At 38.3% G+C, this 139,394-nt stretch overlaps 20 protein-coding genes and 1 long non-coding RNA gene across 31 annotated transcripts; 7 read left to right on the top strand and 14 right to left on the bottom strand.

Annotated features, from left to right (window-relative positions):
- LOC109717228 (3-ketoacyl-CoA synthase 1-like) lies at window positions 6,404-8,450 on the bottom strand. Its single transcript, XM_020242899.1, has one exon. It carries the CDS (start codon window positions 8,290-8,292, stop codon window positions 6,940-6,942), a length of 1,353 nt encoding a protein of 450 aa, XP_020098488.1. The 5' UTR covers window positions 8,293-8,450; the 3' UTR covers window positions 6,404-6,939.
- On the bottom strand, window positions 20,714-22,689 carry LOC109717060 (3-ketoacyl-CoA synthase 13-like). The gene has a single exon (XM_020242723.1). It carries the CDS (start codon window positions 22,682-22,684, stop codon window positions 21,152-21,154), a length of 1,533 nt encoding a protein of 510 aa, XP_020098312.1. The 5' UTR covers window positions 22,685-22,689; the 3' UTR covers window positions 20,714-21,151.
- Window positions 24,823-26,811, bottom strand: LOC109717061. The gene is made up of 4 exons (XM_020242724.1): window positions 26,746-26,811; window positions 26,304-26,616; window positions 25,780-25,929; window positions 24,823-25,502 (listed from the first exon to the last, which is right to left on the bottom strand). Exons 1-4 carry the CDS (start codon window positions 26,794-26,796, stop codon window positions 25,300-25,302), a joined length of 717 nt encoding a protein of 238 aa, XP_020098313.1. The 5' UTR covers window positions 26,797-26,811; the 3' UTR covers window positions 24,823-25,299.
- LOC109717062 (cytokinin riboside 5'-monophosphate phosphoribohydrolase LOG-like) lies at window positions 28,891-33,366 on the bottom strand. The gene is made up of 6 exons (XM_020242725.1): window positions 32,960-33,366; window positions 32,119-32,216; window positions 31,428-31,458; window positions 30,644-30,814; window positions 29,578-29,721; window positions 28,891-29,342 (listed from the first exon to the last, which is right to left on the bottom strand). The coding sequence occupies exons 1-6, from the start codon at window positions 33,086-33,088 to the stop codon at window positions 29,247-29,249; spliced, it is 669 nt and encodes a 222-aa protein (XP_020098314.1). The 5' UTR covers window positions 33,089-33,366; the 3' UTR covers window positions 28,891-29,246.
- LOC109717362 lies at window positions 37,776-43,679 on the bottom strand. 6 transcript variants are annotated; one of them, XR_002218174.1, is made up of 5 exons: window positions 42,900-43,005; window positions 40,979-42,829; window positions 40,564-40,618; window positions 40,362-40,474; window positions 39,240-39,320 (listed from the first exon to the last, which is right to left on the bottom strand). XR_002218174.1 is itself a non-coding variant. In XM_020243110.1 (3 exons), the coding sequence occupies exons 1-3, from the start codon at window positions 40,260-40,262 to the stop codon at window positions 37,989-37,991; spliced, it is 1,758 nt and encodes a 585-aa protein (XP_020098699.1). In that variant the 5' UTR covers window positions 40,263-40,352; the 3' UTR covers window positions 37,776-37,988. The 6 variants fall into 6 exon arrangements, 2 of the variants coding, with proteins under 2 accessions (XP_020098699.1, XP_020098700.1); XR_002218171.1 differs by having other exon boundaries at window positions 40,979-43,679; XR_002218172.1 differs by lacking the exon at window positions 39,240-39,320 and adding an exon at window positions 39,748-39,813 and having other exon boundaries at window positions 40,979-43,679.
- Window positions 44,285-47,782, top strand: LOC109717364. Its single transcript, XM_020243113.1, has 2 exons — window positions 44,285-44,555; window positions 47,395-47,782. Exons 1-2 carry the CDS (start codon window positions 44,433-44,435, stop codon window positions 47,509-47,511), a joined length of 240 nt encoding a protein of 79 aa, XP_020098702.1. The 5' UTR covers window positions 44,285-44,432; the 3' UTR covers window positions 47,512-47,782.
- LOC109717363 (putative methyltransferase DDB_G0268948) lies at window positions 48,871-50,249 on the top strand. The gene is made up of 2 exons (XM_020243112.1): window positions 48,871-49,105; window positions 49,398-50,249. Exons 1-2 carry the CDS (start codon window positions 48,956-48,958, stop codon window positions 50,016-50,018), a joined length of 771 nt encoding a protein of 256 aa, XP_020098701.1. The 5' UTR covers window positions 48,871-48,955; the 3' UTR covers window positions 50,019-50,249.
- Window positions 52,980-57,986, top strand: LOC109716897 (type IV inositol polyphosphate 5-phosphatase 3-like). 2 transcript variants are annotated; one of them, XM_020242506.1, is made up of 11 exons: window positions 52,980-53,169; window positions 53,266-53,416; window positions 53,640-53,711; window positions 54,035-54,122; window positions 54,276-54,380; window positions 54,591-55,353; window positions 55,771-55,955; window positions 56,338-56,446; window positions 56,587-56,729; window positions 57,067-57,301; window positions 57,661-57,986. In XM_020242506.1, exons 1-11 carry the CDS (start codon window positions 52,990-52,992, stop codon window positions 57,661-57,663), a joined length of 2,034 nt encoding a protein of 677 aa, XP_020098095.1. In that variant the 5' UTR covers window positions 52,980-52,989; the 3' UTR covers window positions 57,664-57,986. The 2 variants fall into 2 exon arrangements, with proteins under 2 accessions (XP_020098095.1, XP_020098096.1); XM_020242507.1 differs by having other exon boundaries at window positions 52,981-53,169; window positions 53,311-53,416.
- Window positions 58,320-60,710, bottom strand: LOC109717626 (glucan endo-1,3-beta-glucosidase 8-like). Its single transcript, XM_020243486.1, has 3 exons — window positions 60,233-60,710; window positions 59,952-60,066; window positions 58,320-59,867 (listed from the first exon to the last, which is right to left on the bottom strand). The coding sequence occupies exons 1-3, from the start codon at window positions 60,583-60,585 to the stop codon at window positions 58,881-58,883; spliced, it is 1,455 nt and encodes a 484-aa protein (XP_020099075.1). The 5' UTR covers window positions 60,586-60,710; the 3' UTR covers window positions 58,320-58,880.
- On the top strand, window positions 65,600-70,115 carry LOC109717633 (tryptophan aminotransferase-related protein 3-like). 2 transcript variants are annotated; one of them, XM_020243496.1, is made up of 6 exons: window positions 65,874-66,010; window positions 66,932-67,033; window positions 67,488-67,779; window positions 68,287-68,576; window positions 68,978-69,264; window positions 69,577-70,079. In XM_020243496.1, the coding sequence occupies exons 2-6, from the start codon at window positions 67,011-67,013 to the stop codon at window positions 69,783-69,785; spliced, it is 1,101 nt and encodes a 366-aa protein (XP_020099085.1). In that variant the 5' UTR covers window positions 65,874-66,010; window positions 66,932-67,010; the 3' UTR covers window positions 69,786-70,079. The 2 variants fall into 2 exon arrangements, with proteins under 2 accessions (XP_020099084.1, XP_020099085.1); XM_020243495.1 differs by lacking the exon at window positions 66,932-67,033 and having other exon boundaries at window positions 65,600-66,010; window positions 69,577-70,115.
- Window positions 71,736-75,935, top strand: LOC109717407 (tryptophan aminotransferase-related protein 3-like). The gene is made up of 5 exons (XM_020243186.1): window positions 71,736-72,055; window positions 73,735-74,026; window positions 74,347-74,636; window positions 74,988-75,274; window positions 75,629-75,935. Exons 1-5 carry the CDS (start codon window positions 71,742-71,744, stop codon window positions 75,835-75,837), a joined length of 1,392 nt encoding a protein of 463 aa, XP_020098775.1. The 5' UTR covers window positions 71,736-71,741; the 3' UTR covers window positions 75,838-75,935.
- Window positions 73,439-75,680, bottom strand: LOC109717409. Its single transcript, XR_002218181.1, has 3 exons — window positions 75,586-75,680; window positions 74,406-75,475; window positions 73,439-74,016 (listed from the first exon to the last, which is right to left on the bottom strand). It is a non-coding gene; the product is annotated as an uncharacterized LOC109717409 (long non-coding RNA).
- LOC109717408 (zinc finger A20 and AN1 domain-containing stress-associated protein 6-like) lies at window positions 78,330-79,496 on the bottom strand. The gene has a single exon (XM_020243187.1). The coding sequence runs from the start codon at window positions 79,065-79,067 to the stop codon at window positions 78,570-78,572; it is 498 nt and encodes a 165-aa protein (XP_020098776.1). The 5' UTR covers window positions 79,068-79,496; the 3' UTR covers window positions 78,330-78,569.
- Window positions 89,430-93,145, bottom strand: LOC109717390 (systemin receptor SR160-like). Its single transcript, XM_020243158.1, has one exon. It carries the CDS (start codon window positions 93,026-93,028, stop codon window positions 89,636-89,638), a length of 3,393 nt encoding a protein of 1,130 aa, XP_020098747.1. The 5' UTR covers window positions 93,029-93,145; the 3' UTR covers window positions 89,430-89,635.
- LOC109717089 lies at window positions 95,236-98,721 on the bottom strand. Its single transcript, XM_020242760.1, has 3 exons — window positions 98,391-98,721; window positions 96,905-96,985; window positions 95,236-96,001 (listed from the first exon to the last, which is right to left on the bottom strand). The coding sequence occupies exons 1-3, from the start codon at window positions 98,547-98,549 to the stop codon at window positions 95,633-95,635; spliced, it is 609 nt and encodes a 202-aa protein (XP_020098349.1). The 5' UTR covers window positions 98,550-98,721; the 3' UTR covers window positions 95,236-95,632.
- On the top strand, window positions 100,899-104,360 carry LOC109717090. The gene is made up of 3 exons (XM_020242761.1): window positions 100,899-101,161; window positions 102,146-102,766; window positions 103,960-104,360. The coding sequence occupies exons 2-3, from the start codon at window positions 102,237-102,239 to the stop codon at window positions 104,030-104,032; spliced, it is 603 nt and encodes a 200-aa protein (XP_020098350.1). The 5' UTR covers window positions 100,899-101,161; window positions 102,146-102,236; the 3' UTR covers window positions 104,033-104,360.
- Window positions 105,203-108,654, bottom strand: LOC109717088 (trihelix transcription factor ASIL2). The gene is given in 3 exon segments (XM_020242758.1): window positions 105,203-105,587; window positions 107,411-108,220; window positions 108,223-108,654. Coding segments are annotated over 2 exon segments (1,119 nt in total). The 5' UTR covers window positions 108,533-108,654; the 3' UTR covers window positions 105,203-105,587; window position 107,411.
- LOC109717840 lies at window positions 117,136-119,687 on the top strand. 2 transcript variants are annotated; one of them, XM_020243780.1, is made up of 3 exons: window positions 117,136-117,324; window positions 118,172-119,067; window positions 119,158-119,687. In XM_020243780.1, the coding sequence occupies exons 2-3, from the start codon at window positions 118,250-118,252 to the stop codon at window positions 119,288-119,290; spliced, it is 951 nt and encodes a 316-aa protein (XP_020099369.1). In that variant the 5' UTR covers window positions 117,136-117,324; window positions 118,172-118,249; the 3' UTR covers window positions 119,291-119,687. The 2 variants fall into 2 exon arrangements, with proteins under 2 accessions (XP_020099369.1, XP_020099368.1); XM_020243779.1 differs by having other exon boundaries at window positions 117,136-117,329.
- Window positions 120,777-124,331, bottom strand: LOC109717835 (50S ribosomal protein L25). The gene is made up of 3 exons (XM_020243766.1): window positions 123,281-124,331; window positions 122,318-122,447; window positions 120,777-121,393 (listed from the first exon to the last, which is right to left on the bottom strand). The coding sequence occupies exons 1-3, from the start codon at window positions 123,719-123,721 to the stop codon at window positions 121,173-121,175; spliced, it is 792 nt and encodes a 263-aa protein (XP_020099355.1). The 5' UTR covers window positions 123,722-124,331; the 3' UTR covers window positions 120,777-121,172.
- On the bottom strand, window positions 124,547-130,622 carry LOC109717834 (E3 ubiquitin-protein ligase MIEL1). 3 transcript variants are annotated; one of them, XM_020243764.1, is made up of 13 exons: window positions 128,619-130,622; window positions 128,243-128,489; window positions 127,923-128,163; window positions 127,571-127,658; window positions 127,125-127,184; window positions 126,984-127,016; window positions 126,505-126,582; window positions 126,340-126,383; window positions 126,211-126,251; window positions 125,701-125,783; window positions 125,499-125,590; window positions 125,295-125,406; window positions 124,547-124,838 (listed from the first exon to the last, which is right to left on the bottom strand). In XM_020243764.1, exons 3-13 carry the CDS (start codon window positions 128,102-128,104, stop codon window positions 124,734-124,736), a joined length of 918 nt encoding a protein of 305 aa, XP_020099353.1. In that variant the 5' UTR covers window positions 128,105-128,163; window positions 128,243-128,489; window positions 128,619-130,622; the 3' UTR covers window positions 124,547-124,733. The 3 variants fall into 3 exon arrangements, with proteins under 3 accessions (XP_020099353.1, XP_020099354.1, XP_020099352.1); XM_020243765.1 differs by having other exon boundaries at window positions 126,501-126,582; window positions 128,619-128,824; XM_020243763.1 differs by having other exon boundaries at window positions 127,923-128,489.
- LOC109717196 (putative 12-oxophytodienoate reductase 11) lies at window positions 134,472-138,471 on the bottom strand. Its single transcript, XM_020242867.1, has 7 exons — window positions 138,235-138,471; window positions 138,035-138,184; window positions 137,743-137,789; window positions 137,420-137,550; window positions 136,702-136,937; window positions 136,230-136,475; window positions 134,472-136,197 (listed from the first exon to the last, which is right to left on the bottom strand). The coding sequence occupies exons 1-7, from the start codon at window positions 138,469-138,471 to the stop codon at window positions 135,778-135,780; spliced, it is 1,467 nt and encodes a 488-aa protein (XP_020098456.1). The 3' UTR covers window positions 134,472-135,777.

Below are 139,394 nucleotides of genomic sequence, written 5' to 3'. Positions count from 1 at the left end.
TTTAATAGATTATCAATGAACAACTTTTTATACATTTGAGAGTTAGCGAGTTATTTAACTCTTTAACTTTTAAATGAGACATCTAATTAATGAAATATAAAATCCAAAACAAACTAAATTGTTTTCCTCTTGCAAATAGTATAAGCCTGATTAGTTGGCCCTGGGTATATCCTGAGGTTCATGAACTAATCTTATATTTCTTGTGAACAACTTATACGGTCCACATGTGTCAGCCACTCAATTTCTTTGGTGCTCAAACTCCTATAATATACTAGAAATCCAAACACCTTCGTTCTCATTTTATATTATTAAATATAAATTTTTGATTTTTTACAAAACAAAATAACTTTAAATCATTTCAGAAAAATATACAAATCAGCTTCAAAGAAATAGCCCACCACAACACTGAGAATCTCTTGATTACTTTGTAGTCCACAAATTATGAGAGTAGGAACTCAATAGAGCTCATTGGAAGCCTCGTCGAGTCCCACCTTTGGATCATGCGCAAGTGTGCAAACACACAAGGGAATCCACATTCTATGGGCCTTTTACCACTATGGATCTTTTTCCAACTAAATTTATTTCTAAAAAAAAATAAGCGAAATGGATAGTATACTGCTATCTTTCTCTCTCAAAAAAAGAAAAGAAAAGAAAAAGAAATCGTAATCCATATGGATTTGGGGTGTGGGGTGTTGTTTTGAGTTTGGGCCGTAAGCCCACAATCCACAAGGAATAAATAAAAGAGAGAGAGAGAGAGAGAAAATCCAATCAAGGTATGAGAACATTCAAGAAAGAATAAACATAAAATGAAATTAAGAAGCTGGAAAGATTCCTTTTTCTTCCGTACAAAATGTCAAAGGATTAGAATCAATCGAAAATCCTAGTGTGATGCAAGAAGAAAAAAACTTCTTTTATTATGTGTTGGGCACAAGCATCATGCGATGCAAGTCCGTTGGACACACAAATCCAGATCAATCAAACCTAAGCGATAAGCGCTATTAGCATGTGACATTGACCTGATCCATGGATTCTTTGCTATTATCACTGAGGCCACTGGATTAAATCTAAGAGACCATTTGGTTACATGTAGTTGTAACTGCACGCAATTGTAACTATATACAAATACAAATTCGGTGTTTGATTTGCTACATTTAACTTCAACTGCTGCAGTAGGAACTGCAGAAGGTCCAACTGTAGCAATTTGAACTACACCTAAATTGGCCACAATTCCAACTGCAACAGTTAGAAAGTATAACTTTAAACAAAAGATAATATCATCTCTTTAAATATTTTTTAAACAAAAAATAATTTTTTTTACATTAGAGATAATCTCACCATCATATATATATAAAATGATAAAATGTTAAAAATTATTTCTCAACTGTATGCAACCAAACAAATTATTTATAGTTACAACGCTTTTTACTAAATCCAACCAAATATAATGCATATAATTATAACTACTACATTTTTAACTGCATGCATCTCTAATTATACTATATTTGTAATTACATCTAATCAAACTAAACTCTATTTCCACCTACCAAAATTTATTTTTCTTTTCTAGAAACTAAAACTAAGAGTCCAGCTACTATACTTTTATGAGTATTGGCTCCCTTATACTCATAAGTTTTCGGCCCTTAGATTTATTCCATTGATCATTTTCACCCATTAGATTATACTATTCAACCAACTACCCACTCAACCCTAGAGAACCACTATCATTCTAAGTAAGGACCACCATCATCTTAACCACACATCCTATCAATCAACGGTTAAAAATTTATGAGTATAAGGTGGTCTATACTCATAAAAGTATAGTAGCCCCAAAAACTAATAGATAACAATGTTGTAATACTTATTAGTCGCAGTACGCATGTATATTTTGTGAAGAGATGATTTTATGAAATCTTTCATATTGGTACTTCCATGCAAACTTGCAGTCTACTTATATTTGATGCTATGGAGCAAATTTCATAACCTCAACTTCAAAAAAAAAAAAACCCGGCCCCCAACAGACACACCTCTTGCGCTACCGCGTGGTGTCTTATAAAAAATTTATTGAGTCATATAAAACAATAAACCATTTTTTTTAAAAAAATATAATTATTTTAAATTTAAAATTATGCTTAATTAATATTTAAATTATTATAAATTTATATAAGAAAAAAAAAATAGTTTTTTCATTTTTACGAAGAGCAATCATTTTCAACGTTGGACCGTCCCATGTGCCAACCGAAGACCTTTAGATTCATCTAATTCATGTGATGAAACATAAATAGAATGGTCTTACATTAACACCAATCCCCACCAAATTTTTTGTGCTAATAAATCCGAACCAAATCAAGGCAAAAGTGCCCAATTTTTGTGATTGGCCACCTCATGTATTTTATAAAATGGTTCAGAAAATATTTCGCATAATAAAGAGAGTGACCACGTAAGGCGTGCTTGGTTCACACAATGCAATATTCTTAGATACGGCAATAAACCACAAGTTTGATTAATGTGAACCAATTTGCTGCCAATACGGCTTATTACATTTAATTTAGTACAATAATATAATATTAAATTATTGTACATATAAAATCACTATCTTTAAGTTGTCCTATATAAATTTTAAGACTTTTGCACTTGAAATGAAAAGAGATAGATAGGGAGGGACGGAGAGAGAAAGATAGAAGAAATACATTAAAACCTCCCAATAGAGAGGTAGAGAAGAGGATTGAGGTATCCATGAGTAAAATGGAGAGATAAGAAAAGGTTTGGAGAGAGAAGAAGAATAATTTTATAATTTTGTATAAATTACAAAGTAATCTGTAATTATTAATTCAAGATATCCATCCTTTCCTTTGTAATATTTTAAAAATAATTCTGCACTATGAACACGTTTGGTTTACACTATAAAAAATTATTAATAATAAAAAGATATTCAAAGATCTTATTCTCATTCATTCTATTACAAAAAATGTGACATTTTAGTATTTAGTTCACACGCCCAAATTATTTAAGATTTAGAAACAATGTATTTGTTTCGTTAATTAATTTACAATAATACTATAAAAAATTTCAACATTTTTTTTAAAAAAATCAGTTAAAATATTATTGATCAAATAATAATAAACAAAATAGACAACTAATATCTTTTTGAGTAGAAAGAGAGAGAAATTTAAGTTAAAGGAAGAGTGAGCTAAGATTAGAAAGAGAATTTTTCAGATTACAGATGTGAAGAGATAAAAAGGGGGGGAAGAGGTTAGCTTAAATTTCTCTCTCTTTCTACTCAAAAAGATATTAGTTGTCTATTTTGTTTATTATTATTNAAAGGAAGAGTGAGCTAAGATTAGAAAGAGAATTTTTCAGATTACAGATGTGAAGAGATAAAAAGGGGGGGAAGAGGTTAGCTTAAAGAGAGCGATTTGACATTAAAGATAGAGGGAGAGAAATAAAGTCAAGATTAGAGTGAGTGAGAAAATTAAGATTTTAAAAAGAGAGGAAGAGAGAGTGGTTAACTTAGAGAGAGGAAAAAAAAAAAAAGTTTAGAGAGAAAACGATAAAATCAGAGCTACGGAGTTAGAGAGTAAAAAAAAAAAATAATACCAACAAGCCAACGGGTTGGGAGAGAGAAAAAAAATGAACTAATCATCACAATCTATTAATATAAAGACATTCATCCTTACACAAAGAAATAAGATTAGTATTTTAGAATAAATCTTATTTCTAAGTAAATTCAACATTAAACTAAATTCTTTAGTACGTTTAGCCAAATATCGTTATATTTTTTTCATTCCTATTGAATTACTAAAAATTTTAAAAAAAATAGCGCTAATCAAACGTAACCTATAAGCAATCCTGCATTAATCCTGCATTACTGAATGAATAGGATGAGCAAAAGAGAATGATCTCAAAAGATTTTTTTTTTTTGAGAAAATAGGTAGCAAGCTACCTGCTTCATTCATTAGGTTAAATGAACTGAGCATCTCAAAAGATTTTTGTAAAATGCCTAGTGATGGTGCACGTTGGGTCACGAAAGTAAAACCGCCATATAATTGAATTATGGCACAACATATTAATTAAAAATAAGTAACATTCTCCGCCCTCATAAGTGTAACATGGCCAATCACCGTACAATTCTGATGAGCAATTAAGTTGCCACAGTTCTAGTGGTACACTACAGGCATATATATAAGAAAACACATCATTCTTATGATTTAAATTTGCCACAAATAATTCATACGATCTAATGATACATTCTTTATTGTTAAACCCTTTCCTTGGTGGGGGGAATTATCATAATGTCATTAATTATCAACTCTAACGAGCAATTAATTCAGTTTAGCTTCAATTAATTTAGTTTAGCGAGAGCATCCCCCATGTTCTTTTTGCGATTTTGTTGGTTTACATCTCCATCCCTTCAATAAATGGTCCTTGTTATGGCTAGGCTGTTCCCATGTCTCCGCATTCACTTCCCTTCACTGCACCCCCAACTCCCCATTTGCTCACCCCAATCAATTACGTGTGTACAATCCGATTCCCCCTCTTCAATGCGAATTCATTAACAACCACCAAACTACAGTGTTGGTACCCAAACATGCCAACTAAAGAATCAAAGGGCGCAGTTTCTTATTAGTGACATGTTCTAAAGAGGTTGTTCATATTTCTGACATTTGAATTTTTAAAAATTCCCTTCCGCTCTATCCAATTCCTTGCTGTCTCACAATTATAGCTAAATAAGCAGGCGATGCACTATCTTTTTCTCAATAAGAAAAATTCTTGTAGGGTCGTAGAAGTCTTAGGTTTATGCTTCTCCCCAGCATCTTCTGAGTAGATTCTTGGAGGGTACAAGTTTTTTGGATCCAAATTCTACTCTTATTTATTAATATGAGTACGAATGCAATCAATGATGCATGCCCAAACAGTAGTAAATGGAAAGAAAAATCTATACCGATATACTTAGTCCCTTCCTACTCGAACGTGGCGCATAATTTATATAGACCTATCGATGATATATTATTATTCACCATAAAAGAGCATGTATTTTATGTAGTAATGCTAATATTCAACAAATATTTGACCTATTTTCGATCTAAAATTACCATATCGTTATCAATTAAAACTCGATAAAACTTCGCGGGATTGAATGAGACTATTAAGTAATTAACGTGCAAATCCTATACAAAATTCTGGTTACAAAGAAAATTATTTCGGGAAAAGTTTGCCTATATAGATGCGAATAACTAAGATATATTCCTTCGAGGCCCTACATGCTTCACCCATGTAGCCTAATTCATTCTTTCAATGAATGAAGTAGGTAACGTACTTGCTATCTTTTCTAAAAAAAAAAACTAAAATATATTCGGCTGTTAATGAACTAGCAAATTGCCCACATCTGAATCTCCTTCCCAGATTTTGGGCTCAATTTTGACCACCTGAAATTCTCTACAAGCTAAATTTGTCCAAATGGAATTTAAGGCACTTCCATTTTCACAAGAAAAGAGACAACGCGTGCATGCCTAGCTCTGACATGGGAGCTCTTAGTCTTAGGGTTTGAAGTTCAAATAAATTCATCTTTCTTGGCCCTACCAAAACTGAAGCGGCACAAATAATTGACCTTCTCACAGTTGTCATCACTCACATCACTTTATTGTGCGCAGTGACTGCATTACTTCCCTGCAACACACCTCCCCTGTTGGTGTTCTCTCACATTTTCTATTTGTTGTTGCAACCAAGTGATACCAACCCACAGGGGGAATAAGGTTGCTAGTGGGGAGCATCCGAATAGATACTAAAGAATGATCGTATAGTATACTAATGGGAAGCATTGTCACACGAAAATGCGAAAAAAAAAAAGAAAAAAAGAAGAAAGAAGATAGTTCCTTATACATAAAGTATTAAAAATAATTAAAAATAAAGAAATAAAACGGTCAAATAAACATTTTATATGATTCAATCATTAGACTATATCTCTGAGCGAGTAAGAATAGATCGAAGTATTTATTATAACTCAAAAGGTGCAGTGCTAAAATCACCAGGCTTCTAAAAGATCCTAGATATAAATACATCTATGCTTGACCTATCAGGAAAAGAAAAAAGCCCACAAAAAGAATAGCTATAAATATATCAGCAAACACAATCTATTAAAATTAGAATATTCTCCGGACTTTCAATATGTTTGAGGGTGGAAGCCGCTACTTCTACCATAGAATTTGAAAGAATTTCTCATTCAATTATACCCTAAAACTTTTAGATCGCAATGCTAAAAATTTAAGACGTCTAACACGAAGATCTTCATTCGGGCAAAGATCATTACTGTGCTATGACGAACTTTGATAGATTTGTAATTTTCTTTAAAACGAAAAGAACATTAACGATGTAGTAAATGCAAAGATTATATGACACGGTACAAACATACGGAAAGCACTAGTAGATAATATTGGATGATATAGTGTAGTACATAAGACGCTTTATTGCAGAAATAATTCAAATTCAACCATTCATTCCCATGTCTCTCCCCGTCTACATCTGTGCACTGCACCCGAATCATGCAATCTAACTTTTACCAAAAAAATACAACGTAAGACAACGGACGATAGGAATTCAGAATAAAACTGAAGCCTGGTTTACAATGTGGTAGATAAACACAGGTGTTTTGACAATCTAGAGGGGATCGGAATAACTTGGATTTTTTTTTTTTTTTTTTTTTTTACGACACAATAATTTGGTAGCAAAGATCACTACTACATAAAAAAGAGTACACAGCGATGGTTTATATCGCAATTTTATAGTATGGAATGGGAAAAGTTATGAAGTATTCTCCAAGTTTTGTTTTTCACCACGTTTTCAAACTTAGGCCTCAGAGGATTTGAGAGTTGACGAATGCATGGTACGCATGCACGGGGTAATATAGGGTAGGGTGCATCGGGTGCAGGCGATAACTTTCTTTTTTTAATTAACGGGGTATCTATGGATGCACTCTTGCCACGGGCTATCCGAGTCCATCCCGGAGTCCCGAAGAGCCTTCCACACCACACTACACGCCTTAAACCCCGTTCCGAACGCCAACATCCACACCCTATCCCCCTTCTTTATCCTCCCCTTCGCTTCAAAGTAGGCGAGCTCGTAGAACACCAAGCTACTCGACGTGTTCCCGAAGCGGTGCAGGCACATCCTCGCCGGCTCCGTCACCTCCGCGGAGAACTTCATCAGCTTCCCCACCGCGTCGATCACCGCCTTCCCCCCAGCGTGTATGCATATGTGCTCGAACGCCTTCGTGAAGTCCGGCACGTGCACCGTCTTATGATCCCCCGCCGCATACGACCTCGCAACGTTCCACGCATACCGCAGGAGCTCCGACGCAGGGAGCACGTGCGGCGCCAGGGTGGAGATGTGGCGGCGCAGCGCGGCCCCGGCCACGCGGACGAGGTCCTTGCTGAGCGACACGCCGACGCTGCCGTCCTCGTCCTCCATCTGCACCGCCGCGTTGTAGGCCGCGTCCTCCGCGCCGTGGTGCGTCCGCAGCGCGCGCACGAGCTCCATCTTCGCGGAGCAGCGCCGGATTGGGTCGCTGGTCAGGAGCATGGCCGCGGTGCCGACGCGGAAGATGCAGTTGGTGACGAGCATGTGGCGGTTCTCGCCGAAGTACCAGTTCAAGCTCATGTTCTCGGTGACGACGATGAGAGCGTGCCCGGGCTTGCTGCGTAGGATCTTGGCGGCGAGGTCGCAGCACGTGGTGCCGGTGCTGCACCCCATGCCGGATAAGTTGTAGGTCTTAACGGAAGGGTCGAAGTTGAAGTGGTTTACGAGGAAGGAAGAGAGGGATGGGACGGGGCTGAACATGCTGCAGGCGACGATGAGGACGGAGATGTCGGAGGGGGGGATGCCGGTCTTGGAGAGGAGAGAGGAGACGGCGGAGAACATGCCCTCCTCGGCCTCTTGGAAGGCGTAGCGGAACTTGGCGTCGTAGTCCTCTTGGAAGATATAGGGGGGAGCGTAGGTCTCGTCGCCGAGGCCGGATTTGAGAAAGATGGCGCGCATGAAGTCGGCGGTGGAGTGGGAGAAGCGGCGGCTGCGGCGTTCGGGTTCGGGGAGGTAGCACGAGTAGTCGAAGAGAAAGACGGGGAGGGGGCGGCGGCGGGTGTAGAGGTAGAGGAGGGTGCAGGAGAGGAAGGAGAGGAGGAGCAGGAGGTGGTGGCGGTGGGAAAGCGAGGAGAGGAGTGGGGGGGATGGGAGGAAGCGGTGGAGGAGAGTTAGGGCAAGGAGAGTGAAGGAGGAGAACTTGAGCAAGTTGGTGAATGTCATGGTTGCCACAATAGCAGTAGTAGCAATACAGGTAGCAGTATCTGTGGTGCTACTCTTTTGTTGCTAAGCTGGGTACTTATATAGAGGAAAGGAAGATATGGGTGAGCATGGAGAAATGTCCTCTCCGGAGTCCGTGCCCATTCTTATTAATTTTATTATTCCACATTAAACTAAAGTTTTTTTTTTTTTTAAGTAGGTTATAACCTACAACCTGAAATGAGTTATAAAACTAACCCTCGTCTTAAAATAACAAAATTTATTAAAACCTTGATGTTTGGTATTTAAAATTTTTAATTCGAATTCTAATTAATTTATATTTTTATCTAATTTTATTTTTTAAAAATAAACGAAATAGATAATATATTATTTTTCTCTAAAAAAATAAAATTTATTAAATATTTTGACATAGTATAAAAAAATATGAAAATAAATATTTTTAAAATATCAAGCTAATATAAAATTATTATATTATATTTGATTTGCCTCTCTGTTGTCTCCATGTTATAGTATAATTAATTTAAAAATATCTATGTACGAAGATGCTATATGTATATTGTATATATAAATGTACGTTTCATGCCCGTTATCATCTAAGGCTGCGTTTGGTTCGGATATAAGTAAGAACTGCTAGTTCTAGGGATAGGTACAAGTTCAGGTATAAGCAGGAACTAGACCAATTTTGCGTTTGGATGAAAATTGAGCTGTTCCTAGGAATAAGGTAAATAGTGTTTGGATGGTTAGATTGGAACAAGAGGAATAAGAGTTATAATTTGAAATTAAAATTATATTATGTAATTAATAGTAATAAAAATATTACTTAAAAATAAATAAGAAATTAATTATTAATAATTAATTATAAATAATAATTATTATTAATAATTAATTATAAATAATAAATTAATAATATGGATGATCTAATTAATAATAATAATAATTATTATTAATTATTAATAAATAATAATAATTATTAATTATTCTTATTAATTAATTATAAATAATAAATTAATAATAATATTGATTATCTAATTATTAATAATAATTAATATTAATATTTATTAATAAATAATAATAATTATTATTATTTAATTATAAATAATAAATTAATAATAATATCCATTATCTAATTATTAAGAATAAGAATTATTAATTAATTATTAATAAATAATAATTATTATTAATTATTAATTATTAATTATAAATAATAAATTAATAATAATATCGATTATCTAATTATTAAGAATAAAAATTATTAATAATTAATAATAAATAATAATAATTATTAATTATTAATAATTAATTATAAATAATAAATTAATAATAATATCGATTGTCATTAAGAATAATAATTATTAATAAAAAAATAATGAATATTATTAATTATTTATAATTAATTATAAATAATAAATTAATAATAATAATTATCTAATTATTAATATTTAATTATAAATAATAAATTATTTAAATTATTTAATTATTAAAGTAATAAATAATAATTTAAATATATTAATTAGATTAATTAATAATTTACTGCCATTAAAATTAAATTTAGATTTTAATTAATCTTGTTCTCATCAAGGAACAAGCTTGTTCCAGGAAACGGGTGGAACAGCAGTTCCAGCCTTATACCAGCTAGTTCCAGATTCCCAGGAACTACTGTTTCCGGGAACCAAAATTGCGTTTGGGAACAAAGGGGGGAACAAGGGCTTATTCCCCCCCTTGTTCCCGAACCAAACACTACCTAAGGATTCACAAATTTTATAAAAACTTTTAATATTAAAAAAAAATACTTGACATGATTAATAAAAAAAAAAGGGCAACTGGATGAGTCGGATATACATTTTACACCTAATCTAGAAGTGTACACCTAATATTGCTCTATTCTATATGTTATACTAGTTACAGTAAATACTTTCCATGAGAGCATGTTTGGTTGCTCAAAAATGAGTGAAATTAAAAAACGAAATTTTACAAAAATGACTTTTAGAGAGTCGACTTATCACTTCGATTATTTGGTCGGCTATAAAATAAACAATTAAAATTATATACAAAGATGTGAAAAATAAACAAACGACTTATACGGGCAATTTAAATTAAAAATTTATATTTATATTTATATTTATATTTATATTATATTTTATATTTAAACGTAAATATGAATTGAAATTATAATTAAAATTTAAGACATAAATTTAATTTACAATTTGAATTTAAAATTTAAGTTATAACTTATAACAGAAAATACATTTTAAAAAAAATGTTCAACTCAAAAATTAAAATATTTATTCAAATTTGATTTCAAAATTTTAATTTATAATTTGAATCATATATTAATTTACTCTTTGATCTTAAATTCTAAATTCAAATATGAATTCACAATTTAAATCAATATTTAAATTAAATTAAAATTAAAATTTGAGTTTAAATCACAATTCGAATTGAACATTTTAATTCATAATTCGAATTTTATGTTGAATGTTAATTTACAAATAAAATTTAGAATGTAATCATAATTTTTAATTCAAATTTAAAGCGAAATTGAACTTTAAAAATAAATTTAAATATTAAAGTTAAGATCAAATATAATCTCTTAGTTAATTTCTCTATTTTCGGTGACTTCCAAATTTTTTAAGCTGAAATCAAAAAAGTGAAATTTAGTTATAACTAACTTTATAAGCTCATTTTCGTAAAGTGACTTTTATATTCACTTTCGTAAACTAAACAACCAATAAAACGTCTTTCTAAAAATGTCATTTTCGATACTTTATTTTCGGTGAATCAAACATACCCTAAGTATAAGATAGGAAAAAAAAAAAAAAGTTTAACAGCAAAATAAAAATTTATTGAAGAGAACATTAAATTTATGTAATGCACAAAATTTAAAGCAAAATTAATATTCTTAACCGGAGATTGCGCCCAATGTATTTAATTATTTTCTATTTAATTAAAGATCACCTAGCACCAAAAGAAATTGAGACAAAAACATCTAAAGACACTCTTTGTTTTCCTATGAGACCAAGAAAAAAAGTTCTAATTATACCAATTTGATAACGTGATATTATTTATAAAATAAAAGATATAATGTTTTAAATACTCTACTTGTACAAGGCTCATCCTAAATTTTTTTAATTTTTAGCATGATAAACAACAATAAAATAAGAATCCAATAAAGATCCTTGGATTTAAAAAATATAAAATTTATACTTTTTTTACATGTACCGATAGCACTGTTATAAACTAATTTAATTTTTTTAAACAAAGTAAAGCAACGAAAATATAGATGGGATAAAGAATAAAGATTTAAATGCCCATCGATCGATGGGATAAAGAGTAAGTATTTAAGTGCACATCAGCACGGATCATATCCGTCGTGCCATATCGTGCTTACAAGATATCGATACGATACAACCACCGTACCAATGTCACAGCTTAAAACTTTATATTATTTAAATTAGTAAATAATTTCTTTAATAAAATTCTAAAAATTTGATAATAATACATAATAAAAAATTAAATTTTTTTATTACTAAATAAAATAAATATTTTATATCATTATGTGTCGATACATATATTTTTTTTTATCATCGGCACATATCGGTATGATATGACATGATACGTGTCGTACCGTATCGATAAATTTTTTGNATATATATATTTTTTTTATGACCAACACACATCGGCATGATATAACATGATACGTGTCGTAAATTTTCGGAATCACCACGCCACACCGTGCCAATAAAATTTTCAATAAAATTCCATACGACGGTGTTTAAATTCTTGATAAAGAGTCCAATTATTTGTGCCTGATATGGGGGGAATAATTCAGGAGACGATAAATTATTGCATGTACCTTTATACCGCTGTTGACAAAGCTCAAATATTTGATATTAATTAGCATATTAATTTCTTTAAAAAAGTGATAAGATGTATGTTGAAATATTCCAAACCACTGGATGATATGATGGACTCGACACAAACAATAATTTCTCCATCGAAAGGGAACTCGATGAGGATACAGGTTCGAGTCTATTGGTTCTAAAAAATATATGATTGAGCATGAGCAAATACAATAAATTTGAGAGTACGAAGGTCGAAAGCTCAGCCCAATCTCATCGTCCTTAGTGGCCCAGCCCGAGAAATACGAATATACTTAAGTTGGATTAGATTTGGATTTTAGATTTCGGCCCTTCAGCCGATATTATTAATTAGTAGCTAGTTCAATAATAAATTAATAATCTCTATCAATCTACAGTAAGCCTAAAATTCTGAACCTTGCCTATAATTTTGTTCACGTTGCCTACTATTTCGAAGTATAAATCTTAAACTTACGTCTCAACAATCAAAGTTGGGTATGATAGTAGTTTTTAATTTTGAGAATGTTAAAAATTTTCACCCTCTTAGATCAAGGAATAAGAATGCATAAAACAACAAGAGTTGATGAAATACATCAGCGTTCAACGACACTAGTAGATGAACTAAGTTTACTGTGGAGATTTTTTTTTTTTTTTTTTTTTTTTTTTTTTTTTTTGAGAAATAGGTAGCAAGCTACCTGCTTCATTCATTAAGCGAAATGAATTTAGCTTACAACTTGGAAGCAGCTAAGACTTCCGGACCGAGGGAACAAGAGAAAGAAAATAATAGTAAAAAAACAAGAGAACAAAAACGAGGTCCATGAAACCCAGTAAACACCAACAATCCAAAATAAACAGAAGGTGAGCAGAGGGCCAAGCACCGAGGTCGGGAGAGATTCAAAGTGTTTCGTTCCAGGCTTCGATCAACACGGCGACACGTTCGAGAGCCCTAGACACGTTAAAGGGCACCTCGCGGAAACAAATGCCATTGCGCTCCGTCCAAACAACCCACCAAATTGCCGCCAACTTGGTTAACAATTTTGATCTTGTAACGGCCACGGGGATATCCGAGAACTGTGTCCACAGCTGGCGTGCATCCCCCACATCCGAATTCTCCTCCTCAAAGGCTCCTATTTTAAAACGAAGAAATCTGACCACGATACAATCGTGGAATAGGTGGTCACCTGTTTCGGCTAGTAACACACAGAACCTACAGTGCTGATCCACGATGCACCCTCGGCGCAGCAGTCTGTCTGCCGTAGGTAATCTCTTTCGAAGTAGAATCCAAATGAAAACTTTATGTTTGAGCGGAATTTTTAACCCCCATAGTTGATCGTACAAAGTATCAATCTATCATCCGTCGGTAATGAATTCATAAAGTGATTTGACTGTAAAAGTTTGATTGGCGGTCCATCGCCACTTTAGTATATCCTCTGAATTTGACGGGCTAAAGTGAGAGAGGAGGTTTTTGAGCAACGCCTTCTGTTGGCTATTCTGACCACTGGTATGAGTATCAAAGTCTCTGGTTAAGAAGCGCCATCTCCATCCTCTTTCATTCCAACATTGTGCAACCGTGGCTTCCTGATTTGTGATACTGCTGAAGATTCGTAGGAATCGGGTACCAAAAGGGGTTTCATCGATCCAAATATCCGACCACCACCTGATATTTTTTCCATTGCCAAGAGCATACGAAACACCACTTTTGAACACGTCTCGACAGCTCATTACACTTCTCCACCATTCTGAGTAAGGTCTAAAGGATCTGCCTTCGCGTAACGGCCTTCTTCTGGTGTAATATAATGCAGTGATTAACCTCCCCCATAACAGGCTTTTCTCGTTAAAGAAACGCCACCACCATTTTGCTAAAAGCGCCTTATTCATAGCTTCCATATCTTTTATCCCTAGACCTCCTTCTTTTTTGCTTCTACACATCGTTTTCCAACCAACAAGGCATGAGCCTCCCGAAATATTGGAACACCCTTTCCAGAAGAAGGATCTTCTAAGCGCTTCAATTCGCTTCAACACCCATTGTGGTACTTTGAAGATTGCAAAGTAAAATAACGGAAGATTCGAAAGTACCGAGTTGACCAAGATGAGTCTCCCCCCTTGCGAGAGGAGTTTAGCCTTCCATCCGTCGATGCGCGTCTCAATGCGGTTGATGATCGGCGACCACTCTTCCTTACGGAGGGGGTTGATATGTAGCGGAAGACCCAAGTATCGGAACGGTAGGCTGCCGACTCTGCATCCCAAAATATCTGCATATCGTTTCGCTCTGTTTGCGGTAATTCCCAAGTGGTAAAGTTCCGTCTTGTTTATATTTATCTTAAGACCAGAAGCCCATTCAAACATCTTCCAGATGAAAAGTAGATTACGCATAGCAGACTTCTTAGGCTTTGAAAAGAATAAAGTGTCGTCCGCATACTGCAGAATTACAGTTTGACACTCGTCTGAGGGTCCTATTCCCTGAAGTAAACTATTAGTCCTTGCTGCTTTCGTGACCCTAGCGAGACAGTCAGCCACTAAAATGAATAAGTAGAGGGACAATAGGTCCCCCTGTCGCAGTCCCCTCCTTGTTTTCATCCAGTTAGTCGGCGAACCGTTTACTACAATGGCAACTTTAGCGTTACAGATACATTGTTCGATCCAGTTCCACCATTTGTCGCTAAACCCAAGCCAACGTAATATACTTTGCAAGAACCTCCAGCTGACTTTGTCATACGCTTTCTCGAAATCCACCTTAACACTGACACACTCCCTATTAGTTTTTGCACACCAGTTGAGGAGTTCGGTCGCAGTGGCGAAAGAGTCCGCTAATAGGCGATTTTCCAAGAACGCCGATTGTGACGGAGAGATTATCGATGGTAAGAGCCCTGCAAGTCTGTTCGCAAGAACTTTAGAAATAATCTTTTGCATTCCGTTCAGGAGGCAAATCGGTCTGAAGTCGTTAACCAGGCGAGCTCCTTCCTTTTTGGGGATTAAACATACATGCGTGTAGTCGACCGGTCCCGTGAAGAGATCCATGCCATGTAGGTCTCTGAATATATCAAGAATGTTATCCTTTACTGTCTCCCAGAAGTGTTGAAAGAAAATTAACGGGAAGCCGTCGGGGCCAGGCGCCTTGTCACTTCCCAGTTGAAAGGTAGTCTTTTTAATTTCATCTAAAGTGAAGGGGCATGTGAGGGGGTCCGAGTCAGGTAAGGCGTCCTCTCGATACAAGTCCGCCCAATCGCCGAAAGAAGGCGGGTCATCTTCCACACTCCCGAAAAGGCGTTTAAAGGATTGAAAGAAACAGAATTTCTTATGCTCCTCGTTACAGATTTGTCTACCGTCCTCATCTTCAATGGAGTGAATCTCATTACAACGCTTCCGCCCATTGGCCACTGCATGGAAAAACTTTGTGTTGTTGTCTCCTTCTTTTAGCCAGTGCTGTTTAGCTCTCGTTCTCCACAGGATTTTTTCCTCCTTTAGTATGAGTTGGAGTTGTGCTTTAAGTTCAACTCGTTTATCCCGTACTTCCTGGGTCAAGATATCCCGTTCCTCCGAGAGATCAATGTTTCGAATTTCATCCTGTAAAGTTCTTATTGCGTTAGATATGCTATGGAATTTTGTCTTGCACCATTCCTTCATCCTGTTTCTGCAATGTCTCAACTTCGCTGTCAGCGTAAGGATGGCTGACCTCTGCCCGGGTACTTCGTTCCACCAGATCGGTACGTAATTTATGAAGTCCGGCCTAGTGAGCCACACTTTCTCAAACCGAAATGTCCTCTTAGTGCGCAAGTTTCCAGTATCGAGTATTAAAGGGGTGTGGTCGGAGATAATTCTAGGTAGCGCGGAAATCCTGCTGAGCGGGAAACCTTGATCCCAATCTGTCGAGACAAGAAATCTATCCAGTTTGGCCAGGGTTGGTGAGCGTTGCATATTAGACCAAGTAAAATTTTGGTTGGACAAGGGCAGGTCGATGACTTCGAGATTTGAAATGAGGTCCGAGAACATTGACATCGCTTTAGTGCTCCCCCGATTCCCAGTGCGTTCAGCCTGGTTTCTAGTAAAGTTGAAATCCCCACAAATAACCCATTTATATCCGGAACACACCGCACCGATAGCGACTAGCTCGGCGCAGAACTCTTCTTTCCCATCCCACGATGGCGGTCCATATACATTCGTAAGGTAAAAGCTCGTATCACTAGTAATATGATTCAAGCTGAGAGTGAGCGAGTGATCGCGCACCAACGCCTCCGTACAAACGAAAAATTTTGAGCTCCAACAAGTGAATAGACCGCCCGATGCTCCCCGAGCGGGGATAAAGTGACATCTGTCGAAACTCGAGCCACAACAAGACCGGAGAAAGGAACGAGACACCGAATCCACTTTTGATTCTTGGATACAAATCACCGAACCAACGTGTTTAGATATGATAGCTCTAACACTACGACGCTTACATGAGTCGTTCAGACCGCGTACATTCCAAGTAATAATATTAAACATAAGGAAAGCGACACACAACCAAAAGGCGGCCCAAACACAAAAAAAGGCCCACTACAGGTCAACCCCGCGTCGAGAACTTGTGGAGCTCCTCGGCTTCCACCCCCGTAAGCTTGACTCTACAAAGCGCACTTTTCTTCACAACTTTTCTAATGATCCGAGAGTCGTCTGCGGGCTTCGGTCCAGTGTTCTCCCCTTCCAGCAGGAAAGCCTTCCTCAGTTTCGCCCGGTCAAGCGCCGATACATTGCCTACCGATTTCAGCCTCACACAAGCTCTGGTCGAACGACGGCGCACACACTGGGGAAACCCGACCTCAGTAGTCGTCTCAACGGTCAAGGGAACAGTATTGGGGGGCAAAGAAGTAATCCCCGCTACTATCCCCACCGGCGAACAAACGCCCCTGTTATCGGGCAACAAGAGTACCTTCCCGACCATCGTTCCGTTGATCACTCCCGCCACAGGCGAGCCGGAATTAAATCTTTCCGTACCATTTATGGGAGAGGGCTCCTGTGCGCATTCCCGACATGCCGATTCCATATTGACAGCCCCCAATATCTGATAGGTCTCCAGTCCACCTGCCGACCGAACGGCAACGTCGCCGTTCGAGAGGGGCTCCCCGCCTTCCCCTCCAACCACCGGGCCGAGGAGTAAGGGGGGGCGATCGGGTCCCGAGCGAAAAAGCATGGCAAAGAAACCCGAAAACGAAGGAGCAGCTACCAAAGAGAACCGCCAGATCCCCCCAGGTCCGGCAACAGAGAATCCAGTAGGCCCCCACCAAAACAGAAAAAAGGCCCAAACTCCGCGCGGGCCAAGTCGGCCCCACCCCACGGCGCCAGTCGTGGCCCGCGAAAAGAAACCACAGCCCAGTCCGACCCCGGTCACGGGCCCATCTGCACCCGACTCCAGTCCCGAGCCCGTCTGCATCCGCGCAAAGGTTCCATAGCCGAGCCCAACTCCAGTCCCGAGCCCGTCTGCACCCGGGACCAAGTGGACCCTCTGCTTGCCCGTCCCCGCAAAAAAGTGAGAGGGCCACGGAAGAGGGCCGCGTCCACCACCCCCAGCTTCGTGCGGGCCGAGTTGACCCCTTCCCCCAGAGACATGCGTGGCCCGCAAACTAAGACCACTCCCGAGCCCCTTATCAAACCCGAGGCCATCTGAAACCGGGTCCAAGTGGGCCATCTGCCTGCCCCACCCCTCAATAGCGTGACTGGCCTGCGGAACAGTACCGAGCCCAATGCCTAGGGGGATCAAGTGGGCCCGCTTCGGGCGAAAGCAAACGACCACCCCCTGCCCAGTTCTCGAGATGGATGACGAGATCTCCGAAATCAAGCTGGCCCGCTTTTCACAGCTATAGTAATCAATGCATTGCTTCATCTTTGCATCTCCCATAGGCACCAAACCCGAAGCATTGACAAGAACTAATCCATTTGCCTCCGAAGGAACGTCGCCCGCCGCCCCGTCAGAGATCGCATTCAATGCCACATCAACATCAGCCAAATTTGAATTCCAGACCGTTGGCCCACTCGCGCCGACGATCGCCGGACCCAGCCTAGTCGTATCCTCCTGGCCCTGCTGGGAGTCAGCCGGAGTGGGAGCAGGTTTCCGAAGCAGCGAAGCATCCTGAACAAGAACATCTCTCCTTCTGTCCCGGATTTCCGACGAGTTCCAGGATGCGTCCGTACTTGAAGAGCCGCCGGCCGACGAACGTCGCCCTCTTCTAGATTCGTCTGAACGGCGATGCGCTTCTGGACCTCTCTGCGATGGGTCATGAGCATCGGTCCGTTCATTAGGGGGATTGCCAGGATCGACCACGTCGCGCCGGCCCCATCTCTCTAGCTGGATAAGCACCGAGAGCGAGTGATCCCCCACAGTGATTTCTAAGTTTTCCGGGATGTCGGAGAGGAAGTTGACAGCGATGAGACATCGGTATCCTGTGAGATCCACCATGCGTGTCGAGAAGTCGTCCGCCCGTATGAAACGACCGAAACCGCCAACCAAAGCTGCCACTGTGCGAGAGGACCAACACTCATATGGTAAACATACCAACCGGATCCAGACGTTGTACATGAGCGAGGCCCGACGAAGCCCATGGTAGGGATTCCAGGGGGAGCAGTGGAGTCTAAGGTTGTCTAGCGACAGAATCTCTCTTCTGATCACCTGATCCGCCGGCACCCACTCCGGGAGAAAGATCAGAAAATCACGTTGACTATACTTGGCAACATGAAAGTCGGTAGGGAAGCCGCCGAAACGACTCGCCAACCCGTTGGCAATCGTCTCCTGAGGGAAATGACCAAGGTTCTTGGGGGGAAGAACGTCGACCAGAATCGCGTTGCGACAGCGATTCTGCCTGGAGAAGAAATCTTCTGACAGTGGAACAAAAGCACTGAGATAGGACGGTCGAGCCCTCATCTCCCTGTAGACCACCATTGGCAACCGGTCCACGCAGGATCTTGCGACGTGGCCGGTCTTGAAGCACCGCACACACTGGAGTGGCGCTCGACAACTAGCCGCCCGATGATTAGTAGCCAGGCACCTGAAACACTTTCCCGTGAAGAAAGATGTGGGCGGGGATTTGAAGACTGGAGTGAACTTGGCGCCCTGACCGCTACGGGTGGCTCGCTGGGGTGTGGGTGTGGGTGTGAGAAGAGCTTCCTTATAAGTCTTGTATAAACCTGAAGCGACGGAGGGTCTGGTCTTCCCAATTCCCGTGTCAGATCTCCTTCTGGTGTGAATCGTCGACGTGTCAGATGATCGAGGTATGAGAGTAGGGTCCTCAGAACAACCTAGAGCATTGTGAGTTAATGCCAACCCCACTTCATCAGCCCATAACACCTTCTTATTAGATGCTGAGCCTCCATCAGTCCTGTTTACGCCCGCGTAGGTGCCCGCAATAACTCCTGGCTTCTTGACTAAAGCCTTCGATCTCTCATTCCTTCCTTGAGAACGGACCGGCGTCGAAATAGCTGTAGGGGTAGCCGGCGACGATGAAGAGGCAAGTCTCCCGCGAGGTCCCGTCACCTTACGCTAATGAGAATAACAGACAATACCACCTGTCTTCTTGAGCTCCGTCTTCTTATCCGTAATCCGATCTAAACCTCGAGCTTTGCCTTTTTCCTCTCCTTTACCAGCATTCCAATCTGTAACTCGAGCTTTACCTTTTGCCTCCTTCTCACCAGTCTTTTCCTTGTTCCGTTCCCCACCAACTTCCTTATCAGCTCTCTCAGCTCTCTCTTTTCCTTTAACCGCCAAGAACTTGTTGGAGAGGTCGCTGAGCTTGCCGAGGCCATTGTCCGTCTGAGGCCCCGCCACCACGTTGTCCCTCGACTTCTCCAGCACCAACACGTCGTCCCTCGACTTCTCCAGCACCACCATTTTCTTTTAGATCATAGAGAATTATTTTTTCTTCATTTTTGCCTAATAATATACTTAGTTTTCCCAAAATTTAATTATCATCTCAAGGGGATATTACAAAATATATCGCAAAATGGGGGGGGAAACTCGTGCAATAAGTTTGATTCATAAGAGAATTGCTAAAAAATGCTTCATTCATTCAACTGCAAGTAGGAGATTCTACTGAAAGGAGAATAAGGAGAACAAAATAATTTTTTTTAAAAAAAGGGGTGAAACTGAAATCGAGGAGAATATTGTGTAGTTGCTCACGATTATCAATTTAATCTCACGATTATGCCGAAATAGTGTGTAATTGCTCATGAATTGGTAATCGCGCTTTAGGTATTACACACTATTTCAGCATCAAATCTCAGGAATATTGTACAAATCCGATCACAGTTGATGGTGGAGGCCGCTACTTCTACCATAGATTTTCAAAAAATTTTGCATTCGATTATACCCGAAAACTTTTAGATCGCAATACTAAAAATTTAAGACGTGTCTAAGACGAAGATTTTCATTCTGGCAAAGATCATTACTGTACTATGACGAACTTTGATAGATTTGTAATTTCCTTTAAAAAGAAAAGAACATTAGTAAATGCAAGGATTATATGACACAGTAAAAGCATACGGAAAGCACTAGTAGATAATATTGGATGATAAAGTGTAGTACAAACGACGCTTTATTGCAGCAATAATTCAAATTCAACCATTCATTCCCATGTCTCTCCCCGTCTACATCTGTGCACTGCACCCGAACCATGTAATCTAATTTTTACCAAAAAATATAACGTAAGACAACGGACGATAGGAATTCAGAATAAGACTGAAGCCTGGTTTACAATGTGGTAGATAAACACAGGTGTTTTGACAATTTAGAGGATAGGAATAATTTGGATCTTTTTTTTCTTTTTTTACGACACAATAATTTGGTAGCAAAGATCACTAGATAGTTTATATCGCAATTTTATAGTATGGAATGGTAAAAGTTATGAAGTATTCTCCAAGTTTTGTTTTTCACCATGTTTTCAAACTTAGGCCTAAGAAGATTTGAGAGTTGACGAATGCATGGTACGCATGCACGATATAATATAGGGTGGACCGGGTGCAGGCGATAACTTTTTCTTTTATTTTTACTTAACGGGGTATCTATGGATGCACTCTTGCCACGGGTTATCCGAGTCCATCCCGGAGTCCCGAAGAGCCTTCCACACCAAACTACACGCCTTAAACCCCGTTCCGAACGCCAACATCCACACCCTATCCCCCTTCTTTATCCTCCCCTTAGCTTCAAAGTAGGCGAGCTCGTAGAACACCAAGCTACTCGACGTGTTCCCGAAGCGGTGCAGGCACATCCTCGCTGGCTCCGTCACCTCCGCGGAAAACTTCATCAGCTTCCCCACCGCGTTGATCACCGCCTTCCCCCCAGTGTGTATGCATATGTGCTCGAACGCCTTCGTGAAGTCCGGCACGTGGACCGTCTTATGATCCCCTGCGGCATACGACCTCACAACGTTCCACGCATACCGCAGGAGCTCCGACGCAGGGAGCACGTGCGGCGCCAGGGTGGAGATGTGGCGGCGCAGCTCGGCCCCAGCCACGCGGACGAGATCCTTGCTGAGCGACATGCCGACGCTGCCGTCCTCGTCCTCCATCTGCACCGCCGCGTTGTAGGCCGCGTCCTCCGCACCGTGGTGCGTCCGCAGCGCGCGCACGAGCTCCATCTTCGCGGAGCAGCGCCGGGTTGGGTCGCTGGTCAGGAGCATGGCCGCGGTGCCGACGCGGAAGATGCAGTTGGTGACGAGCATCTGGCGGTTCTCGCCGAAGTACCAGTTCAAGCTCATGTTCTCGGTGACGACGATGAGAGCGTACCCGGGCTTGCTGCATAGGATCTTTGCGGCAAGGTCGCAGCACATGGTGCCGCCGCTGCACCCCATACCAGATAAGTTGTAGGTCTTGATGGAAGGGTCAAAGTTGAAGTGGTTTACGATGAAGGAAGAGAGGGAGGGGACGGGGCTGAACATGCTGCAGGCGACGATGAGAACGGAGATGGCGGAGGTGGGGATGCTGGTCTTGGAGAGGAGGGAGGAGACGGCATCGAACATGCCCTCTTCGGCCTCTTGTACAGCGTAGCGGAACTTGGCGTCGTAGTCCTCTTGGAAGATATAGGGGGGAGCGTAGGTCTCGTCGCCGAGTCCGGATTTGAGGAAGATGGCGCGCATGAAGTCGGCGGTGGAGTGGGAGAGGCGGGGGCAACGGAAGCCATAGTACTCGCAGACCTCCAGGCTGCTGCGGCGTTCAGGTTCGGGGAGGTAGCACGAGTAGTCGAAGAGAAAGACGGGGAGGGGGCGGCGGCGGGCGTAGAGGTAGAGGTAGAGAAGGGTGCAGGAGAGGAAGGAGAGGAGGAGCAGGAGGTGGTGGCGGTGGGAAAGCGAGGAGAGGAGGGGGAGGGATGGGAGGAAGCGGTGGAGGAGAGTTAGGGAAAGGAGAGTGAAGGAGGAGAACTTGAGGAAGTTGGTGAATGTCATGGTTGCCACAATAGTAGTAGTAGCAATACTGGTAACAGTATCTGTGGTGACTACTCTTTTGTTGCTCAGCTGGGTACTTATAAAGGAAAGGAAAGGAAGATGAGGGTCAGCATGGAGAAATGTCCTCTCCGGGCCCATTATTATTTTTTATTCCACATTAAAATAAAGAGAAATTTTAAGCGGGTTACAACTTACAACGTGAAGTGACTTATAAAACTAACGCTCGTCTTAAAATAACAAAATTCATTCAACGGTAACTTACAACCTGAAGTGAGTTATAAAACTAACGCTCATCTTAAAATAACAAAATTCATTCAACCGCAATGATAAAAGAACTTGATATTTGGTATTCGAAATTTCAAATTCGAATTTTAATTGATTTATATTTTTAGCTAATTTTTTTAAAAAAATAAATGAAACAGATAACATATAATTTTTTTCTCAAAAAAAATTTCATTAAATATCTTGACATAGTATAAAAAATATGAAAATAAATATTTTTAAAATATCAAGCTAATATAAAATTATTATATTATATTTGATTTGCCTCTCTGTTGTCTCCATGTTATAGTATAATTAATTTAAAAATATCTATGTACGAAGATGCTATATGTATATTGTATATATAAATGTATGTTTCATGCCCGTTTTCATCTAAGGATTCATAAATTTTTTAAAAACTTTTAATATTAAAAAAAATAACTTGACATGATTAATAAAAAAATAAGGGCAACTGGATGAGTCGGATGTACATTTTACACCTAATCTAGAAGTGTACACCTAATATTGCTCTATTCTATATGTATGGTATACTATTTAGAGTAAATCACTTTCCATGAGAGCATGTTTGGTTGCTCAAGAATGAGTGAGATTAGAAAAAAAATTTAACAGCAAAATAAATTTGTTTCGAAGAGAACATTAAATTTATGTAATGCACAAAATTTAAAGCAAAATCACTATTCTCCACTGGAGATTGTGCCTGATGTATTTAATTATTTTCTATTTAATTAAAGATCATCTAGCACCAAAAGGAATTGAGACAAAAACAAAAATATCAAAAGACATCTTTGTTTTCCTACGAGACCAAAAAAAATATTTTAATTATACCAATTTGATAACGTGATATTATTTATAAAATAAAAGATATAATGTTTTAAATACTCTACTTGTACAAGGCTCATCCTAAATTTTTTTAATTTTTAGCATGATAAACAACAATAAAATAAGAATCCAATAAAGATCCTTGGATTTAAAAAATTTAAAATTTATACTTTTTTTTACATGTACCCGTGGCACTACTTTAAACTAATTTAAATATTTTTTAAACAAAGTAAAGCAAAGAAAATATAGATGGGATAAAGAGTAAAAATTTAAATGCCCATTCACACGGACCATATTCACCGTGTCGTATCGTGCCAATAAAATACCAATATGATATAACCACCGTACCGATATCACATCTTAAAACTTGATATTCTTTAAATTAGTAAATAATTTTTTAATAAAATTTAAAAAATTTGATAAAGATATATAATAAAAAATTAGAGCTTTTTTGTTACTAAATAAAATAAATATTTTATATCATTATGTGTCGATACATATATTTTTTTTTATCATCGGCACATATCGGTATGATATGACATGATACGTGTCGTACCGTATCGATAAATTTTTTGGGTCACCATGCCGTACCGTGTTGGTAAAATTTTTGGATTCCGTATGACGGCTTTTAAATCCTTGATAAAGAGTCAGATGATATGTGCCTGATATGGTGGACAATAATACGAGAAATTATGGCATGTACCTATATACCGTTATTGATAAAGCTAAAATATTTGACATTAATTAGCATATTAATTTTTTTGAAAAAGTGAAAAGATGTATAGTGAAATATTCGAAACCACTGGATGATATGATGGACTCGACACAAACAATAATTTCTCCACCGAAAGGGAACTCGATGAGGATACAGGTTCGGGTCTACTGGTTATGAAAAATCTATACCGCTGAAACATGAGCAAATATCTATAATTCTATATTAATACCCAAAAAAAATTAAGTTAGCATTCTGACGCGCCAATTGCTCCGTCTACAGCGCCTTCTTTATTTTTATTGATGAATATTTTTTATTTTTTATTAGTAATTTCTATAATTTCTGTCCGCTGTGAAATGCTGGTCTTTACACTAGTAATAAATATGAGAGTAGGAAGGTCGAAGGCTCAGCCCAATCTCAGCATCCTTAGCAGCCCAGCCCGAGAAATACGAATATACTTGGCGGGATAAGCTGAAAGGCTCAAATAGGCTCAGGAGTGGTCCAAGTCTTGGTTTGTTAGTTAAGTTGGATCAGATTTGGATTTAAGATTTCGGCCCTTCAGTCTCTATCAATCTACACTAAGCCTAAAATTCTGAACCTTGTCTATAATTTTGTTTACGTTGTCTGATATTTCAAAGTATAAATCTTAAACTCACGTCTCAGAAATCAAAGTTGTGTATGATAGTAGTTTCTAGTTTTGTGAATGTTAAAAAGTTTCAACTCTTAGATCAAGGAATTAGAATGCATAAAACAACAAGAGTTGATGAGATACATCAACGTTCAACGACAGTAGTAGATGAACTATGTTTACTGTGGAGATTTTTACTAGTGCAATAAGTTTGATTCATAAAGAGAATTGCTAAAAATGCTTCATTCATTCAACTGCGAGTAGGAGATTCTACTGAAAGGAGAATAAGAAAGGACATGGAAATACCTGAAGTTATTTGAAATCAGGGTGGATTTCGTCTGCTACTAGTGAATCACTCAGCTGGCTCTCCTTTCCACCACGGAGTTCGTAGTAACGGCTTGATTGCTCCACACATACCTCTCTACCAAATGTTTCACCGGTATCTTCTTCTTCCAAGTACTCGCTCCATTTGGAACGTACTTTCGTCTCGAGAGTTTTCTTTGGTCCCATTCCACCTGCAGTATACAATGCATGAGCATTAAAGACCCATTCAGAGAAGGTTTACTAACTAAGAGATTATCAGATTCCATATTAGAAGTCGGGATCGAGCGGAATTGGAATTATAAATTCAGTTGTGTCCAACTGGAACCATCTCCACCTGTCATGACTAGCAGAGTCTTGGACTCTTATAGCTCATCTGTCGAATTGTAACCAGTCCAATACTTACTCGTCAGAACAATTCGTAGCACAAAGGCGAAAATTGATTAGATAAGGGGAGAGGTGGTAACATACTTGGTTGGGATGAGTTTTGGCCTGGAAAACTGCCCTTCTCCTCGCTCCGCTTCCTCTTCGAAAAATCTGGTTTGAAGGATTCCGTTTGTTTTATGCCTTTCTGAGACAAATTTTCGAAGTTTTGAGGGGGCAAATCCATCGCTACTGCCACTGACAATTACACCAATTCGAAATCAGACATTCGAAGAAGAGCACAAAATAATTTAAAAAAAGAAAAAACACAGTGAAACTGAAATCGAGTTTCTACGAAGCTAGAAAACGAAACAAAAAAAAAAACACGATTACCAATTCATGAGCAATTACACACTATTTCGGCATCAAATCTCAGGAATATTGTACAAATCCGATCACAGTTGATAATACTTGAAGCGCATAATGCAAATCCAATCATGAGATTGAATTGATTTATAATTCACAATCTATTGATTCAGTAATAAAAAAATGAACAAAACCAAACCACTAAATAGTCGATTCAATTCATGGAATTAGGCAAATCGATGAAAGCAAAACAGTTCGATACATACCTCCATCGCCGCCACCTCCCGCTTCTTCCTCTTCTTCCTCATGGGGATCCAAATACTCCGACCAATCCATCCTCCTCTTATGGCGCTCACCGAACCCATCGGGAGCAAGCGAGCCCGACGATCGGAGGATCGGGATCGGATCAGAGCCGTCGGATCCGTGGACCGCGCGGGAGAGGTTGAACTCCTGGACGAACCCGCGGAGATCGCGCGCGATCGGGCCGCGCGCGTGGACTCGGCGCACCGATTGGCGCAGGTTGCACACGGCGCACACCCACTTGTTGCTGTTGCCTCGGCTCTTCTTCTGCTGCTTCACCTGCGACCAGGGCGCACGTTGGAGAAATCTACGAAAGGGAAGGAGACGAAGAGGAGAGGAGAGGAGAGAGAGAGAGAGAGAGAGAGAGAGAGAGAGAGAGAGAGAGAGAGGAGTTAGGGTTTGTGTTACCTGCATGGTGGAGCATTGGATGCATTGCAGGGCGATGAAGAGCGTCGACATTGTTGCACAGGGGAGAGAGCGAGAGCGAGAGCGAGAGCGAGAGAGAGAGAGAGAGAGAGAGAGAGAGAGAGCGAATTGGGATTTGGGGGAGAGGTTTGGGTTTGGCACCTTTTTATAGGAAACGTTTCAGATTGGGCTGGAGTTTTGGCGGGAAGATTTAAATGCGGTTCGAATTAATTCTTCAATAAAATTTCCAGAAATTAAGATCTATGTGGGCCCAAGCAAACTCGGCCCATTATGTGTCGCCCAACTTGCAAATGTTGGGCCGGGCATCAAATTAATTACAGCTCTATATATTTTAGGCCTGGCCCATATTTTAATTTTCTGACCGATCCGGTCCAAAGGAGATTTTAAACCTCGGCAAACCAAATCTGGTTTATATTCGACAAAGCCTGAGCTTAAAACATGCATAACATTGTTGGACTGGGTCGATCTTGGTTGGTCAAAATTAATCTGACTCAAAACAAAAACGGACTCGTATCGGGCATTGCGCAGGTCTCGATAAAGTGCAGGAATAAACCAAGTTGTAATTTGGGGGTACTGAGTTGTGATATATGTTGGAAGCATAGGGTATTTTCTTATATTCTCCTTATTTTTCCTCACTAAATTTGTGATATTAGAAAGCTCACAGAGAGTATATATATTTTCTACCGTTAGAATTTTATTCGACAGTACGTTACGATTTGCAGATAGTGTGAAATCCAACATACGAAAAGACCGATCTGATATAAATTTTTTCCAAAAAATAAAAAATAAAAAATAAACCATATGTTTTTCCCTTTGGGCAGTGAGAGTATTTGGGCTCTATCATTTCGGCCCACTAAGAAGGAGATCGGAACTCCAGATGCGTGTCTTTTCATTTATGGGCTTATAATTTAGCAGTACGCCGAATTCAAAAATCGAATAGGCTTTGGACCGCAATTATAAAGACCCATACTCGGAACAGAGTAACTACTCGCGTTCTAATCTCAGAAAAATTTGTTTAAAAATATAGCCAATTTATATAAAATCTAGGATAAACTTCAAATACCACCCCAGTGGTTTCGCACTTTCTTACTTTAGTTCTCTGTGGTTTAAAGTGTATCAAATTAGTGTCCTGTAAATTCATTTTTATATTTTTGTTAGTTTTTTTATTAATATTTCGTTAAATTATATACAAAAAACTTCAGATATCCAATATAGGTTTATCGAATATTCATTTTTGTACCCTTTAGTTTTAACTTTGTTACTGATTTAACGAAAAAAATAGTGAAATCAATAATAAAAAGATAAAAAATATAACCACAGGGTATTACATTGATATATTTTTATGTGGTATTTAAAGTTTGCTGAGGAACTTTTCAGTTGTTTGCTGGGGAAAGTTTGTTAACTTGGAAGATTCTCTGGCATTATTAATTTTTAATTTATGCTTTCATTTAGTGCAAGAAAAAGCAAAACGCTGTCACACTCGGCTATTCTTCAAGCCTCTCAAGCCCGTCAAAGATGATCAGGTGTGAACAGCATCCCTAAAATCAGGCTAAGTAACATCCTAACTTTTCTAATTACAATGTCTTTTTCAAAATGCTATTTATTAAATTGGACTCTTTCAATGATAACCATACAATACACATCACGCGGGCCGTAGGTGAAAGCAAATCAAAGTATCTTTGTCGCGAACACGAACACATCACAAAGATAACAATGTTTACAAGAAAGATCCATGCAGAGTCCCAACCACTTCTTTCGCCTCGGCAAAAGCCTAATTTGGTCAAAGAGATCATCTACTCCGTTTCAATGAATTCCTTTTCTTATGGACCAAATCAAAAGATCAGTTTATTATGAATTAAGGGGCGGCGAATTCAACGTCGAACTAAACTCAAAAAGATGGCCAACGAAAAGAGAGAATAACAACTGCAGTAGCCCCCACAGATGTCTTTTTGTCTCTCGCCGACAGTAATGAATACACGGCAAACACACGAATTGATATGGATTGGTATCAACTGAGACAAAGAGGTCAAAAATGGCTGAGAATCACAACAGCAATGGTAACATCAACAAAATATTGCTTAATGGAAACAGGGACTAAAATCAATGTATCTATTCCACAAGTACACTAATAATATCAACACCTGGTTATCATATTCATTGTATTTACATAGCTTCGTATAGCAAAACCACACCACAACATTTCTCCCCCATATGGATGTACATTAAACATTGTATTTCTTTCAATACTATATCCAAAAGACAACTAATTATGCATATATATATATATATATATAAGAAAACCAGTTAGCACAAAAGCACCGTCGAAACACCCTAACTTTTTTTTTAATAAATTAAGTAGAAAAGAAAAACATCAGCCGCCCCATTCCTTTCCTTCTTTTTTTTTTTTTTGATGCCGGTCGCCACGCGTGTTTAATTAGCATGAATTGTTAGAGCCAAAAGAAAGAGAGGTAAGCTGAATGGCGCTACGAAGCGACACCGGATTCTCTTTTGGGAACAAAATTTAGCGGCTTCTGATCTGTCTCCCAAACCAAAGGCGTCTGATACTCGGGTTCATAATCCTAAAAAATGAGGTGCAATATTATAAGATTTTAGCATTAAAAATTAGCACACATGCACATCTTTGACAATGTTATAATCAAGGGATGAGTATTATTGTACAAAGGCAAGGCCCAAGGATATACAAAAAATCCTTGGAACAAGGGCTTATAAAATTCCTCGCACTTGATCGGGTCCCAGCGCGAGGATCATTATTGCGCATAGAAAATTGTTAAAAATTTTTAAATAGAACTTTACCTCTAATATCCTAACCAATTCCTTGGCTGAAGCTGCAGAAATGATAATACGGCGTGCAGCTTCGCTGATAAATCCCTCATCGACAGCCAAATCAATGAATGACAAAAGTGAATCGTAGTAACCGTCAACGTTCAAAAGACCAACCTGCCAATATTATATAAGGTTAGATTACACAAAATAAACAAGAGAGTCAGTCCTAATAAGCAATTAACGCAATCAGTCTCAACAAGCAAATCACTAAGAAATTATTTAAACACATCTCCAGAATAAAGACTCAATCAGGATTTCCTTGGTCTAGATGATCATAATTGATACACTGATGACTAAAGTTTCTGCCCATCCGATGCCGACACGTTCTAAGGTTTTAATGTAGTTTACCTATTCGACGGTGCACAAATAAAATATAGATAAAAAGAAAAGAATTAAGAGGTGCTGCTCTTATAATATGTCAGTGGTTACAGAAATGACTACTTCACTAGGAAGAAAAAAAAAAAGGAAGCATAACTAATGCCGTCACGTTCTCCGACTTATATAATTATAGTTTGATTATACTATAGTACACAAGTATACATTTAAAAAGAAAAAAGATTGAGAAGATCCTCCCATTATTAATTTATTATGAATCTAAAATCAGTTGCTTCGCATACGTGTTAGCAACCATATCCTTAACAATAATATATTAAGTAGCGCAAGATCCTACCAGCATAATACTGATTAGTTGTTTCTCAAGTACATACAGAGTATAAAGAAAGCTTGTTAGGAATATAATATGAGTTTGGAGAGCATAGTTTGCATGCATATCCTTCCGTACACGTAAACAACTTGATGAGAAAAATACAGGCACAATTTTTCATTAGCTTAGTATACAGTCCGGTCATTCCACAAGGTTGAAACCATCATTTAGAACTGCGCCTCAAAGCCAAACATTGAGAGTACGGGGTCTCAAAACCTTTCAATTTGTGAAAGTTAAAACCGACAGGTGACTAAAAGCCGACAAGTTCAGAAGAGAAAAAGGTCATATTATTCCGAGCAATTCCTTAAAGACAAGCGTAGTGAAAGTAGATACCGGCTTCTTATGTATTCCAAGCTGAGCCCACGTAATGATTTCAAGTAATTCCTCTAGTGTTCCATATCCACCAGGCAAAGCAATGAAAGCATCTGCATATCGTGCCATCTCCGCTTTCCTTTCATGCATTCCAGAAACAGCTCGAACTTCGCCAACGGGCTCCCCAGTTACCTGCAAAAAGCACTAAGTACATTCATTACACCCACAAAATCATTTCACACCCTTCAAACTTTTAGAGCGAGTTAGGACCATAAGCATTAATGATGAATTCCTTTAAAAACCTATAGTAGGACAGAATCTAAATTGACAACACCCAATATAAACTTCTTTAACTTAAACATACGTGGCATTCAGAATGTTGATCAAAAGAACATGGTTGAAATTATTAGAAAATTAAATAATTAAGACATCCGTGCACCTACCAATAAGATCATAAGAAAGGATAAATAGATTATATTACATTCCTTAGACTTAAAATTGTTGGAATAGGATCCAAAGAGTAAACCCTAGGTTGCATCTGATTATTTAACCTCAAAAAGTCAAAGAACATTAACAAGTATATAATAACCTAAATAACCTAAAGAAGTAGGGTTCCAAACAAAACTCAATCAATTTGCTAGGCAGTTAGATGCTACGAAACTTCATAAAATTAATCCATAATTACCAACTGTACAATGAATGATATTTCCAAAGATCATTGAAGCATAAATATTAATATATGCTTGCTTATGTGTCACACAGAGAGAGAGAGAGAGAGAGAGAGAGAGAGAGAGAGAGAGATCACCTCCCTTGGCATCAAGGACTTGGGAATAACACTGCATAAAACAAAATAAACAAAAAAAAAAAGATAAGTACAAAGGTTCAGATTCAATGCACAAGCAAGCTAATATGCCCATAACCCCTCTCTCCCAAAGAAGTTAAAGGGAAAAAAGATTATAGCTTTTTGTTGAGGGGAAAAAAAATAACAAAGATTGACTTTTTCAGGTAAGGAGTGCCATAAAGTAAGACCAATGCTGAATCTGCTGAGTAGGAAGAAAGGACAAAAAGAAACAACATTTTTCTACCAAATCCTTTCACAGCTAGAAGAAACCCTTTGCTCCTTACACACACCAAAGTTTTGTCTTCTACATGAAACAATAAGATAGAGGGAAACCCATTTGGTGCAACAAGTAAATCCTGTTCCCTACCTTTAGAAGGGCACGGGAAAGAGTCTTATCATTTCAGTGAAAGACAATGATAACAAAAAAGCTGCATTTAAACATGCTCTACCACAATAAGCAACTGGTGACTAAAAGCCATTCAGAAGATTGGAAAAGGCTCACAAGTTGCCACTTTGAAATAGAAGCATGCATCAAGTGGGTACGTATAGCTCATAAAAACAAGCCAAACAAAAAGCTGCAAGAGTAAGAACTAAGAAGATGATGAGAGAGAGAGAGAGAGAGAGAGAGAGAGAGAGAGAGAGAGAGAGAGAGAACCCAATGACATGGCGCCCTCCTTCATGAACTGCATGAGAGACAAGGCCCATCAAACCAATGCTCCCCCCACCGTACACCAAGTCTATGCCCCTCTCCACCTGCATATACACCATCCACAAACATGCAAGTGCAAATATTAGAGGACACGTGTCGTGCAAAGAGGAGGCTCCACACCAATTCTATGGATCTCTCTTTCTTTCTCAAACTAGGGGCAGCAAAAAAAAAAATAAAAATAGAGAAGTACTATCCCATTCCTGCAAAAAGAGAGGAAAACTCCTCAGCAAGTGGGAGTGCGTAGATGGGGAACAAGGTGATGGGTCATGATACCATGTGAGTACCTTTTCCTCCTATAGTTAAATAATAAAAAAATCGCATTTTTATTTATCTATCTATAAAGTTATTAGTGATCTCACAAGAAATCTCTTCAATACCCAAGCAGATTAAAAAGCTAGCAAACCCTTACGCCCAATCCCAGTATCCCTAGCAAAATTCTATATTTTCAATAATAATAATAATAATAATAATAATAATAATAAATCTAAAACAACAAAAATAAAATGCTCTATTTGTTTGGATTAACAAAAAAGTATCAAGCATCAAGCAACAAGAACACTGAGTACCAGATACCCAAAAGGACCTATACTGTAAAGAGGAGCAATAAGAGAACCAGAGATGGAGAAAACTCCATTGCTCGTTACTATGCTACTACTATAACTCAACTCTGATTGATAAGCGAGTTAAAATCCTAGTAATAATACGACACAAGCACCTCCCAAAGATCACTTTTTTACAGCACAAAAACCCCAAAATAGAAGGATTAAAAGCTTGATGTTTGAATTACCAGCTCCTTCCCCAACTCCACCGCGGCATCCTGGTAACTCGCCTTCTTTCCCGACGTGCTCCCACAATACACGCAGATCCTCCGAAACCTCGACCTCCTCTCCTCAGCCCCCTTCACCTCTTCCTCCATTGACTCCCCCCTTCTCTCTCTCCACTTCACCCTCCCTCTCCGCTTGCAGAGCTCGTTAGGGTTAGGGCACGCACGCTAAGTACGGAGAATGGAGTGTGAGGACGAAGACCCTGGAGTCGAGGCACGAGCGGGGGCTTAAACGCCCCCACCGGGGAGGGGGAACTCTCTATTTATAGAGAGAGAGAGAGAGAGAGAGGGACGCGAAACTCTCTTGTGATTACTCTTTTGACCCCGCCTTGATTTTTTGCATCTTCCATTCGCGCCTAGGGTTTCGGGCGAAAGAGAAACGAAACGCGAGAGAGACAAAGAGAGAGAGAGCGAGATGCGGGAACGAGATGTACGATATGATCCGACGGTGGATGATCGGCTTAATCGGACGGTCCCTGATGGCTTATCACGTTAGTCTTTTCGCCCTTGTTGGAGAATATTTTGCCTGGACGTGGTGCACCACGCCACTCACGAACCAGTGCTTAAATATAGCGAGCACACGACCTGAGATCAAAAGTATAAACATATGTTCAATTACATCAGAAAAAATATAAATCTATTTGTAAACGTAGTTATAAAGATCCAGTTTGAAGTTTAAATTTTCAAATGCTTGCATTTTTATGCCATGAAAAATTTTAAAAATTCAAAAGTAAATTAAAATTTTATTCTTTTAATATTATCACTATTGATGAGAATTTTAATTCAATACTTCTCTGGCGGCTATTTGTACTATCATTTTATAATAGTTGACAATAAATACAACATGAATGCATTTTTTTTTCTTTTTCTTTTGCTGATGTAGCATAGAAAATAATAGGCGTAGCTGGTGAGATACTAGCCCAGATGTTGCAGTACATTACACGTTATTTAATTTTAAAAAATTATTTAAAGCTTCTAAATATTGAGTTTTTGGTGGACCAGGTTCATGAATAATCTAGTCTCTTCGTTTTGGTTGGTACGGGGAGGTTGGGGGCGCTTAACTGCGAATTGTTCGCTGCTTTAATGGCGAGGTTGTGGTGGGGTTTCTCTTTCTCTTTTACATAAGTGGATGATTTGGGCATTAAATTAAATGAGAAAGGGTTCTCCTTCTTTTGCTTTTGCGGAATTATATGACGTGTCGTATTCTGGACCGTCCGATGATGGCTCATCATCCGTACTTACATTGAGACGCGAAATCTCGGCCGTCCAATTCAAAATCTTCAATCACTGAGGCAACCAGGACTATTCTGATTGGATGTAATTAAAATACATGGACATATTATTTGATTAAATTTGTAAACTATACTATAAATAAATAATTTATTTTGTTGTATTAGAAATATATTTTTAAAATTTTGCTTCGCTATATATGGTTAAAAATACTTTCTTCAACCACAACATTAGAAGCTGTGAGTAATTTGAGTATAATTTTAACTGCTATAATTGGACATTTTGATATAGTTCCAACTGCAATAAACTAAATTCACATGTATAAAATTAAATATCAAATTTAAATTTATGCATAGTTTAACTATAATATTAATATAGTTATGTACTTACGTGCCACTAGAAAGCCCGAGAAAGATTGCGTAGCTACGGATAACAAAAGAAAAGGATAGGATCCTGAGGTACGTTCCATACATGATAAAAGAGAATGTTTAATGTGTCACACATTTGTATCGTATTATTAATAACAAGTCAATAATATTTTTAATGTTAAAAAAAATATAATAATAATAATTTATTATTAATTATAATTGAATGGATGAGCATAAGAGAATAAGAGAGATTATCTTATTGATTGAGAATATCATACCAGTAATATAACCGGTCCATTCTAAATTTTGTTTATGCGAATGTGAGCGATCGTACTGCGTGGCACTCGCGCCGCCTCAGAACCGTCGATGGCGCCTAGAACAACGGGCCCTGGGCGATATGGGCCCACCAATTTCCCCTTCTCGCCTCTGTGCGCTGGACCCGGTCTAAGAGTCATCCATGCACCACACCAGTTTGATTAATTTTAACACCTGTAATATTGTTTTATTATTATTATTATGCTATCAAAACCTAAGTAAAAATGTGCAGAACCTTTTTCGCACCCAACCTTTTACAATATAATTATTTTATAGGTTAGTTGATATATAATCTTTATAGCACAATATTTAGGTTTGTTGCTTAATTTAATAAAATTATAATTGTAATAATTATGTGAAATATGCTTATCAAACTTACATATCTTAAATCTATATATTTGGATCACAATGAGTCTTAGTTCAAATAAGTTTTACAAGCTTTTACCACCTTAAATCTATATATTTGATAACTCTTAAAAAATTTGTATTGTATCATTTCACTTTTGTATTGATATGTCCTAGTACCGTAACGCCCTATTTTAAAAAAACTTTATTTATATGTTATTTGAATGGGCACAGAATTACTCCATTTACCAATTTTGTTTTGATGTATATTTTCCTACAGAGCTAACACCTTTTCTTATTTTGCACCAAAAAAATTATTTTAAACTATAAACTCTGCATTTCCAAACTATAGAAAATATATCCAAACAATTTATTTTTTTAAAAAATTTAATATAATATTTATATCTATTTATGTATTATTTCTCCTAATTCACTGTTGAATGTGGACTCCCGAGGCAGCTTAAGTCCTATTTTTTCTTTCTTCGGCTGTTATTTTTATTCATCAATAAAATAAATTTTATTTTTTATTATTATTTTTATTTATCATTATTTTTTTGTGTTAATATTTTTTATATTTTAAAATTATTTATTCGTGGTATTTACTGAGCTAGTATAATAATAAAATTTGTGTAGACATTTGGCACGTGCGGAGGGGAGGGGCGAGGTATGAGTGCAGAGTCTTTTCGCATTAAATTGTGATGTGGTGATGTGGTGAAGCTACTTCCCGATGACAGGGAGGGTCATGATTGGGCACGGGAAGATTACGGGAGATTTGTCGTGTAATTTACCGGGAACGTGTAAATCATGTTATTAAATGGTTTCTTGAAAAACGAAAAAAAAAATCATATTATTAAATGCTTATTTTCGCATTAAAGATCAGAGACCTGATTTGACCGTGATTGAGTTGAAACATTAACTGGGATTTACCGAAAAAAAAAAACTATATTTGTTATAATTATTATTATTATTATTAGGGAAAATTTCAAAACCCCCTCCTGTAGTTTCATAGTTTCTCACTTTGCTCCCGTGTAGTTTAAAATGTATCAAATTGCCCCTCTATGGTTTCATTTTTATTTTTTCGATAGTTTTTTCATTAATATTTTATTATATTATATATAAAAAACTTCAGATACCCCTCTAGATTTATTAAATATTTACTTTAGTACCCTTTAAATTAACTTTATCACTGATTTATAAAAAAAAAAAATTGATAAGAAAAAGAGAAAAAAAATCATAGAGATACAAATTGATACATTTTAAACCACAGGGGGCAAAGTGAAAAACTACAAAACCACATGGGTGTTTTTTAAAGTTTTTCCTTATTATTATAAATTTATACTTTATTGTACTCTCAATTTAACTGTGATTTACCCCCAAAAAAAATATTTTAGTATTATATAAATTTATACTTTATTTTACTTTTGCTTTTGGGAGTAGTTTGGTTCGAGATTTATAACATTTTGAATGTATTATCTCATTTTATATTTGAAATTTAAGTTTGTTGTCAACTTATCAAATAATTTGAATTGAAAGGCTATTAAAAACTATATTTTCATTAAATTTTTTTATTAATAGACTTAAAAAATATTATACTTATAAAAAGTTATTTTCTAAATTAGTTTATGACGAATGAATTATCGTTTTCTAAATACGATAAATCATTCGGTCTTTAAAATATTGCAACTAATTTTAAAATTTAGTTACTATACATTTTTTAACGTTCAGATATGAAAAAAATATACAAGTTATGTGCAAGCGGCGAATGATTACTGCCTTTAAAAAGCGATGAATTAGATCTAATTTTATAAATAAAAATTTTCTATGCCTAATTTTACAATAAAAAATTTTTGTAAACTTAGTAGCCAAGTTAGCCCTATTTTTATTAGTGGCCTGCTATGATTCCCCTAAAATATGAAAATATGAATAGCTTCTTATTTATGATAATCTAGCATTCTTACCACATAGAAAACTATAATAGTTTTACTATTTCACTAACATATTTTACAGTTAGTCTATTTGAGTTAAATAGTAATAATTTAAATATTTTTAAGTGAAAATATGAAAGATTACTAGAATATTACAAACCTGTTCGAAAATATTTTTAATTAAACATATGGAATATTATTGAAATATTACAAACCATGAATCAGGCCTGATTGTAAAATTTACTGTTATTGGGCCTGTAACTTGATAGGCCTTTTCAACTCAGGAGCCCAGGAAGTGGGCTTAATTGGGCCAGCCGAGCCCAAGGAATTAAGAAATTGTTTTTGTTTTTGTGTGTGTGTTCATATCTACCTGTCTAACAAATATGTTATCCATATGAAACAGTGGTATACCCTGTTTAAAGAGATGTTATCCGTAAGCCGTAAGTATAAGCAGTAAATGCAACACAACTACACAAGATCTACGTTTCTCTCATACGTGCATAAAAGCTGTGGATTTGAATAATAAATTATAAAAGTAGAGGAAGTCCAAATGCCGGCGCATTCAATCAAAGAGAATTTTTGGTTATAAAAGCAAGAAACCAGGCCAAATTCAAGCAGGTGATATTATTAAAATTTGAAATGGGTAATATACTTCACATTTATATACTGTAACAGTATTCGCAAAAAATGAAGACATAAATTCAGACAAAAGGTGTTATGTGTACCTTTGCTCCAGTGAAATGCAGCAGTCTCAAACTGAACCAGCATGTACCATTGAAATAAGATCCCCATTTTCCACCTATAACACAACTAAACTACAGATTCATCTGTGTTTCTAAGAGACCATCTTTCCCTACCGGTTTCGATTTTGCAATGCAGACGTGAGCCCTCGGGAATTCCCAATGGTGGGTTGATACAGGAGCAATTATCGACAGTGTGAAGCTCCCAACTCTTAATACTGCTTTTCTCCAAAGCAGATGCTACTCTCTGGCTTTCACTATCGGGAGGATACATCCCATCGGGGCTAACAAGAACGGCCCCTGTATATGATAGCCCTGCCGCCTGAGCCGCCCCACTGTAATGAAACAAACCCCACGTGAGGTCATCTGAAACATCCACAATAGTCCAAAATTCTTTTGAAACTACGCCGTTATCTAACACGCTGAAGTAAAATGTGCCCGGAACACTTGCTCTTCTCACGCGATATTTTCTCCGCCTCCACACCAATTTTTCATCTAGGGTTCTAACTTGAAAGACCGGTTCGTAACAAAATGATCCTTTGGCTTTCCCCCTATAGAATAGTTGATATTGGCACGGAAATTGATCATATGCAGGATTTTGGCCTGCAATAACACGCCAACTCCATTCAAAATTACCCAGCCAACCAATAAACAGATCTTCAGCAATTTCATGGCTCAAAATTTCCCCCCTGAATATAGAAAGGGGAGCCACATAGGGCTTACTTGGAATTTCTGCATCCAACTCGAGACAATTGTGCTTCTGCAAAACACAGAACGAAAAAGCCTCCAAATTAGGGCTTTCGTAAGAAGCTATGCAGCGATAGTTGCAAACTTGATCTGTCGGAGAGCAGGAATTCAAACATTGGAGGGCTTTCCTACAATTGGGATCGAATAAGCAATTCAGTAGCTGAGACCTGCAATTTTTCAGCATGCAATTGATTGTGGATAGTCCCTTGGCTCTTAAGTTCTTGAGTATCGGAACAGGTTTGATGTAAGAATTAATGATGACTAGCAAGCAAAACCTAATATCGTCTGAGTTGTGCCTCTCCCAAGCGTCTGAGACAGCCTTAACCACTTCCGAGGATTCCTTTCTATTACTGGGTTTTGCAATCTCAGCTAGTTTGGTAAAGAAGTTTTGTTTTCTGCTGAGCTGAATGCATGATCCTCCAAGTTTGTTTACAAGTGCTGGAGACGATTCGAAGCATATGATATTTGGGATATTCTCACTGTTTTCGCGGAGCCATTCAACTGCCTCCTGATTATTTACAGCAACATCGACCAACATATTAGAATGGGACAGTTCCTTTCTCAGATTTTCATGATCTACGCCATCAGAGAGAACTGAATTATCCGTAAATACGAGCATTTCAAATCCTTCATCAACCCACTTCAACCTATCAGCCTGCAGTAAATTGAAAGTAAAAAAATCACTAAAATATAAACAAAGCCCGAAGATTTTTCGAAAGCCATATCAATAGGTAAGTTGAATGCCAAACAGTCAATGTTTAATCGATTCTAAAATCTAAATATGAGTCCTATTCCTGAAGCATGCAACCGCTCCTAGTTAATAGTTATACCCTTTATAGTTTCTTAGAGCAATCGATGGAACAAAAATACAGCTAAAATTTAAGATTGAGAAACTTGAGTTTTGTGTTCGCAGAGATTATACCGTATTAAGCAAAATTCACAGCATGAACAATAAGCAACATTAAGTGTCATTCCTAATGCACTCCTCTCTACACACACAAAAAGAAGCCATTTTTAGAGCAGAACAAACTATTTATTACCTTGAAAATCTCTCCCACAAAACATGCCACTTTCGTTGTCTGACTACTTGATAAGCAGATCCATAGAGGCTCTCTCTGAATTCTTAAAACTCTACTAATACTCCTCCTCTTTGGAAACAAAAAGTGTAAAAATATCTCAACAAATCAAATTCTACACAAAGCTAATTCCACAATATAGAGACCGAAACAGCATCAGAAATTCAGGTCCAGAAGCAAATCCATTTTCCAATCCCACTCACCGTGTGCCGCATCACCTCCTCCCACGGAGTGTCCTTCAGAGGGCTCAGGCTCCCTTCCCCGACCACGGCGACGATACGCACGGGTTGAGCCGCGTCCCCTCTCTTCTCCGCCGCGAGGGATCGGATCGGAGATAGATTCCGAGGCAGGGAAGCCGTTTTCCGGCGAGGAGGCGGCTCATGCCGGAGAGGGGCGGCGGCTCCTTCGCCGGGAAAGGGAGCACCGGCGAAGGGGGTGGTGGAGGGAGGGATTTGGAAAAGTAGGGTTCGTGATGGTTTGAGGAAGGGGATAGTACTAGTAGTGAGTAGAGCACTCGCCATTGTTTGAGCGAGATAGAGAGGGCGCTTGAGCGCGCCAACTGAGACGGGATAGGACGGGAAAAGCGGTAAAAAAAAAAAAAAGCTTGGAAAATTCCCGACCTTTTCGACTCTTCGTGAAGGGAAATAAGAATATGGACCTGGTCCACCACGTCATCCATAAACCGCTCAATCAATCTATGTGGTGAACTTGGTTCACGAAAGTTGTTGCTGGGCTGATACGTCAGGATCACGTGTGAGTGGGCCTCAATATTTCAAAATAAAGAGAAAAAGAGAAAAAATCAAACAAAAACAGAGTGCATACCTATTACACCCATTGACCATATTTTTGGAGCAACATTGGCTTATATCCTTGTTATCTGCAAGAAAATATAAACCAACATCAGAATTTCGATGATATAGAGTGTTTAGTTCTACTTGCTACTGTTAGTGAAATAATGTAAAAAAAAATCACTTTTGTATTCATAAACTCTTCACCAATGTTGCAGCATTCAGGCAAAGAGGGGTCAATTAAGTTGACAGATTACTGTTTGTTCTGATTATGGTCAGAGTTGCATCAAATTTTATTACCTGCTCATGTAACTCCAAAAATAAAACTACAATGACATTATTATCTCCATGTTTCCAGCAATATATATACCATAATGTAACTCACAACCAAAACCGAAATTTTAGTTTACTTGGTAAATCTTAAATACAGAGCTATTGTCTTGTCTTACCAGCTTGGCTTGGTTGGAGCTTCTGCAGAGGATGTGTCGAATAAAGCTATTAGAAAAAAGCGGTTGAAGTTCTTTTCCATTAGCATCCTACTAAATATCTTCCTGCTGCAAAAGATTCGGAAGCTTCAACTAGAAGCATTTGCTATTGAAATTCAGAAGCTCATTTCATGTTTATGCCGTAGAGAAACTTTTGAACTCTCACTTGCCAAATGCTAATGATTGTTTTTCGGGATAAAGAAGCTGCTCCAAAGCTCGCTCTAGACAAACACTAAATCCAGCTACAACCAGGTTTTTTGCTAGTTCTAATGTTCTTCATTTGATTTCTCAAATTTTCAATCTCATTCCACCTCCCAGTTGATCCATATAGGTTGATAAGATGCAAATATGGCATTCTATCCAAAGGGTTGCATGTGAATAGTCGATTTGCCGCGTGTTTTGCCAATTTATCATTATGATTCGCCCTGCAACTGCTTAAGAGAGAAGTCCATACAGAAGAATCTGGTTCAACAGGCATCAAATCTATTAAATCTTTGGCCTCCTCAATCATTCCCTTTCGACATAGAAGATCAATCATACAAGCGTAATGTGCTAACTTTGGTTCAATTCTGTAATCACTTCTCATAGAATCAAAGAAAAGTTGAGCTTTCTCCAGAAGGTTTGCATAACTACAAGCAGAAAGTACACTAAGAAATGTGATCTCATCAGGTATTATTGATGTCCCTCTCATATTCTCAAACATTTGAATAGCATTCTCCGCAAGGCTATTTAGTGCATGCCCATAAATGATCGCATTCCATGACACCACATCTCGGTCGCCCATATCCTTAAACACTTGTCCAGCTAAGAGCATATCGCCACATTTGCTGTACATGGTTATAAGTGAATTCTGTACTACCAAGCGTGAATCCAATCCAAGCTTCATCGCCACGGTATGAAACTGATGTCCATGGACCATTTTAGATAGCCTTGAGGAAGAACCGACAAGGCTTGCTATCACTGATTCGCTGGGATTTATATTAGAAGAAACCATCTTCTTATACATTAGAAATGCCTGATCAATCAACCCATTTTGGACGAGTCCAATTATGAAACCATTCCAAGATGTAGCATCATGCAAAGGAGACTCGTTGAATAATTTATAAGCTTCGGCAACCTTGCCATCCTGAAGGAAACCAGATATCATAATATTATAAGTAACAATACTTCGTTCAGGCATTTTTCGGAAAAGGTCCAATGCTTTGTCCAGTAAGCCTTCTTTCACATAACCAAACAGCATAGTCGTGCATGCAGTTACGTCTTTACGAGGCATTCTTCTGAACAGATTCCGTGCCTCGTGAAGCCTTCCATTTTCTATAAAGCTCGACATCAACGCAGTGGTTGCCTCCACCGTTGGTTCGAGCATCATTGAGAACAATTTGAGAGCATCATCGATTCTATTATGTTTTAGGTAACCATTTATCATTGAATTCCATGAGATTTTGTCCCTTTGAGCCATACCATTGAACAAATTCCGGGCCTCTTCAACCTTCTGTTTGTTAATACAAGCACATATCAGAGTGTTCCACGAACCGACGTACATGCGATCCATTTTCTCAAATTCTAATTGTGCTTCTTCTATGTCCAAGCATTCGCAATACATCCAAACCAAAGAGGCTTCGATGCTCTCACAAAGATGATGCCCACATTTTACAGTATACCCATGAATATTTCTACCTCCTCCAATATCTTTTAGACCGGAATATGCACTAATTACCTTGTTGACAACAGGTGCGGTAGCTCGATCCCCTTTGCTGATCATTTCGCCGAACAGCTTAATCACCTCAATGTATTGGCCATTGCAGATGAGCCCTCCTATCATTACACACCATGAGACCGAATTCTTAGCAGGCATCATATTAAACAGCTCAAATGCAGAGCTCACCTTCTTAACCTTGATATACCCACTAATCATGGCCGTCCAAGAGACAACATTCCGACTCGGCATTTTCTCGAACACTCGACGAGCATCTTCAATGCAATGGTTCAACACATATCCTGAGATTAAAGCGTTCCATGAGGCGACATTTGGGTACTCAATTCCATCAAAAACCCTGAACAGGGAATCTGATGCACCACAATTTGCATACATGGCGATCAGCGATGTGCCCACGAACACATTCGCCGAGGATCGCGTCTTGATAGATAGGCCGTGAATCCTCTCGCCTTGCTCCAAAGCTCCAAGCTTCGCGCAAGCCGATAAGGCGGTTGAGATAGAAGTATGGTTGGGCATAAATCCATGAAGCCTCATTTCCGAAAATATTCTCAACACTTCGTTGTAAAGATCGTTCCGAGCATAAGACGACATAATCGAGTTCCACGAAGCCACGTCTCGTTCAGGCATTTCGTCGAACAACTTCGCTGCAGAAGCCAAGTTGCCGAGTTTAGAATGATCATTGATTAGTTTGTTGAGTGAAGTGATATCAGGGTTGGGAATTGGGATGCAGTAGTGATTTTGATCGTCGGTAGCATTGATTCTGTGAGCGGAATATGTTACTGAGGATTGAGATTGCAGGAATTTATAGTAGATGAGTGTAGAAGTTCGCAGCTGGCTATGCTTCCTGAGCATTTGAATCCCATTTGGTTATGCTTCTTAAGTTAGCTTATAGATGATAGAAGTAAACAACCAAAATACAAATTTCTCTAGACAAAGTCTACCACGTTAGTCATGAACCGCCTATTGATCGGTCCATGTTTTCTTGTTGTTCGGGACCATAAGTATCAGACTATGTATCTTTTGATCAGTACAGGAGCATTTGATAATTAGTTATACAGCTGGAAAATTATTCTTTTTATTATATTATAATAAATTATGATATACTTATATATTTACTAGTTGGTTCAAGGGTTATTGTTGAAAGTACTTATTTAGTCCTAAATATCTAAATAGATATGAGTTGAATCGTTCTCTAATATGAAAAAAAAAGTTAAAAATTCAGTAAAATTCTTATGTGCAAGATTGTAAGTGAAAACGTCTTCTCTAGTTCTTCTATATTTCTGTCACAATTATTCTATATAACATCAAATATTTTAATATTATTTATAAATACAAAAAATATTTTTTAATATTAATTTAATATAAAATTATTATATTATATTTTAATGATATTAGTTTGTAGTATACTATGTCGGATATATAGGCTAGAAAGAAGACTTGGTCTACGGCTGACTTGGTGCACGAGGTCCAGGCAGGAGGTCCTTCTACATCCACGTGGCGTTCTCCCGGCACATCCAGGCGTACAAAGAGAGGCAAGCACATATACTTCCCCTTGCTTGGTATCCGCCGAAGGGGCCAAAGGTCGAACACCTTACAAGCGTCAGTGGTCGGGGCGAAACAAAGGGAACGAACTAACTCGGTGGACAAGGAAGCGCGTTCGGAGCGCCGCAAACGCGAACGCAAACGCAAAGGCGCGAGGCGATGGGGCTGATGCTGCGCGTGAGATTGGCGTCGTTCTTCGCTGGCGCCGCCGTGGCGTCGGTGGCGGGGTTCTACCTCCTCTACAAGGACTACATGGTCGCCCACGATGCCCTTTCTCGCCAGGTTCACCTCCTCCTCCTTCTCCTCCTCTCGATCCCTCTTCTCCGTCGCCATTTTTGTTCCCTTCTCTTCTAGCTTTCGACATTCGTCCCCAAATCCACGGGCGACTACTCACTTGCTTAGCCCTAGAGCTTTGGTTTTACGGCCCTTAGATCGGGGATCTAAGCTACTCGTTTGGCCGAGCGCCGATGATTCAATAGATTCGGAAGCTAGGGTTTCGTTTGTTTGAGCGGCGTGCGTGATTGTGAATCTCGCGAATGCGTAATGTGTGAACTTGTGGGGCTTCTGCGGCGTCTGAAGAACCTCTATCTAATGTTGTTTTCGAATTCGGAGAGTTGTGATTTCATTGGTTGTGGTTTAAATCCATGTCCCATCAACTGACTAAAGAGTTAATTAAGTAGCCATGTCTCAGAAGATTCATCTTACACTCTTATTCCTCTTTATAATCTTGTCTGTTTAGGAAATTAGAAATTCAGCAATGAGGAATACAAGTATTTCCTTGAGAGTTGGGGTTTAAAGGACATAGGATTTTGCTTTGCAGGATCATCACTCACTCGCGTAGCAGCGTAACTTAAGATTTCATTGTGAAGGTATTTTTGTGTCTGTTATTGTAGGATCTCTTAAAACTTCCTGAGTTAGAAAATTCTGGTTTAAGTTGGTAACTCCTTATCTGGGATGTGCTTTGTATGCTCCGTTTATCCTTTTTAGGTGATTAGACAGGGTTGGCTAAGTTGAAGTGATCTGGAATTTTGATATTTATTGAGGTGCTCCGATTTGCTTCCATCGTCAAATGGAGATGCTGTAGGTGGATAGTAAGGAAAAAAGAAAAAACATTGGGGCGGAATTGTTATGCATGTTCTAATTAATGCCTGTTGAGGTTTGGAAGCCTAGTTCTAGTATGAAAGAACAAGCAACCCTGGCTTTGAACATTAGGGAATAGGTGCCTACCTTTCTTAGCAAATTGGAATCATTGTATTTGAACCATTAGGGAATGAGAGATATGCTTGTTGTTTTACTCTAGAAAGGCTGATGGTTAGTATATACGCAACCATGGTTGTTGTTGGGCCATCCGACAAAGGTTTGGGTTTTGATCACCTCCCTTTGGCGTATCTAGTGGAACTGCAACTTTAGAGTGCTCAGAGCCTTTTCGCTTTGGCTGAATATGAGTGTTTGCACTTATATTTCATCTTATGTTTGTTTAATGAAGCATGGATGTTTAAATATGTTGCCCTTGTTCCTTGAAATGCAATGAATGTTGATGTTCATATTATATATTTTTTTTTAATTTTTCTTGTTGTAGTAATGATGGCTCCATCATCCTAGTAGCATATGCTTCTAGTAACGGACTTAGTAGATTACTCAGATTTCTGTAAGATTTTTTTTTGCGTTCTCTCAAGGAGTATGATGTCATGGTGAAATTTCACTGTAATAAACTCAATAACGATGGCGGTGCCAGAGATGGCAGACCTTCCGAAGAGGTAAATTCTCCTTTTTGAGTGTGAAACGGAACTTCTTTGCTCGATTAAGGTTGGATTTATAATTTGGGGTATTTGGCTTCCTTTTCTTTTTCTAATGTTCTTTTTTGCTTTTATCTTCATGTGCCAGATGCTGATAATAACTTCTTACATGTCTTGAACATTTTTGTTGCATGTGATAGCATGAGTGATGGAAAATTGGGGATTATTTGCCGCTTCTTGATCAATATAGTAGATTTGCAGTTCATAGCAAATAAAATTAGTTAGTTGTGTACTTGTGTACATGTGCAAGTTCCATGTGTGCACCTATGATATTTTCAAAGATATTTTAAAACTACTTGAGCTTTATCTTGTCATTGCCGCACTCCATATCCTTTCTCATACTTTTATAGTGCTCCCGACAACATTATATTTTCTACGATGTTTTGGTAATATAAGAAACTTACAACTTTTTCTTCTTCAATATTTTCAAATTTCTAATGTTATATCTCATTTATGTGTGATTTATCTTATTTTTATTGATGGAATCATGCTCCCTGTGTTGCTTAATTATTCTTACATTTTTCTTGCGTTACAATAAGATGGCTTGTATAGTCTATCGATGGTGGAAGGAACATTTCAAGTTACTGAATAGGTATATAGTAAACTTCGTGCAGATGCTTTCTCTGTTCGATATTAACACCATTAGCAGAGATGTTAGTTTCTAGGGCAAGAAATCAGATTTGTTGGACAACAAGGTATACTGTTATGAGGGAGGAAAAGATGACCTAAATGGTGTCCTACAGACAGTAGTGGCCAACGACTAAATGTTGAGAGTAGAGCACTATAGTTGGTGTATGTCTGAGATAGACTGAATGCTGGGCAGCACTAATATTGGGGGTACAAGTAAAATGTGACATTTTATGCTGATACTAACATGATAAGATTGATGTAATGCTAGTCTCCTTGGAGTTTGAATGTCAGCATGCATCCACCGCCCACGTTTACTTTACTGTAGGTTAATTTTATTGGGTTGTCCCCCTTTTCCCAGATGATTTGCCCAGGGCACCTGGGCACCAGCCGATTGGGAACCATTTAGCATACTAAACTAATCATTCTAATTGTAAATATTAGAAAAGTGGCATAGTGACTTGCTGAAGGTAAACAGCAATCGTCAGATATTGAGTGAAAATTGTCATTTGTAGACCAATTATTTTCCTACGCTTCAATTTAATGTAAATTCTAGTGCATTCTAGTGTGAGAATAGGTAATAGAGGCTTAAATTTTAGTTTACACTAACTTCAGAAATATTGCCCTGCTTAAAGTCATTACGTCTTTATTATACTTGAAACTGAATTTGTCGATGATGTTCAAGTGTTCTGTTTCAGGTGAAAGGCCTGTATGAAACTCTAGATGAACGCTATGAAGCTCTAAACCAGCGCATTACAGCCCTGGAAAGCATGAAGAAAGCAGAAACTGCCTCGCATGCGGAGGCATCTGAGTAGATTTAAGCAAGATTGCTCCTGATTAAGGTCTGCTTCCTGTAATGTCGTCTTTTGATTATGTTGACAATTTTTGATATATTGAAAAGGTTCAAAGTGTTGATCTTAACGCACTTCAACATGAAGTTGTAATGCTTGTTTCCTTTCGTTACAGCTCCTCTGGCATTGTAGTAGTTTGGTAAATAATGCGGCAATTCCTTGCCAAGAACCTAACATGTCTCTTTTACACATATCATGTGAAAGATTTCTGGGATGATTGTTTCCTCCTTTTTCATTCTCTAGGGTCTGGTAATTATCATAGTTCAGTCTCTGATGGAATTAGACTAACTGAGGTCCAAGTATTATCAGAGTTCATTTTGATTGGAAATTGTTCTATAGACATGCTAAGATGAGTTTGAGTGCTCCTGACAGAGTAAGCGGTGCTAATAGTTGCTTCTATTGTAATAAATGGGCGAGGCCATGTTTGGATATTGGATTGCAAAAATAGGTGTGTTTTTTTTCTGCTTTCAAAAATCTTGACATTCATGCTTCGATAGGATAAGATGCTTTACTTACGAGACAGTTTATTTTATTCCGAAAAAAAATAATTTGAAGACCGAATATGTTATTTCATTCTTGACATTAAATCATACTTTTTTATTTATTTTATTCTAAAAAAAGTAATTTGAAGGCTGAATATGTTATTTCATTCTTGACATTAGATCGTACTTTTTTTATAAATTTGTTGAACAAGTTAAGAAAACAGATATGTTAAATAAAATATTTATGCATTCAAATATAAGAGTTAGTTTGAAGTTTATATCTCCGGATTTTGCAATTGGCATGGAAATTGTTATCCATAGTTGATCTAGAAGCCGCTTAAAAAAAAAAAAAAAAAAAAAAAAAAAAAAAAAAAAAAAAAAACTCGTTTTGAATGGCCGCATATTCAGACGAGATAAATTATTGCTTCTAGGGAAAGTTACCATGAGTCACCAAAAGCACCATAATTTGGGTAGAACTGTGGGAGATGCTTTGGTTCATTGCTTCTCATTTCAGGTTCTATCCCGTGGTGCTTAAAACTGGATTTGGGATCTTCTGGGCTTGAGAGTTATTTTAAACCCAGAAAAAAGATAAAAAAAATTAAAGCGCGGAGGTTGGCTCTGTCACGGCCAATGGAAATGCCGCTGTACATTGTCAACCCTCGGTCATTAGTCGCTGTACATAGTCCTAAATTAATTCATGTGCCAAATGAAGGATGACGTCACGGCCTGTGTCATCATCCTCCTAATTAATTAATTAATTAGAGGAAAAATTGAGTTTATCGATTTACCTATCAAAGGCACTATCAATTTCGAACACTACTTCCGCGTTTATATATATATATACACACACACACACACACACGGTCGTACTTCCACACGGGAGATTAATATCTAATAATTGCTTGAAAAAAAAGTAAGATCGATCGATGGCGGAGTTGTTCGTGAAGCAAGCGGCGGTGTACGCTGAGGCGAGGCCCAAGTATCCCACGGAGTGGTTCTCCATGCTCTCTGCCCTCACCCCCCACCACAAGTTGGCCTGGGACGCCGGCACCGGCAACGGCCAAGCCGCCGTCAGCGTAAGCACATATATATATACATACAAGTAATTTGAACACAAGCTCTAGCCGGATCAAACATACATAATATTATCTTTAATTTTTGCTGCAGCTAAAAGTAGAAATTTCACTATCATGTCCCTTGATGCATAATAATGCATTTAGATTAAAGTACGAAATGAAATGAATATATATAGTCGGAGGACGTGCCTGGTTCATTTCAATAATTTAGCGCAAAACCAATAATCATTACGAAGCCGGCCATTCGAAATTCGAGCTTTGTGAAATTGAAAACTCTGCATTAATGGATCAGCTGGCGGAGCACTACGAGCAGGTGATCGCGACGGACGTGAGCGCGGCGCAGCTCCAGCACGCGTTCCCCCATCCGAAGGTCCGCTACGTCCACACTCCGCTCTCCGCTTCCGACGCAGACATCCTCTCCGCCCTCGGCGGGGAGAACTCGGTGGACATCATCACGGTCGCGGTGGCGGTGCACTGGTTCGACCTCCCGCGCTTCTACGCCCTCGCCCGCCGCGCCCTCCGCAAACCGGGGGGCATCATCGCCGTGTGGAGCTACAACTACGAAATTGCGCCGTTCGAAGCCGCACTGGAGCGGTTCATGCACTCGGCACTTCCTTACTGGGACGATCGAGGCAAGTCCGTGATAAACGCGTACGAGGAGTTGCCGTTTCCGTTCGAGAGCGTGGGGATGGGATCGGAGGGGAAGCCGCTGCGGCTCGACATGTCGTTCGACGGGCTGATCGCGTTGCTGCGGTCGGGATCGCCGGTGGTGACGGCGAAGGAGAAGGGGGTGGATTTGGTGTCGGAGGAGGTGGTGAGGGAGCTGCAGGCCGAGTGGGGGGACACTTCGGTTGTTAGGAAGGTTACGTTCAAGGCCTTCATGCTCGTTGGCACGCCGAAGCTGGAGGACTAGCTAGCTAGTTCGTTGGTTCGGTCCGAGTTAGGCTCGAGCTTAGTCTGAGAGTAATAAAATGGTCAACATGTCCAATAACGGCAAGCAACTGATGATTCTGGAAACATCTTAATCTGGTCTTATGTTCTTGGATCGAATCGAAAAAAAAATCTAGCATTTCTTTTGTTCTTCGAACTTGTAATCTTATTTAATTATCTAAAGAATGCTAAAGTTACATTTAACTCACAGTAACTCACAATTCTCCCTCTCCAGGAACAATAATAAGTTTTTCACTTGTTGATGATTGGGAGCCCCACAATTGCAGTATGAGCATCAAAAGAGGGGCAAAAAAAAAAAAAAAAAAACCTTAAATTAAACCAACCTCGATCACCAAAAAAATCCCAAAAACCCCCAAAAAAGGGCCAAAAAAAACCCTTAAAAAAAAAGCAAAAAAATAATTGGGTGCGGAAGAATATGATCTCGAACCCATGTGCATGAGAGGTACAGCTAGATTTATAGATATGTTAATGAATTGTGATCTTTCGATGCAAAAAGGAAATTTCTTTTTTAAAAAAAAAAGTGGGAGCGTAGCAAACCATGTGCTCCTGTCGTAATATGTTGGACCAGATCATGAATACATGGAGAGTCCACACGGGCACTTTGAATGGTCATCGAAAAGAGCCATCAAAAGCTGTCTCTTTTTCTAGTGCCATCACAAGAAACACCAAGCCAAAGTTGAGATATCCTCTTCTGTTTGAGGCGGAGTCTGAAACACCTTTTTTAATTTCGATTTTATTTTGCAGAGTAAAATAGAAATTCGGTACGAAAGATTCATCCATATTGAAATTATCTAAAATATTTTTAATTTATATGAAATAAAAAATAGATCTAAAAGATAAATTTTATTCTGTTTAAAATTTTAATTTTTTGTAAAATTCAGTTAGAATAAAATTAAAATTAATAATTCCTTCATAACCTAAAAATATATAAAGTATTGACCACATACGAAATATAAGAAAAATAAGAATAATCTCTTTACAAAAATTCTCTTTTTCTGGATTCATTTTTTGGGCACTGTGCTGTAATGGACTCTTGTAGCCGGTTCGCGACGAGAAAAACCAATGCGGAAGATAAAATATGTGCCGGAGATTGAGACATGTTTTAAGTGGATCAAAGAGTTCGCAAAAAAAGGCAAGATCAGATTTTGATAATTGCAACGCTAATTTCATAGCGAAAAAAATATATAAAATTTATGTGATTTTTCATCATGATTCAATTAATGATTTCCAGCACAGCAAATTATATGATTTAAAGCCCATAGGCTCTAAAACCTAAGAATTAATTTTCTTCTACGAATTGGCACCGGTAAAAAATAAAATAAAAATGTAATCCTACTATGTGAGATCGTAGTTAATTTATTGGAAAATGGTTGACATGAATCTTCGATGTGGTCCTTTCAACTCTTGGGTTTTAATTAATCGACGCGAGGACATTAGATTTTGCATAATACATGATAAAGGAACTTAATGTTCATAAAATTTATTTGCTTTTCACAAAAAGTTTTTCAATTTCCTCATTTATTTTTTTGGAGTAATACCTAGGTGATGAATATAGCATTGATGATCTGTTTCTGTTTAACGTTTTCTTCTCTTTTTGGTCTCTTGTATATTTTACAAATTTAGGTTGTATTTGACACAACAGGTACGTATAATTTGTTCTTATGCATGATAACGTGTATTAGGTTTGTACCTAGCTTGTTGGCACAACCCAAGATGTCTCTCCCAAAATAGTAAAATTATTGTCGTTTGTCACAATTTAGCAAGTGTTGTTTCCAGAAAACAAGATTTTTTTTTAATGGACTATTTGTATCGTTGGTTGCAGACAAAGTGAGTAGCATTAAATTAGTGATATGACCATCACCAACAAAATAACTCCAAACACACTTTCTCCAATCTCACCCTTTGATTACAATAAAGTTTTTTAATACATTTGATCCCTGTAGCATTAGCACTACTTGCCAAAGCTTAGCTGCAGAATAATCCTCTTGGTAACAGTAGACGAGATTTAAGTAGAAAAGGCTAAAAAGAGCATGTAGTTAGGAACTGTTTGAAAAATAGCAATAGATTTTGCATTTTAACCGCCTCAATGGCTTCACTTTTGGGGCTTAATTCTTTTTTATTTACTGAATGTTTGGCTAGCTACCATATAATCTATTTAATTTTAGTATGTTGAAGAACCACTTCATCACTTCGGTGGTAGTTAGTGGTCGTTTAAATCGCACAAGTGTTTAATCCCTATTCAACCTAGTTTTTTATATTGCTAATCAACTTAAAACATAGCGCCCACAATGTTAATTGGCTAAATCTGGTGAAATTTAAGTATTACTTTTAATTATTAATATATCGCAAAAAGCATGCACACTCATGAATCAGTATGTTCAATACACTATCGTTTACAAAACAACACGATATATATATATATATATTATCATAAATGCACTTTTTTGATAATTCCGTATGCAAAAAATATTCGTGCATAAAAGCCAAATAGCATATTCTTTTTTTTTTATATATATATAAATAATATTTTTGTATATATAAGAAGTTGTACATAATTTGCGCCCTAAGATGAAGATGAAGATGAAGATGAAGATGAAGATAAAGATGAAGATGAAGGGCCTCTCATTCAAAACTCAAAAATCTAAGTGTCAGATCTGTTCATCATTGATTGCGTTTGATTGGTTGATTTTTCAACACCGATTTCCACCTCCATGACTCCCATCTCCATCCATTAATTCCTGATTCGGCTTAAACAAGCAAAAGCCAGCCGCCAGCCCGCAACATCAAACGGGTGGTCGGCATGGACTCCGCGCGCCCTGCCTTCCCACGTGCACACAACCCCACACGCTCTCTCCCACTAAATTTCTTTGTTTATTATTTTATTATTTTATTATTATTCTCACCCCACCCAATCCCAGTACACCCCTCTCTCTATGTCACATAATATAATAGTAAAAGGTCCTCTTTTGCCCTTTCCCACCATTTGCGACCTCAATACCGACGCAGGAAGAGGAAGAGGAAGAGGAAGAGGAAGAAGAAGAAGAAGAAGAAGAAGAGAAGAGAAGCATAGCTCAGTTTATCAAATGAGGCAGCGACCGAAGAAGCAAAAGGAGGTAACAAAGCTTTGATTCTCCAAGACCCAATTCTCTCTTTTCTTTTTTTGTTTTTTTTTTCTTTTTTATGGTGAGTTGGGGTGGGGGAAAATGCAGAGGGGTTGGATTGAGCTCTGTTGTTTGGGTTGCACCTGCGTACAGCTTTGGCACAAGGTCGTGCTCCGGAAGTGGCTCAACATCACTTCCAAGGATTCCGACTTCAGCGCCGACGAAGGGGACACCACCGAAAGTGAGTTCGACGACGAAGGTGAGCCCTAAAGTTGCCTCCTTTTCTCACTCGGCGGTATCTTTTCCCCTCAAAATTGGGTAAAAATGAGGCTTTTTTTTAAAAAAAAACTGTAATATCTTATAATGGGAGAATGGTTTCCATTTGATTCATCCGTAGCAGTGTATTACTCTCCTAGAAATGGGTTTTGATTTTGTCAAATGATGCGATGTTTCTGATACTTTGTAAATGCCGCAAAATGCAGAGATGTGTGGTTGGGAGCGACAGATGCACGACGAGGAAAGGAGATGGGGTGGATTTGGGGCCCAAACTAATGGTAATTTAGTGGAAAATTTTTGATGATTTTTTTGCCCTAAATTTGGTGGCATCTTGTTATTTTTTGGTGATTTCCCTCGCACTGCTTCTTTATGAGGGCTTTGGGGTTTAGAATTAAAGCACTTTGGTAAATCATGTGTAAGGATTGAGGAATAAGTGTATTTTAAGGAATGCTCGGAAAAATATTGCAAGTCCTTGTTGTACAGCAGTGGAGGAGAAGAACAATAATTTATCTTTTTTATCAGTAATATAGAAGAGGAGCTAGCTATGTGAGTAGAATTGTACTAAGTACTTGCTAAAACTTATTAGTTGATGGCTTTACAGATACTCGCCTTGGGCGCATTCCATACAAGCCGAGAAGACGAAAGTCGGAGACCCTTCGCGCACAATATATAAACACCAAAGAACTCAGGCATGATTTTATTGTTCTTCTGGCTTCATTAATTATGGGGACATGATATAAAGTTCATAATTTCCAAATAAGAAAAGATAATTTAGTTACTGCTGATTTAGAGATTATTTGATGCAAATCTTTCATCTCATTCGCAGCTTTATTCTTTTACAGGATTTGTGTAGGGACATGGAATGTTGGCGGAAGACTTCCGCCTGAGGACCTTGACATCCGTGAGTGGCTTGATATGGAGGAGCCTGCTGATATCTATGTTCTTGGGTATTTGTTTAACTGAGCTACCTTTCTGTAGCATCATTTACTAGTAGCTACACCGTGCTCGATCGCTAACTTAAGTTTACTCATGAAAAAGAAATTTCATGCAATCCTCTTTCTCAAAAAATATCTCAAAACATAATTTTATGGTCGAAAAAATATTATGCACCACTTTAGTAACTAAAAAAAGTAAATTTTTTTTTTTTTTTTTTCCAGATTTCAAGAAATTGTTCCATTGAATGCCGGGAACATATTCGGCGCTGAGGATAACCGCCCTGTTCTGAGATGGGAAAATATTATTCGCAATACATTGAATAAGATTAGTCCAGCTAAACCAAAATACAAATGTTATAGTGATCCTCCTTCCCCGTCAAGATTCAAGCCATCGGATGATGCTCTTGCCATGGAGGATGAGCTGCTTCCTGAATCCAATAGTGACAGCGATGGAGAAATTCATCCATTAAACGAAGAGAATTTCAGTTTACACCCCGACGAAGGACTCGATCCCAACAAAAATGATTCAAAAAACTTTTCAGCTCCCTCACGAAAGATATTTGACAGGTCCCGGAATCTTAGTTTCAAGAATTATGACTCAACTTCGGGAAATTTAATTACCCAGCAGAAGAAACTGACAAAAACACCAAGTAATTCGGAAAGGATTGGGATGATTTGGCCAGAGCCACCATTAAACATACTAGCTCAACATGGCCTGGATAATTCGCAACCGTATAATTCGGCGAAATGCTTAAGAAATAGTGATTCTTTCAAGTCGGCACATGAGTATGATCGCTTGATTCCTGATCTTAACTTGGAGAGTGCTATGTTTAGAAAGAAAAGGCCTTCATTTGTGAGGATAATAAGCAAGCAAATGGTTGGTATATTTCTTTCGATATGGGTGCGCAGAAGCCTTCGTAGGCACATTCAGAATTTGAGAGTATCAACTGTGGGTGTAGGTGTCTTGGGCTACATTGGCAACAAGGCAAGTTCTCTATTAATAATGGCTCCTATTCTCATTATTTTTGAAACTTCTTGAAAATGCATATTCCTTCAATAAATAAAGCCACACTTATCCTTATATATGTTGGAAACCATTGAGTTGTGTTAGAAAATTTTCTTCAAGAAAGCCTTCTTTTAAGTATATGGAAATACGTATAAGAAGTTTAGTTTTTGAAAGTTCGCAGGAATTTATATGAAATTATATAATTTTACAAGGTTGCAGTAGACATATCTCTAACTTGAATTAATTGCATCAAGGTTAGAAGTACATCAGATATATTATCATTAAAAGTTATGGATGCAATTCTTTTCATCGTAGACAAGGATTGGAAGTGTTCAAGTATACATTTTGGTAGATGCTCCATCATGTGATCTTTATACTTCTTTGTAAATGGTCCAGGGATCAATATCAGTCAGCATGTCAATATATCAGACACTTTTTTGCTTTATATGTAGTCACCTCACATCTGGAGAAAAGGATGGAGATGAACTTCGAAGGAATGATGACGTGCATGAAATATATAAGCGAACGCAGTTTAGTTCTCTTGGTGGAGTTGGCGTGCCTAGTACAATCTTTGATCATGAGTAAGCAAAAGCTTTTGCTGCATATGCTGTCTTAAAACTATGCTTATTTTTCTTTTTTTTTTCCTCATACTGCTAAGGAATTTTTTGTGAAATTATAATGAAAAATCGTAATCTTATAAATTAAGATAAGTTCCAGAAACCCAAATCTGAATTTGAGAAAGTTTGACTTCGAGACAGGGATAGGGATTAAAATTGTAAGTTCAATCCTAAGCTGACTCAAAACTTGACTCAGCTAGACCCAAATTGGACATGAACAAACCCACATACATGAACTCTGAACCTTTCAGAAGCCATTCAGCGTGGAATCCTATGTGCTCGATTAATGTTTTTCGTATTAGACTTGAGAATGTTAATACTAATGCATACATTTCAAACTTTTCAGTAGGATTATTTGGTTGGGAGATCTCAATTACCGCATCAACTTACCATATGAAAAAACACACGAACTTATCTCCAAAAAGCAATGGGATAAGCTGGCTGAGATGGATCAGGTAACTCGCCTCTCTTCTTTCCTTTTCTTTCTTGTTCTAATACCTGTACGGAATTTCTACCTTATAAGCATGGGGGACCTGTTTATTGTTTGTTTGCTCTTTTTTGAACTGAACTTCTATACCACCTTGTTGTGTGACAGTTAAAGCATGAATTAAAGAAGGGTCGTGCTTTTGATGGGTGGACGGAAGGAGTTATCAGTTTTCCTCCAACCTATAAATATGAATTCAATTCAGAGAAATATGTAGGAGAGGATCCAAAGTCTGGAAGAAGAACACCTGCATGGTAATTCTCAGACCAATTTATCTTTTTTTGAGTATTTAACGAAACAATACTATCCAAACTCTTTAACTTCGATCTCGTCAATGATTTTTTTTTTTTTTTCTAATGGACCAATATATGAAAAATCTATGACAGGACTGAAGATGCATTAGCAGAAACAATTATGTTTGTTTTTTATAAGTTTGAACTGCCATTTCTCACCACCTCATGCTTGTAATCTTGTGTACATAGTTTTATTTTTTTTATTTTCCCGATTTGAACGTATTCTATATATATTGGTGCTTGCTTAATCCTTGTTTCTGTAATTTTCGTCTTTTAATGATGTTAATTATTTCTTCAGGTGTGACCGCATTCTTTCATACGGTAAAGGAATGAGGCTATTGACCTACAAAAGAAACGAGTTTACATTTTCTGATCACCGCCCCGTAACTGCTGTTTTCATGGCCGAGGTCGAGATCTTCTGCCACAGAAAGCTGCAGAGAGCCCTTACCTTCACGGACGCAGAGATAGAGGAAGAACTCATGTCTGAAGCAGAAAATATTAACACTGGAATGAGCAATCTACGGCTAGGAGGGGTTAGCTCCTTTTTCATTACCTAGTGAAATAACTTGAATTATAACAGTTAGTTCATTGGCGACCAGCCTTGAGATATACTTACAAGAAAAGGAACCGAAAACAAACCAACAAGACTCTGAACTCGTCAGCGGTTTTCTAATTTTATACTATCTAGGTTGATAAATTGCGTAAGCCTTAATAGGCCTTACTCTCCTAGGTAGTAGTGTTATCTGCAATTCTTAACTTTTCATGCATCAACTCTTCAACACTTCAATTTCACTCTGGACATTCTCCGGCAAAATAGAAGATGCTTAATTGGTATATAGCTTCAGAAGTGCTTGCTTAATTGATATTTAACCTCATGTTTATATTCATGCAGTAACTCTGTTGCCATTTGATGACTGAGCAGAGGAGACGACGCTGGTGAGATGACTGTTTCTTACATATCATTGTTTGTTTCATTACTTCAAGGAAGCTTTCTCTCCAGACATAATTTTTTCTGTACATAAGGTATTCTTTCACTTCAGCCAGATTCGGGAGTTAGGAATCGTTTGTTTCCGCTTTTGGTTTGGAAATAATCAAATTTGTTCTAGCAAATCCATTTTTAAGTTTCATTCATTGTAATTAAACCCTTGCAGACCTTGATCTGCTTGTAAATTAAGTTTCCCTAGCTCATGGAGATAAAATTGTCTGTGAAATTACTTAGATGAAGCAGCTCATGTAACTAGAACTTGTCGATCATAAAATAGGTAAAAGATCTGGTTTAGAAAGATCAAAACAAGTGGTCTTCGATCAAATATGATACCTCAACAGAGAAAAAAAAAAAAAAAACAAACCTTTTTGCTTGTTTTAGGCATCTATCTGCTGTACAAAACAATAATTTATTTTCCTTCAAAAGCAACTGCTAGAGCTTTCTCTTAATCATCAATGGAGAAATTTCTTGACATTGTGGAAATGTGAGAGTTATTGGCCTAGTCAAGCCAGTGTAGATTTTCTTTATTTTAATTAAAAAGGTAAAATCAAATTATGAAGTGAACATTAACAACCTTACAACTTGAGTAAGACCGAGGGAATTATGAATTATGCAACGTACAAACAGAAGAAATTTACCATGAAAGTGCCGTAAAATCGGCGACTAGATGAATCATTACCTTTCTTCGGCCTTTGTATATACAACCTGGATGAAAAAAAATACTAAAACTATATATCAGCAAAACTTCAATGGCATGGATCAAAACATTGGAGTATCTATACAAGTAAACAAGCCATCAGTCCAAAACCATCACCACACTTCAACTGAAGTAAAAAATGAAGAAGACGAAGTAAAGCACAAATTGTTCCTTTGTAGGGAAGCAGGACTCTGGAACCTGTTCAACTCTACTATAGCTGTAGAAACTGGACTTTCCAAATTAAAGTTCTCCGGTATGAGAAGGGATCATTTGTATTCTGTACCCTCAAATCGAAAATAAAAAAAGGGAAAGTTAATAGCAGCCAATTTATCAATCATCTGCCCCTAACTGATCCTAGTATTCAAACTCGTCGATCTCCGAGACGATAAAAATTCGACAAGCCTCTCTCTCCGCTGCTTTCTTTACTCCTCTACACAAACACCACTACACTTACCATCACCACCGCCAACAAAATCCTGAAACTTCCCGCTCCCGAAGCCGTCCTCTCTCCGGCGCTCAGAATCTGTATCGGAAAGAGGCACCCCCCTTGCGACGCGTTTTCCGTCGTGATCTTCGCCAAGCCGCCAAAATCACACGCCCGAACATCCTGATCCATCATCTGAAAATACATGTTGAATGCGTAAGATATATTTCCTTTCTTGCTCAGCCCATTGCACGACGACCCGTACCCCAACGGCGTGCAATCCGCGTTCGAGCACGCGTAGTTTACGCTAGCCGGCACATTCTTATACCTGTTACTCGCATCCTCATTCAAAACACACCATTGTGACGGTAAGTACTTCACCCTGGCGGCGCCGACTAAGATTTTGTCGCGCCCCTCCCCCGTCAAGTCCATCGGAAACTTTGGCTTTCCGTCGTAGGTGAAGATCCCCCAGTGCCTCTCAAAATTCCCCGGTTGCACGCTTTTCTGGTTTTCATCAATCAAAGCAAATATATACACTTCCATGTCGCCGGGCCTCAGCGGCGTACCTTCCTTCCTCGCAATCTTCTTCAACAACCCGTCGAAGAATTTCTTAGCAAGCTTAACATTCGCATTCTTATCGCCATCGGTCGGCCACCCGACCTCCCCGACAATGACCTTCAAATCCGGCACGCCGGCTTTTTGCAACGACCATACGAGGGTATCGAAGTTGGCATCGAACACGTTGGTGTACTCGACTCCGTTGTCGTAAACCGGCTTGCCCCCTCCGTCGAAGAAGGCGAATTCCACCGGAAAGTTTGGGTTTTGATATAGGCTGAGGAAAGGGTAGATGTTGACCGTGAAGGGAGCACCGCTGGAGTTGAGGAAGCGGACGATGTCGACCATGAGGGGGCGGATGTCGCTCCGAAAGTTTCCGGAAGACGGGACGGGGTCGTCGGCGGGGGAGTTGTAGACGTCGGCGTTGAGGGGGACGCTCTGAATGTTCTTGAGGGCGGGGAATATCGTGGTGGTGAAGCTTCCGTTGTAGCTCTTTAGCAACGGCTCATTTCCAACAGCAACATACCTGATNGCCTCGTCGAGGGCTCTCTGAATGTTCTTGAGGGCGGGGAATATCGTGGTGGTGAAGCTTCCGTTGTAGCTCTTTAGCAACGGCTCATTTCCAACAGCAACATACCTGATGATCAACAAAAGTTGGTTTAATAAATTTTCCGCGCAATCGCCGCTGCGGCAATTGATCAAACAGGCAATGTCATTACCGAGATTACAAAATCTAAAACAAAAAAAAAAAAAATGCAAAATTTCCAGGCGAACGGGGGCGGGGGATGGAGAGGGAATGGTACTTGATGCGGACGCCGCCGTCGTGGTCGTGATTGGAGACGTTGTGCTTGACCCACTGCCGGGCGTGGTCGTAGCTGGCGGCGACGCGGGCGAGCTGGTCGTTGGGGATGGCGAGCATGGCCTCGACGGCGGAGCCGGCGAGGGCGGCCACCGTCCAGGGGTCAGCGTCGAACAGCTTCACCTTCGCGATGCCGTTGGAGTGCAGCATCGCCGCCACCGTCGCCGGGTGCATCGGGTGCGACATCATCGTGCCCCAATTCACGCCGATGCCGACGCCGCTGCCCCCGCCCACGCTGAAGGATGAGACTAGTGCAATGTAGGTGGCGGCCCATGCCGCGATCAACGCACGCGCCATGGTTGGAGCTCTTGGCTAGAGAGAGAGAGAGAGAGAGAGAGAGAGAGAGAGAGAGAGAATATGAGAGGGAGGGGAAGGGTGGTGGATGGTGGGAGAGTGTAGAGCTGTGAGTGAAGGTTCGTTAGTTTCGGAGGGAAGGGAAGGGAAGGGAAGGGAACCTCAAAAGAAGCGGGAACAAAAAGCAGGGGATAAAGAGAGAGAGAGAGAAAAAAATTTAAAAGAAAATTAAAAAAAGGGAAAAGGAAAATGTATTATTTTTGTGAATTTATTGAATAGTAAGTGATCTTTTTCGTTTTTTGTATGGATGTAATTAGGGGTGGAAATGAGCCGAGCTCGAGCGAGCTTATGTTAGCTCAAATTCAGCTTGAAATTAATTTCGAGCCTAAATCTAGGCTCAAGCTCGGCTTGAAATTAATTCGAGCCGAGCTCAAGCGAGCCTAATTTCGAGTCGAGCCGAGCTCGAGCTCTAAACGAGCCGATTGAAATTCTCGACATTATATAATCAATAGTTTAATTTTTATAGAACATTACTTACAATTTGATGCAACATGTCCAATAGTTCAAAATACAAAATAATTGCAAGAAATATCAGCTAGGGTGACTGCCTGACCGGGTGAGGGTCCAAAGAGGAGAGAGAGAGAGAGAGAGGGGGGGGGGGGGGGGAAATTAAAAATTGGAGAATCATTGAATGTTATCAATGTTTATGGGTTATGATGCAAAAGTGAAAATCCTGAAGAGAGAGTGTGTATGTAAATTTTAAAGGTTGAGCTTCAATATCGACACGGTTGTCTTGTTGGGTTATTTTATGGCCCAACAATAATAGCCTCAATTTAAATTAAGGAGCTATATATAATTAAAATACATTATATATATATATATATATATATAATATATTATATATATATATATAATATAGTGATATAGTAGGGTAGAATACTTGTAAAAGTATCAATCGGGGTGATACTTGGTGTTTTTTTAGCCCATTGGATGTGAGAGACTGTAAGGTTGAGATGATGTGTATGGGTGGTTAGTGGAAAGTCTGTTATAATCCATATGGCTATTATAATCAAAAGTGATCAATGGCTTAAAATTAATAGCACCATATGGTGATACTGTGTAAAAGTATTATAGCTCAACTCTATATATATATATATATATATTCGAGCTTTTCGAGCCTAATTCGAACGAGCCGAGTAATACTCAAGCTCGGCTTGAAATGAATTTCGAGCCTTTTATTTTGTTCAAGCTCAGCTCATTTAATTTCGAGTCGAGCTCGAGCGAGCCGAATATCAAGCCGAACACGAGTCGAACGCGAGCCGGCTCGCTCGTTTGCCAGCCCTAGATGTAATAATGAATGGAAGGAAGACATAAAGGGCAAAAAAAAAGAAAAAAAATATTAATAAAACAATTTACTATTGACTTTGGGCTTTACTGCATCTATGGAAGCTCCCATTAAAGTCCGTATTAGGCTCGCTCAACAATGTCACTGTTTTCGAACCGTGTTATAAGCGCCAGAGATATATTTTTAGAACTATTGCCTTGTCTAGCCTTCTTAGGGGAAAAAAAAAAAACACAAAGAGAGTTCATAATTTTTATATAGGTTAATATATTAAGTAGGTGAAAAATTGTTTTTTTATTTCTCCTCTCCCATTTTTCTAATCTAGTTCATATTGCTGCGAATCCGTGCTGATTTTGTTAGTTGCTCAATAGAATAATATTTATCAATAAAAGATTGATAGTCTATTGCACGTGTAAAATATACATGTGTAGAATATACTGCTAAAATATGTGAACAAGAATAATGATAAATTTTTAACTTCTACATATTGAAAAATGCTATAAAATATGCGAGCAAGAATAATAATAAATTTGTAACTTCTACATATTAGAAAATAGGAGATGAGAGAGAAAAAAAATAATCTCCAACCCACTTAAAATATTAATTATATAAATGTCACGACCCAACACTACCAATTGGGATAGTTCGGACCCAAAATAGATCCGCCAAACAGACAAAATTTTTTCTACCGGCTCAAGTCATAATAAAGTTTATGCATATATATCCAAGTAAGAGATATTAGTATCTAAATTTAGATCAAAGCTTTTTATCATTTCTAACCATTGGATTAAATATTATAACTAGTGAGGACCACTCAACTTTAGGAGAACCACTTAACCCTAAGGAACTAATATCATTCTAATCCTACAATTTTTCATCGAATGATTAAAAACTTAATAGCAAAGAGAATCTTTTACTATTAATAGTATTTCAGCCTCTCTCTCTATATATATATATATATATATATATATATATATATATATATATATATATATATAATTAGGCTGGAATACTATTAATAGTAAAACGTTCTTATCCCTATCAAGTTTTTAACTATTGGATGAAAATTGTAGCGGTCAGGTGATATTTAGTCGGTTAGAGTGAGTGGCCCCTAGGCATTGAGTGGTCCATGTAGCAACAATTGGATTTCACTAATAGAGCCCAGTCCAACTCTTCTTCTCTCTCTCTCTCTTCTCTCTCTACTACTCTCATCTCTCTCTCTTCTCTCTATACTAAGTATATCTATTATATATATATATATAGTTGAGCTAGAATACTCTCAAAAGCATCATCAAGGTGGTGTTTTTAAGTTTTTAGCCATTGGATGGAGAGATGTGAGGTTGAGATGATAGTGGTAGGTGGTGATAGGTGGAATAGTATTTGATCCAAAGGATATTAGTAACCAAGAAGTAGATCCAAAGGCTAGAAACTTAGAAACACCAAGGGATTGGTGTTTCTAAAAGTATTCTAGTTCAATTTTATATATATATATATATATGTTGGAATACTATCAATAGCACCAAGTTATTGGTCCTATTGGTTTTTTAGCCTTTGGATTGAGAAATGTGCGATTAGGATGATGTGGACCTCTAAGATTGAGTGGGTGGTTGATTGAATAGTATAATCTAATGAATAAAAATAATCAGAAGGGTTAATTTAACGGCAGAAAACTTGATAGCACTAAATACTTGGTGCTACCGATAGTATAACAGCTGGACTATATATATATATATATAGAGAGAGAGAGAGAGAGAGAGAGAGAGAGAGAGAGAGAGAGAGAGAGATCTCAAAAGCACGAAAGGAATGGTGCTTTTGAGGTTTTAGTCATTGGATGAAGAGATATAGGGTTGAGATGATGATGATAAATGGCAGTAGATTGTAGTATGTGGAATAGTGTTTCATCCAAAGATTATCAGTAATCAATGAGTAGATTTAAGGACTAGAAACTCAAAAGCACAAAGAAATTACTGCTTTTGAGAGTATTCTAGCTCAATTTTATATATATATATATATATATATATATATATATATGTCACATTTTCTTAGCTCTGGGTTCCAATGAACAGATTTACGACTGTCGGATTAGATGATTGCAGCACGCAAAATTTATTAAACAGTAGAAAAAAGAAATAAGTGGTGGGAATCTCGCCTTTCTCTGTCTTTGCCAAGGAGAGCGGTGCTAACAAGAAACGCGATGAGAGTACAAAATCAAAGGGACCCCATTGATTCCATATTGCATAATTGCATCCTCATATGTATTATCATGTGATGTTCTTAGTAAAGTGACTTTCACCAATAAAATCCAATTTCAAGTGTACACGCTTGTTTGGTCCCTCAATTTTAAATTATAAAATCGAAATATGATGCATTCATTTTAAAATTATTATTTATTTTATAAGAATCAAAATTTGATTTTTATTTCATTCTGAAATGAAAATGATATAATTCATTTATAACCAAATCCGATTTTGATTCCTGAATTTAACTATTTTATTTTAGAATAAATTGCTCAAAATTCTCTCTCACAAACACTTCCCTCCTCTCCATTTGTCACTTTCCTCTCCGTTAGCTAAAATTTTTTCTCTCAAAATCCTGAGTGTCCTAATTATTCATTTCAATTTCTATTTTAAAAATAAACCAAATATTGTTGGATAATTCGTCATTCTATTTTTTTTATTAATTCTAATACAATCTAATTTTATTTCTCATTTTCATGCCACTCACGCCTCAAGCATTACCCAAATATTAATTGTTAGGGGAACTCCAAAGATTTTATATTTAATTTAGAAAGTTTATATATTAGTCTGATTTAAATTTGACACTTATCATCAAAATTATTATAGGATAAACTTCCAATACCGCCCCGTATTTTTGTGTTTTTTTATTTTAATACTATACGGTTTAAAGTGTATCATTTTAGTATTTTGTTATTTTATTTTTCTTTTTCCGTCAGTACCTCCATTAACTTTCTATCTCACCTATGATTTAACTAATAATTACTTTAGTACCATATGATTTACCGAATTTTTATTTTAGTATCGTGTGATTTTAATTTTGTCGCTGATTTAATGGAAATATTAATGTAGAAAATAACGAAAAGAGAAAAATAAAACTATAAAGCAGAAAAGTGATATTTTTTAAACTCTAAGAGTATTAAAGCAAAAAAAGCAGGAAACCATAGGAATGTAATTTAAAGTTTTTTCTTATTTATAATAATGTAGCATACTATTTTCAAAAACCAAACAAAAATTAATTACGATCCCACAGGTTCATTCTTAGGGATGCAAACGGGGCGGATCCGGGGGCGGGAGGGTTCCCCCACCTCCCGCTCCATTTCTTATCGGGGCGGGGCGGATTCAGGGTGGGTTACTTTTCATTTTATTTTTGGCTCCCACTTATCGCTCCATTCGGGGCGGATTGGGGCGGGAGCTGGATTTTTGACGGATCGGGAAGGATTGAAGGAAGAAAAGAGTTTTCGACCTCCCGCTCCATTTACTTGGCGGATCGGGGTAGATTCGGGACGGGTTATATTTTTTTATATTTTTTGTTCCTACTTACCACCCCATTCGGCACGGATCGGGACGGAGCTCCACCAACCCGGATCCATTTGCATCCCTATTCATTCTTCTGGGACCCCAAGATACAATAAATTACAATCCACGCAACAAATCACCATTTTCCCCCAAAAAACAAAAAGAAAATGGAGAGATGAAAGTGGGAGAGGAGCAACAGCAGCAGCAGGAATAATAATAATAATAATAATAATAATAATAATATGCCGGATGTAAAATTTTTCATCCTGTTCTGCGCCTCCCTCTTTCTGAACTTGTTCTTTTTCTCCTACCACTTCCTTTCCACCCCGCTGCCGCCACCACGGCGGCCGAGGCCGCCCGGGGGCGGGCTCACCTGGACCCGAAGGGCAGCCGAAGAGGCCGAGGCCGTCGCCGCGGTCTCGTGCTCGGGCCACGGCCGCGCCTACATCGATGGAGTTTCCGCCCGGGGCCACCCCGTCTGCGAATGCAACACCTGCTACGCCGGAGCCGATTGCTCCCTGCTGAAATCCAACTGTGCCGCCGACGCCGACAGGTGAGCCCTTCATGAGTTTTCAACCAAATCTCTCTACGAAGAGACAGTCTAATTAATAACTATCTTACGGCGGCTCTAAAATTCATTGTACAAGTCTAATTAATAACTATCTTATCGTGGCTCTAAAATTCATGAAGCGCGCCGTAAGTGATGTATATTGTTGATTGATTGGACATCTCGACTCTCGGTTAATTTTGTTTACTTTGATTTGTGCCTCTTGGGTTTTTAAAATTTTTCCGGTTGAGTTCATTTGGGGCCACTTAAATTAGGTACTTTCTTTAATTATTTAAAATTTTATTGAGAAATTTTAAATTTCTCCTCTATGGTATAGTTCACTTTTATTTTGTCATTAATTTCTTAGTTCAAAAAATTATAATTTACTTTTTTGTGATTTAATTTTTATTTCAACAAAAAAATGATATGCCGAATAGAATGATAAAGTAATTTTAAAAAAAAAAACTATAATGTGACTAAGCAAATTTTTTTTAAAAATTATAGAATAACAAATTAAAAAATGCACTAAATTATAAGATAATTAAATGTGAACTAAGAGGGCGGGGGCAATTTGGGAAAAAGTTATAGGAGATGAATTGATGTTAATGAAGAAAAAAATAAAAATATTGAGAGGCACGTTTCAAAATGCTCGCTAAATGACTAGGGAGTCTCAATTATTTTTAGCATCTTTTTATCACGTACGTGATAGAATGACCTCATGTCATGCCTCAGGCAATTTGGACTGCTTCTGCGGATGGGTCATTACTTTTTGTAAATTATTAATTTTCTAATTTTCTTTCACAAAGATAACGGGAAACATGCTCTCTTTTTTCTTTTTCTTTTTTATTAGAGAGAGATAAATAGCATGCTATCTGTTTCGTTTATTTCATTTAGAAATAAACTTAGTTGAAAATGTGAATCATTTAGGATTCGAACTTGGGTCTCGAGTACCAACGTCCAAGCCTTTTGCAACTTGCTCTAGGAACAGTTGGTGGTAACGAGAAACATGCTACTACTGGTGCTGGATGTGTATCCTTATTTGTCAAGTTCAAAATTTTCTGTGTTTTAAAAAATAAAGTACTTTTAATAAGTATCATCTTTAGGTGATACTTACTAGCTAGGAAAAAGTCAGAATCATGACTTGCCAATATAATATAAGATGGATTGATACGAAAAGAAGGAAAAGATCAGATACTGGATTTTTTGTGTCTTTTGGATATTATTATTACAAGAATTCTCAGATATTTGGGCTGCTGTTTGAATTTTATAATATTCTGGGATCTAAGCATACGTGGACAAATAACTTCAATTCAAGGGGGGCCACATCTGAATCATCTGATGCTGATGTGCTCCCCACTAGATAGATAGATAGATGCAGAATCAATCAACACTTTAATTTGCCCACATTTACCCTCCAATTTCATAGCTCTGCTCCGATTCAATTCAAATTTGTGTTCGTCGTTTATCTCATCATCATCTGCAGTGGAGATCCATTGTTCTTGGAGCCCTACTGGATGCGGCACTCCGCCAAGAGCGCCGTCGTGGTGTCGGGATGGCACCGCATGAGCTACCTCACCAACAACGGCTTCATCTCCGTCGAGCTGGAGCGCCACATCCGCGCTCTCCACCGTGCGGTCGGAAACGCTGTCGAAGAGGATAAGTTCATCGTCTTCGGGTCGGGGTGCACCCAGCTGATCAACGCCCTCGTCTACGCGCTCTCCCCCGACAATGCCACCACCCCCGCTAGCGTCGTCGCCACCGCTCCCTACTATCCGGTTAGCATGAACAGATCTTAATCTGCTCAAATTAGCCAATGTATAATAATCGAATTTAATGAATTTATTTATCAATATCAATAAGAAATTTGCTATTAGCTCCAAAAAAAAAAAAAAGAGGCAATGAGCAACAAATTCTGTAGAAAAGTTTCACATTACATAGTACAGATAATTCTTTATAGTATTTTGGGTCCACAATATTTTGTATTGCAAGATTACATTCATTAAGCCACTGAAACTGTAGTTTGTTGCAATTAATTATTTCAATCAGCTCCATGCAGTTTTGTTGGTGATACGTGCAAGTTCATATGCTAACACAACATTGATCAACTTTGTATTGAACTTGCACATTGAGACAGGAAACTACCATGTTAGACATATACATCTCCCCATAGAATAACACTACTCATTCATCTCAAATGAGAATAACAAAAGATAACACTACTTATTCCGGTACAAAAATGAGAAAAACAAAGGAATAACACTGCTTGTTTCAATACAATGCAGTTGTACAAAGCACAAACCAATCTCTTCGACGGTAGGGAGTACGAGTGGAAGGGGATTACCTCAAAATGGATTAACTCGTCGGTGGTGTCGACGAAAAACTTCATCGAGTTTGTGACGTCGCCGAACAATCCTGACGGGCTCCTGCACAAATCAGTTCTGGGGGTCAAATCGGTGATCTACGATCACGCGTACTATTGGCCTCATTTCTCGGCAATCCCGGCCCCTGCTGATGAAGATGTCATGCTCTTCTCTGGCTCCAAAACATCTGGCCATGCTAGCAGTAGGTTTGGGTGTGTATTCTGTTTACTTTTAGTAATTTACTATATTATAAGTATCTAACTCAATATAAAATAGATTATCAAAAAGACATTAATCCTTGGAAACTCTGATCTTGAAAACAAAACAAAACAAAACAAAACAAAACCGAAAAAAAATGTTACTGATGAATTTCTGTTTTAGTTTACTGAGCAAACACCGCACATGTATAGATTAATGCAAACAATCCACTTTCTGTGTATCTACTGCGGCATTTGATGACATATAATATAAGTTTAGGGAAACAGAAATGAAGTACCAAACATTACGGGCCCTGATGCAATTTACGTACCAGGTTTTTTTAAAGCCAAGTTCTTTTCTACTAATTTAAAGCTCCTGGAACACTAGTAACTTGGTCTAATTCCTTTTTATGAAGGTGGGCACTGATAAAGGATGAGAAAGTATACGATAAAGTTGTGCAATACATGAAAGTTAATACAATGGGAGTGTCGCGAGATACACAGTTAAGAGTTCTGAAGCTCATCAAGGTGATCTTAGGTGAGATGGGAGGAGGAGGTGACATATTTGAGTTCGGGTACAAAGCACTGAAGAATCGGTGGCGCAAATTGAACGAGATCGTCTCCTGGTCCAACCGCTTCTCCCTCCAACAAATCGATCCTCAGTACTGCACCTACTTTTCGAAGATGCGAGACCCTTCTCCAGGTGAACTTAATTCCAACATACTATCCCTTATTTTAGAACAACAAAAGAAAAGAATAGAAGAAACAAAATCACCCTCTCTACTACTACTTTTTGGTACCCTTTTCTTTGTTTGAGCTTCTGCGAGATCTCCTCATTTTAACTTTTCTTGAACACTTACTTTTGAAACAAAAAAAAAAAAATGCTTAACTTCTGTGTTTTGAGTAGAGAAGTTATTTCAGAAGCCATTCTAGACATGCACTTACGATGAATCGACGATTAGATATACCACGTTTCTGCTCAATGACGCGCGCTGACTAACATTTTTGGCGGCAGCTTATGCTTGGGTAAAGTGCGAATTCGAGGAGGACGTAGACTGTGCGAAAGTTCTCAAGGAAGCAGGAATAATTTCTAGACGTGGAACTCTATTCGAAGCCAGCAGTCGATACACTCGGTTAAGCCTAATCAAGACAGAGGACGACTTCGATTTGCTTTTGCGAAAGATGGTTGCCGTCGTCTCTGAAAACGGTGTCAGTTCCATTTGAATGATGCGAATCTACTGCACGATATTTTACGATTGGCAGTGATCAACGATATGTTGATTACGTACTAAAAATATACATAAGACGACTCGTGTAGCAGATGCTCATTGATCAATGAGCTATGCAGATATTATTTGTGCGTCATAGATTCTTGAATCTTCGAATGCCACGCTCAAGATCGATGAGCGTCATAGGTATTGTTTGTGTGGAACATTTGTACCTAATTAAATTGAGTTCATGTATGGTTGGTTAATGATTGTAATATATCATGCATGTTTTTCCTATTCACAAGGAATATATGCCAACAGTAATCTCCTGAACAGAGAAGTTCAATGTTGTTGTAGTAGGAGATGTTGATTGCCATAGAGATAATTCCAGGGTGAGAGCTGTTTTTTTTCATTCATGAGACAACCTGGATTACATTTAAGTAGGTATATCTCGCTAAAAGCGAGGCTTCTGATGACAGTAAAATCCTCCAATATGTTGAAAGTCCTCAGAAGATGCAAGTCAAAAACGAAACATTTAATGATAAATGTTAAACAACCGTTGTACTTACGTCCGGACTCGAGACTTTTCTAGGCCCATGACGTGGACTTGAATTAAATGAAAGAAAATTAATATTACAAGGAGCTTGGTATAACTCGAACTCAGAATTTTTTGCTCTGATATCATGTTAAATAACCGTTGTATTTTAAAAGTTTAAGCTGTTAGAAGATTGTGTTTAACTATTGTTATATTTAACAGTAAATTCATAAAACAATTTTCTTTATAGTTTGATTCGTTTATGGATGTTTGGCATGTGAGAGTTTCATTCTGATTTACTTTCCTCTTTTATGGTTCGTTTAACCATTGTATTACTTTCCTTGTTGATAATAGAGTATCCAAGGAAAGTACAATCAAACCACAGTCTATTTTTTTTCTTTTATCCTTAATTTGAATTTGAATTTGAATTTGAATTTGAATTTTTTTTATCTCAAACAGAGTCAAAAAGGAAAAAACCAAACACGACCATAGTGTTAGCCGCAGTTCATTATTTTTAGCTCTGAATATTATCATACAATATATGTCACTTTCTTGTAGCTCTTGGCTCGTATGAACCACTTAAGAAGGGACTCAGATGATTATGGTGTAGTAGAAAACATGAAAAGAACACGATAACCTGTGGGAATCCCTCCTTTCTCTGTCTTGTTAAGGAGAGCGGTTTAAGAGGAGCGGTTTAAACAGGAAAGTCAATGAAACTATAGAAAAATTAAAAGGATCCTATGAATTCCACTTCGTATGCCCATTGAAGTTATGATGTGATGTAACTAGAAAGTGACATCCAATAAAATCAAAGCTTCACTGTACGTATTATTGTTAGGAGAGCTCCAAGGGCATCTAAATCCAGTGCGCTTCTGTAACATAATATTATATTAGCGGCCTAATTCTTTTTTAAAATATAATATTAATTAGTGGGCTCAGACTATATATATAGTTTTATACTAAATAATTAGTTAATTTTAGATTGAATGAGTTCTAATCCGGTTTAACACTGTCACAAAAATTGGATCCGAGAAATGCGGATTAGCTGCACGGACTCAGATGTTGAGTGTATAAAAAAGTTAAGCGCATAAGTTCAGATAAATTTCGGAACGATATGAATTAAACGCATGAATTTGGAAGATGAGTGGGTCGACAATGTCAAATATATATATATATATATATTAAAAAGAAAAAAGCGCTTAGAAACTTGGAAAAGAGTCTGAAAAGTTGATTGGCTGAGAGAGCGGGGTGCGTCAAAAACAAAAATCAATTAGGACACTACATTTTACGACAATATTTTTCCAACCCACTTGCATGTTCCATCCTCTATATATAATCTTATATATTCATCACCATTTCCCCCTCATTAATATATTCAGAAAAAAAGAGAGCAGGAATAATAATAATAATAATAATATTATTATTATTATTATTATTATGGCGGGTGTAAAATTTCTCGTCCTGCTCTGCACCTCTCTCTTTTTGAACGTGTTCTTCTTCTCCTGCTACTTCCTGATCTCCACCCCGCCCCCGCCGTTGCCGTGGCTGCCTTGGGCTCGGCTGCGGCTCAGCTGGACCCGCGCCGCAGCGGCCGAGGCCGAGGCCGTTGCCGCGCTCGCGTGCTCAGGCCACGGCCGCGCCTTCGTCGACGGAATTATCGTCCACGGCTTCCCCACGTGCGAGTGCAACGCCTGCTACGCCGGACCTGATTGCGCAGACCTCATCCCCGATTGCGCCGCCGACGCCGACAGGTGAGCCGGGGCCCGCCGCCAGATTCCAGACAAAAAGCTACATGAAAAACTTCTCCACAAAAAAAGACAGTCTAATTAATAGTTATTTTATTATAACTTTAATATTTTAGCGCATTATATACGATGAATTCTAGATAAGTGACAAAGAATTTAATAGTTTGTATCTGAGATTTTAAATTTAAATTATAATTGATTTATATTTTCAGAAATAAGCAAACAGATAACATATCATCTTTCTCGCTAAAAAAAAAAAAAAAAAANTTATGTGATTTTCCGGAAGAAAAAAAAAAACAAATCGCTCTTTCTGCCATGCAATAGACAAACGAATAAAGACTTTTATATTTAATTAATATTAAATTTAAATTTTATAGTCTATAGTTGATAGTTTAAAAAACAGTGAATAGATTTTAAGTAACATATATTACGCGATTTTATAATTTCAATATTATTTGATTGATAATTAATATGACAGAAAAAACCTCTTCAAAAAGGAACCGCCGCCCGGGCCGAGTGGACAGCCGCAGCCGCCGCGTTAGCCCCTACTCCAGACGCGTTAGTCCAGGCCGCATCGTCCGCAACGTGAGCGTGCACCCCTTCGGCACCTGCTATTAAGGCAGCTGCTTCCGTGCCGGCACCGGACTCGTGCGCTCGCGCCGCTGCCGGAGCCGGAGCCGGCGACGCCGCGCCCAGGTCGACTCGGCGTCGGCTCGGGTTCCGTCGGTGCCGTTGCCGCCCCCGCCCCACCTCTAATCCTTCATCGTCCTCTTCTTCTTGTGCAAGTTTTTCTCTCTCCACGTCTCGTCCTGCTCTTTAAAATGTGGGCGGTATTATTAATAATAAGGACGAGAGAAAAAAAGACTTATATAATTACTCCCCCTTTACCACTACTTATATAATCTAATATATATCTCCTACCTTGGTACGTTCACGCAACCTTTTTATAACAGCATTTTACATCACAGGATTAACTAAAAACAAAAACTGCGAGGGGCGAGAGAGTCGGTTAGTTGAAAAGTCTGAGAAAAGGTTCAAAGATTCATAGGTGATGAATAGTTGATATGACCATTTCAATTTAGATTATTCTTAAATGGTTCCTCTCAACTTTGTTTATTTTGATTTATTTCTCTTTTCTTACTTTGAGTGCTTTTTAGCTAATTAAGCTAGATGCTTATTTTATTTAATATGCTGAAAATTTTATAAAATTCTAAAAAAAAAAAAAAAGACGTTAGTTTTAGTAAATATCACAATGGTTGGTAGGTTATACGATTATTAGATTTAATAACTTACTAAACTAAAAATAATACAGGATGAGTTGATGCTACGTACCATCTTAATTTATTACGTACGTGTCAATAGCCTCATGTCTTGCGCAACTAGGAGTGCTTAATGCAAGATGGTCCATAACTTTTTATAAATTATATTTACTAGTTTTCTTGCACTGCTGATCAGCACAAATCAAATTTCCTTTGTTTTGTTTTGCATGTTCATATTGTCATGCTCTAACACTAGAAATCTCGATTATTAGTCAAAACTATGACTTTAGAATAATCAAAGAGGATTAAGGAGACAGGTAAATGTGGAGTAGAGGACACGGAAGTGCGAGGAAGCGAAAATAAAAATAGCTCTGCTCCAATTCTATTCAAATTTGTGTTCGTCGTTTATCTCATCATCGTCTGCAGCGGAGATCCACTGTTCTTGGAGCCCTACTGGCGACGGCACGCTGCGGGAAGCACCATCGTCGTGTCGGGATGGCACCGCATGAGCTACCGCACCACCAACGGCTACATCTCCGTCGAGCTGGAGCGCCACATCCGCGCTCTCCACCGCGCGGTCGGAAATGCTGTCGAAGAGGACAAGTTCATCGTCTTCGGATCAGGATCCACCCAGCTGATCAACGCCCTCGTCTACGCGCTTTCCCCCGACAACGCCACCTCCCCCGCCAGCGTCGTCGCCACTGCTCCCTACTATGCGGTTAGCATGCACTTTTTCTGATAGTGATGGATCAAATGCATTTAACTTGCTCTAAATTAATCAGTGTATAACAATTGGATTTAATGCATGCATTTATCTCTTAATATCAAAAAGAGATATGTTAATAGCATAACCCTGAATATAGGCAATGATTAGATAATTCTAACTAATAATCTATAGGCTACAATTAAGCCACCCAACTGTATGAGACAATGAGCATCATCTTAGACACATACATATCTCGCCCTAGAGAATGAAGATTGCCTCATCTCAAATGAGAATAACAAATTAATAACACTACTCGTTTCGGTATAATGCAGTTGTACAAATCACAAACCAATCTCTTCGACGGTAGAGAGTACGAGTGGAAGGGGATTACCTCAGAATGGATTAACTCGTCGTCGGTGTCGACGACAAACTTGATCGAGTTTGTGACGTCGCCGAACAATCCTGACGGGCTCCTGCACAAATCAGTTCTCGGGGGCCAATCGGTGATCTACGATCACGCGTACTATTGGCCTCATTTCTCGGCAATCCCGGCCCCTGCTGATGAAGATGTCATGCTCTTCTCTGGCTCCAAAACATCTGGCCATGCTAGCAGTAGGTTTGGGTATGTATATATTCTGTTCACTTTTAATTATTAGCCGTAATACGTAAATACATTGTCAAAAAGACATTAACATTTGGAAACTCTTCTTAAAAAAAAAAGGCAAAAAACAAAAACAAAAAAAATGTGGCTCATAAATTTTTGTTTTCAGTTTCTGAACAAACACCATAGAATAGATGTATAGAATGCAAACGATCCACCGTCTATCTACTTGGTCATCTAATGACATAAGATATAGGGAAGTTCAGGGAACCAAAAAGCAACAATTTACCAGTATCTTTTTTAACTAAATTATGTTCTACTAATTTAAGGCTCTTAAAAACCTAGTAACTAGTCTAATTCCTTTTTATGAAGGTGGGCACTGATAAAGGATCAGAAAGTATACGAGAAAGTTGTGCAATACATGCAGGTGAATACAATGGGAGTGTCGCGAGATACTCAGTTAAGAGTTCTGCAGCTCATCAAGGTGATCTTAGCTGAGATGGAAGGAAAAGGAGATATCTTTGAGTTCGGGTACAAAACACTGAAGGATCGATGGCGCAAGTTGAACGAGGTCGTATCCTCGTCCAATCGCTTCTCCCTCCAACAAATCTCTCCTCAGTACTGTACCTACTTTCAGAAGATGAGAGACCCTTCTCCAGGTGAACTTATATATACCATCCCTACAACACAAAAACAAAACAAAAGGACTCTGCAGTACCCTTTTCTTGGTTTGGGCTTCTGCTGATTACCTAGAGTTGTTAGAAGAAGTCCTTGCATTCAACATTTTCATAATAATCTCCCCAACAATTTCCTTTTAGAGCTACTCATCCCAGCTTTTCACCATAGTAAAAGGCTGAGGACTTTTTTTTAAAAAAAAAAAACCAAAAGCTTAACTTCTGTGTTTGAGTAGAGAAGCTATTTCAAAAACCACTCTAAGCATGCATTAAAATGAATCTATAATTAGACATACCACTTTTGTGCTGAATGAGGCTGACGAACGTTTTTGGTGGCAGCTTATGCTTGGGTAAAATGCGAATTCGAGGAGGATGAAGATTGCGCTGAAGTTCTCAAGGAAGCAGGAATAATTTCCAGAAGCGGAACGATATTCGAAGCCAGCAGCGGATACACTCGGTTAAGCCTAATCAAGACACAGGACGACTTTGATTTGCTTTTGCAGAAGATGGTGGCTCTAGTCTCTAAAGGGGGTGTCAGTTCCATTTGAATGATGTGAATCTACTTTATGATCTGTGTGTGCAAAAAATTTACCATCGCCAGTGATCAACAATACATTAATTACACGATAAATTATAGATAAGAAAACGAAAGGGAGTTATTGATTTAATAGTATAATCTAACATATAAAAATAGTCAAAGAGTTAAATCTAACGACGGAAAACTCGATATCACCAAACACTTGGTGCTATCGATAGTATTCAGGCTGAACTCTCTCTCTCTCTCTCTCTCTCTCTCTCTCTCTCTCTCTATATATATATATATATATATTATTTGTGTGAAAAGTTCTTGAATCTTATAGTGCCACGCTGATAGATGGTGAGCATCGCAGCTATTTTTTGTGTGAAACATGTTCACCTAATTAAATTCAGTTCATGGTTGGTTAATGATTGCAATATATTATGCATGTTTTTCCATTCACAAAGAATATATACAGCCAACAGTAATCTCCTAAATAGAAAACGTTAATGTTGTGGTAGTAGGAGCTATTGATTGCTATAGAGATTCCAGGGTGGGAGCTGGTTTTTTCATTCATGAGTTTGGCCGTACAGATTCAAGCATCAGATTGATCAACACTCACTGGAGTCTTAACAAGCTTTTGATGAACTAACCGAAATGGTATGAGTTGAATACTGTACTCAATGAAGTCTCAATTCTTTGCTTTCGAGGCTTGCTAAAAGTTGATTATTCCAATCATAGGTTGCGCACTATTTTAAAACTGGTAACTGGGCAGATGTTAGCAACATTATCTCAGAACGGCCTGGCTACATGTAGTTAAACATTCACACTGACAATTAACAATGGCATCAAGAGGAACGGGCTGAACGGCATAAATGGTGCACGGGACGGGAATGCGATGCACAGCAGGTTGGTGGTGAGGACAAGTTGCCTTGAATCCACCCCAGCCGAGTAAGTGGGTGGCAGTGTTATGCCAGCTAAGCAAAACCAATCCCCTACCAAATAAGAACTCCAATAGTCACCTACAGGGCAGTTTCACGACGCCGAGGAGGACTACTAAGTCTGATTTAGAGAGGGAATTTAACCATAAGCTTAAGAATACAACAGAACAATAAGGTTTGGGGACCAAACTGTAACTTATGATCTCTAATACAATCACCCAGAGTCTGTACACATCCATAACTCACTATACCACTTATCCAGATTGCACAAACAGTTGTCAGTAGATATACATAATAACTATTATCTGCCCACAATAAATCCATATTATATCAAGACAAATTGGTTGGCATATTTCAATTATTTCACAACATACTTGCAAGACCACCTGGATCGAGCATTAATATAAAAAAAATATAGAGCATCTAAGAAATCAACTCTGCCTTGAGTCTTTTGAAAATCAGCATGGCAAATAAGTTGATTCCTCATCTGATAAATTAACAACATAAGCACGAGATCCATGAGAAAGGTAGCATATAAACATTCGTAATATTTCTACACCAATCATCAGAATTTCAAATGTCATTTGGCCAGAGTAAAATACTCTCTCAAACAGGACAATGCAAGTAGAAAGATTCAGACCATGACTAGATCCATGCTTTTGAACTCCATCCTATAATACCAACACCAAAAATCTTAAAGACCAAGACTTAACCCATGTAATTTTTCAAAGCTCAGTTAGACAAAGTTAACTAACCACGAAGACTAGCAAGGAAGCACTTCCCTCTTCACTACGGAGCACATTTCCCAAGTAATAAATTAGTGGTTCAGCATATCAATCTATTCCATATATTTTCACCGTAAGCAGCAAATTTAGACTAGAACAACAATAATTGCTCAAATCTCTTCCAACAGCTTTACAAAAATAAAGAAAGACAGAAAGAAAATCCTACTAGAGCAACAGGACTACTGTGTGTTTACCGACATATCTCAAAGCTTATAACAAGTGTTGATCAAACCCTACCTCAGACAGCTGGAAACTTAAAAAATGCAAACTGGATATACCTATGAAGGTATATCTCGCAAAAATTCAGGCATTTGATGACAGTAAAATCCTCCAATATGTTGAATCTGAAAATGTCATGCAAAAGTGAAACATTTACCATTTCCAGAATACCCATGGTGCCAATTGATCCAAACAGGTCTAGCTTTCTAACAGTAAGAGGAGCAACAAATCAAAAGAAATTCCGATAGACACACCATTCCTCTAGAATTTGAACACTTAGAATGTGTGAAGAAGCATTACAGAGACTAGATGACCCTGGTGGCAACAGTCTTTAAAACATGACTGAGAATTCAGCAGGGTTACCATACTTATTGCTTTATGCTATCTACTTGGATGGACCAAAACTTCCAAACTGATGTAAATACTCTTCTCCTGAAGCAGAATTTAAGCAGATCACTGTACTGTAAAAGGAAATAACAAGGACTTACAATTACGAACTTCACCTATAAAAGATATCGTTTTAGATGTTTAAAGAACTCACCGATAATTACCGAAGCACACAAAAAGGGAATCTAGCATCAGGGAGAAAGAAAGAAAGAAATGATACCAAATAAAGATTTTATACATATACATAATATAGAATCGAGTAAATTACACTAAATTGAGCAACCAAACTGTACAGACAACATAAACAAGCGCAAGCAATTGATCAATAATAAGCAACCTAACACCTATTTACCACAAATACGAGCACAAACTAGAAGGAATGGATCACATACACCGATGATCCTCAGCAGGGGGGCGGCCGTGCACGGCGATCAGATCTTCTCCATCTTGTCGGCCTTCACGACCGGATTGGCCTTCGCAATGGCGTCCTTCCCAGCTCCCCTGTAATCGAAGGGGCAACCGTGCTTCTCGAAGTGCCTATGCGCGGAGCAGAAAACCTCTCCGCAGCGGCAATCGAACCCCATGAGCCCCACCTTCTTGTTGCAGAAGCTGCAGCGGTTTTTGGGCTTCTTCGAAGCCGAAGAAGCCGAAGCTTCCACCGATGGAGCCCCTTCTTCTACAGATCTATCGACCTTCACAGCTTCATCGACTTGTACGGCGAGCTCCTTCGCCTCGATGGTTGCGGCAATCGCGAGGGCTTCGATCGAGGCCTTGGATTTGCTCAAGTAGTGATTTTTGTAGCACTTGGAGCAGAGATTGTTGGTGGCGGGGCTTCCGAAGAAGCCGCAGTTGTTGGCGCAGAGGATCGGGACGTTGGGGGATTGGAACTCCGTCTCCTCCGCCTCCCTCTTCTTGCTGTCCTGCTCCATCTCCGTCTACGGCGATCGAGAAACCCTACTCCTTCGCCCCCGATCGATCTACCACCTCGATTCCCTGCTCGCGAATCAATCGTCGGAATCAAACCCTAGACGAACCAAATCGTAGAACCCGTGGCGGCGTGCGATCATCGCGAAGCCACGATCGCGATTCCTCTTCCTCAAAGCGAGATCGCCATCGAGATCTCTCGGAGCATCGCGAAGAAACCCCACCGATCACGAGACACACAGAGAAGGGAAAAAAAAAAAATAAAAGGATTCAACCAACCTTATCGCGTGTTTCTTTTTCTTTTTTTTTTGTTTTTCATTTTCTCTCACCCACTATTATTTGTCCTCTGCAGAAGCCAACAACGTAGAATCCAGCGGCTGAGATTGCGTGATTGATCCAATGGACGGTCGCTTGCTGCTGTAGTGAATTTCTTAGCGTAAATAATAAGCACACGACAAGCTTAAATAGAGTGGACATGTTTATGGAATAAAACTTATAAAACTTATAAAACTTCAGTGCCCCCAAAAAAAGCACATACACACACACACACACACACACACACACACATATATATATATATATATATATATATATATATAACAATGTATTATATAATTCAAATTTAACACAAATAAATTCAATAAAACAGATAAAAATATCCAACTGAATTCCTGTACAAAAAATTGGAATCTATTTTGATCTCAACTACTAAGTTTTTTGTTGTTTGGGAAAGATGTTCTAGTTCAATGTATTGAGTTTTGCCGAGCTAGAACTAAGAATTTGAATTGGGATTAGCATTTGCTTTGTTCGAGCCACTTTGTGTGTGTGTGTGTCTTAACCTTGGGCTCCCATTCTAGCCCAAAGTAGGCCCATGATAGACATGGGCTCATACCAAACTTTAGGGTTCGGGCTAATTAAACTTGGCCCACAAATTACTCACCCAGAAATTGAAATGGGCCTCAACAACGTAATCCCACCGGGTCACTGAGAAATCTAGAGCTCAAGCTCAAATCTCTTGGCCCAAGACAACCTAACTTTTTTGAAACAAAAAATATTCTAGAAATTTGTTCTAAAATTTTTTTTTTCAAAAAAAAAAAGGAAAAAACAAATAGCTCTTACAAACAGATTTTCTTAATTTGAATTTGTTTTCTTAAGTTTTATTAATACTCGAGAATAAGTTTTCTTAAGAAAGAATATTTCTTTTTGGGCAGTTTTTAATAGCCGCTGTTCTCACTAAAAAGGTCTAGATTGGTTTAGGCTTTGTTCGTTTCTTTGTTTAACATTCGTCGAGGCTACTTGGGTTGGGCCTAATTGGATCACAATGGGACTATTTTGGGCCAAATACAAAGGCCAACAATGCCATTGGATATTTACTTTTGTTTGTTTGTGTTTGGGCTTTTTCTATTTTAAGACAAAGCCCACGAGTATATATGGTGGGTGATGAATAAGAGTTACAACCTTTTTTTTTTTTTTTTTTCTTTTTCTTTCGTTTTGTTAATCGAGTCACCGAACGGGTTAGGTTTGATTAGAACCAGGTTCAACCGATCGATCCAATCCGGTTCGAACCCAACAACAATAATGGTTCATGGGGGTCCACATCAGAGAACCAATCAAGCATGCTCACATGCATCCTCTATAACACAAAAAATAAGTTCTCTACATGAGCACTCGAAGATAAGAGCTCTCAATAGCTGCAGAGCCCCACCGCACGTGTGAGCTCGATTAAGTACATGTCAATAATTAAGCAGTGATATATATGTATATAGCTCCTTAATGACTTTGTTGGTAGTTGTAATTGGATCTATTCGTGAATATGTTATGTACACGCATACAAGTACGTAGTACCTATACACCTGTTTTAATTATATTTGGGATCAGATTTTAATACTTGCTCTCCTTGATAATAATATTATCAACTTGTCCCTGAAGCTTAGAAACTGAGAGGACTCCGCGGAAGCTGCATGCGTTAAAGAGATCTTATGTGTTTGATTTTGTACACGCGCGACGACCACCATTCTATTCATTGATTTTCACTGCAAAGTCGATTTAGTTTACTATATATCAATTTCGGTGATTTTGGTTAATTACTATGGCTCTAAAGTTGGGTACCAGTTAGTAGCTTCATTTCCTAGTTACTGGCCTACTATATAGTATGGTAGTTAATTTTGAAATTTTCGCCAGACATAAGCTAGAATATTATCGGTAGTAATTGAGTTTCAGTACTATCGTTAAAAATGACTTGATCATGTAAAATTAAGCTCGAATACTGCAATAATATTTCGAGAGACAAATTAATATATATGCAACAAGTTCCTACGGCGGGGCTTGTAGACGATCGATCCGGTGCCGAGCTCAATACTCAGTGGCACCTTGGTTTTCTCATTGAACATGAATGAATAGATCTACTACCAGAGATCGAGCTACTTGTACATAATTGTACACTGGCTTTTGGCATTGGTAAGTGAATTAAGCTTGTCCCATGTTGGGGTAGTTGATGGATTTGACTACATATGTATACAAACACAAAGGTGTACATGTGGGTTTGCATGCATGTGCTTAGGGTTTTATTTAATGTGAATAGGGGTTTCATTGAAAATGTGAAGCTTCTTCTTAGTTGGTACCACACATGGTTTGCCCCCTTTAGGTCAAAGATGTCCCAATCCATACATAGAAAGTATATATATATATATATACATACATCAAGAAGGGTGGGTTTAAAACCGGCCTTAACAAAAAAAATACCCACTGGAATTGAAATCATTCTAGTTCCTTAACTCGTAAGGATAGAGAGTACATTGGTCACGCATTAAGTAAATCAGCTAACAAAGGAGCAAATTTGTCCATTGTCTCATGCATATATCTTTTACTATATTATCAATTACATATCACATCTATGTTTAAGTCAACAAATTAATCACTGTGGGTTTGCTGTATATATATGTGTGTATTCTACTACTTTATCAGCATGGGTATTTCTTTTTTTCATTTTTCTATGGTTTATGTTAGGTATTAGCAATTACTAGTGCTTTCTATTGTAAATAATGTGAAAAGTGTTGCTTAATATATTACAGTGCTTCGAACAATATGTCGAGAAAAGATTAGTTAACTAGTGAGAAAGAAAAAGTGTCTAGTCCAAAAGCAGCAATAAATTAAAAATGAGGTGTGTGTGTGTGTGTGTGTATATATATATATATATATAGAGAGAGAGAGAGAGAGAGAGAGAGAGAGTTGAGCTAGAATACTCTCAAAAGTATCATGAAGATGGTGCTTTGAGTTTTTAGTCATTGGATGGAGAGATGTGAGGTAGAGATGATGGTGGTAGGTAGTGACAGATGGAATAGTGTTTGATCCAAAAACTATTAGTAATCAAGGAGTAGATCCAAGGATTAAAAACTTAGAAGCACAAAGGGTTTGGTGCTTTTAAAAGTATTCTAGCTCAATTTGAGTATTCTAGCTCAATTAAACAACTTGAGTACCCAATTCCCCATGGAGGAGATTTAAAGAGAGAGATAGAGAGAGAGAGAGAGAGATAGAGAGAGAGAGAGGTGTAATTTAATAATCTGCTACCATTTACCTAGAAGGCTTGGAAATTTGGTGACATTGGTAATGAAATAGCCAGCAAATTAATTAATTTAGACAATGTAGAGTTCCAATGTCTAGGCATTACTTGCCATGGGCTTCATATCCATTACAAAAACCCATGACATTTTTTATTATTCTCCACCTCCCTCTCTCCTCCTCCTCTCTCTCATGGTAAATAAATGAAGTATTGCACGTATATTAATCTCACGTAATTAAGTAATATATGAAGCAATTAATAGACTAGGACAACATTGTCTCATCTCAATGCTTAAGCATCTCCACTAGCTATAGATTCCTATATCTTAGCTATTAATTTTTTAAACTATTTTTTTTAAAAAAAAATGGCATTGGGCTCGAGGCATACATTTTGTGTTAATATTGAGGCTAATAAGCTCATGATGAGAAATCTAAGGCCACTAATAAAGCATACGCATAGGCCATTTGTCTTGTCTACACTTTAAGAAGAGCCAAAAAGAATCTTCTTATAATAAGATACATTAAAGCAAAGTAATTACTCTATATATTCAATTAATATCCAAAACCCTTTATGTATATCATTGTTAAGAGTGTGCTTTAGATAACCCCACAATAAAAAGAAAAGACAAATGAATTATGATACAATACAATAATAGCTAGTGCTTTATTGTCTCGAGCACTTCTCCCCAATATGTCACCTTAATTTCTTAAGCAAGAGCTCAAAACCCAAACATTAATTAAATCCAACTTTATAATCACTTCGTGGTTCAAAATATTAAGTTAATTTGTAACGCACTAAAGAGAAGAAGAGTACAAAAAATTGAGTCCTCAGCCACAGCACTTTGTCTCTTATTGGCAAATAAATAAATAAATAAATAAATATATATATATATATATATATATAATATTTCACCCTTGTACTTTCTCTCTCTCTCTTTTTTTCTTTTCCTCTCTTTTTTATGTTCTCTTTAATTAAATTCCCAGTTAGTTTATCAACAAAGGTGGTTTTGTCACATGCATTAGGAGCATTGGTTCCTAGGTATATTTGAGTACACGGCACCTTATACATGGAACTTAGCTAATTGCCTCCTTTTTGTCACCGTAAAATCGTCAATTTTAGGCCTTCTTTTTTTTTTTTTTTGTTTTTGTGTTTTGCTCTGTCCTTTGTTGTTCTAGGGGCAGTGTCAATGGAATCTTAAAATTACCATTTTTTTTGTTAGTTACTTAGAAATTTTGATATAACATTTGTTTGATGAAAATTAAGAGTTGGTGTTCATATATATGTATGGGCTAGCGTTCTAAATTTGTATAAAAATTGTATTATTCTTACTAATAATTTGGTTGAAAAATTATGAGAGAGTATCTTTGAACTAAGTAATATCTCCAAATCGAACACATTCTAGCGTGAGCCACAAAAATAATAATAAAAGCCTCTGGATCAAATCCTAATCTGAAACCACGCCGAATAATTATGTCCCGGCACTGAACCAATTATGGCCCAATAGTCTAGTCGCAATCGTAATCGTAATCGTAATCGATCAGTTTTCTGCTTGCGACCACAAGTAATCGATCAGTCTTCTGCTTGCGACCACAAATCAACTTAGGGCCCACCGTTCATTGAACCACCGGAAACCACCATGTCCCTCAGTCCTCTCGAATTCAAATCGGTTTTAGCCCAACTTGCAATACGGTAAGTTTCAAATGTCTGCCTTTTTTTTCAGAAAAAAAAATAGCAAGCTAGCCGTCTCATCTGTTTTTTCAAAAATAAATTTAGGTATAAAGGTGAAGCAACTAAATTTTAAAATTAAAGTATCGAATACTAACCTCAAATACCAACTATTAAATTTTTTATCACTCGCTCGCGTTAGAAACGGTCGGTGACATGTATTAATATCAACCGCGTTACGTTCACATAACGGGAGGCATAACACGGGGAGTTCGTTGCATCTAATTGGATACGATGATCCTAGGTGGGGCCCATTAAGTGGAAACGGCCACGTGGACCCTCGTGATCCGCAAAGTTCTCGCCACGTGGTACTGCACCAGTGGGCGACAATTCGAGCGGGACAAATAAAAGCTAGTTGTTAATGTAAATGGTGTTATTAATGTATTATTAATGTATTATTAATTAATGTATCATGCATAGTGTTTTTAATCAATAAATAGATTAATAACAGGATAATGTACATAGCGCCACTCCGGATCGTCTTAAATCTTGTTAAATTTATCATATAACTAATTTTAAGTAAAATGTGTCCATAGAACTCTTAAGTTTGCTTTTGCCAATATTACAATTGATCCTAAAATATAATTTTTTTTGAACTTATTTTTTTCTTCATCAATTTCGAGCTCTAGTAGGTTTTATGATCTCAAAAGCATTAGGTAATTGAAACTTTCTCATCTCTGTAACGCAATCTTGTTGCAATCTATTGACTTCAACATCAAAGCGCGATTTCATAAGTGTAAGTGATTCTCAAACAACTTAAAAAAGTGTATATTTTGCATGGTTGGTCGTATCAAGTAGTTTAAAAATTAATCTCCAATCACAAAGATTATTCCACAATAATACAAAGGCAAAGCACGTGCAATAGGCCCGTAGTACAAACCGATTGAAATATACAGGAATTAGGTGAAAATGAAAGAAGAGGAAATTTTCCAATTTTGTCACTATTCAAAGGTCACATTATTTTCTTCCACTAGCTTATCTTAACAATTAGTATTGTTAATTACTGTTCTAATTAGTGGTTGTGGGAACTGTAGTAGTTAGCTTGGTCCCTCTCTAGATCTCTACACAAGCTTCAGATGGTACAGAGGAAGGTGAGACGTCGAGAAGGTGGGGCGACTGCGACTCCCGACGCACGTGGGCACAGCCTAAATCCGTCCGTGTTTGCCACCTCCAACCCAGAAAGATACTAATCAGACGCGTCTGAAAGAGACGCATCTGCTTCACAGTTCAATTTTACCTATGAATCATAAAGCACAGTTAAGTGTTATTTGACGGTAGGAAAGAATTGCGTTACCGATCAGCTGTAAAGATCATTTTTAATTGAGTTATTATTTAATAAAAAAGTTTAAAACTATTGAATCTTCAGTGTAGAAGGCATAGAGAGATGCTAATATGGTACTTTTAGCTTGATTATGTTATTGGAATAGCATATCTATTGAAAAAAAAAAAAACAAATATAATATCACTCAACTCTCCGAGGCTACTTAGTTATTTTTATCAAGCACGTCAACAATTTCTTAAAATTCTAGAGCAAAGCGTAGAACTCCGAACTCGAATATGGTAACCGGAAAAACTCAATACTGGATGCCCTAGGCTACTCTAGCAACAACTGATCTGAAAAAAAAAAAAAAAGAGAAAAAGAAGAAAGAAAATACAAGTTATTAATTTGTTAATAAGGTAAAAATCTCTTTTTTTAAGTCAAAATAATTAAACATCAGATCTATGTGAGTTCATGTGCAGCTGATACTGAGCTGGCCTAATAGTGAGAGGTAGTACCAAATGACCTTTTGTGGGCATGCATTTGATGTGCTCCTGTGTCCATCAGGTCGATATATATAAATATATATATATATATATATAGAGTCATTAATGTAGCATAACATTTTGTAAGTTGCTTTGTCACATCTTTGATAGAGTATTCCAAGGCAAGCATTTAGATATTTTCCAATTGAGAGGCTTATAAATCCTCCTATGTATATATACACCTTTTAATTTTAACCTATCCTCACAAGTAGTTCATGCATGGTGGAATTAATTAATTACGAGAAACTATATTGCATGTATACATCAATAAATTCAAATGTGGAAGGTATACGTACTAAGAATACTTTGTATGGATGGATAATACTTTTGACGTGCATCACATATTCTCACCACTAATTAATTTGCATTGCTAAACAATGCTAACTTCTGTATATCGATATTCAAATTAACATACGGCTAATTAATTAATCCCTAACCATTTTTGAGTGATCACAATTTGTTCCAAGTAAGTCTCGGGTTGAAGCTTTAAAAACAAAAATCGTAGTCTCAGAACGATCATTTGTTTCTGTCAGTGCATGCGACACGATTTATCTAATTACTGCCATATAATGGATGTTGTATAACGAATGTATTATCATTGCGATAAAGAGAGGTAGCAACAGCATCCTGCTACGAAGAGGACTCTGTAGGTTGGCGATGGAGCAAACGAGAACGTCGATGGACCCACATGCCTCCTCCATTGAGCTCGGCGAAAGCTACGGAGATGGGTGAGTTCCAACCATATACATATCTATCTATCTATCTATCTATGCATTCATGCGTATGCCCCGCAAGTTCTATGTACTCGTCCGTAATGTAGCTCCCCATGTAACAACCAACTATTACGCAATAACTCGTGGGCATGATTAATTTAGCTTGTTTGATTAGAACGTTGATTTGATTAATTAATTCTCTTGCTCTTTTCTGGTCCCCCGAGTGTAGGGATTAGTCTTAATTAAAGATTAATATCGAGGCCATTAATTAATAAGCCTTTTGATTCTCTTTTGGAATATTTGAACGTGAGCAGGAAAGCGATATTAACAAAGTTTTTTTCCACCAGTAAGTAAATAAAATATTAAATCTGATCAAATTCAGTCAATTCGGTTCGAACAATAATGAGGGTTCGGACGAAGAATGCCATTTTTAGGGACCGTCTTTCCGAGAATGCCCTTTTCCCTCTTTTTTTTTTTTTTTTTTTTTTTTTTGGGAACTATTCCGAGAATGCCCCTCTACTTGGTGCCTCTTTTATCATTGTACGCGCGTGTGACAATAATGATTTCCAATTTCAAATTGAAAAAGCAACATCAATTAATACCCCATAAATTTGTGCTATCATACAAGGAAAAAAGGAACATGATCATCTAATTAAGGAGCTCAGCATGGGACCATATATAGAGTTGTGTCATTATACCATTTTGAGAGGGAAAAAGAAAATGTAATAATAAGTAGAAGATTTAATTAAGTAGAGATTTTGGAAATTAATCTCCATCCATTCTATGGATCCTAAAAGGAACTTTCAAGCTTAATTTAGAAATTGTTGCTAAAAATGGATGCCATTTTGTTTTTAGTTCATTTTGAGAGTACGTAGGGCGATCTATTTGATCAGTAAAACTATTTTAGAAATTATAAATGTCTCCTTTTGGATTTGAGGATTGTTGAACAAAAAAAGTAAATGCCCCTCTTCAAAATCAAAATACCCATAGTACGTAGTTTGCAATTTGCATAGCAGGATACAACTGTGGATGCAAATTTACGTGTCCGCTTAACCCAGCTATGAACTAGAGAAATGTAAAAAGTGATACCAGCTCAATGCAGAGCATCGAGGGTACCTATTTTACGCACTCTTTACTCTACAATAATCATGAGCAAACTCGTCATTCAAAATACAATAGACGAGCAATTTTACTGCTGAGCGGAGGATGGATCGGAGTCATCTGACACTTGCCTATAAATCTCTCTGATGCACTACTACTATTTGCTTGTAATAATGCACTGAAAGCCACTCATAAGGCTGTGATAAGTCTGAGCCCGGATGACCTACATCTGCATGTCCTTCTTGGCAACAGATAAGGGTGGGTTTAAGACCACCAACAGGTAGGTTATTTTGGGGCCCACCACATGATGCCAATTCATTTTTAAACAGTAAGCTTCTCTATGTCATGGCTTATTACAAGGACCGGGTGATGACATTGTCACTCAACTATTCCCTCAAAAATGGGATAAAAAAAAAAGAGAAGGAAACAATAGTGATCCCCCTCAAAAATGGGAGAAAAAAAGAGAGAAGGAAACAATAGTGATCCCATTTTTGGGTTCACGCCTAATCTTTTCACATACATAACTTGAGGAACTTATGCAAATATATATATATATATATATATATATATATATATATATATATATATATATATATATATAAAACGAGCATGCTAAATGTTTTACTCATATTTTTAAAACTTATCTAAAAATGTGAGCAATTCGACTTCAAATTTATAACCTCGGATACTAACTATCAAGGCTTTTATCACTTGTGATGGCCGGTCACAAAAATAAAATAATTCTTTTTGAAGTCAAAGTATATTTAAATCAAATAACTTAAAAGATTAAAATTTTAAAATATTGAAAGTCCGATTTAAAATTGTTCATAATCCACATAAATTTCTTATGTTTTTACCTTTTTGGAAAAAAAAAAAAATTTATATTTTCAAATAAGAAAGAAAGAACGCTACTGGACATTGCTTCCTTACGGCCGCCATGATAATTAGAATTTTGAGCTAAGGGAATCACCCGTCGACAGCAGTTTAAAAATCTTACACAAAAAATTCAAACTAGATGATTAATTAGGACAAATTGTAATTAATTTACTTCGATGTTAAGCTCCGTAGTTGTAGGAGTAAATTACAATCCGACGAGTTAAAGTGATTCCCAATCTTAAAATAGGAAAGGTATAGGAACCTGATTGGGTGCAGTCAAATAGGTATGTGGGCCATTTGCATCCTAGTGCATTGGGATGGTCAGAACAGTACACAGTAGAGAATTGCAATTTGCAAAGACCCTGGATAGTAAATTCAGGTGATATCATCCAAAGCAATAAAATCAGTGATTCAAAAAAGGCAAAAAAAAAAAAAAGGACATATAATTGTACCAATCAAAATTTTCCTCCAAGCACAATTGAATGAAAGGAAATTTTTGGATCGACTTGTTTGTTATCTATTAAGATGAGAAAAACACTTCAAATGAAAGAGGCCATAAGATGTAGTAAAATGTTTCTTAAAAAAAGGGATTTGGAACTGGAGAAAAATCATTATATATTATATATATAATATGTACAGGATATACTACTCTCACTAAACATAGCGGAAAAAAGAGGAAGACCAAAAGGGAACACTATCTATCCATACATAATACAATGACTGATCAAGCTACAGGGGGGAAAAAATTTCTCATACCATTTCACAAATGGTAATTAGTTGAAGTTTGAGGAGCAAGTTAATCCTTCTCCTCTTTCCCTTCCTTGAGGCTCATCTCCACACCGAAGCTCCCCTCCATCGAGGCCGCGGGGGCCGAGCTTGCGGAGTCCACCGTAGACCCCGCCTGAATTTCCTTAAACATCGCCATTACCTTCAGCATCGTCGGCCGCCTCAGCGGCCGATCGTCCAAACACGCGCACGCGATCTTTAAATGCTCCAACAACTCGAGCTCGAGGCTTGGATCCTCCCTCAATAGTTCTGGATCGAACACTTCGCTGACCCTGATCTTTGCTTTCTGCTTCACCCACCCGACCAGATTGTTATCCCCGAAATCGGACGAGTCCGTCGGCTGCCGCCCCGTGAGCAGCTCGAGCAGCACGACACCAAAGCTGTACACATCGCCTTTGGTGGTACACCGGAAGCTCTGGTAGTACTCCGGCGGGACGTATCCTGGCGTGCCGGCGAGAGTGGACACGCTCAAGTGCGTGTCCATCACGCTCATCAGCCGTGCCATTCCGAAATCAGAGACCCTAGCTTCCAAATTCTCATCAAGAAGCACATTGCTCGATTTCATGTCACGGTGGATGATATGGGGGATGCAGTTGTGGTGGAGGAACGCTAAGCCTCTGGCAGCCCCCACCGCGATCTTCCTCCTCATCGCCCAGCTTAGTTTAATCCCCGACTTCTTGCGGTCGTGTAGAACGTCCTCTAAGCTCCCGTACTTCATGTACTCGTAGACTAATAGCCGCTCCTCGCCGACTTTGCAGTAGCCTAGTAAGGGGACTAAATTCCGGTGCTTGATCTTTCCGATGGTTTCCATTTCGGCTGTGAATTCGCGGTCCCCTTGACCGCTTACATGGATCAGTTTCTTAATGGCGACAACGCTCCCGTCTTTGAGCTGGGCCTTGTAAACGTCACCAAAACCGCCTGAACCGATGAGGCTGTCGTCGTGGAATCCATTGGTGGCTTCGAGAAGGTCTGCAAAAGTGAGTTTCTGAAGTGGCTTTTCGAATGTGGCGAGGTTTATGTTCAATGCATTCGTGCCGGAGAGCTTCCAGTTGGAATTGGCAGTTCCGGATTGAGATCGGCTGTCGATATAGACATCCCGGGAATTGTTGCTGTTATCCTTTTTCTGCCTCCTCCTTGTTTCTACAGCGATTATGATTAAGCCGAAAATGCAGAAGAGAGAGAAGAGAAGCCCCATCGCCACGCTCCCTGCTAGAGAAGCCCGACGATGAGACGTTTGATGTTCGTTGCTTGCATTAGGCCCCGAGTTTCCTCCGCATGGAGGGAGAGGGAACCCGCAAAGGCCCGAATTGTTCTCGTACCGATATCTAGGAAACGTTGCCAAAGAACCCAACTCTGGAATTGACCCGTTCAGCTCGTTATTTGAAAGATCGATCTCGGATAAGGAGAGCGCGGAGAAGGACGGCGGAATGGGACCCTCGAGGGCATTGTGGGAGAGATCGAGCACCGCTACGTGATGCAAATTCCCCAAATCGAGGGGGATGAGACCCGAGAGCAAATTGTGGCCGAGATTGAGGATCATGAGGTAGTACATGTTGCCGAGCTCTTTTGGAATATCACCCTGTAGCTGATTGTAGGAGAGGTCAAGAAAGATCATGGACCCATTGTTGTTGAAGGTGTATTGAGTGCTCCCGATGTAAACCCTAGTGAAGTTGCAGAGCTTCTTGCTCGGCAATCGGTTCAGATCCTCCGGCCGTATACCCCCGAATTCCAAAAGACTACCGGTGCCGTGACATCGGCTACTCTCGTCGTTCCTTAAGTACACATACCTCTTTCCTGTGACCAATCCGACGGCGATGTTGCCTGATTGCTTGGCGAGGGTCGGGGGGATCGAGCCGTTGAGCTGGTTATTGTTCAGGTCGAGCCAAACCAAACTCTTGCAGTCCCCGAGCTCCGGCGGGATCGGGCCGGAAAAGGAGTTGTTCCCGAGCTTGAGGATTGCAAGATTGCCGAGCCTTCCGATCCACGAAGGGATCGGACCGCTCAACCGGTTGCTCGCCAATGAGATCCAGTTCAAACTCGAACAATTGCTGAGACCCGGCGGGATGTTCCCGGCGAGGCCATTATAATCGAGAATGAGGTTCTCTAGGGTTCGTATGCTGGAGAGCTCTGCAGGGATGGTGCCATCGAGTAGGTTCTGCCACATGATCAGATCTTTGAGCGAAGCGAGGGCTCCGAGAGAGCGGGGAATCGGTCCGGAAAGATAATTGAGGCTGAGATCAAGGGAAACCAAATTGGAGCAGTTGCTGATGGAGTTGGGAATGCTACCGCTGAAGAGATTGTTCTGCAGGTAAAGCTCTTTTAAGCTAAACAGAGGACTAGGACAAAGAGACGAAGGGATCGATCCGGAGAAGCTATTCGAGCTGAGGTCAAGAAGCTCGAGTGTGGAGAGCCTGGAGATCGGGTCTGGGAGGGTTCCATTGAAGCTGTTGAAGCCGAGATCGAGGGTTTTGAGGTTGGACATGGAGGTTAGGGTTTGAACGGGGAACTCCCCGGAGAAGTTGTTGTTGGAGAGGATTAGTGCGGTGAGTGAGTAGCAAGAGGAGAGGTCGGGGGGCAGTTTACCGGCGAAGTGGTTGTCGGAGAGGTTCAACACGGCGAGGCTCCGGCACCCGCCGAGGACCCCGGCAGCGACCTCGCCGGCGAGGTCGTTCGAGGAGAGATCCAGGTACTGGAGCGAGGAGCAGTTGGCGATCGCCGGGATCCCGCCGGAGATGCGGTTTCCGGCGAGTTCCAGCCGCCGAAGACGGCCGAGGCCGGAGAGGAGCCACCGGAGGTCGCCGTCGCCGGCGATCTTGTTGTAGGAGAGGTCGAGCGCGTCGAGGGCGAAACCCGCGTTGCCGGGGGTCTCCTTCGCGGCGGGGTCGAGACCGAGGGAGTTCCCGGAGAGGTTGAGGGCGCGGAGGCCGGGGCACGCTGCGGCGAGCGCGGCGGCGCCGGCGACGGAGCCGCCCAGGGAGTTGCCTGAGAGGTCGAGCTCCGAGAGCCGCGCGCCGCACCTCGGGGCCGGGACAACGCCGGCGGCGGTTAGGGTTCCGGTGAGATTGGCGCCACGGAGGGCGAGGATCTCGAGGGTGGGGATCGCCATGAGGTGGTCGGCGACGGCGCCGAGGTCGGCGCCGAGGAGGACGCCGTAGAGCGTGATGGACGCCACGCGTCCGCCCTTGCAGCTGACGCCGGAGAAGGAGCACGCCCCCTCGCTAGGGTTCCAACTCTGGAGCACGCCAGGGTTTGGGAGCGAGCTCCTGAACGAGATCAACATCTCCAAATCCCCACCTCTGCTCAATCCGACCCCCAAAAACAAAAGCAGTAGAAATAGAAGGGAATCCATAGAATGGTGTAGTGTCTCTCTTCGATCCCTTCTAACAGTCGCTAGGGTTCTCATAGGGTTAGGTTTCCACCATTAGAGGACCTCGAGGAATCGTAGAGAGAGACAAAGAGAGAGAGAGAGAGAGAGAGAGAGAGTAAAATGTTGGGAGTGATGAACAGGACGAGGTATTTATCGGGGAAGCGATGGGAGCGCACCAGCTGTGGGTGGTGTGAGTTCTCACATGGCATGTACCCCAACTAATTAATTAATTTAAATTTAATTTAACTATTAGGATAATGTAATTATTCTTTTTCCCCTGTTTTAGTTTAAATTTCCGAAGCACAAGCACCCAACCAATTCCCACTTTCGAACGCGGTTCTTCCGATCCAACGGTCAGCGTACAGGAACTTTCGATCGGACGGCTAGGATTTGCTATCAGGGAATGCTATGCTCGAGGCTTGATCACGTGTGTTACGGTTCGATTGCTTTGTTTTTACGTGGAATGACTAAACTACCCCCGAGGAACGGAGAACGCGCCGGGTCTCGTGAGGGGTAATTTGGTCAGAGAGGTAAGCAACAAGAACGGGGTCGCGGTCCAAACGTGCGGGTTCCGTTTCTTCGAGAAGTTTTATTTTTATTTTTATTTTTTATTTTTATTTTTATTTTCGGGTCTTTTAAAATCTACGGATCCGATCCGAAGCGTGCGGTGTAGGCCGGGTCTCAGTTAACCTTTTCACTTTACCAAAATACCCCCACCATTTCCATACAAACTAACCATACCCCGCCGTATGCCCCAGCAGCTTACGCAAGGGCATTATCGTCATTTCGACTTTGAGTGCAGTTGAGGCATCGAATGAGTTGTCAGCGTCGTGCCCCCGCACCTTAGATTACACGAACAAGCATTCATCTCGGCCGTCCATATGATCATCAATCCATCGAAGCGTCCGGATGAACGGCTAGGATGTACGGCAGTAGGGGTCAAAAAGGGAAAAGGCACAACAAAAGGATGAAAAGGGAAATATGAGAAAAGGGATTTTCTATTTATTTAATCCACAGCTTGAAAAGGTTAAAGTAAAGCAAAGCGATGATTGGTTATGGCGACACACACCCGTGCGTTTAAATATAGTTGCGGCATTTGACGACGTGGCATCCGGAATCCGAATTCGCGGATAACATCGACCATGAAATTGGACCAAAGAACGTGACCCCCGAATAGTAAGTGTCGTCGCATCGCATGTGGATTGGGGGGCAGATTTTGTGGGTGAATACCAATAATAACGGGGGGCACGGAAACTAAAGAGTGGAGGTGGGGCCCACACCTTGGTGACGAGGCACGTGCGGATGCGCCGAGAGGGCGGGGTGACGTGGCACGCTTTAGATTTCTTCAGAGATGATCTCGACCGTCCGATCGTACGATGGCAACGGACGGCGAAGAGCCGGCGAAGGACGCTGGGCCGGGGGGGGTGTGGACGATGGGCCGGATTCGGGTAAGGGTGGGGCCAACGTATCGCCCTGTGATCCAACTCATTAGGGGCAACGCACACGATTGGACGCGACACTCTTCTAACTTTAGAGAGCGTATCCGCCCTTGGATCGTTGGGTTGCGCCACCTCTTTTGAGGGTTGGGAGTGGTTTGGGCGACGCACGTGCGAGGGTGGGTAGAGGAGTCAATAATTGGGAGGAGAAGGTCGTAGTGGTTGGGGTGGGGGTGTGTGTGTGTGTGTGTGTGTGTGTGTGTGTGTGTGTGCCCACTTTTTTTTAATGATGATGCGTAAGTGAGGTGTTTAATGCTGGAGCTGGTAACTCTGTGTTTAAAGCACTCGAGTGTCTTAATGTGGGACCCGATCTTCTTTTTGGTCTTATTATGTAGAAAACAACGAGTATATTAGTGTAGAGATTAGGATGAGATTAAAAATTGGAAAAAAAAAAATAACAATGGGCTAATAATATAATTACAGGGGCGAGATTTAGGATCACCGTCCATTTCTGATCGGCCCATGGAGGCGAGATTAATGACGGGCCTGCTATGAGCCCACTGTATCCCTATAGTTTGGGCACATTCGCAAACAAAAGCCATTGGATGGGCTAGACCCAGTATCCAACAACAATGTAGCGCGGTGCGGCATATTAATGTTTGGAAACGTGCTCATTTTAAGCTTAAGCTTGTTGCACTTGTCGGATTGCTTTATATTTATAAGCAAAATAAAGTTCAAGTGGAGCCTAAAGCAGAAACTCGCGAGTCGTATGCAGACACACGAAACTCAAATCAAGAGCAGTTGTAGTTTCAATAATAGATGATTTCGGATAAATCGATAGCATGTTGATATATATATAATAATATTGTTGACAACACTACTTGTATAGACTAGCTTCCAATACAATGAAAGTTTAACAAGGAGGGGAGTAGAAGAAAGAGACACAGCAAACAAACAGATAGAACAACCCAGGTCAAATTAAAAGAGCCTTATGGGGATGGCATACATTCTAGGGCTCTTCTTTACCTATGCCCCAAAGCTCCCTCCGCATACCCAATAAGGAGCAAGAGTTGCCAACCCTCTTTAGACTAAACGATAAGAACAACGCCAATTCCAAACCGACACTGAATGAATGAACCAGTAGTAAGGTTCATGATGCAATTCCGAACTGACACTGAAGCTTTTACCCCATAAGATTGAACCATCAGTAAGATTCATGAGGTGGGCTATCCGCGTGCATGTCTGAATCATTTGGGCTCGGAGAATTCGACTCCCGATTCAATTCATTGCTCCTACCACCACCATTCACATAATAAGATCCACCTCCCTGTGCTAGATGATAGGGTTGAAGGCTTCGGCGCACGGGGCTGGAGAGAGCATTCGAGAAGACCGAGTTTTTTGACTGGTCGGAATGGCTGCTCCGGAAAGCTGATCCGGCAGTCGGCTGCGCAGAGAAGCCGGACGGGGGCTGATTGCTCGTGTTTGTGGAGTGCATTGTGCTTTGGGAGTGCTGGTGGGGGAACTGAAATCTCGGAGAAGCTGATGCATCTTCTCCTCCGTAATCGATTTCGTTCTGCATATGGAAATGGATTCAGTTAAAGGATTAGAGGACACCAACAAAAACCACTTAATAGCCATGCATTCACTACATGAAAATTTTCAGAAGATAAAAGAGACAAAAAAAGGGAGGGCTTCGATTGGGCGTTGTGGTGCTTTTAGCAGAGAGACGGTCAGAACTTCAATTCCTTATAGCTACAATGATTTCTATAGAAAGTTGTGCACATTATCTTCTTGCAATAAGCCGCTGGTTTAGTGCATAACACCTGCACATAAGTACTTGATGTGATTGAGAAATTTCTGGAGAGCAAGCTTCCAATATAGCCTATCTCGGTTAACAAAAGAAACTTTAGTAACTAGTTATACAGCAAATTGTTTGAAAAAATAATCAACTTGCTCTTTCTATGAAGAGCATAAGATAGTTAGGTTAATTAGCGTCATGTAAACCAAAAACAGTTCAAGCTCACCTTCCAGACTGTTTGAAGCAAGAAAATTCAAAAAGTGAAGCACAAAGATATTGGCATCACGCTCATAACTGTACAAAACTTGTTTAGCACTTAAAATTTCTGCACTCACTCTGCACGAACTAATGTTTAGTTGAAAAAAAATCTTCAATCCAGTGAAGCTGGATTACTAACTACAAGCATCATGGGAATAGTAGAACTGCAGTAGCATCTCTTATTACGAACCACATCTTATTTTGAAAAGTACAGCTGAGTTGTAATAAATAAAAGATTAATCAGAATCACAATCCTATAGATCACCGGATACGTTATGTCACCAGCAGGCAGCATCATGAGGCAGATTGCGAGCAGGATATCAAATTCTAAACGTCTGCTGAAGGTATTTACTGTCTTTAGAAAGCCTCCCAAACTAAGAATGAACCACAAAACATAAGAAAATTTAATCATGATCGAACCTGAATGTGGGCAAGTATATCAGCAACTGTCAACCTCGATCCTTCCTCATGCTGTCTCAAGATCCATTGATAGAGCTTCTCCTGCATGAACAAAAAGGCAGAAGGAAACTTGATTAGTACTTTAACCACTCCAGCAGACGATTTATGAATCGACCTTAAATTTTTTAGAAGAAACCAGAGTATATTGTAACATGAATCTGATGACAAAACATGTTTATAGCAAGCCATAAGCATGTCAAGCATGTCAATCTTCAAAGTTAAGGGTTTACTTAGTGGAGCTTCAATTTTCAATTTATAATTTGCGACCAAAGTCTAAATCTTGGTTAGAATTACTATCTTAGTGAAATTCATAACAATATCAGATCTGGAAACTCAACAAAACTAAATCCAAAAGCCATGCTCTGGTCCTGACTGCTTGGAAAACCAGGACAGCATTAGGAAATATGTATTCGGAAGCTGTCGTCTGTCGCTGTACGTAAAGCAATGAGACATATAGCATAAAAGCAGGAAAAGGGATCTAGGGATCAGAATCGCACATGCTTCCTTTCTATATTGCAGTACATCTTAATACAAGAGAGGTCTCTCCGTGTACAAAACCAAAAAAACGAACCATTGGCAGAGAGCAATCTAATCAACAACCATAGGTCTCAGATTGCCAGTGATTTAGTTCATTCCAACTATTTTTTTCACTCTCTCTAGAAAGTTACTTCTTTCAGGGTTCGCCAAAGATATTTCTTAGTTTTTACACAGAGATATTGAAGGTGAACATCACTGGCAGTGACTATGAGAACTGCAAGTGAACTTGGCTTTGAGTCTATTACTTGGACACGATACTCAAAATGAATCAGAAGGGATCCCTTCGAAGAGATACGGTGTCCAAAGGGGATAAGAATAATCATTGAGCAAGAAAATAGTATGCAACTAAAAATACACTTAAATACTAATTCCACAAAATGCTCGGAAAAAGAAGAAGAAGAAAAGATTCATTAGATGGAGAAGTAATTGACTAAGAAGGGGCTTAGTGAAGCTCATGCACAATTGGCTAAGAAGGCATGGCAACAGTTAGCAATTAGGAGCATCCCCTTTGAGGAAGAAGCTCCTTGTTCTACAAAATCAAACTGACATAACATAAGCTTAATAGCATGAAGAGACTAACAGATTATATCTGAGTAATTACACAAGATGCGTCCTGAAAACGGAGCATTGTACACCATAAAAAACCCAAGAAAGAGAAAAAAAAAAAAAAACAAAAAAAACAAAAACAAAAACAAACAAACAGAGAAATCCAGCGAACAACAGAAACAAAAGATCCGGAGGATCTACAGGAGCCCCAAAGCTCAATTACAGGATCACCCCATCTATCCAAGACCAAAACCCACCATAAAACATGGAACAACATAACAAATATCACATCAACAAATCGATTGCCCAGATATAATTGAATCGAAGGGGAAGGAGAAGATGAGGGAACAAAAAGGGGGCAAACCAAAGCATGGCGCTCTCCCGCTTGGAAGGAGAGCTTCTGCTGGTTCATGGTCTGCGTGTAGAGCTGCGACAACGAGTTCGCGGCGCTACAAAAGGTCGAATACAGCGTCCGATCCACCTCGTCGAGCCTCGTTGCCTCCGATTTCCGCTTCCTCGCCATGGATTCGTCGCCGAGCTCGGAGAACAAGAAGAAGAAGGGGAAGGGATCGATCGATCGATGTGAGGAAACCCTAGACGGAGAAAGGAGAGAGATAGAGAGAGCGAGAACTTCTCTTTCCTTTCTCTCTCTTAAGGCACGTTCCGCTCCTTTACCCAAACACCGAACCCATCCGGCTAGGCTCGAATCGTATGCGACGTAGAATGTATAAAAGTTTTCTGCGAGAGAGTGTATACGCCCTCGGATTTTGATCGGAGGGCATGTGGTGGCGGCGGTGAGTGGACGGAAAGGGAATGGACGTTCCTCCTGATTCCCGCATGGAGCTTCTTACGCGGGAGAGTTAGGGTTGTTTAGTGATTGTGCCACGTACGCGTATACATGCCTAGACTCGCGCCCATCGGTACATCTGGACCGTCCATCTGTATTTTAACAGTGGGGATGCAAATGGATTCGGATTAATGGTGCTCATCTTCCGATCCGCCCCGAACAGAGCAATAAAGAAAGTTCAAATATAAGAACAGTAATAATATGTCTCAAATCCGTCCCAATTTGATAAAAAAATTAAGCGGAAAGTAAATAATTTTTTTTTTCTTTAATCCGCTTCGATTACTAAAACTTTGTTAAAAATCTATTTTCATTTTTATTCGATCTGAATGTAACAGTAAAAATTAAGTTAAAAATCAACCCGTTTCCAATCCATCCGAACTAAGAAAATAGGATGGGGACCCTCTCACAAGTCACAACTGAATCCGCCCCGTTTGTATCTTTTTACAGGCAACAAAAACAAGTAAATGGGAATTCACACAATCCAACTCATAACGGGGCGGATAAATTACAACTTAAATTAATGCACAGAACATATATAAAATAATAATTTTTAATTCATTGTGGGTTTTGCACATAGTATGCTTTAAATTTTTTTTCATTGCAAGTTTTGTACATAGTTGAAGGTTTTAAACCACTTTGAATTTGAATCTGTTGAATCCACTGTGAATTTATCGCCTGGTAGTGATGGTAATGGCTAGTGATAAATATAAAAAAAAAAGAAAAAAAAAAGAGGGGTTAGAAAAATAGTAGTAAAGATCGGTGATGGATGGCCCAGTAACAGCAACAATTGTTATAGTTTGTCGTGCGACATTAGATATCAGCAATAGTGGTAAGCGGTAATGGCGATGATGATGGCAAATAGTAGAGACAGGTACTGATGGTAGATGTAGTTAGGGATGCAAACGGGAAAGGTCCGGAGGTGCAGGGCTTTTTCACCTCCTGCTCTATTTATTGCCGGGATGGGACGGATTCGGAGCGAATTTTTTTTATTTTACTTTTGGCTCTCACTTACCGTCCTATTTGGGGTGGATCGTGACGAAAGCTGATTTTTGAAAGAATTTTGACAGATCGAGACGAATTGAAGAAAAAAAATGATCTCCTGCCTCCTGCTTCATTTACTTGGTGGATCGGTGCGAATTCGGGACGAATTATATTTTTCTATATATTTTTTTTCTCATTTACCACCTCAATCGAAACGGATCAGGATTGAATTTTTGTTTTCCTTCTTTTTAGTATGTGTGTAGCTTTCTAATGATAGTAGTGACATTGGATTTTGCGGAGTTAATATAAACAAACCTGAATTCATCTACAAAATTGATAAAATCTAATTTTTTGGAAGTATAATGGCTAAATTCTTCCACCATAGTTTTTATACGATTTTTTTGAAAATTTTGAAGATGCATTAGAGCTTCCTCCTCTAATGCTATAAAGTAATGTTGAAAATAGTTTATCATTATTATTAAATATTGATTCCAGCTTCCAATATCATAAGGCTAGTAAGAAAGATAACCCACTAACTGTTTCGTTTATTTTTTTGGCATATTATTTATTTTATTTATTTTTTAGGAATAAATTAAGTTGAAAATATAAATTAATTAAGATTCGAATTTAAAATCTCGAGTATCAACTATCAATCTCTTTACCACTAGCGCTAGTGAGTATTGATTATAATACTGAAATTGTCATTGTCATTGTCATAGCAAGACAATCATAATTTTTTTTTCTTAATTACATTAAGAAATTTATTCTTGATTTTCAATAAGGTTTCGTATTAGAACAATTTATATATTTTGTCATTTTATACTTTTTAATCATACTTCTTATATAAATCAAAACGTTAATGCATTTATAAAAAAAATATTGGGGTAAAGCGTTGATGGTCCAAGGATGACGTGGTGGACTGGGTCCTCGAACCAAATAATTCATCAGAAGCCACACCCTCACCATCGGACGGTCCAGAACCCATCCATCACGAAGCTTGCACTTTATTCGGCGCTTTAAACAAAAAAAAAAAAAAAGAATGACGCTCACGCTCTACGATCCAAATGCCCTCCTCGGCGATCCGAAGCGAGGATTAAAACTCGGATCGGCGTTACATACGCCCTTTCCCTTTTGTCCCCGTTACATGCTTCCGCGATTCGGACACACACAAACACCTCCGAGATCTCGGATCCACGACGACGACGACGACGACGACGACACGCTCCGATTCTTCCCCCTCCACCTTTGATACGAACCCGCGCCGTCGCCAAAATCTCGCGCGATAATCCCCCTCGCGATTCGCTCAGGTTCGATCGCTCTCGATCTCCATCTCCATCTCCATCTCATTTGATTGAGTGAGAAGTTGGTTTAACCTAGTAGAAGATCTGAGTATAGTAATGGAAACCCTAGATTGTGCATTTGGAGTTAGGGTTTGACCGTTTGACGAAATGTGGTTTGGATTTAGTAGCGAGAATGTTCCCTTTTGATTTTTCGGAAATGTTTTAGATCTATCTAGAAGTTTGATTTGATTTTATGCATTTTTAGGTTGATTTTTTACAAAGTTTATTGTTAGGGATTCACATTTTTGGATCCGATGTAGATTGTAGCACTCTAGCGTAGAAACTGAAGTAAATGCTGTAGATTGTTTATTTAATTATTTTTATTCGAAACAAACGGTAAATGTATCAGAGTATGTAAACAGAGACGAAAATTAATTTATCCGTTTGAATAGCATCAGATAATAGCTTGTTCTTAAATTTGAACTTAGCGATAAATATGCTCTTTGACTCATTTCCCAGAACAATGATTTTAGAATTTCTTTGTGGGTAATTTTCGAAATCTATACAACCATTTGGTATGTTCTACTGGATATGAGTTCCTCCTACATTGGATGAAGTAGGTTTTCCTAACCTAATAAGAATGTAAATTTATGAAGTGGTCTGAAATGTGAACATGTGATTACTTTTTTTTTTTGGTTTTTGTTTTACTCACCGACTACATAAAAGATGTGACTGTTCAGGAGAACTTGATTTTGCTAATGTGTATGGTTATATGCAACAGCCAATCAAGAACTTCACTTTACAAGCTTAAATTCCATGCTAGTTGCATGCGAGAGGAAATTAGTTTAAGTCAGGATGATTTTATTCTCTCCCATACGTATTACACACATAAGGTCAAGCTGAACCCACATCCCATGAGAACCTCATCAAAGCACCGAACCAACAATGAATCTGAACCCTTTTTTTTTCTTCTTTTTTTTGCCCGTCTCTCTCTCCCCCTTCCATGGACAGCTTGTGTGCAATGTGATTGTTACAGAATGAGAGGAATGATTGCTCGTATGGACAAACCGAAAAGTATATGTTGACTGGATGAACAGTGGAAATGCTGCTGGCCGTGGAAGGAGGTGGTTTCTTTTCTTCTTCAGCTTCAGGGTACACTGATGGCCTTGCTCTCCTGCTCCTTGGTCGGAAAAACGAGGAGAAAACAAAAATTTTACCATGGAACCAATACCGACTAGTTGAGAAAGAAACTGAGCGAGAATATCAACTGGCTTCTAGAAAAAACCAAAATCCATGTAGATGTGCTTCCTTCATCTGCTTTGGTTGCACACCTGCTGAACTTAATGCGTCTTCTCCAAAAGCAGGTTCCATTAAGCCATCTGACAGTTCGTCAGCTGATACAAGCAAGGTGTTAATTCATAATGCAATTAGCAGGAACGAGAGGAAGGGTTGTCTTAAGAACAGCCTAAAAAGGCTTTCTTTAGACTATTCAACGGGAGTCAGTGAAGGTGAGGATGCACGTGAATCAGTTGAGGGGGAAAACAGCATAGCTTGTTGTATAGAGAGGAGGAAAGTTCAGTGGACTGATACATGTGGTAAAGAGCTTGCGGAGATAAGAGAATTTGAAGTCAGGTATGGATTGTCATCAATGCTTTAAGCTTTCAGAACATTGTACTCTCTTTCATATCTTCCTGCTGTATTTTCTGGTCATAAGCTAAACTAGCGTGTCTGATGCATTTGACATATTCTTTGCTGAGTTGCTGCATACTTTCTTCTCTATCCTTGATGCCGTGTTTCTTCTCTTTCCATATGCTTTTCATGAGAGATATAACTAATAGTTGGTGAACTTATATTGTTGATAAGCTTGGTAAGATGAGAACACTTTCTTTTTTTGGGATGGGATGGGAACAATTTTAACTTTTAATTTAGATATAATTATGTTTATTATTAAACAGCAAAAGACTTTGTCTTCCTCAACCTTTTCATCTTTTAGTTTTTTTATTTTTTCCTGTGTAAACCCTACATGTAAATATCATTAGATTCTACGCCTACTATATAGTGTAAATACCAACTAAAATCCAAACAGAACAAGCAGATGCCTGACTGGCAACGTGGGAGGCAGGGAGGATAGCATTGACGCTCCACTACGTTCATAGTGCTCCAGCACATGGAAGAAAAACAAAATAATTAAGCTGCTGCACTGGAAAGCCTATGAATGAAAAGAAGACCTTATAGGATTACATGCAAAGGGTTTCAACCTTTAGTAAATTGTTTACTGAAGGGGAATAAAAATTGGACACCTGCATAAGTATTTGGAAGTAAATTTGAAGTATTTCATGAGATAAATTTCAAGTTGCCTTGGTTAAGAATAAGCTCAGAGTATGATTGGTCCGATATCATTTAGATGGATGCTTCGTGCCCAGTAGGTTTGCTCTTTTTTTACTTCTGAACCTTGCTTTTTAGACATTGGATCTTTTAGCGAGACATAATGGCATTCCTCTAGGTCATATGCTCTATTAAGTTCCAGATATTTATGTACTTCCTATTATTCGTTTCTAGCTTTACTAAGATTCTGATCGCAGTATATGCTAATATATAGTAAGTACTCAAGGAAGCACTTTGATAGTGGCAAATATTGTGCTGTCTTGTGTATATATATCTTGTGATTGATGTTGAGAGAGGTGGACCCAATGCTTCTTCATTGGCCTCCAGAAATACTATAATTTTCGGCAAATCATTAAAATACTTATAACGAGCACACCTGTTATTGTTGTTTTACTTTCAAATAGAGATCTGATGCGTAATGCTGCATTGTATTTCTGCAGTGATGAAGGCAGCATATCAGATGATGAATCTGAGCGTGAGGTGTTTAGAAGATGCGAATGTGTCATCCAATAGATTGTATCTAAAGAGGAGGGACTACTCCGAGTTCTATCACTTTCTGTAGTAGACATTGCCTCTGCCTTTTTGCCTAGCTTGCTTGGTGGATAGATGTGCAACAACTTTGATAAATTTTGGTCCGTCTCGTTGAGTTTTCACTGGTCTGTTTGTAATGTGTGATCTTATCCTGCATCACTGAGCATTTTTCGATTTTTTTTTTTTTTCTGTCTTGGTTTTTATATTTCCTAGCATTCTTTTTCCCTTTCTTGTTGAAAATATTTTCTTTTTATTTACGTTTATTGGTTGTTGCGTTTTACTTGCTCACTGGCGCTCTTAGATGCTGGCATTTGCTTCTTGAGTTTTCACTGGAAAAATCGTATGTTTACTGTTTAGCAACTTTTTTTTTATTTTTTTTTTATTTTGCAGGAGATTGTTCGGTGGATGTTGTTAGTCTTCTGTGTGTATCCAATGGTTATGGGTTCATAGTTTTTTACGTGTCAAATTCCTATCAGATAAGAGATACCTATCTCTTATCTGATAGGAATAGTTTTATGGGTGCCTTCAAGCCTTCATTGAAACAGATTATTCTTTGGATCCATGCAATATCTCGCTGTTGGAAAAGCTACAGAGCTTCAGCCTTGAGGCCCTTGGGGTTACAACTGAGAAAATTGAGACTCTTGGCTTTTTCGCTATGAAATGCACCATAAAACTAAAAATCGGGAGGGACTTCAAACTATTGTAAAAACTAAAAATCGTGAGGGACTTCAAACAAATTGAAGGGAGTGGTACCTATCAATTTAAACACAATTACATGCCTCGTTGACCGTACTCTTGTCGGTGCTTTAAGCTGCAGTCATCCCCATCGATTATTTTGTGCAGAGATTAGAAAATTTTGAAACTCCTGCTTTAAGAAGCAGGGAGATTATAAGGCCCGGAACAGAAGTCCTAAGTAGAGCTTTTGATTATGCTGTAATCGAAAGCTGCTAGTATTTTAACTAATAACACGAATGTACTTAATCGAACATCATTTCACAAAGCTGAAACCCACTAAAGAAGAGAGAGAGAGAGAGAGAGAGAGAGAGAGAGAGAGAAGGGAATATAAAACAGACATTTGTGGTCCATTAACATACGAATAAAAGCCAAGACAAGATGACAGAATACCTAACGCACTTACTGAAGAGCGCAACATTCGTCAACCCCAGATTTCATGATATCTTTTCCCAGTTCCAGGAGTGTGCTCAAAGAAGAACTAGATCGTGCAGAACAACATTTAGCAATAAAAGATGTGCAGATCACTCGGTTTACAATTGCACAAATAAAATAAAGAAGAAAGAAAGAGAGACAAATCACATGTAGATAAAGAGTACAAATCTAGCCAATCTTTTCATAAGCTTAAGACTATTTTACGAATCGCTTATTTACTGCATAAGACAACACAAGGCTTCTGTGCTCTCTCTGAGCACTTCAAGTATACAATCTCCCATTGCATCTGCAGTTGATGCTCTCTCGAATCCAAATGGCATCTTTCTATATGATTGATTAGCAGGATAGCTCTCTCAGCCACATTCGATTCCTGTAAAAAGTAACAGAAGAAAAACATGGATGAGAACTTCCAAGCTTAAAAAGATTGCTTAGTCAAAGCTAAACTCAATGTTGTATATAGACAATGACATGTAACCCAAATGGAGATGAATCTACAAGTAAACAAAATACAACAGAAGGGCATATCCGTGGAGAAAATTCTCCCAAATATCAATAAAATCTATAGCAACTCAAAAGAAGAAAGATGGATCAAGTAGGATTCACATTAATAGTTTGAATAAGCAACATAATTACCACCAACAAGATCTGCGAGTTAACATCAGATCAGCAGTTAAAACAAATAAAAATAAAATTCTTTAGAAAGAGAAAGCTGGCCAATGCTAATCAGCCGTATATATAGTCTCACTGAAAGTGACAAACGAAAATCTGTAAATCTTGTAAGAAAACAAAGATATTCCACCCTAAAATTTTGAACATGTCAAGATATGATGACTGCAAATTGCATAATATGCAGGCACGTGCTGAAGCAAGCAGCTAAAACTTAGCAAATCACTAAAATTACTGCTGCTGAAACGGCCAAATCACTTGGAAAAAGGATATCATTTCGAAGCAACCAACAACAAGATTCTTCAGATACTATGTTTTAACTTCTTTTCTTCACCCATCTGTCTATGATTTGTGCATTTATAAGATATCTAATTCTACTCTTTATTATGAACATATTCACCAGATCTTGCTCATTCATGCAGCAATTTCCTGCTAACTTACTGGTGACTTCCAACCAGTCTCAAGAACATCGGTAGAGAAAACATCTCCATCTGTGAGGCGTAAACATAGCAGTGCACAAAGCATTTCAGTTTCGAATGAAAATATATCAGAATTTCCATATTACAATCATCAATATTGAGGACTGACAAACAACCCACAATTACAAAGAGAGTTTTACCCCATTGTCGTAACATGAACAATAGTAAATCTATTAGAGATCATTCGAACATCCCACGGATCCTCTTGGAAATATCCAATTCCGCTATGCCAAACCTCATGAATGCAAGTACTATAGCAGTATTTTCCTACTCTCCATCTTGTTGCTGACTATTATCATAGACGAAAGGTAGCAAGAGAAAGTTAATGACTCATCCCAGCTTGCAAGGAAGTGGTATCACTTTATAATTCCAACACTAAAACAAATCATGCCGCCAAAGAAAGAACTCAAGGCAAGCAACTCATATCTCTATATGCTCGTAACGAAATTGGGAAGTTTGAGGGGAAAACTCTACCTTCATAAAAATATTAGAACGTCCAACCAACTTAATTTTCAGGGCGACACAACACGCCCCAACTATTGTCACATAAAATGCCACTTAAGTAGACAAAAATCACAATATTGAAGTTGGCAACTCAATAATGCAATCACAATCAGCTACAACAAATGAACAATGACATTTTAGACTATTTTAGCTCTACACATTGAATGAAACTTGTTTCTTTGGGTTGGTTATGCCTTAGTTCTTAATAAACAGCAATTTGTGCATTTCTTATGTAGTATTTAATTTTCAGGAAAACTCACAAACAGCTTGAGACACCCCCCATAATCTAAGGGGGAAACAGTTAATTGTCATATGAACCAAAAAAAAAAAAAAAAATTCAACAACTAGATCGTTAAATTACTGTTTACTTCAGCTAAAACATTTCTTGGTGCCAAGGATGGAAAAGCATGATAATGATCATCAACTTTAACATTTCATATTAAGATGATTCGAATTCAGTTTAACTACCACTAAGTTTATCAAATGCATGTAAGGTGTAAGCATATAAAGGAAAACAAAGAAAAAAAATGGAAGAGATCTTTACCTCATCCACTCAAATTCTCAGCGGAAGCATCGATCCCATCCTCGTCGTTATCATCATCATCCTCTGTTCTCTCAGTATCTTCATCCTCCTCCCCCTCTTCCTCCCTAATCTTAGCTATCTCCGCCTGAGCCCTCTCCAAGATCTGCCTCTTCTGTACCTCCAATTCTCTCTGGAAATCCTTCCTCATCCTCTCCAGCTCCGCCATCTGCTGCCTCTTGCTATGCTCCATCTTCTCATATATCTCCCCGAACTTCCGGATTGACTCCGCCAGCATCCTGTACGACGAGTACGAAACTCTAAACCCCCTGTCGCTCGGTGGCGGCGGCGGCATCCCATCCGACTCCTCATCGTCATCGTCACCATCAACATCATCATCAGTCACGCTATCCGGCACCTTGCTGTGCCCGTTGGAACGGGCAAAGGCATACTCTCCGGTATTAACTCCAATTGGGAGCTGCGGCATTTGCTGCTGCGGTGGCGGCTGATGCTGCCGCGATGGAGCAGGCGGCGGCGGCGGCGGCGGGGGCGACGGCGGGGACATCAACTCGTCCATCTTTTTGAAGTAGATCCAGCTGCTGCTGCTCGACCGGGCGTTCGGATCCACCAACCTCGCCTTCTCCTTCTTGTACTTCTTCTTCAAGGTATCCACCCGATTCCGGCATTGGGACTCCGACCAGGGGACCCTCCCCGCCTGAGCCACCTTCCTCGCCACCTCGCTCCACTCCTCGGCGCGGATGCTCTTACGCTCGTTCTGGACGAAGCGGTCGCCCCACGCCTCGAGGAGCGCCAAGGTCGACTCCTCCGACCAATCCGTGGCGGGGGGGTCACGCGCGGGGCGAACTCGAACCCTAGAGCATACCTATCGATCCGCCGCCGCTTCCCGCGGCTATCCGGGGAATCGCGCCCATCCTCGACGTCCTCATCCTCCTCCTCCCCCTCCTCCTCCTCATCATCGTCGTCGTCGTCGTCGTCGTCGTGCTCCCTATGGATCTTGCGGTAGCGATCTACGGGCTCGACCTCGTCGTCCTCGTCGCCACGGTGGAAGGATCGGGAGGAGGAGGAGGATAAGGGAGCTCGGCGAGGTTTGGGTGGGTACCTCGCGTCGTCCTCGGTGTCGTCCATGGAGGGCTCGGAATAAAATAGCGAATAAGGGTTGGAATAAGCTGCAGGGGTGTGAATAAGGACGACGAGATCGGTGGTCCGGTGAGTCGGGGTGGGAGACTGGGGAAGAGGGGGGAGGAGAGGTGGGCGAGCGATTCCACTCGGAACACTCGGTGCGCGAGCCGGGTCGAATCGCGCAAGCTGGCCGAGTTCAATTTAGCGGGTTAGAATTATTTCGGGTTCGGCTTCGGGTCGCGACCCGGCGAGTAGGGCCCGTTAACGTGGTGTAGTAGACTAGTAGTAGAGGCCCAAACAGAGACCACTTCGAAATTTAATGGGCCTGCATGGGCCGGGCTACAAACCTTTTACTACTCCACAACCCCTCTGGCCTCGGCTTTTTTTTTTTTTTGTTAAAAAAAGTTAATTTTTAACTTTTGTTTCTACTTAAATTGAACTCCAGATATAAATTAAAAGATATATCATACAAAGTGCACTACATAATTTTCATAAGTATCTTTCAAAAAGGGTTATTTTGAGCATTGATGCCATGAAAGAGTGTCTATAAAAATTTAAACTTTCGATGGATTTTGACGGGTTTAGCAAAACCGCTAGAATATTCGGAAAAGTTATAGTTTATGGTGCATCTGTAGTTTGCGCCAAACAAGTCTTCAGCACGATTTACTTAATCAGCCGACCATGTTTTCCTCTAACAACTCTCTACTACCTAACAAGACGGTGGTTAGAGATTTATTTCCTCCATTAGTGGGGAATAAACCAGTTTTTAAAATTCTTAGGGACACTTAATTTGTTTGCTTGCACAGTGGCACAAATTTTATTAATTAAGCTTAAACTGAGTTATAGTGTTTGTATCAATTAGAGGTGTGGTTGGTCCACATTAGCCCTTGATTTTAGGCTGTATATTGAAAAAAAAATAAAATAAAAAGGAGACAAAAATAAAATAAAAAAAACTGCCATTCAAATAATACTATTCTTGAAGCAGCTAAAGCAAAATGAGGAGGTTGGTAGAATAATTGGTTTATCTTCTTAAGCATTAAACATATAAAAGGAGATTATATTAATCCAGACAAATGGATCTATTGTGTACTTAACAAATTACATGCTAGATCTGCATACTGAGATGCATAGATTGGTTTTGAGGGAACAGTATCTACTAAAATAAACTTCTCATTATTCTCTACATTTATAATATAGCAAAAGCAATTTGAAATTATAAGGCCCTAGCAATTCCACGTCGGATAGAAAAGAAGTTCTATATGAAAAATATAAGCATCAAGAATTTCTAATAATAATAACTGAATTTAAGTATTTTGAGTTGGTGATTTGAACCTAATAAATTATTAATACTTAGTGGACTGAATTGTTATACTTAATAGTAAAATTAGTTTGCCAGAAAGTAAAATTTGATATCAAAACTGATTTACCAACAAAAGATATAAAATAGATGTCACATCAACTGGTGTATAACAGGCTCCAATAACAATAATCATGCATAATCATTTTAAATTAGTAGTTTGAGTCTAATAAATGATTAGTGCTAATAGATTAAGTCGTTATAATAATAATTCCTCACATTGATATTTAGCATATTTTTTCAGTATTCATTAAGTTCCACTAGTCCTTGTGAAATTGAAGGTTAAGATGGTTAGTTTAATTTGTGCTTTTGATAAAAAAAAAAAAAAAAATTGTGCTTTTGATAAAAGAAACATGCAATGCACAACTAACTATTTTCTAGCATAAAGCATTGAAGGTATTTCGAATCATTTATTTTTTTTTATAAATCAATTAAACCCTTTTTAAAAAAAATTAATTTCTTTCCCCAAAGTTTTTGAGTTTTGAAATGTGCATGATAATCCATTTGATAATAATCGAATTAAAGGTAAATTATTAATAATTACATCGAGTGGTTCTGAGGCGAATTTTTCGTAATTCGTGGAAGGAGTATGTGCTACAACAATCATGGTACTGAGTACTGAGTTAAAATTTTAGCATAAAATATTATCTAATCTTAAATTAATAATTAATTAATCCTCGTAATTTGATTGCTTTAGACAGTGCTGGGATACGTGAATCCATAACACTCTCCACCCCTGTTCCCAAATCCTAATACAACCCTGTTTTTTACACTTAAAAAAAAAAAAAAAAACTAATTACTGCTATACGGAGACACACCGCACGTGAGTAAAGTATCGTACACGCAACGGATCACGAGCCAAAACATGGTTTGATCACATCTTGATGAAGATCTCAACCGTCGAAATAATAAAAAAATAAAGAAAATAATATTAATGCATGGACTATCTTCGACAGTTTATAGACCCGGCTCTTCGAAACACTCAATCCTAAAAATGTCTAAAAAAAAAAAAGGAATTTAAATTTAAACACAAATGGTTAGATATGAGCTAAATCTCCAAATTGTTTGTGCATGGAAATTCAAAATCTTTAGAAGTCTATCACTGTTAAAGCTAATTATGTTAAAAAAAATTATAATTTGTTATATGTACAATAAAAATGATTATGAAAATTTTTTTTTTCGACAAATAAATTTTTTTAGTTTGGAAAATATTTTGAACCAAATAAGGATTGAATTATAAGACATTAATATATTAATAAATTCATATAATATATCAAAAGACGCAAACGAACGAATCAAAAAATTTCGTATCTTGTAATAAATATTCAGAAATGCAATATTTATAGCAATTTTTTATAAAAATAATATTCTCGAATACATAAAAAAAGCTTCTTTTTTTTTTTCGATTTCGGATAAACAAAGTCGACAAACAATCTAAGGTCGAGTGTTTTGGGTCTTATTCATATATTTATTTATTTGTATGGTACCTTTCAAGTCTCCCTATAATGTGGGGTTTTAAAAAAAAAAAGGAAAAAAAGGACAATTGTTTAAATATTTCTGAAAAATTTCCTACTTTTCGATTTACACATTTTAGAAGATTAATATTGAAAATACTCTTTCTACGTTCCAACATATTTCTAATATACTCCTAGAGTTAAAATCTGTTAATTAACTCTATTATCTCTATAAAATTACTATTTTAGCCTTTCAAATATATTCTTCCATCATCACTGACTTTTTTATTTGTCCTTATTTTGACTTTTGGCCTTTTCTAATCTATTCCTCTATCGTCACCAATATTTTTTATTTGCTCTTAAGTTAAGGATAGAATTGACATTTTATTTTTTTTAATTATGGTAGATATTTAACTCACGTTTAACTCAAGTTAACTTAACATAAGATAACTGTGAGGATATTTTGCAATAACAGTGGAACATATGAAGAGTAGTTTTTTTTAAAAAAAATAAAAATAAATCGGATATTTTCAAACGTACGATAGATATACAAGTAATTATCCCAAAAAAAAAAAAAAAAAAAAAGTTGGGAATGTTCAAACTCCGGGTCCATAATCATGTCCAGGAATAATTCTTGACGAGCTTAAGAAACTCGAGGTCGACAACTTGCCAAAGTTACACTCCGCTGGACACGGCATTCGTCATCAGAAATCTCCTCGCTGAGCGGTTCGGATTACTTGAGATTCGCTGCACCGCCCCCCGTCTTTTTTTGTGGCTTTCGAACATTCGGAAAAGGAAAGGCCAAAGAAAAAAAAAAAAAAAAAAAAAAGCTGAGCACTGCAAAACGACAAAAACAGCCACTGGCCGTCGCATACTCGCCTTTTCTTTTCTTTTCCTTTTCCTTTTTCTTTTCCTTTTCCTTTCATTTATTTAATTTTGTGTATTCAATTTTCAAAATATACAGGTACACCACTCACAAGTGGTCAAAAAATAGTAAAAATGTGTCGCACGTGCTTCTTCTGTTGATTTTATCTTCATCATTTTCTTTTTTTCGTTAGAAATAATAATAATTTTTCTGCACACGGAGCTATCGCGCTATTTATTTGATGACACTGATTATTTGATCAGTCGATCTCAACATTAAATGAATGGCTAAATTATCCGGTGCATAAGAGGATTACACACATTATCTTTTATGAAATTTAATAATAATTACTAGATGTCCGTTAACTTCAACAGAAGTTATGTCGACAGTAATAATAGAGATAACAACCAATATTAATAAAGAAAAGTGATAAAAGGCAATATCTCTTGTGAATATTTAGTCACATTTATCGAATCTATTGGTTATTATAAAAATCAACATCATTGTCATCATCTACCACGAATAAACTACAATATGTGATAATTTTTGTTCAAATTCACTATTTTTCTTTTTGATGAGAGATAGTGATTTATCCGCTCCATTCAATAAGAAAAGTAAATTAAGTATATAAGATAAAAGCAATCAAAACTTTCTAAGAAAAAGAAAAGCAAAACAAAGAGATAAAAGAGAAGCAAAAAGAAAAAAGAAAATAAGAAGGTGAGTAGAAAAAGGACCCAGAGACTGAAAATCAGCTATTAGTTGTTATCAATTTTCTAACCAATTTGACCCGTTCAATCATCTGGTAAGGGGTAGTGTATTTCTCTCTGAAAATGATATTGTTTCTCACAGTCCAGACGACCTATCAGATAGCTGAGAGAAGGATTAGACATTTTGTTCTATTTTTAGTGTCTGCTAGGCAAATTCACAAAATTATTTGATGAGAAAAATAGGTTAGGCGTGTTTGGTTCGAAGTCGGAGTCGGAATCGGAATCGGAATCAAAATAAGCTGGAATCGGAATTGGAATGACTCATTACCTAATTATGTTGGGTTCATCACCTGAATCGGAATTGGAATAAATCATTCCCATTGTCGGTGTTTGGTTCAGGTAGATATAAAAAACGTAATCAAATTAATATACTAACATTATCTTTATAATATATTAATTTAAATTCAAATTAAAAATTAAATATTAAAAATTTACATCAAAATTTTGAAATAATGTCAAAATTTTAAATCTATTTTTTTTAAAAAAATTAAACTTTGAAGTTGAGTGGATAATTCAAAATATGAAACTAAATTTTAATTTATTCAAATTCAAACTTAAAATTACAATTTAAATTTTAATTTGAATCCATAAATTTAATTTAAGTTTGAAATAAAATTTGAATAAAACTTTATATAAGTTAAAATTTAATTTAAATTCAAATTCATAAATTAGATTCGAAATATTTGATTAAATTTTAATTTTTAATTTAAGTTTAAATTAAAATTTAAAATTATATATTTAATTTTTAAATTTTAACTCATATTTTAATTAAGAATGTTGAAAAAATAAATTTAATCCGAGTAAATATCATTCCGTCCGCATTCAACTTTCAATCCGGCCTCCTAGGCCTGATTGAAAAAAGAGGTGATTGAGGGATTCTCAATCCATTCGGGAATTGGAATCGGAATGGGGCTCCCGCGTACCAAACATCTACAAACAGACTTATCCATGCCGATTCCGATTTCAGGATAAAAAAGAAGCAAATCAAACACGCCCTAAGAGCTAATGAATTTTGAGGGTTTAATTATGAACATTACAATGTTAAGATATTTTAATTTGTTTTTGTACAACAATTTATTAATTGGGTAAAACTTTACAAAACTTATTTGAACTATAAATCATTTTAAATTAACTATTCAATTTTTCAAAATTTTAATTTTACCTTTGATATACTATCTATCCTTTTAATTTGTTTGATACTTTGACTTTAAAAATTAAATATATTATTTTTCTTTACAGATTTATTGAACATATTTCATGCAATTTTTAGAACTATAAATTTATTAAAATTAGTAATTATATTATATTTAAAGTCAAAGTATCGATTACCGACTTAAATCAAACAAGTTGAAAATTTGGCTGGCACAACTAAAATTCTGAAAGATTGAATAGCCGATTTGGAATGATTTATAGTTCAGATTAATCTGTAAATTTTAATTTAATTTTCGTAGTACACTTATAATTCGTAGTACACTTATAATTAATAGTACAAAAATTTTTTATCAAAATTTCATCTGATTTGAATATTTTTACACTGTTAAACTTGTAAATAATATACATCAATTATTAAAAATTATTGATTTTAAACTCTTTGATCGGTAGGTAAATGATATCGAAAAATCATAAAATTTATTCTCTAAATACTTTAAATATGCTAGATCAATTCTAACGAAACCGATTGTTGATTCCGCAGTCCCATCATAAAAAACGGTTTAGGTTTAGTTTGGTATTGAGACCTATCTAATACTATTAGATAAAATGGAGTTGAGGAAAAAGCAAATAGGGATATGCTTCTGCATTCTCCGGTGGGACGGCAGAAAATATGTCGTAACTGACTAATCGTAATATGCGGAACGCAATATTACGTAGCAAACATGATATTTTTTTTAACGTACTTTCTGACCGCACGTAATGCAATCTTTCCATAATTTCAAACGAAGTCTTAGAAATATGAAGACATCAGTGCTCCTGAGAGCAAACCAGATCTATTTATTACTTTGTTCGTTTCCTAATTTTCTTTTTGTTTTTTTCAAGAGAAGCATCCTACGCCGTTCATAGTCGAACATAGTGTACACGGCCCGTGGATACACGTGTAACGCGGCCTATTTTGGGGGTTTTTATTTACGAACTAACCATTTCGATCGCAACCGTCGGATTTTGAAAGAACGGACGGATCTCTGAAACTTCGGCTTTAAGTGTTTATAATTAATTAGATTGGAGTTTGGTGTGGTTACGCCACAAACGTCCATTTTGTGTGGTGGCCGTTAGTGCGTAATTCACTCCCAATGAATTGTGACACTAACCAACAATTTAGTTTGGCCCAGTCAAACGTTGTACATGAACAAATAATTTTTTTTTGTTTTTCTCTCTTTAGGGGGCTAAATTATTGGTTCTTAGTGATTATTATTATTATTATTATTATTCTCGTCAATTTTAATTTTACGAATAATTATCTATATGTTCTTTAAAATTTCAAAAATATCTAATTTATTTTTATTTTCAATATTTCTCTCATATATATTCCTTCGTTATTCAAAAATACTCCCACAGTTATTATCCATTAAGTTATCTTCGGTGAACTCGACTTCTCAAATAATATATAATAATTCTAGTTTGAAAGATCTTGGAATTAGAGAAATCCCAAGCTAATTTTTTAAAAGAAGAAAGAAATTTGGATCGACATCAGTAATCTCCGTATATTATTATTAATAAGTTGATAATTTTGTATAATACTTTAAGATATTTCATTTAATATTTTACTAGACTCATAGTTGGACTGATTTTTGAGATACATAGAAAGGAAAAAGAAAAAGTTGATCGAGAACTTTCCACATTCATCCCCAACAAAAAGTAATTAGCAATAATACCTTGGTACTAATGATCACTCATTACATTACTTGGGACTATGATTTAAGATTACAATACAGTGGCAAACATTAAGAAATATAATAAAATAAAATGCAAAAATTAGAGAGCTAACTGAAAAAAAAAAAGGTACTTCTTAAATTGGGGACTAAAATGAAACTCTCTGTTAATTTTGCCTCAAGAAAGGTGAAAATAATTGCAATTTGGGGGAAATATTAAATAAAATAAATTATTAAAAATAATTTGTGATAGATAACTGAATCCTTTGTGGTTTTATGCAATACATAATATTTATGCCTAATTAAAAGTTCTTTTTATGCACTTAATCAATCAATTAATCAACATCAGCTGAGTGTCAATGGTGTACCATAATTTTAATAATAATCTATGAAAACAATTAAATTAATAACTAAATTAGCTTTCCTAGATTGCCATGATGCAATTTCCTTTCTTTTTCCTTTTGAAACTTTTGAGTTAGTGACATTCACGAATGAGAAAATGCTGGGAGATTCTCCACAAGACCTTTTCTACAAAATATTTAACATAACATCACAATTGCCTACGTGTTTTATTGTTAAATAAAGCTCCATACATTTTTAATTTCCATACCAAAAAGGAAAACTACATGTTTGACTGATTAACTACTTTTAAATTTTGCGATTTTATAAAGACCTATTTTGGGCACCGGGTCACAATCGGACTGATTTTTAAAATAAAATTAAGTACGAACAGCTTCTTGTAAATTTATCGAATAGCATAGCAGATATATCTTTACAAAATTTTTTTTTTTTTTTTTATTCCTGTAAATATCTTATCGTTTTCAAATATATCCTTATTCTTAGGATCCGTTAGAAAAAAATAGTTAATCATGAGTAAAATATTTAATTCTGATTAGAAAATGAGTTAAATTAATCTTTTTACGTTTTCTTATATTATTAAATAAAATATTTTTTTGGAGGATATTTTTGTATAATTTTAATAATTTGAACTTTTGAAGAAATATATTTATAAGGATAAAAATATCATTTCACCTAACTGCTGTTAAAAAATAAACAATACTCTAACGATAACAAACCAGTAGAGCAAATATGAATATTACTGGACTTTTGTAGAGATAAAAATAAAAAGTTAAACTTTGTAGGGATATGTTTGCTATTCAATATGTTTACAGTTACGCGCACAGGTAACCAATAAGTGTGCGCCGGGTTCGTTGGTTGTAGCAAATTCCTGCAACTAACATTGCAAAGGATCAGCTCTTGCATACGAGAAGAGTACTCACAAAGCCATTGCTCCACCTGGCTTTTTTTTTTATGCTACAGTGAAAGAGAGAGAGAGAGAGAGAGAGAGAGGGGAGATGGAGAGGGAGCATCACACAATCTCGTAATTCTAGTACTCTTTTTGGGTCTCCTCTGAGTCCAAGAGCTCCTCCTTTTTCTCTCTCTCTGAAGCACAGGAACATTTAGAGGAGAAAAAGACTACAATTGCAGGAGGTGAGGTGTGTTTTCATCTCATTTTCATCTGTAAAAATCTCTCCTTTTTCACGCGGTTTCTAGATTTTTCTTCTTTTTTTTTTTGGGGTCATCTGGGTTTCGTAATTCTTCTCATTTTTTGTGTAAAGATCTCTCCTTTTGATGCGTTTTATAGATTTTGGCCTATCTGGGTTTCTCTGATTTGCACTAAAACCCTACAAAAACCTGCAATTTGTGGCGTCTAAATCGTTGATTTGGGCAATTTTGCGGTGTGTTTCATCTTGGCATTCTAGGCCATTTTTCTCTGTTTAGCTTTTAGGTTAGTGGGATTAGATTGCCTCTTTTGAGGTTGTTTATAAAACTTTTCTTAATCTTTGATCAATGTGTTTTTCCTTTGGATATGATTTAGATCGTATGGTTCTGTACATTTTAGTCCTTTTCTGACGCATTCACTCACCCCATCCCCTTTTCAATGCTTGCTCTTCCATGGTGGGTGTTCTAATTGTTTTGATCCTGATTACATACTACTACTATTTGATGATTTCTCTTGCTTTTTAATTGGGTTTTTCTAAATTACAAAAAAAAAAATGTTCTTTTTTTTTTTTGGGTTCATCTTGGATTGGTATTGATGGTTGTATTAGCAACATGGTTTTTGTTGTATATTTCTATTCATTTAATCTGCATGCAAGTGAAAAATTCCTTTTTTTTTCCCTAAACTTGTTGATCTATAAATTTGGGTTCTTATCACTGCCTTTTCTTCTTCTTTTTTTTTTCTTTTATTTTTTTCTTTCTTTTCCCCTCTCACTATGATCAATTATATGTTGTGCCTCACATCTAACTAACTCTACATAGTTCTTTCATTTTTCAGGAACTTTTTTTTCCTTTTTTTGCCCCATTTTGGAGGAGTTGCCCTGCTGAAAAAGATCAAAATCTTAAAGGTGGTAAAATGGCAGAAGCAGCTTCAGCTCCCAACTCCTCATCTGACTCCCTTGCGCATAAAAGCGGCTTCTTTAGAGTCCCTGGCCTCTTTGTGAGGTTGAGCACAAAGGGCTTATTAGATTCTGAGTCAATTTGGAGCCCTACCTCTCCTTTGGATTCTAAGGTTTTCTCAGTTCTTGGCTCCACCATTGTTAGTTCTCCTAGATCACCTGGCCCGTATTGGCCGCAACCGAAGAGATTGGACTTGGATTGCAACAGGGTGGGGCTTCGCTTAGTGGGTTCTCTGAATGATGAGAGCATAACTGCTTCTGGGAGCAGCAGAAAATTGCTTCTGGGGCCAGAGATGAGGGTCAATGTACCAAGCTCAAAGACCCACCTGCATGTCGAGGAGAACTCTTTACAAGCACCTGTTAATCCTTGTTATGAATTGAATCAACAAGAATCAGTGCTAGAGCTGACATTATCGGAACCTATTGATCAATATATGCCTAATAGTCCGCATTTTCCTAGTTCTAATTCGCAGCCGATGTTAGATGATGCTTCTGATGGATTCATATGTAACCAGTCCATGAATGAGATCACACAATCCGAGGAGTATACTTGCGTTATCTCTCGTGGCCCCGACCCCAAAACAACTCACATTTTTCGCGATCGTGTGTTGGAGACCCGTACAAATTGCTCCCCCGTAGAAGATGTCGAAGGCTCTCCTTTTGTTGCTGAGCCGTCCCAAGATTTGCCAATCTATAAGTTTTGCGATGACATTTTCAGCGTCTGCTGCTCCTGCAACGAGAAGTTGAGTGAAGGCAAAGACATCTATATTTATCTGTGAGTAATCAGATATTACCCGTCGCTTGTTATCCTCGATTTCGCAGTTAAGTAGCTCATTTCTAATCTTATTTTGCACGTAAATTGTAGGGGTGAGAAAGCGTTCTGCAGCCCCGAGTGCCGGGAAATATTTATCATGGAGGAAGAGCCCATGAGAGACACTCTTAGTTCTTCGAAACCAAACTATCGCGGCGACTGTGTCTTCGAACCCATCAATAACTGACGAGCGATACTGCAACATCTGCCGAGGCGAACAGCTTTGATCATTCGTATACTAAGAGCTGTGTCCTATGTTTCTGCTGCAGCCATGAATGATCACTATGTAAATGGTGTTGTTCCCCGGCGATTGTTGCTCGTGATTATTGTCACTTTGAGTCGTTTTTTCTTTTTCTTTCCCTTAGCTTATGGCGAGCTTTTCGTTCAACTTATTATTCCGAACGGAAAGGGCGGTGGTAGCCATTGCATGGGCTTCAATATTTTTCTTTCTTTCATGACGACTGTGTTGTGTTCTATGACCGAACATGAGGTAACTCAGAACATATGTTGGCTTATTTACTTGTGAAGTTTGGTTCTTTCATGTTTGTGATAAATGAAATATTGAATGTTTGGTGAGGTGTGTATTTCGCAAGCTTGTGACATGGTAACACATTTTGTTCTACCATCCAAAGCTCGAGAACTATCTTAGAAGCAAAGAATTCACCTTACTATCTCTCTCTTTCATTTTGCTTTAGCTTCTGCTGCACTTGTTTTCTTTGCCTTCATCCTCTGATCTTATACATGCCTTAGATGCAAAGGTTTAGGCGCTTGATGTGCGCAAAAAGATGTATTTTTTGTAGAAAACTTCATTAGAAGCAATTGTGACGGTATGCTTACATTCCTAAACATCCTGAAGCTGAACTAAAATGAGGATTGGAGAACTGTAATTCGCCGAATTTGGCGTCAAGATCTTCTATGCACTGCATATCTGTTTTGGTTTGTAGAACAGTTTCTTTACTTAAAAGAATAATAAGATTGTTCAAAAGCCAGGTTTTATAGTTAGACGTTTCAATTTGAACCTCCTGTTTATCTTCTACTGAAAAGAAAGAAATTGTTGACAAATATTAATAATGAAGAGGCTGCAATAGTTTGCCAGATATAATAACTCTACTAAATCAGAACTCTCAAAAGAACTACACCCGTATTAAAGAGACCTATTATTTTCAAATGAATAGTAGTGTAAAAAGCTTACTATTAGAATATAATAATATAAATATAAAGATTTATCTCGAACGTTTTTACTGTCCCGTGCCACCGACCCTGCACCCTCACACATGCTATTCGTTGAACAAACTTTTTTCTTTTTTTTTTTTTTCCTTTTTCTTTTTTTTTTCTCCCCTCCTTTTGGGGTAATTTGATGCACAAACTTTAGGTGGGCGCAAAAGCAACAACAGATGTGCAACGCTGAGTCCCAATCAAGCTTTGAATTACTTGTGCCGCAGCTTGCGTGTGCGCAGGAATTAAGTGGCGTTAGCCGTATACTTTAGCGTTAATCCTGCTTGCTTTTAATTTTACTTTAATTTTCTTTCAAATTTTGTGAGATTAAAAGTGCTCGGTAATACACAAATTGTTGGTTTATTTAAAATGAAGAAACCTACCCTTCTATATGTTTTCATCTCAAAGTTTGGAGGAGATTAAAAAAAAAAAACAAGAAGAAAAAAAACATGTCAACAGAATAAAAGATAATAATCGTATAAAAAGCCACATGCCTCGCGAATCAGAATAGCAAGGTATTTAAGCTAGGCCTATTAAAAGTACAAACATACGACGAAAAAATAAAAGAAAAAAAAAGTTTCTTTACCTTTTGTGAAGGTAAATAAATATATTCTAAACAAAAAGAGGATTCCTAAACTTTATTTTTGCTCAAAATCCTTTTACACCACTGGTTAAAAAATGGCTGCAGAGGACAAACAACATGGGTTAATACAATTTACGCCGCTTCCAAGGATTATATAGATGATCGCAACACTCGTCCAATAATCTGGAAGCGGATTCGAGGCAGATTCGTGAAAATGAAAGAGTTGGGCTTGTAGATTTGTAATGGCTTCTCTGCTGGAGATGCAGAAGACTCATTTCGACTTCTTTTGCTCCGGTGCTCTTGATCCTATAATGCTACAAATAGGTTGGTCAGGTGACTGAAGCAGGCGTAGGGCGGGATGAACTTTGAGGTCGCGCATCAACAATTTCTCGCCCACATCTAACTCGCTTAAGTCCACATCTATGTATGGGGGAATAATGTCGGCCGGGCAAAGAAATTTGACCGTCCTTTTTATGGTGTTGAAATAAGCCCCTGCGATGTAAATTTATTTGTCGATGAGTTATCAATAATGAAAGGACATTTCAAACAACAACCTACGTAGAGTGCGAAGATAGAACAACAGCGGCTACCAAGAAAAGATCCAAAATACGAAAAAAAAACTAGAAACAAAACTAAGAAAGATAGATAAACATGTACGCAGCAGTTTGACATTATTCCATTTGAATTTGCACCATTGAACTAAGTTTAAAAAGACACATAACACCTAAAAGGCACTGCAGTTGTACAAAGTAGTATTATCAGATAAGCAGTCCAGATAACTAGGCTCATATGGTTCATGAGGAAAGTTTCACTCAGCCTACTTCTGTAATGACAGCTAATGTATGCCAATTCCACTCCGCCAAGGTGAAGTACTATTTCAGTGTGTAAGATGCATCAGAGGTTTTTTTATTTCTTACAAAAAGATCTTAAGATAAGAATTATATCATGTAGCACCTAAAATTTCTTACCTGCATTTATACCATGAACAAAAGTGAAAAGACGGACAACTCAATATTTAACGTACACAAATGTGCCATGATAACGATCAAGAAATTACAACAGCAGAAACATAAAAATGAGTTGTTGATGCAAATTAGCAACTAAAATGTCAAGCTTTATCTACCGTACTAGAACAAATACTTAACACACTTGACATGTTAACATGAAGACCAACACGCTAAGATACAACAAATCTCACAGATGGAAGTTCTAGGAATGGTATGCATGAGAAATAGGAGGCCACTTTCACTGCCTCACGAAGTATTGGGTTAAAGAATCATAAAAAAAGGACTCTGAAGATGAGGAGGTTGGAGAGTACAAAAATTTGAATTACGCATGTAAAATGTACATATTAAGCAAATAAAAAGTCCATCAGGTCATTGAAACTTTCAAGAAACGCGTCCTAGTATAACATACCTTTTCTAAGTCCCGGGGATGCATCTTCTCCTCTGAATACAAGAGGAACGTCAACTTTGAGTAATGCGGAGGAAGGAGCTCTCAAGAATGTGACATTAAGAGGAGCATCAGTGCCCGCATGAAGATGCAACTGCATAATTCAAAGACCATACTCATCAAATAAAGCCCTCTAAAGTAAATTGTAAATTTATGCATTATTTGTTAATGAACATAAAGGCCTGCTCAAATACTCCTAATAAAAACCTCTAAAGGATTGAAAAACTAATATATGTAGTCACATAATTGAGGAGGCTTTTTATTACTTTCAATGGATACACTTTTGCCATGTAATTCATATGAAACAATAACTCCATCTACACTGTATATAGTGTATACAAAGATGATGCACCTTTAAATTTTGACATATCCAACAAAAAAAAAAGCAAAGCCGCTATTCTAGAACTAAAGTTCCATAAATATCCAAGTGGCGAGCAATCATTCACCCTATATAATGTCACTATAAAGAACATTCATTATCGCCAAATGCTTTATACAATCTCGAAAACATCCTCAAGAAAGATGAGTCATAGCACCAACAAGCCACTAAATCCTACAACCCATTACCACATTTGTCACTTCATCTAGTCCTGCTACTAAAATTAGCAAAAATCGCAGCATGTAATACAAATTAGCAGACTTAAGAGGCTAAAGCGAACAGCTACTTCATACAAAAGCACTGTTTCGAAGATCTTATTTTTCGCATTACACTCCATTGTTCCATTGAATGCACGCACTAAAGTTTATCCAGCATAACCTGATGTGATTTAGCTAGCACTAAAGGCCGAACTTCTTATGCATCTGCTCTAGCAGCATCGAACTACTCATTCATCAATTTCGCTTATAATTCCTCAATAAAATCAGATTTAATTTCTAATTCTTTTAGGAAAATTATTGGCAGAGGTTGATCCGAGAATGAAGGGTTACCTTTCGGGGCAGGACCCGAACCTTCTCGATGAGATCGCCGGATCTGGCGGGTTCGGACCAGACCTCGAGGTCGAAGGATCGGCCGAGATGGTCGACGAGCTTACGGATCTGCTTGGTCGGGACGGAGACGAGGCGCTTGTTCCCGCCCTCCTCCCCTTTCTCCTGCTCGAAGACGATGCTCGGAACCCGTCCCGCCTTGCGCTCCTTCGCCGCCGCGATCTTCCCCGAGGCGCCGCGCGGGACCGCGAGGATCGTCTCCGCGTGCTTAGGGTCGGGGCGGGGGAACCCCTCCAGGTACTCCAGCGGCGCCGAGGGGTCCCAACACGATACCTCCTCTCGCCGGGGATGATCCGCGGCGGCGGCGGCGGCGGAGGAGGAGGAGGAGAAGGGGCGGCGGAGGAGCAGGGGTCTTAGGGATTGGGGGGGTCGCCGGAGCAACATCGGAAGAGGACGTGACGGACGGAACAGTCCCGAGGACGGCGACGATAGAGTGAGACAGAGAGAGAGAGAGAGAGAGAGAGAGGGACGAGCGAAGGAAGAGGTTTTACTAGGTTTTAGCGATCGGGGAGGAGGAGGACGAGGAGAGGAGCGGATTGTCCTTAAGATGCGTGCAGCTTTCAGATTCGTGCACTAAGCAGCTTGGGCCGATCTTGGGCCGCGGGGTGAGATTAACCGGCGATGGTATTTGGGCTCCGGCCTAAATATTGTTCGGGCCTCGGGATGAAAACCTACAAATGTGAAGTTGTCTTTACGGTGCCTGTTGCTTTGAGAGTGAAGACTTGGGCTGTCGGGTAAAGTTAGTGCACGACGGCAGCAAAACGCGCCGATATCGGCCGACGAACGGTTTTCTCCGCCGGCTTCAGCATAAGCTTCCTTCGGTTTCAACTAAAAAGTATCATACGCTTAATTAAAATGGCAAAAACTCTTTCACTAATCACATTGATGTAACTTGTTAAACCCACTGCTTCCTACGATGAATGGGAGGAGCCTCCCATATTATAAATATAATGTAGGTATCAGGTAGGAGTGTCTCATGTGCAACTCGAGAGGGGATTATAAGTTCACCGACCACAGCGGGAGACAAACCCACGACCTATTGATCCGAAGTCAGGTAGTCCATTGTCTTTTTAAGCATTGTAAAATAGAGCTGATCGAATATAATGGCTCAAGACAAGATCCAACCAATTCCGAGGACAAATGTCGCGTTCCGTATAGACCCACAGGCCACAGCCATAAAACTTTTAGCAGCCAAGATGACAAGCCTGATTTCAATGGTTAGCTACGGAAGATGACAACCTTGCACAAATAAATCGATAGCAGATAGCCAACAACACTACAAAAAGAACGCAACAGTACAACCACATTTTCATTTGCCCAAATAGCCAACAAGGCTACGACAGAACAACAACAACAGCCACATTTTGATTTGGCTAAATACTGATTCCCCTACGCGCTAGGTCTGACGGGTATTGTACGATTTGCACTTCTGGCATTTCTGGGCGACCACATGGAACTGGACCTGCGACGTTGCACCACAGTCATTGCACAGTATGCGTACCTGCAATGCCGAGTAGATATCAGTTTTATAATATGCTTCTTAATCTCAGAAAATGCGCCCTGTAATCATCAATCTCAATGCAATGATAACATTGGAGGGTTCGTCATAGTTTTCATGTGTTTGTCATGGATTGGACTGTTCTGATAAAAGTTTAATTTATCTCATGTTAAAAGAACTGCCAAAAGAAGAGGAAAATTAGGGAATCTCAGAAAACAACTTTCAAAGCCGGTGTTTTTGTTTGCATCTAATTAAGAGTTTTAAACAGATGACCAGTGAAATGCGCTCCTAAACCAAGTTAACATAGTGGAGTCAAGTAAGCTTTGGTTCGACCATAGTTACGCTAACAGGTAGGTAATATCAGAATAGCTCAATATCAGAATAGCTCACTAGAACGGAATATAATTTCTTCAAAATTGACTGCATTTTGCAGTTAGAACGTGGCCAAGGGAAATCTACCATTTTATTTTGAAAAGATTCAGGCATTGGTGTGGCTGCTATCTCCATGTCCAACTTTTCCCATACTTTCGACATGTCACACACAGATTTGGAACAAAGAGGACACGCATACCTGGAAACAATTTGTTATCAAATTAAGCTATATGAACATTGGGCAAAGCAAATGAAACAAGAGACAACGATCAAAGCACTGTATAAACTTACTGCAAGTGTTCTCGCATTTCCTTCAAGCAATGCACGTGAATGGTGTGACCACACGGCAAAACTGACACATCGTATCGGGATTCGAAAAGATACTGCAAATCAAGGATATTTTATTAATTTGGAAAACAGAGAGAGAAGTCGATCTGAGTTCTCAGGAAAAAACAAAGAATAGTGAGTAGGAAAAGGAGGAAAAGAGTCTCACCTCAAAACATACAGGGCAATCATGATGCATTGCTCCTTCAACACATGCGTGGCTGTTTTTCAGTATAGTTGAGTAGCAGCAGCCTTCAATTTATACCAAAAAAATTAGTTCATTGAGCAAGGTGAAAGAAAAAAAAAATGCAACTATTATGCAATGGCAAATAAAGATGGAAGACCTCAAAAAATATGACATTCAAAGAATGAGACTAAATTAGCAAACTCTTGTAAAAGCAGTGACAACTGTTTATATTATGCGTGACAACGTTCACAATTCATAACTGCAGATTAGCATACAACAGCATAAAACAATTCATAAATGCACACTAGCATACAACAGGATAAAACTTCTTTCCCTGATAACAAACAAACAAGATATACATATTATTCGCTCCCCTCGCTCGTCCTCATATGAACTACAAAGAAATTTCATCAATGGTTTATCCATATGCTAATTAATTGAATAATTAAATGGATTTCTCAAGAATATAGTCATCTAAGTTAGGAGCATTACCGCATCTATAGCAATGGAAAAAGTTCTCCCGACCACCAATCCTGCAAGAGAAAAGAAGTAGATGTAAATAGAACATTCAAATTTATCAATGCAAAACTATAGCAGGAACATCAATATGTAGCACCAAACCTGCAGATTCCACAGCCGTTGCAATGGTACTGTTGCTTTGATACCTAGAAGTTCAAAGGGGGAAAAAAGGCTCAGTAAAGATAAGTGAGATTTCTTCCCTAGTCATACTGGCATAAAGAAGAAGAAGAAGAGGAAGAGCTCCAAATATCTAGTCTTCTTACTGACATCATCATCGAACAACTTGCATGTTGCACAGAAGTACTTCCCCATGCATACACCGCAGTTGATGCATACTTGTCGTACCTGTTAATAATGACAAATCGGGCTTTCTATGATCAATAAACTGGAAAATTTCAATCACCACACACACACACACACACACACACACACACACACACATAAAGCTAATGAACACAGAATAAGCTGCATCCTGTATCATAATACCGGGCTGCTTATGTAGCTGAACTGTGTAGACACCAAAAGACCTAGACAATGGAACTCACGAGATTGTTTTCAATGAATAAATGAAAGGTTCATATAGCACCATTCTTTCTCATGTATGTGAAATAAAAGACTCTTTTTGTTAAACTTTAACCCCGCATCCTTGTTTGTCTTAGGATGCATCTTATTCTAGCACCGGAGCTTCATCATACCACATGCCAAACAACATTAATAAAAGAAGCCAGCACAGAATAAACACTTACCTCTTGTTCAGTACCACACAATGAACATATAACCTGACAAAGAAATTAGTAAGTCAAGCTGGAATACTCTATGAATCTGCCCAAGTAACATTTTCTGAAGCTGAAAGGAAGATAATTAAATATGATAGAATAGAAAAGAACCTGCTGCAGTTGTTGACGAGGCATGTCATGTCTCTTCCTCCTATCCACATTAATTGAGTTCTGTCAAGTAAAATTTATCAGTTTATAAAACTCTCCAATTTCTTCACAAACTTGTGCCAGGGGAAAAAGAAAAACTGAAGCCAGTAATAAAGGATAAACTTTTGTTCCTAAAACTATGAAATCACACCAATGTCTTTGACGCAGACAAATAAAAAGGAAATCACAGGCCCACCAAAGATAAAATGCTGTACTGACGTCAAGGAATTCTGCAGAAACTGTGTGACAAACTGTAACTCAAATCTACTACCAACTGTTCAATTCACATGCTCACTGGACACGACAAGTTCAAATGGCCAATACAGGTGAACCTTGTTGCATGACACTCCCAAACTAACACACTACATAAGAATCAGACAAAGCTAAACTGATTTATCAGGTGATCTTACTTTTGCTTCATTGTGGCAGTGTCGACAATCAAATATCTCATTACAACAGGGAGCTCGGATCCGGCATCTTCGTCGGTAATGTGAACATCTGTCACCAGGAGTTAAAAGTCAGAAGCATAAAAATATTGCACAAACTTTTCCAAAGCCCAATGTAATGGTCAAACCCATTTTTTGTTGCAGTCCTAAACCATGGATATACTTATTTAACCTATTCAATTGATTGTTGACCTTATACTTTGCCCCTCTAAATGAAGAAGGCCATCAAAAGCAATACAATTTGAATCTTATAAACAATTTGAGAATAAAAAGTATGTAAACAGTGTATTGGAAAGAAAAAGACTTGAATATTTACCCATACTGCATTAGTCCTTCATCTAGTCGTTCCCTGCCAAAAGAGTTCAAACCATTTGCAACTTCTGCCGTTGTATCATTCTGCTTGGCCAATATTGAGCATGGGGCCTGAGTTTTATTCTCGTTCCCTATTGACCCGTGGTGGTCAACAGGTCGCTCAGATTGACTGACCACAGCCTCCATTTAATGACTGATGTCTTGCTACAAAAGTTACTTTGGCAGCGCAAATACAACAAATGCACCTGCAAATATGAAGACATTTAGCAGAATGGCTCTGAATACAGAATGCAGGGAGACACCCAATCTCGGATTGTCCATTACTGCTGAAGACCAAATTATATCAAGCACAAAAGCCAAGCAACGTTGAACAGCTCCAATCAGCACAACTCCCATAGATTGATTCATCAGAACAAGCACAGCTACAGAATTAATATTAAGCTGCACTGAAAAGACTTCTGAATCACGAGCTTTGTAAGTAATGACTAATTAACTGATCGCTTTCTCCCTTGAAGAAGTCCGAAAGCAAATTGAACAAAGTGGTGCACCAGCAACAGATCCGTCCAAGGTTCTGGCAAGAGCAACACGCAACAAGAATCAAACGCAAAAATGGGAAAGTGATATGGGTTGACGAGAGGGTTTGAAGATTTAGAAGGTATAGCTGATCAATCCCTTTAATATCAAGTATAAACAGGCCTACCTTAGCCAGTCGTTCACAGCTTCATCTTCAACCCCCTCCATAGAACTTTTCTTATACATTTTATTAAAAAAATCTACCATCTTTCACTTCTCCAATAAGGGTATCCTTCAGATGCGTATGGGTCCCTCCTTGTTTTCCTGCCTATCACCTGTTTACCTAATGTATTGCAGCTAGGCAATTTGGGAGATTAAACTACCTTTTTCCTACTTATAAAATGGATAGCCATTAATATCCTGATCCCAACCAGGTACCAAGTTGCAAAGTAATCCTGCACGTGGTTTTCTGGTCTTGCTGCCCACCAGAAAAGATGAACAATACACCAAAATGCATATAATTATAACATTATTGGATTTCAAGCAATATTTTCCACAAAGCTGGAACTTACAAACCACTTTGGAGATAATTACAAATCAAAAGGATTCCGTACACAAGTGATTTTCCAAATCTAGAGGTTTTCACAGAATGAGGATGGAATGACGAAAGAAAGAGTGAACTATTGCAACCAGAAAGATGCTCAACAGCTGCAACTGAGAATAGTGGACATTATCTGTGTATTCTAGAGCCGAAATCAACATAATTGGGTCAATTGCGAACTGTTTCAGTTTTATGTAATTTTACAGTTGAGAAAATCTCAACTCAACATCGGTAAGCTCATTCCGCTTGTCAAAACAGACTATCAAATAATACATCGCATTCTAATAATCAATTTCCAACAACCGAGAAAAAGTGAACCAAGTCTCAGTTGGCAACGTAAAGATAAAATATCAATGTAAAAGTAAATCAAGTCTCAATAAGCAATAACTTAGATTGCTGCTGAAAAGTTTTAAGAAAGTAATCCTATCCTATAGCCGCAGGAAGAACATAAAGCAATACAACCGTCTCTGTGTCTTCCTGATGAGGCAGCATAAATAAAACAACAAGCAGGACTTCTAGCTCGCACAGAATCGCACTCAAATTCCTTACGGACGATTCGGATGCCTAAAATGTCTAAACCACAGCACTTGAGCATTATTATTAGTGCAGCACAAAATCCTAAAGACGATAAAACGCCACAGTTCTTTTAGCTGTCACTGTTGGCTACACAGAATAGCTAATAAGAACATCGTTGAGATCACTTCAATATAATTTGCACTTCCAAACAAATTATACATAGATCACTCATTCGCTAACAGATCGTGCAACAGAACGCGTTCCGTAGTCATAACTCAACAATTATGAATTCGACAAGTCAAAAGCAAGACAAGACATAGCATCATCATAGACGAAAAGCATAAACAAATGAACATTTCAAACTTAAGACGCTGAAAACATAGCGTCAGAAGCAAGACAGGACAATTAGGAATTCAACACATAAAATTTGCAAAACAGCAGCAGCATTTACAGCAATAAAGAAGCATCAACCGATCAAATATGATTACAAGTCGAAATTTGAAGACTAATGAAAAAGGATGAACAAACAAAAGAAAATTAGCATATAAATTTACGGATTCTACAGTAATAAGCGCGCATCCAACACAACAACGTAAGAATAATAATAATAATAATAAACAGAAAAGTTAAGTAGTAAGAAAACTTCTAATTCCTAATCAACGATTTTAAGCAACCTTTTCCCGAAAATCTAAATATAATCCAGTGGATCATATCGTAAGATCGAGTGATTAAACAACCTTATATATATATATATATATAGAGAGAGAGAGAGAGAGAGAGCAAATCGCGGACCATATAACGCGATTAATTACCTAAACTAGTGAGATCAAAACAAAAATGACGATCCAATTAAGATCGATTAAACCGCAAGAATATAATTCGGATTAAAACAAACTGCGAACCGAACGAACTTCTATACAGATCGGAGAGCTACGACGATCGGTGCTCCGAAAAAGGTAAGCGGAGATATTATCGCGATCGCCCTCTTTCGATCGAAATCGATCGATGGTGCTAAAAAAAAGATGATGATGATGATGATGATGACGCTGATGAGAACGATGACACGGAGGAGGAGAAGAGGGCGAGGGGGTTTTAAAAGGTGCGAAACTTGTCGGGGTTCGCGAGAGTTCTTAGATGGCGACAGCGCCTCACGTTTACCCGATATTAACGGGTTCGACCGACACGTGGCGGTCGGAGGAATGAGGTCCTTGAATTGGGCTGTGGCGCGGTCGGTCGCAGGTTATTACAATGCCACCCCGATTGTGGCGGGAATTACGCTGCGTACCAGCGGCGAGGGTACGCGAATGAGGGGCATTTTTGGAAAATAGGCTTAAAGTAGTAGCAAGCAAGTCGGCCCGATTGGACCGGGTCTAGGTGGTCTCTTAACATGGTTTTGATCCGACTCGATCCGAAAACGGGTTTGATCCGGTGCTAGAGTCGGAAATTGATGCCTGCACCATGTGCACCGTCTTACGCCGTGCACCAAACTCCCCTGGGCACTCATCTGAAACTCATTTTTTATCCATTTTATAGATTAACTAGGAAAAACACCCGCGCTTCGCAGCGGGTAGAAACCTTAATAATAATTAATAACAATAAAATATTAAATATTCTTTTGTGTATCTTATTTGATACATCTACCGAAAGTATCTCACTGTAGGCGGCAGATATGAACCTGACGATGCATTCTCTGGCGAAGGTGATAGTGACGGTGACGACGATCTCTCCTACCGCGGCGGAAGAAGGAATTGGGCGCACATTAGTGAGAGAGAGAGAGGGAGCGAGGGAAGGAGGCGATAGTGTATAGCTAAAGATGAGAGATAGAAAATTAATGAACAAATCGGTGATAAAAAATTAAAAGTTCGGTAGGAGGAAAATGGGCTATGATGAAAAATTGGAGATAGAGAGATTAGGATCGTAGATAGTAGTATGACCATTTAAATATACTAATTGAAAGTTTGGTAGTGAAATCATTTACATTAATTAAAAGTATAGTGAAGGGAAGGTAGTTGGACCATTAAAATGCACTAATTGAAAGTTTGATTAATGGGACACTTAAAATGCATATTGAAAATTTAGTGAACATGATGAATAATTGGAGATAGAGAGATTAGGATCGTAGATAGTAGTAGGACAATTTAAATATACTAATTGAAAGTTTGTTAGTGAAACCATTTATATTAATTGAAAGTATAGTGGAGGGAAGGTAGTGGAATCATTTAAATACACTAATTAAAAGTTTGGTTAATGGGACCGTTAAAATGCATATTGAAAATTTAGTAATGGAAAGAAGAAGAGTCACATGTTAGTGAGAGTGAAGAAAAACTTGCCATGTGGCAACAAACATTGAGAATTCATATAGTTTAATAGATAATTGAGTTTTTCTCAATTGTATTAGCAGTATATAAAAACTTTCCTTAGTTTTATCCTATTTGTTTGCATGTAGTTCATTGTCAAGTTAAAAAAAATTAATTAAAGTTCGGATAAAAATTATGTTTTACTGTTGTTAATTTGTGATCGAAAACGAATAACTTTGGAGTTATAGGTTTTTCACACTAGCACATGAAATGAACAAAAAAAGATACAATATGTAGTTAATTTTTTATTATTTTTTCTGTTTCTTTTTCCCCTAATTGGCTTTGTTACGTTTATTTCATTTAAAATAAATTTAGCTAGAAATATGAATCAACTAGAATTCGAACTTTAGACCTCAGCTACCAACCACCAAGCTTTTTGCCACTTGCTATAGGGACAGTCAGTTAGTAGTCCCTAAACTTCAAATCATATTTCATTTTGATCATCAAACTTTTAATTTCAATGTTTCCGACCCTGAAGCTTCAACAAAATTTTGATTTAGTCCCTATACCTTCAATATAATTATTTCATCTTGATACTGTCTCAAAATACAAATTATTGCATGCACCTTATTCATCTGTATATTCATACACCATAAATTTTAGTTTTAAGGGGCCAACTTGAAAATTTTCTTTTAGAATCTTGTGCGCCAAATTTTTCGTTTGGACCCTTCAGGCTTCGGCCCATCCCCTTCACCGCCTCTAGCTCTACTCCTCTCTTTGAGCACATTGTCGACGCCCAGCGAATCCAACGAACTCTTTTTCTTATTATCTGAGATCGAATTTTTGCCTATCAAATTTTAAATTAAAAAACTTTAAATACCACTCTGATTTTGCACTTTCTTACTTTAGTACCCTGTGGTTTGAAATCTATCACTTTCATATTCTATGATTTTATTTTTTTATTTTTTTGTTATCCTCTCTACTAATTTTTTTTCATTAAATCAGTAATAAAGTTAAAACTAAAAGGTACTGAAGTGAATATTTGATAAACTATAGGTAGAGTATCTGAAGTTTCTTGTATATGATTTAGCGAAAAGTTAACGAAGAGGGAACGACAAAAAAAAACGTTAAAATCACAGAATACTAAATTGACACACTTTTAAATCACGGAATAGTAAAATAAAAAAAATACGAAACCACATAAGTAATATTTAAAATTCACCCACTTTAAATTATGGTCCGCTCCCAAATTTTAATTTCCCACTTCGTCCCTCTTGCGTTCCTAGGACTGCCCGCCCCTACTTTCTCCCGCGCTTCCTGCCGTCCGCGTTAATTCCTCCAGTCAACGGCCGGCAGATCCCTACTTCGTATCCCTCACTCCAATCCCAAACACATTCCTTAATTTATTTTTTTTCAAAAAAAATCCATAAAAATAAATAAGAAAAACAAAACAAAATATATTACTATAAATACACCCTCTACGACGTACCAACCCCTCTCCACCACCACCACAATAACAACTACTACTCCTCCCTCTCCATTAATCCTCGCGCTGAGCTTCAAAACTATATATAAGCTTTAGTAATTCTTGAGATATATTGGAATATGAGTTCGATGAGGGCGTACGCGCTGTTCATCATCGCGGTTGCGTTCATGTCGGGGTTCACGCAGCTCGCGCACGGCCACGCGGAGGCTGCGGCGGCGGCGGCGGCAGTGGTGGTACCAAAACATCGGATCGACAGCAACGCGATCGATCAAGGGATTGCTTATGTTCTCATGCACGTTGCGCTCCTCGTCACCTACTTCGTTCATTAGCATTGTTAATATCACTACTTGGACGTGAGATTCATGCATGCACGTATAGCTTGTGTATTACTTGTTCTTTTTTTTTCCCCTAGCTACTTTAGGCAATAAATTGAGCAGATAATTCATTCGTTTCCTTTATTCTTTATCCAAAACGAATTTGTTGTATCAAATGATTCAATAAATATGTACAGTTGATGTAAAGTTTGATTAATTATAAACATGTTGATTATGCTGTAAACAACTTTAATTCAATACTAGTGTAGTAACCCGCACGATGCGGCCGGCAAAATATAAAGCAAACTAAAAATATTGAGTGAAAACTGTGAAAAGAAATGTTTAGATAGTAATATACTCATTCACTATTATTTCATAATATAAAATAGACTCTTAGAAAGATAAATTGTCTCGTTTAAATTATTAGGCAGAAAATCTAAAAAATAGCAGAAAAATCACCAGCAAATGTAAATTCAAATTTATAATAAAATACTTACGGAAAAAGAAGAATAAATATAACTGATAGCAAAAGCAGAATAACAAAAATAATAGAAAAATCTGAATATTTAACAATTTTTTGAAGAGACATATATAAATAACTTGCGCTGCACACACACTATGCATACCGGTGCAAATCATCTCTCCTTCCACAGTTGCTGCAAAATCTTTAAATCTTTTCCTACTATTGCTTTTGGATGATTATGATTATTCTTAGGTAAGTTCGAAATCTAATTGCTTCACATTTCCAACTAAACTTATTTCTAAAAAAGTAATACTTACTCTCAAAAGAAAAAAAAAAAAAATTTCTCGGGTTGACATCAATCAATAAGGATCTTAAACCATGAGAACTGCAACTTGTATAATGCACTTAACCAACACTACGAAGAACATGGAATGTCACAGTAAAATTTTGAGAAAATAAAAAAAAAAACTTAAAAAAATAAACACCAGGTTCACCAATCCATTATAAAACACTTTTTCATAATGATCTGAGATAAGCAAGTTATTCGACGATCTTCGGCGGTGAACAATTGCAGCCTCACCGTTTCACACACTATCCAACTTCTTTCAAAAAGAACAGTCGAACAATCAGAGGAAGAATTGAGAAAACAAATATCTCGAGTTGAGTTGCCTGCGGATGGTTATAACAAAATAATGCTATCTAATTTTTACCATCTAGAGTTTTTACCTCAAATAATGACATACCGATACTAATTCGCATGCATGGTAACAAAGCAGGGATATGAAACAGCATATAAGTATGGTATGATTGTGTATAGATAGAAAGAAAAAACAAATAAGAGACATTAGCTTATCATTAGCAAATTTGTACCAAAAAATTCTGCAGAAAAAAAAAAAGAAAAATAAAGAAAAAGAAAAGAGGTCAACAGATACGAAGCATAATTAGCTTATCATTGATGACGGAGATCAATTTGAGGGCTTCCAGATTTTAAGTCGAATAAGTTTGTATAGTAGCAGAAAGAAAACTGTAGTAAGTTCTATTTTACCTTTTCTTTTTTTTTTCTTTACACCCAGTTGGGCTGTCCCAAATCCTAGAATTCTAAAGAGTTGGAATTCTAATTTGGTCAGTCAATAGGAATTCAATTCATTTGGAAGGATTTGGCGGGATTTCTCATAATGCAAATGATCAAATTTGATGAGAATTTGTTTGCTGTTAAACTTACTTTATAGATATCCCTCCAGAATGCCCCTTCTTAAATTAGTTGCAGCATCTTTCTTACTACATAACTGAGGATGGAATAGGAAAAATGATTACGTTGAAATGATTTCTTATCCATTTTAATCAAAACAAAAAGTTTCATTTCTAAATGAATTCAATTGAATTCTTCTCAACTGAATTCCATTGAATTCTATTTAGATTTGGCGCCAAATGGAGTGTTAGCTGCAGAAAATACAGAATACCCCTTCAAAGAGCCTTCTGCGGTAGAGAAGGTGCGACTTATTTAGCATAAGGAGCATGATATATAGATCTATATATGAGCTTATGATCAGTAATTAATAATACATACTATTGTAGAATTGAAGTCTAATGATCATATATAGTATTCAATAGTTGTTCAGTTATGAAATACTTTGGACAATAGTAATTGGTATTCAAATATCATGTTGGCTTAAGACTCTTTCTGTGCATCTGATTGAAGAAATGGGTAATCTGTGTAGCCGATAACAGGATTAGGAATGTAAAAAGTATCTCTAATATATCTATTAAGAGGAGCATCTAGTTCAAACCTCCGAGGCTGGTCGGGATTAGCCAAAAACACACGCCCGTATGCGACCAAATCAGCATACCCACTTGAAATAGCCTTATTCCCTTCTTCTCTATTATAGCCCTCTGCGACGATAAATGTTCCCCTAAAAGCATTCCTCATAGGTAGCAGATTATGAGGAGTTTCGACCTTTTCGCCTACTTTCACCATTCTTGGCTCCACCATGTGGCAATACAAAATTCCAAATTTGTTCAGAGAATTCACCATGTAGAGGACGAGAGCATCGGGATCTGAATCTCCGGATTCCATATAGTTAGCATAAGGAGAGAGCCTCATTCCNTATGAGGAGTTTCGACCTTTTCGCCTACTTTCACCATTCTTGGCTCCACCATGTGGCAATACAAAATTCCAAATTTGTTCAGAGAATTCACCATGTAGAGGCCGAGAGCATCGGGATCTGAATCTCCGGATTCCATATAGTTAGCATAAGGAGAGAGCCTCATTCCGACATTATCAGCCCCGATTTCGTCGACTATTTCATTTAACTGAATCAATTTAAAGAGCAAAAGAATGAGCAGAATCAATAAGATTAAACAAAAGATAAAGTGTTACCATATTTTTATCTAAACAATCCAACTTGCATCAATGATAAGCGATGATACCCGTTTCAGTTTGAAGCCCGTTCCCAAGAACATGTCATGTTTTCTTGATCTAAGAACTTAAATTCCAAAACCCTCAGCAGAACGCCTTTAGAAGGTATTTTTACAAACGAAAAAATGCACTGAACTACCAATCCAAGATACCAAGTCGTCCGATATAACAACTTCATTTTGGATATATATCACACTGACTCAAAAGAGTGGTAGCTGGGTTAGAAGAACATTTACCAGCTTCGATAGCGTTTCTAGCAGCAACTCTGAAATCGTTGACAATTAAAGGGATCTCCTCTGTTGATAATCGCCTTGGAGGGGCGAATTTAGCGACGTCGATGCCATTCGCTCGCACTTGAGGTGCCACTGGCCTGTCGGTGCACGAAATTGGAGGTTGGCCATTAGGCTGAAATTCTGAAACAGAGAATCAGCGCATTAAAAGGAGAAAAACCTCTGCAGGACCATTCTTGATTTGCACTTTCCTTCCACCGCATATAAGAATTCGAAGCAATTTATAACCACATCATCATAATGCAGGAAATGACCCCATAAATAGCAATTTTCTCAATCCATCCTACAAACTCAGCACACCTATTTATCCCGCTAGAACTTTTACAGTGGTTGATATATAGATTTCTCTACTTTACAGGGCAAAATAAAAGTTTCAATATTTATAAGGAAGTTTCCTGCAATATAGTCTATTTGTAGTTGGCATGAGTGTTTTATAAGCAGCAACTACATTCAATCTTTAGCATTCTTTTAACAGTTTTCAGAGTAAAGATACTCACTAAAACAGGTTATTGAAGTAAAACTAAATGAATACCTATTATCTCCACGGACGACATTATCTACAAACTAAAACTAAACATCTAATGAGAAATTGAAAAAGAGAATACCATAGTTTGAAACTCGCCCCACATGCCAAATCTGGCAAAAGAAGACACCTCCCTTCTCATGAACCGTATCTACAATGGGCTTCCACGCTTCCACTTGCTCCTTCGTCCAAATCCCAGGAGTGTTCGGATACCTTATAGAATGAATTCAATACATAATATTGATTACTGTCAATTACTTCTGATTTTTAGCTTATAATATCATCAAATGGTATGAACTAAACCATGATGCAGGAAAGGGGAAAGGAAAGAGTTTTACCTAGAGTTGCTAATTTATACCTCTATTTACATGATCAGACATATATATGTAAAGGAATAACATTCACCACCATCCCAGCGCCGAGCCCCACCTCTCCGATGCCTGCGAAGCGCCCTGCAATCACCTCGGCATTTCGTCGAACAGGGCGCGAGCGTTGGGGAGAGGGCACAGGGGCCTGCGAGCTCCTCCGATCGATCGCGTGATGGCGAGGGGAGGAGGAGAAGAAGATCCTTTCAGATCAGAAAGAGATCTGAGAGAGTTCGGCGCGGATCTGCAGGGGGACGTGAGAGAATGAGGGATATGAAGCGTAGAGAGAGATCGAAGAGGCGGAGGAATAACGTTTACCACAATCCCAGCACCGAGCCCCACCTCTCTGATGCCTGCGAAGCGCCCTGCAATCGCCTCGGCATTTCGTCGAACAGGGCGCGAGCGTTGGGGTGAGAGCGCAGGGGCCTGCGAGCTCCTCCGATCGATTGCGTGATGGCGAGGGGGAGGAGGAGAAGAAGATCCTTTCAAATCGGAAAGAGATCTAAGAGAGTTCGGTGCGGATCTGCCGGACCTCCGTGCCCTGCGGGGCGACAGGGGAAGGAGGCGGGGACGCGAGAGAATGAGGGATATGAAGCGTAGAGAGAGATCGAAGAGGCGGAGGAAGGATTGAAGAGGCAGAGGAGGGATCGAAGCGGCGGTTTGGAGGAGGGTTCGAAGAGGCAGGGAGGATCAAAGCGGTGGGAATCGGGGAACGATCGAAGAGGCGGGGGCGTAGGAACGAATGGGATCTGAAGTGGCATGCTGACATGGCATGGATTAAGATAAACTGGACACGTGGCAAATAGGAATGGGGATTAATAGAGTTTATAGATTATAGATGATTACGCTCAATTTGAGATTGAGAACGAAAAAAAAAAAATTACGTTATGCATTGTGAGAAGTACGATAAAAAAATAAATTATTTTATATATAATTATTATGCTTCGTACACCATATTTAATTAGTTACGAAATATTTTTATAATTTCATTAAGAAATAAAGAGACATATCTTTGTATATATATTTTCATTCCAATTCTGCTTTGATTATTAGTATTAAATAGACCTATAATACGAAGCAGACTCTTGGATAGTTAAATAATAGTATAACGCAGATGATTTATATCTTTTAGGATTCATGGCATGTCATGATTGTCATCATGGTATGAAAAGGAATGCTATAATCTTTATTTATTTGGATGGAAAGGAATGCTATAATCTTTCGAGAGACTTTTTTCTCTCTCAACCCTCTCTCCATCTGGTGGGTAGTTTGGATAGAAATGAATGCTATAATCTTTCGAAACAGTGCCCCCAACCCTACCCGGTGTCTGGATCGGATTAAGCTTTTGTTGGACACTAGGACCGCTCCACATTGATTACTTCGGTTTTTCAGGATATGCTTCTTCGCTTCCGTTTTTCTTTCCTTTGTCTTTGTTTTCGTCCATTTTCTCACTTTTGTCGTTTTCTCTTCCTTCGGAGGCCCTGGCTGTCTCTATTATATAAGCCTAGTTCATTTTCCTAATAAATGAAGCGGGTAGCGAGCTATCTATTTCTCAAAAAAAAAAAAAAAAAATAGTTGCAGAGAATTTTTTTGCTTTTTAATTTGTCGTGGTCTTGTAAATGTGTTATTATCTTTATTTATTTACAGGTAATAACCCCACATGTCATGACTCGCTAACATAAGAGAGTACTA

The sequence above is a fragment of the Ananas comosus genome, linkage group 11 (assembly GCF_001540865.1).
Source record: "Ananas comosus cultivar F153 linkage group 11, ASM154086v1, whole genome shotgun sequence".
Taxonomy (NCBI): Eukaryota; Viridiplantae; Streptophyta; class Magnoliopsida; order Poales; family Bromeliaceae; genus Ananas; species Ananas comosus.
Note: the sequence above shows the minus strand (reverse complement) of the source record. Positions and strands in the feature narration are given on the sequence as shown.

Bases quoted from the DNA above. Each gene is read 5' to 3' on its own strand.
- LOC109717363 (XM_020243112.1), top strand. From the start codon at position 48,956: ATGGCGGAGTTGTTCGTGAAGCAAGCGGCGGTGTACGCTGAGGCGAGG. The intron at 49,106-49,397 runs GTAAGCACATAT...TTAATGGATCAG, and splicing joins ACGGCCAAGCCGCCGTCAGC to CTGGCGGAGCACTACGAGCA.
- LOC109717390 (XM_020243158.1), bottom strand. From the start codon at position 93,028: ATGAGAACCCTAGCGACTGTTAGAAGGGATCGAAGAGAGACACTACAC.
- LOC109717228 (XM_020242899.1), bottom strand. From the start codon at position 8,292: ATGACATTCACCAACTTGCTCAAGTTCTCCTCCTTCACTCTCCTTGCC.
- LOC109717840 (XM_020243780.1), top strand. From the start codon at position 118,250: ATGGCAGAAGCAGCTTCAGCTCCCAACTCCTCATCTGACTCCCTTGCG. The intron at 119,068-119,157 runs GTGAGTAATCAG...CGTAAATTGTAG, and splicing joins AAAGACATCTATATTTATCT to GGGTGAGAAAGCGTTCTGCA.
- LOC109717408 (XM_020243187.1), bottom strand. From the start codon at position 79,067: ATGGAGCAGGACAGCAAGAAGAGGGAGGCGGAGGAGACGGAGTTCCAA.
- LOC109717196 (XM_020242867.1), bottom strand. From the start codon at position 138,471: ATGTCAGCATGCCACTTCAGATCCCATTCGTTCCTACGCCCCCGCCTC. The intron at 137,790-138,034 runs GTGCTGGGATTG...AGGTGATTGCAG, and splicing joins CATCAGAGAGGTGGGGCTCG to GGCGCTTCGCAGGCATCGGA. The intron at 136,938-137,419 runs GTATTCTCTTTT...TCTCTGTTTCAG, and splicing joins GGGGCGAGTTTCAAACTATG to AATTTCAGCCTAATGGCCAA.
- LOC109717834 (XM_020243763.1), bottom strand. From the start codon at position 128,104: ATGGAGGCTGTGGTCAGTCAATCTGAGCGACCTGTTGACCACCACGGG. The intron at 125,784-126,210 runs GTAATGCTCCTA...TATAAATTGAAG, and splicing joins TTTCCATTGCTATAGATGCG to GCTGCTGCTACTCAACTATA. The intron at 124,839-125,294 runs GTAGATTTCCCT...TCGGCATTGCAG, and splicing joins AATCTTTTCAAAATAAAATG to GTACGCATACTGTGCAATGA.
- LOC109717407 (XM_020243186.1), top strand. From the start codon at position 71,742: ATGGCGGGTGTAAAATTTCTCGTCCTGCTCTGCACCTCTCTCTTTTTG. The intron at 74,637-74,987 runs GTATGTATATAT...CTTTTTATGAAG, and splicing joins CATGCTAGCAGTAGGTTTGG to GTGGGCACTGATAAAGGATC. The intron at 75,275-75,628 runs GTGAACTTATAT...TTTTGGTGGCAG, and splicing joins GATGAGAGACCCTTCTCCAG to CTTATGCTTGGGTAAAATGC.
- LOC109717364 (XM_020243113.1), top strand. From the start codon at position 44,433: ATGGGGCTGATGCTGCGCGTGAGATTGGCGTCGTTCTTCGCTGGCGCC. The intron at 44,556-47,394 runs GTTCACCTCCTC...GTTCTGTTTCAG, and splicing joins ACGATGCCCTTTCTCGCCAG to GTGAAAGGCCTGTATGAAAC.
- LOC109717362 (XM_020243110.1), bottom strand. From the start codon at position 40,262: ATGGCGAGTGCTCTACTCACTACTAGTACTATCCCCTTCCTCAAACCA. The intron at 39,814-39,944 runs GTGAGTGGGATT...TTGTTTCCAAAG, and splicing joins AGGAGGTGATGCGGCACACG to AGGAGGAGTATTAGTAGAGT. The intron at 39,321-39,705 runs GTAATAAATAGT...AATTTACTGCAG, and splicing joins TTGTGGGAGAGATTTTCAAG to GCTGATAGGTTGAAGTGGGT.
- LOC109717835 (XM_020243766.1), bottom strand. From the start codon at position 123,721: ATGTTGCTCCGGCGACCCCCCCAATCCCTAAGACCCCTGCTCCTCCGC. The intron at 122,448-123,280 runs GTAACCCTTCAT...TGAATTATGCAG, and splicing joins TTCGGGTCCTGCCCCGAAAG to TTGCATCTTCATGCGGGCAC. The intron at 121,394-122,317 runs GTATGTTATACT...TTTACATCGCAG, and splicing joins ATCCCCGGGACTTAGAAAAG to GGGCTTATTTCAACACCATA.
- LOC109717060 (XM_020242723.1), bottom strand. From the start codon at position 22,684: ATGGGCCCGGAGAGGACATTTCTCCATGCTGACCCTCATCTTCCTTTC.
- LOC109717062 (XM_020242725.1), bottom strand. From the start codon at position 33,088: ATGGAGGAAGAGGTGAAGGGGGCTGAGGAGAGGAGGTCGAGGTTTCGG. The intron at 31,459-32,118 runs GTTCTCTCTCTC...TGTTTTATGCAG, and splicing joins GGAGGGCGCCATGTCATTGG to TGTTATTCCCAAGTCCTTGA. The intron at 29,343-29,577 runs GTAAAGTTCTAT...CTCATTTTTTAG, and splicing joins AATTGGTTAGGATATTAGAG to GATTATGAACCCGAGTATCA.
- LOC109717090 (XM_020242761.1), top strand. From the start codon at position 102,237: ATGCTGCTGGCCGTGGAAGGAGGTGGTTTCTTTTCTTCTTCAGCTTCA. The intron at 102,767-103,959 runs GTATGGATTGTC...GTATTTCTGCAG, and splicing joins ATAAGAGAATTTGAAGTCAG to TGATGAAGGCAGCATATCAG.
- LOC109717061 (XM_020242724.1), bottom strand. From the start codon at position 26,796: ATGTCGACGCTCTTCATCGCCCTGCAATGCATCCAATGCTCCACCATG. The intron at 26,617-26,745 runs GTAACACAAACC...CCCTGGTCGCAG, and splicing joins TCCAATGCTCCACCATGCAG to GTGAAGCAGCAGAAGAAGAG. The intron at 25,930-26,303 runs GTATGTATCGAA...TGTAATTGTCAG, and splicing joins GGGAGGTGGCGGCGATGGAG to TGGCAGTAGCGATGGATTTG.
- LOC109717633 (XM_020243495.1), top strand. From the start codon at position 65,700: ATGCCGGATGTAAAATTTTTCATCCTGTTCTGCGCCTCCCTCTTTCTG. The intron at 66,011-67,487 runs GTGAGCCCTTCA...CATCATCTGCAG, and splicing joins TGTGCCGCCGACGCCGACAG to TGGAGATCCATTGTTCTTGG. The intron at 67,780-68,286 runs GTTAGCATGAAC...AATACAATGCAG, and splicing joins CCACCGCTCCCTACTATCCG to TTGTACAAAGCACAAACCAA.
- LOC109716897 (XM_020242506.1), top strand. From the start codon at position 52,990: ATGTCACATAATATAATAGTAAAAGGTCCTCTTTTGCCCTTTCCCACC. The intron at 56,447-56,586 runs GTAACTCGCCTC...GTTGTGTGACAG, and splicing joins AGCTGGCTGAGATGGATCAG to TTAAAGCATGAATTAAAGAA. The intron at 56,730-57,066 runs GTAATTCTCAGA...TTATTTCTTCAG, and splicing joins GGAAGAAGAACACCTGCATG to GTGTGACCGCATTCTTTCAT.
- LOC109717089 (XM_020242760.1), bottom strand. From the start codon at position 98,549: ATGGCGAGGAAGCGGAAATCGGAGGCAACGAGGCTCGACGAGGTGGAT. The intron at 96,986-98,390 runs GTTTGCCCCCTT...TTGTTCATGCAG, and splicing joins CGGGAGAGCGCCATGCTTTG to GAGAAGCTCTATCAATGGAT. The intron at 96,002-96,904 runs GTTCGATCATGA...TTCCATATGCAG, and splicing joins ATATACTTGCCCACATTCAG to AACGAAATCGATTACGGAGG.